The sequence below is a fragment of the Neovison vison genome, chromosome 1, assembly GCF_020171115.1.
Source record: "Neovison vison isolate M4711 chromosome 1, ASM_NN_V1, whole genome shotgun sequence".
In the NCBI taxonomy this organism is placed as follows: Eukaryota; Metazoa; Chordata; class Mammalia; order Carnivora; family Mustelidae; genus Neogale; species Neogale vison.
The window spans coordinates 95734274-95878452 of NC_058091.1; the positions used below are offsets into that span (position 1 = coordinate 95734274).

The 144179-nt window shown below is 38.8% G+C and overlaps 4 protein-coding genes and 1 pseudogene across 5 annotated transcripts; 3 read left to right on the forward strand and 2 right to left on the reverse strand.

Moving 5' to 3' along the window:
* Positions 1-20618: 20618 nt before the first annotated feature.
* On the forward strand, positions 20619-40156 carry LOC122899622 (glycine N-acyltransferase-like protein 3). The gene is made up of 6 exons (XM_044237526.1): positions 20619-20700; positions 25378-25483; positions 29656-29763; positions 31189-31315; positions 35503-35629; positions 38860-40156. Exons 2-6 carry the CDS (start codon positions 25406-25408, stop codon positions 39272-39274), a joined length of 855 nt encoding a protein of 284 aa, XP_044093461.1. The 5' UTR covers positions 20619-20700; positions 25378-25405; the 3' UTR covers positions 39275-40156.
* An 18150-nt stretch (positions 40157-58306) lies between these two features.
* Positions 58307-64036, forward strand: LOC122909035 (uncharacterized protein C6orf141-like). 2 transcript variants are annotated; one of them, XM_044252575.1, is made up of 4 exons: positions 58307-59342; positions 59656-60605; positions 61932-62183; positions 63838-64036. In XM_044252575.1, exon 1 carries the CDS (start codon positions 58357-58359, stop codon positions 58960-58962), a length of 606 nt encoding a protein of 201 aa, XP_044108510.1. In that variant the 5' UTR covers positions 58307-58356; the 3' UTR covers positions 58963-59342; positions 59656-60605; positions 61932-62183; positions 63838-64036. The 2 variants fall into 2 exon arrangements, with proteins under 2 accessions (XP_044108510.1, XP_044108520.1); XM_044252585.1 differs by having other exon boundaries at positions 58307-59152.
* Positions 64037-67882: 3846 nt separating this feature from the next.
* Positions 67883-86754, reverse strand: LOC122901923 (cytochrome P450 2K6-like). The gene is made up of 9 exons (XM_044241013.1): positions 86647-86754; positions 85031-85193; positions 80452-80601; positions 77545-77705; positions 75032-75205; positions 74267-74408; positions 73708-73892; positions 71479-71620; positions 67883-68174 (listed from the first exon to the last, which is right to left on the reverse strand). The coding sequence occupies exons 1-9, from the start codon at positions 86752-86754 to the stop codon at positions 67987-67989; spliced, it is 1413 nt and encodes a 470-aa protein (XP_044096948.1). The 3' UTR covers positions 67883-67986.
* A 22386-nt stretch (positions 86755-109140) lies between these two features.
* RHAG (Rh associated glycoprotein) lies at positions 109141-127730 on the reverse strand. Its single transcript, XM_044237538.1, has 10 exons — positions 127577-127730; positions 119774-119957; positions 119005-119155; positions 116859-117006; positions 116578-116744; positions 114869-115006; positions 114158-114279; positions 110667-110740; positions 110267-110340; positions 109141-109185 (listed from the first exon to the last, which is right to left on the reverse strand). Exons 1-10 carry the CDS (start codon positions 127728-127730, stop codon positions 109153-109155), a joined length of 1245 nt encoding a protein of 414 aa, XP_044093473.1. The 3' UTR covers positions 109141-109152.
* Positions 127731-143857: 16127 nt separating this feature from the next.
* LOC122902021 overlaps positions 143858-144179 on the forward strand; it is a 655-nt pseudogene continuing 333 nt past the window's right edge.

The window sequence follows — 144179 nt, forward strand, 5'->3', positions numbered from 1 at the left end:
CTTTTATATAACCCTTTAGACTTTTTGTGACATAATTAAGATTTGCTAGGTGTCTTTACCTTTGGGAGTAGCATGTACATTTTATTTCTTTGGTTGGATTATTGACTAGGTGATGAGTATTTTCCACTGTCATCAAAGCATACTTTCATTCAAAAGGAACCTAAGCACATTTATTCCCTTACAAGAAAAATCAAACAAAAAGCCCCTTTCTGTAAACCTTTTCTCATTGTAACAATGTTAGGAACTAGTTAGACAATTAGGTGGTCTGGACCAGGGTCCCCAACAAGAAAACATGGAAACAGGACACCTAAGACAAAACAGTATAAACATACTATTTTGCACTAGCATTTTGTTTTGCAGCCTTTGTAGAAATGACTTTTGCAAGATGTTCTAAAATGAAACAAAGCATCTGTCACTATCACGAACCGGGGCAGTTAAGACATAAGTTCCCATATGTTAGCCCAAAAAGGCCGTCAGCACATAAACATTAACCTAATAGCTAGACAGATGCGTGATCAAAGCCCTGATCAGCATGCCTTAGAACACTATGTTTGCTTAAAATAGTTCTGCAAAAGTGCTCATAAAAACCCCTAGACTTACAAACTCCAATGCGACCCTCTCAGGTCCCCTCCCTCTTTGGGAGTTTTGTACTATCACTCAATAAACTCTGCTTGCTGGTTACCAGTCTTCGTCTGGTCTACCTCTTCATTCTTCATAGCGGCATGACCAAGAACCTTGGGCATTAAAGAAATGAAATCCTGAGGTACTTTCTTGCGATTTCATCCAGGATCTCCACCAACATAAAGGACATCTAACTGTGAGTAGCAGGAAGCATCTCTCTCTCTCCATTTTGTTAAAACAGTGGACACCATCAGTCACGTAAGAGCGGATTAGCATGCCTGCCATTCTCAAATCTCGGGTGACAGGCTCTCTGGGCTCCTTTCTGATTGATCCCCCAACATAATTTGGGAATATCAGTTAATGAGGACTCAGAACTCGTTTCAGGCTGGACCACTTGATGTGAGGGACCTAGAGAAAACTGAGCAGCAATTGAGGGTCCTGACCAAGACTAACCTTTGGAGGACAGGCTCTCTGAGGGACCTAGCTCCTTACATGTCCATCCAGGCATTGAGCGAAAAACCCTCTACTGCTCTTTTCTCAGACATCCTCTTGCAGATGGTTCAGGCAGCCTCCAATGGATCATACACACAGTTCCCTGTCATGATGAGGAACAGCCTTACTCCTTTGCTATGTGCCCTGTGGTGGCATCTCTGACACATACTCCTTACCGCAGCTACTGGGTCAGATGGAAGGGTGTATTACTATACTGACCAGAAGGGCTGGCAACCAAGGCTTCCTCAGGGGCCTGGTCCATGCTGTGCATCAGGAAGCATCCCCCACCAGCATCGCTTTAATCCCTATATTAGATCACTGGAATCATCTCTTTTGTGCATAGACAGAGAAGAAATGTGGGTGCTCTTTCTGCATAAATGATGGATAGGATCCAATCTTCACAAGCCTAGGTCTGTATTACCTGCCTGAAGGAGTACTCACACATGGTGGCAGGTACCACTTCACTACACCTGACAAATTGTTATTCCCCTATCTATATTTTAAGGTAGACCCTCCCCCCACCCCCGCCCAATATTGGCTTCACCACCTATAGGAAGGAATGGCAAAACAAAGCTGGTAAACTAATGTCTACCCAGGCACCTTCCATCTCCCCAAGTTCCCCATCATATCCCTAAAGGTGGCCTGTACTAACCTCTTTTTGTGGCTATGCCCGATGGGACAATTCTGTTATGCCATTATGCCAACTTTCAACAAACCAAAAGAAGTCTAGCATTTCCATTAACTACTCAGGGAGATTTAATAGGTCATAATTAGTACCCTCAAGTACCATGGGTAGGAAACAAGGGGACAAAAAAGAAAAATATTAGGGAGCCAAGGGTCACTCTCTAGAGTTAGGGCCAAGCCTGGGTAAGCACAACTACTCCCAGCACCTCACAGAATTGACAGGGGTCTTGGTCGTCAGTCACATCAACAGCCCAGGCCATCAAATCAAGAAAGGTCTTCCTGATCTATTATAAGGAACTGACTTAAGGGATGCCTTTTCCTCTCTTCCTATAGATGGGCAACTGTAATTCCCTGCCCAACACCAGTACTCCTTTAAGATGCATCCTGAATATCTGGAAACATTTTGACCCACAAACCTTGAAGAAAAGGCAACTTACTTTCTTTTGTAACAAGACATGGTCACAATATAAATTGGAGGAGAAGACATGGTCACCTGAGGAAGTATCAATTATAATACTATTTTACAATTACACTTGTTTTGCAAACATGAGGGAAAATGGAGAGAAGTACCCTATGTACAATGTTTCTGGGCCTTAAAGGAAAAGAAGGGCCTGTGCCAGCAGTGTAGGATTGATTCCAGCCTCCTGGCTGCTCTCTCCTATGGCTGGCCACTTAGAAAAGGGCAGGGAGGGGGACAAAGGACTACTACACCCACAACAAAGGTAGATAGGCAAATGGCACTCTCGCAGAGAAGCATCCACCCCTAATCTCTCCTTCCCTATGACCTCAAGGTGTTTGTTGGGGTCTTAGGTCAGCTCCCTCTACATGGAACTTGTACTGGTACTTGGAGGCTCTATCCCTCCAAGAACATGTACCTGGAGAAGAACCAAGGGAAGGAGATGCTTCTATGGCTAGGGTATAGGAGCCCTTTTCATTGAAAGACCTGAGACAAAGGGGAACCTTGGAAAATTTTCCAACAACCCAGACAAATATATTGAAGCCTTCCAAAATCTCACGTGTTTGAATTAACATAGAATGATGCATTGCTCTCGTTAAATCACACCCTCTCCAAGGCAGAAAAATGTGGGATCCTGGCCACCACTGAAAAATATGGGGACAAACAGCAACTTCATTACCAGGGCATGGGTAAGCCCTTTGGTGACTTCCAGTTCCCAAATGGAGCCCACATTGTCCTTGCCCAGTATCCCAATTGGAACCTAATGATCCCCTCAAAAACTGGCACCAAGCTCACTTCCAGGCTTGCATCCTTGAGCGATTAAGAAGGTCAAAGATTAATTAAACCTCTGAATTGTGCAAGTTGCCTACCATCACCCAAATTCAAGAGGAAAACCCAAAGCCTTCTTAGGTTGAGAGATGCTCTCATTAAATACGGCTATCTCCCCCAGTTCTCCCGAGGCAGAGATCATTCTCAAAGACAAATCTCTGAACTAGTCAGCCCCAGATACTCGATAAAAGTTGGTTATTGGACCAGAGGGTCCCTAGAATGGCACTCATGAGCTGCTAACCAGATCTTTTACAATCAGGCCCAAAAGGAGAGTAAGGAACAAGAAAAGGGACTAAGAAAGAAGTCCAAGACCCTAGTTCCAACCTATATATGCTTACCAACTTGGCCCCTCAAGGCTCTGCTACTAAATGCCACTGAAGTGGCCACCCACGGCACTGGAAGTGAGAATGTCCTCAAAAGCAAAAATCAAAGCCCTGCAACCCCTGTACTACACGTGGAGGGGGAAACTGGGAATATGAATGCCCTTGGGAATCTCAGTCTTCAAGGACTCAGACAACCAGCACCCCCAAAAGGGACTGGTGGGGCCTGGGGTTCTTCACAGTGACTCCCCAAGAACAGCTTACCAATGAAAACCCAGAGCCTCAGGTAATCCTGGAGATAGAAAGCCAGTCAATTTCCTTCTTGATACTACTTTCCACTCCAGGCCAACTGTCTAACCACAGCATTGTTGTTAAGGATGTCACTGGTCCAGTTTCATTTTTCTGCATGTGGTTGTCCAATTTTCCCAATACCATTTGTTGGAAGACGCTGTCTTTTTTCCATTGGACATTCTTTCCTGCTTTGTCAAAGATTAGTTGGCCATAGAGTGGAGGGTATGTTTCTGGGCTTCTGTTCCATTGATCTATGTGTCTGTTTTTGTGCCAGACCATACTGTCTTGATGATGACAGCTTTGTAATAGAGCTCGAAGTCTGGAATTGTGATGTCACCAACTTTGGCTTTCTTTTTCAATATTTCTCTGGCTATTCAAGGTCTTTTCTGATGCCATATAAATTTTAGAATTATTTGTTCCATTTCTTTGAAATAATGGATGGGATTTTGATAGGGACTGCATTAAACCTGTAGATTGCTTTAGGTAGCAGAGACATTTTCACCACATTTGTTCTTCCAAACCATAAGCATGGAACATTTTTCCATTTCTTTGTGTCCTCCTCAATTTCTTTCATGAGTACTTTATACTTACCTGAGTACAGATTCTTTGCCTCTTTGGTTAGGTTTATTCCGAGGTACCTTATGGTTTTGGGTGCAATTGTATATGGGATTGACTTCTAAATTTCTCTTTCTTCTATCTTGTTGTTGGTATATAGAAATGCAACTGATTTCTGTGCATTGATTTTATATCCTGACACTTTACTGAATTCCTGTACAAGTAGTAGCAGATTTGGAGTGGAATCTTTTGGGTTTCCCACATAAAGCATTGTATCATCTGCAAAGAGTCATAGTTTGACTTCTTTGCCAATTTGGATGCCTTTAATTTCTTTTCATTGTCTGATTGCTGAGGCTAGGACTTCTAGTACTATGTTGAAATGGAGTGGTGATAATGGACATCCCTACCATGTTCCTGACCTCAGCAGAAAAGCTCTCAGTTTTTCTTTATTAAGAATGATATTTACTGTGAGTTTTTTATAGATGGCTTTGATGATATTGAGGTATGTGCCCTCTATCCCTACACTTTGAAGAGTTTTGATCAAGAAAGGATGCTGTGCTTTGTCAAATGCTTTTTCAACATCTGAGAGTATCATATGGTTCTTATTCTTTCTTTTATTAATGTATAACACTGATTAATTTGCAGATGTTGAACCAATCTTGCAGTCCTGGAATAAATACCACTTGGTTGTAGTGAATAATCCTTCTAATGTACCGTTGTAACCTACTGGGAGGTACTTTTGTGAGAATTTTCACATCTGTGTTCCTCAATAATATTGGTCTATTACTTTCTTTTTTGATGGGATCTTTGTCTGGTTTGGGGATCAAGATAATGCTGGCCTCATTAAATGAGTTTGGAAGTTTTCCTTCCATTTTTATTTTTTGAAATAACTTCAGGAGAATAGGAATTAATTCTTTTTTAAATGCTTGGTAGAATTCCCCTGGGAAACTGTCTGACCCTGGACTCTTTAGCCTCCATGTATTTGGGTTCTTTCCAAATCTCCTCTTGTGATTGAGTTCTAGCTTCGAGCATTGTGGTCTGAAAATATGCAGGAAATGATCCCAATCTTTTGGTACCAGTTGAGACCTGTTTTGTGACCCCGGATGAGATCTATCCCAGAGAATGTTCCATGTGCACTAGAGAAGAATGTATATTCTGTTGCTTTGGGATGGAATGTTCTGAATATATCTGTGATGTCCATCTGGTCCAGGGCATCATTTAAGGCCTTTATTTCTTTTTTGATCTTTTGCTTGGATGATCTGTCTGTTTCAGTGGGGGGGGTGTTAAGTCCCCTACTATTATTGTATTATTGTCAATGCATTTCTTTGATTTTGTTATTAATTGGTTTATATAGTTGGCTGCTCCCATGTTAGGGGCATAGATATTTAAAATTGTTAGATCTTCTTGTTGGACAGACCCTTTGAGTATGATAGACTGACCTTCCTCAACTTTTATTATACTCTTTGGCTTAAAATCTAATTGATCTGATCTAAGGATTGTCACCTCAGCTTTCTTTTGATGTCCATTAGCATGGTAAATTGTTTTCCACTCCCTTACTTTAAATCTGGAGATGTCTTTGGGTCTAAAATGAGTTTCTTGTAGACAGCATATTGATGGGTTTTGTCTTTTTTTAATCCATTCTGATACCCTGTGTCTTTTGATTGGGGCATTTAGCCCATTTATATTCAGGGTAATTATTGAGACATATGAATTTAGTGCCATCATTTTGCCTGTAAGGTGACTGTTAGTGTATATTGTCTCTGTTCCTTTCTGGTCTACTACTTTTAGGCTCACTCTTTGCTTAGAAGACCCTTTCAATATTTTCTATAGGGCTGGTTTGGTGTTTGCAAATTCTTATCATTTTTGTTTGTCCTGGAAGCATTTTATCTCCTATTTTCTTTCTTTTTTTTTTTTTTTTACTTTGTAATCCTTTTAATTATATAAAATGTTAATTTTCTTTTTTTGAGGTCTGAATTCTAATTTTTTTTTTTTTACAGGTTTACAGCTCTTTAAAACATTACACAGGACCAGACAACGAGTTTTTAAAAATGATACCAGAGCATTAGAAGGTAGGTTTATTTTCACCATTTTGAAGTAAATCAGTTCTTCACATATCCAAGAGAACTTGTATAGTCAAGACCCAGCTTGGAGAGTGATCTTTGTTATCTCTCCCCTAATGTTGTTATGTTTTATGAACATTGGTTTATATTACACTACTTTGGGGAGTATCTACTTAAATATTTTTTTTTATTTTTTTTTTCCAATTTATTTATTTTCAGAAAAACAGTATTCATTATTTTTTCACCACACCCAGTGCTCCATGCAAGCTGTGCCCTCTATAATACCCACCACCTGGTACCCCCAACCTCCCACCCCCCCCGCCACTTCAAACGCCTCAGATTGTTTTTCAGAGTCCATAGTCTCTCATGGTTCACCTCCCCTTCCAATTTACCCAAAAGCACATACCCTCCCCAATGTCCATAACCCTACCCCCCTTCTCCCAACCCCCCTCCCCCCAGCAACCCACAGTTTGTTTCGTGAGATTAAGAGTCACTTATGGTTTGTCTCCTTCCCTATCCCATCTTGTTTCATGGATTCTTCTCCTACCCACTTAAGCCCCCATGTTGCATCACCACTTCCTCATATCAGGGAGATCATATGATAGTTGTCTTTCTCCGCTTGACTTATTTCACTAAGCATGATACGCTCTAGTTCCATCCATGTTGTCGCAAATGGCAAGATTTCGTTTCTTTTGATGGCTGCATAGTATTCCATTGTGTATATATACCACATCTTCTTGATCCATTCATCTGTTGATGGTCATCTAGGTTCTTTCCATAGTTTGGCTATTGTGGACATTGCTGCTATAAACATTTGGGTGCACGTGCCCCTTTGGATCACTACGTTTGTATCTTTAGGGTAAATTCCCAGTAGTGCAATTGCTGGGTCATAGGGCAGTTCTATTTTCAACATTTTGAGGAACCTCCATGCTGATTTCCAGAGTGGTTGCACCAGCTTGCATTCCCACCAACAGTGTAGGAGGGTTCCCCTTTCTCCGCATCCTCGCCAGCATCTGTCATTTCCTGACTTGTTGATTTTAGCCATTCTGACTGGTGTGAGGTGATATCTCATTGTGGTTTTGATTTGTATTTCCCTGTATCTCCTATTTTCAATGATAGCCTAGCTGGATATAGTATTTTTGGCTGCATGTTTTTCTCATTTAGTGCTCTGAATATATCCTGCCAGTTCTTTCTAGCCCGCCAGGTCCTTGTGGATAAGTCTGCTGCCAATCTAATATTTTTACCATTATAATTTTTTTTTTACCATTTTTACCATTCTAACATTGTATATTACAGACTTCTTGTCCTGGGCTGCTTTCACGATTTTCTCTTTGTCACTAAGACTTTTAAGTTTTTCTATTAGATGACAACGTGCGGAGCTATTATTATTGATTTTGAGGGGGGTTTTCTGTGCCTCCTGGATTTTGATGCTTGTTATTTTTGCCATATTAGGGAAATTCTCTACAATAATTCGCTCCAATATACCCTCTGCCTCCCTCTCTCTTTCTTCTTCTTCTGGAATCCCAATTATTCTAATGTGTTTCATTTTATGGTATCACTTATCTCTTGAATTCTCCCTTAGTGGTTCAGTAATTGTCGCTCTTTTGCTCAGCTGCTTTATTCTCCATCATTTGGTCTTCTATATCACTAATTCTCTACTCCACCTCATTTATCCTAGCAGTAAGAGCCTCCATTTTTTATTGCACCTCATTAATAGCTTTTTTGATTTCAGCTTGGTTAGATTTTAGTTCTTTTATTTCTCCAAAGAGGGCTTTTTTTTTTCTCCAGGCAGTATTTCTCTAATACCTTCCATGCATTTTTAAAGCCCAGCTAGAACCTTGAGAATCATCATTCTTTTTCCTTTAATTTTTTATTTTTTATTAACATATAATATATTTTTATCCCCAGGGGTACAGGTCTGTGAATCACCCGGTTTACACACTTCACAGCACTCACCAAAGCACATACCCTCCCCAGTGTCCATAATCCCACCCCCCTTCTCCCAACTCCCCTCCCCCCAGCAACCCTCAGTTTGTTTTGTGAGATTAAAAGTCACTTAAAAAAAAAAAAGTCACTTATGGTTTGTCTCCCTCCCAATCCCATCTTGTTTCATTGATTCTTTTCCTACCCCCTTAAGCCCCCATGTTGCATCACCACTTCCTCATATCAGGGAGATCATATGATAGTTGTCTTTCTCCACTTGACCTATTTCACTAAGCATGATATGCTCTAGTTCCATCCATGTTGTCACAAATGGCAAGATTTCATTTCTTTTGAAGGCTGCATAGTATTCCATTGTGTATATATTCCACATCTTCTTTATTCATTCATCTGTTGATGGATATCTAGGTTCTTTCCATAGTTTGGCTATTGTGGACATTGCTGCTATAAACATTCAGGTGCACGTGCCCCTTCGGATCACTACGTTTGTATCTTTAGGGTAAATACCTAGTAGTGCTATTGCTGGGTCATAGGGTAGTTCTATTTTCAACATTTTGAGGAACCTCCATGTTGTTTTCCAGAGAAGTTGCACCAGCTTGCATTCCCACCAACAGTGTAGGAGGGTTCCCCTTTCTCCACATCCTCACCAGCATCTGTCATTTCCTGACTTGTTAATTTTAGCCATTCTGACTGGTGTGAGGTGATATCTCATTGTGGTTTTGATTTGTATTTCCCTGATGCCGAGTGATATGGAGCACTTTTTCATGTGTCTGTTGGCCATCTGGATGTCTTCTTTGCAGAAATGTCTGTTCATATCCTCTGCCCATTTCTTGATTGGATTATTTGTTCTTTGGGTGTTGAGTTTGCTAAGTTCTTTATAGATTTTGGACACTAGTCCTTTATCTGATATGTTGTTTGCAAATATCTTCTCTTATTCTTTCAGTTGTCTTTTGGTTTTTTTAACTGTTTGCTGTGCAAAAGCTTTTGCTCTTGATAAAATCCCAATAGTTCATTTTTGCCCTTGCTTCCCTTGCCTTTGGCGATGTTCCTAGGAAGATGTTGCTGTTGAGGTCAAAGAGATTGCTGCCTGTGTTCTTCTCAAGGATTTTGATGGAGTCCTTTCTCACACTGAGGTCCTTCATCCATTTTGAGTCTATTTTCATGTGTGGTGTAAGGAAATGGTTCAATTTCACTTTTCTGCATGTGGCTGTCCAATTTTCCCAACACCATTTATTGAAGAGGCTGTCTTTTTTCCATTGGACATTCTTTCCTGCTTTGTCAAAGATTAGTTGACCATAGAGTTGAGGGTCTATTTCTGGGCTTTCTATTCTGTTCCATTGATCTATGTGTCTGTTTTTGTGGCAGTACCATGCTGTCTTGATGACGACAGCTTTGTTATAGAGCTTGAAGTCCGGAATTGTGATGCCACCAACTTTGGCTTTCTTTTTCAATATTCCTGTGGCTATTCGAGGTCTTTTCTGGTTCCATATAAATTTTAGGATTATTTGTTCCATTTCTTTGAAAAAGATGGATGGTACTTTGATAGGAATTGCATTAAATGTGTAGATTGCTTTAGGTAGCATCAACATTTTCACAATATTTATTCTTCCAATCCAGGAGCATGGAACATTTTTCCATTTCTTTATGTCTTCCTCAATTTCTTTCATGAGTACTTTATAGTTTTCTGAGTATAGGTTCTGCGCCCCTTTGGTTAGGTTTATTCCTAGGTATCTTATGGTTTTGGTTGCAATTGTAAGTGGGATTGACTCCTTAATTTCTCTTTCTTCTGTCTTGTTGTTGGTGTGGAGAAAGGCAACTGATTTCTGTGCATTGATTTTATATCCTGACAATTTACTGAATTCCTGTACAAGTTCTATCAGTTTTGGAGTGGAGTCTTTTGGGTTTTCCACATATAGCATCATATCATCTGCGAAGAGTGATAGTTTGACTTCTTCTTTGCTGATTTGGATACCTTTAATTTCCTTTTGTTGTCTGATTGCTGAGGCTAGGGCTTCTAGTACTATGTTGAATAGCAGTGGTGATAATGGACATCCCTGCCGTGTTCCTGACCTTAGCGGGGAAGCTTTCAGTTTTTCTCCATTAAGAATGATATTTGCGGTGGGTTTTTCATAGATGGCTTTGATGATATTGAGGTATGTACCCTCTATCACTACACTTTGAAGAGTTTTGATCAGGAAGGGATGCTGTACTTTGTCAAATGCTTTTTCAGCATCTATTGAGAGTATCATATAGTTCTTGTTCTTTCTTTTATTGATGTGTTGTATCACATTGATTGATTTGTGGATGTTGAACCAACCTTGCAGCCCTGGGATAAATCCCACTTGGTCATGGTGAATAATCCTTTTAATGTACTGTTGAATCCTACTGGCTAGTACATTGGTGAGAATTTTGGCATCTGTTTTCATCAAGGATATTGGTCTATAGCTCTCTTTTTTGATGGGATCCTTGTCTGGTTTTGGGATCAAGGTGATGCTGGCCTCATAAAATGAGTTTGGAAGTTTTCCTTCCATTTCTATTCTTTGGAACAGTTTCAGGAGAATAGGAATTAGTTCTTTAAATGTTTGGTAGAATTCCCCCGGGAAGCCGTCTGGCCCTGGGCTTTTGTTTGCTTGGAGATTTTTAATGACTGTTTCAATCTCCTTACTAGTTATGGGTCTGCTCATGCTTTCTATTTCTTCCTGGTTCAGTTGTGGTAGTTTATATGTTTCTAGGAATGCATCCATTTCTTCCAGATTGTCAAATTTGTTGGCTTAGAGTTGCTCATAGTATGTTCTTATAATTGTTTGTATTTCTTTGGTGTTAGGTGTGATCGCTCCTCTATCATTCATGATTTTATTAATTTGGGTCCTTTCTCTGTTCTTTTTGATAAGTCTGGCCAGGGCTTTATCAATTTTATTCATTCTTTCAAAGAACCAGCTCCTAGTTTCGTTGATTTGTTCTATTGTTTTTTTGGTTTCTATTTCATTGATTTCTGCTCTGACCTTTATGATTTCTCTTCTCCTGCTGGGTTTAGGGTTTCTTTCTTGTTCTTTCTCAAGCTCCTTTAGGTGTAGGGTTAGATTGTGTACCTGAGACCTTTCTTGTTTCTTGTGAAAGGCTTGTACCGCTATATATTTTCCTCTTAGGACTGCCTTTGTTGTGTCCCACAGATTTTGATTCGCTGTGTTTTCATTATCATTTGATTCCATGATTTTTTTCAATTCTTCTTTAATTTCTGGTTGACCCATTCATTCTTTAGAAGGAAGCTGTTTAGTCTCCATGTATTTGGGTTCTTTCCAAACTTCCTCTTGTGGTTGAGTTCTAGCTTCAGAGCATTGTGGTCTGAAAATATGCAGGGAATGATCCCAATCTTTTGATACCGGTTGAGTCCTGATTTAGGACCGAGGATGTGATCTATTCTGGAGAATGTTCCATGTGCACTAAAGAAGAATGTGTATTCTGTTGCTTTGGAATGAAATGTCTGAAATTATCTGTAATGTCCCTCTGGTCCAGTATGTCGTTAAGACCTTTATTTCCTTGTTTATCTTTTGCTTGGATGATCTGTCCATTTCAGTGAGGGAAGTGTTAAAGTCCCCTAGTATTATTGTATTATTGTTGATGTGTTTCTTTGATTTTGTTATTAATTGGTTTATATAGTTGGCTGCTCCCACGTTGGGGGCGTAGACATTTAAAATTGTTAGATCTTCTTGTTGGACAGACCATTTGAGTATGATATAGTGTCCTTCCTCATCTCTTATTTTAGTCTTTGGCTTAAAATCTAATTGATCTGATATAAGAATTGCCACTCCTGCTTTCTTCTGATGTCCATTAGCAGGGTAAACTCTTTTCCACCCCCTCACTTTAAATCTGGAGGTGTCTTGGGGCTTAAAATGTGTTTCTTGTAGGCAAAATATAGATGGGTTTTGTTTTTTTATCCATTCTGATACCCTGTGTCTTTTGATTGGGGCATTTAGCCCATTAACATTCAGGGTAACTATTGAGAGATATGAATTTAGTGCCATTGTATTGCCTGTAAGGTGACTGTTACTGTTTATTGTCTCTGTTCCTTTCTGATCTACCACTTGTAGGCTCTCTCTTTGCTTAGAGGACCCCTTTCAATATTTCCTGTAGAGGTGGTTTGGTGTTTGCAAATTCTTTCAGTTTTTGTTTGTCCTGGAAGCTTTTAATCTCTCCTTCTATTTTCAATGATAGCCTAGCCGGATATAGTATTCTGGCTGCATGTTTTTCTCATTTAGTGCTCTGAATATATCATGCCAGCTCTTTCTGGCCTGCCAGGTCTCTGTGGATAAGTCTGCTACCAATCTAATATTTTTGCCATTGTATGTTATAGACTTCTTTTCCTGGGATGCTTTCAGGATTTTCTCTTTGTCACTAAGGCTTGTAAATTTTACTATTAGGTGATGGGGTGTGGGCCTATTCTTATTGATTTTGAGGGGCATTCTCTGAACCTCCTGAATTTTGATGCTTGTTCCCTTTGCCATATTGGGGAAATTCTCTCCAATAATTCTCTCCAGTATACCTTCTGCTCCCCTCTCTCTTTCTTCTTCTTCTGGAATCCCAATTATTCTAATGTTGTTTCGTCTTATGGTGTCACTTATCTCTCGAATTCTCCCCTCATGGTCCAGTAGCTGTTTGTCCCTCTTTTGCTCAGCTTCTTTATTCTCTGTCATTTGGTCTTCTATATCGCTAATTCTTTCTTCTGCCTCATTTATCCTAGCAGTGAGAGCCTCCATTTTTTATTGCACCTCATTAATAGCTTTTTTGATTTCAACTTGGTTAGATTTTAGTTCTTTTATTTCTCCAGAAACGGCTTTTATATCTCCCGAGAGGGTTTCTCTAATATCTTCCATGCCTTTTTCGAGCCCGGCTAGAACCTTGAGAATTGTCATTCTGAACTCTAGATCTGACATATTACCAATGTCTATATTGATTAGGTCCCTAGCCTTCGGTACTGCCTCTTGTTCTTTTTTTTTGTGGTGAATTTTTCTGCCTTGTCATTTTGTCCAGATAAGAGTATATGAAGGAGCAAGTAAAATACTAAAAGGGTGGCAACAACCCCAGGAAAATATGCTTTAACCAAATCAGAAGAGATCCCAAATCGAGAATTATTATTCTGAACTCTAGATCTGACACATTACCAATGTCCATATTGATTAGGTCCCTAGCCTTCGGTACTGCTTCTTGTTCTTTTTTTTTTTTTTTGTGGTGAGTTTTTCCGCCTTGCTATTATATCTAGATAAGAGTATATGAACAAGAGAATAAAATTCTAAAAGGGTGGCCAAGACCCCAGAAAAGTGTGCATTAACCAAATCAGAAGAGACCCCTAAATTGTGGGAGAAGAAGGATCCAAAAAAAAAAGTTAAAAAAATTTTTTTTAAAAATACATACATATATTAGACTGGTGAATAGAACAGAGCCACCCTCTTGATTTTGGATGTATTTTGGTCTCTTAGAAGAAACTACCTCCAAAATTTTACAGAAAGAAATATATATATATATGTGTATATATACTATATATACACACACAAATAAAAAAGGGTAAATGCGATGAAGAGATGGAATATGACTGTAAAGATGGAAATTATAAAAAAGTTATAAAAAGGGAATTGATAAGATTAGTTAGTTGGGAAAAGAAAGAAAAAGAAAATGGAGAGAATTTGCTCAGGCTGGAGACTAGAACAAAGCCCTGTGCTAGATTTAGGGTATATTTTGATTTATTAGAAGAAGTTGTATCCCAAAAATTTTTAGAAGAAAAAAACCCTATATGTATACAAAATATAAAGTTAGATACAATGAAGGATAAAATATGACTATAATAATGAAGTTTCAGAAAGGTTTTTTTAAAGACAGATATTGTTAAGATAAACTGGTTAAAAGACGTTAAAAGAGGAAAGATTAAAAGTTAACAAAATTAGAATAAGAAAAAGAAATTTAATAAAATTAATTAACTTTTTAAGACTAAGGAATCAGGGGGAAAGCCATGAATTCCAGGCTTTGCTTTCCCCGCATTTGGAATTCTGCTATTCTTGATCAGTGAGCTAGGTCTTCGCTGGGTGTTCTTGCTGATCTTCTAGGGGAGGGGCCTGTTGTAGTGATTCTCAAATGTCTTTGCCCAAGGCAGAATTGCTCTGCCCTTGCCAGGGGCCAGGCTAAGTAATCTTAGCTCTCAGGCGCTTTTGTTCCCTGAAGACTTTCCTTGGAGCTCTGGAGGATGAGAATGAAAACAGCCTCCCAATTTCTGGCCCAGAGAAGCAGAGAGCTTGGAGCCACACTCCTCAGTGCACCCTTGGAGAAATGCCCTCAATCACTCCTGTCTCCTTGGTCTCCAGCTGCACACCCGGACTGTGACTGAGCATTTCTGTCTCTGACACACAGTCCCATTTGGAGTCTTCAAACCCAACAGATTCCTGCTGGTCTGCTCTTCCAGGGGGGTTTCCCCAGATCTGACACTTGTGTGGTCTCTGCTCAAAGAGCAAGTGGTCTAAAGGTGCCATGGATCACAGTATAAGGTAACCCCCAAGCTGAGAGCTCATTCCTCAGCTTTGTCTCTGTAGCCACCTTCCCCGCTCTAATACATATGAGCTCTGCTACACTCAGATCCCCCCCCCATTCTTCTGTGACCCCATGGGACCTGAGACCATGCTGTCCCCATGAGGGCTCTACCCCCGCTTACCTTCTGAAGTGATGTCCTCCGTGGAGCAGACTTCTGAAAGTTCCAATTTTGTGCTCTGCTGCTCAGCCGCTTGATGGGAGCTGGCCCCTCCCCCAGCGGTCTATCTTCCCCTCACTTCGGATTCACTTCTGTGCACGTCCTATCTTTCAGAAAGTGGTTGATTTTCTGTTTCTAGAATTGCTGCTCTTCTTCTCTTTGATCTCATGTTGGATTTGTAGGTATTTGAAATGGTTTGATAACTATCTAACTGATCTCCTGCTACCTGATGTCATCTCAGTCTGCTATTCCTCCGCCATCTTGACTCCCGTAGAGGCTGATATTTATCCTCAGGTCTGGGCAACTCAGGGAGAATTGGGCTTGGTCTTAACTGCAGTGTCTGGCCACATACACCTTAAAGACCTCATAACTTTCCCTTGTTGGAAACAATACCCTGTAAAACCAGAAGCAAGGGATGGCCTAATAAAAATCATAAATAATCTAAAGCAGTAGGGGCTCTTAAAACAATGCAACAGCCCATGTAACACCCCAATTTTAGGAGTAAAGAAACCTTATGAGGAGGCACTGGGTGACTCAGTTGGTTGAGTGCCTGCTTTAGGTTTGGGTCATGATCCCAGAGTCCTAGGATGTAGTCCTGCATCGGGGTCCTCCCTCGTGGGAAGTCTGCTTCTCCCTCTGTCCCTCCCCAACTCAAGCGCACATGCTCTCTCTCTCTCTCAAATAAATAAAATCTTTAAACAAAAAGAAAGAAAGAGAGAGAGAAAGATAGAAAGGAAGAGTGAGAGAGAAACCTAGTGGGGAATGGGCATGAGTATAAGACCTCGGCATTATCATTGAGGCTGTGGACACGATTCATACTGTGTTTATAAACCTTCATGTCCTACTGGCTCAAATCCCCTTAAACAGCAGTAGACTTAAAAGATGCCTTCTATTGCATTCCTCTTGATTCAAATTCTCATTTCCTGTTTTCATTCAAGGACCCCACTACTCCAACCACCAAACTAATATAGACAATTTTACCCCAGGGGTTCCAAGATAGTCTCCATTTATTTGGACAAGCCTGTCCCAAGATCTCTCAGATTTTTCAGCTGAAATCTGCATCCTACTGTAGTATGTAGACAATCTCCCCTTATGTGTCTCCTTTGAGCAAAGCATTCAAACTGGCACCCAAAAACTTCTCAACTTCCTGGATAGAAAAGGATATAAGGTTTATCAGAGCAAGGTACAATTATGCAAGACATTTGTCAAGTATGTGGGCGTGGTCCTCACAAAGGAGACAAGGAGACTGGTAGAAGATAGGGTTTGACCTATTACCTCCTACCACCCCCCTAATATTAAAACAAGTAAAAGGGTTTGGGGGCATAACTGGGCGCTGTCACTTGTGGATACCAGGGTATGGAGAAATAACACACCCTCTTTATCAGTTGATGAAAACCCACCATTTCCCACCTATTAATGTAAACTCAAGTCAGAAAAAGCAAAAAGCTTTTAAAAGCCTCAGATGGGCCTTGCTCAGTGCCACAGCTTTAAGTCTTCTTTCTGGGAGGGCTAACAACACATATGTGACAAAAAGAAAAGGAATGGCATTGGGTGTCCTAATCCAGGCAATGGTGGCAGCCACCAGAGGCTACCAAATTGACTTTGGAACAGGATCTTACCATATACAACCCCCATAATATTCAAGGTCTCCTGTCAACCAATGGCAGTCACTGGCTCAGACAGCTGCCTCCTATGGTACCAGCCACTACTGGAGGATCCAGTCATGCAAATAAAAACCAACCAATTTCTACCAGGAACCCTAAGACAGATCTCTGGGGATGGAACCCTGGCTGCTGTTTTTAAACAGCACCCTGGACCATCACGAAACAGTTAGATGGGTCATCGCTCCCTTTCCCTGATGGCAGTTAGGGTCACTTCTTCAGATGGGGGCATGTTAGGAGTTAGTTGGACAGTTAGGTAGTCTGGGCCAGGGTCCCCAGCAACAAAACATGGAATCAGGGCAGCTAAGACAAAACAGTGCTAATACCCTGTTTTGCACCTTAGACAAGACTACACTAGCATTTTATTTTGCAGCCTTTTCAGAAATAACTTCTGTAAAACATCCTAAAATGAAACAATTAACCACAAAGCATTTGTCACTATCACAAGCTGGGGCACTTAAGGCATAAATCCCCACATCAGCCCCAAAAGACCATCAGCACATAATGACCAAAGCCCTGATGTAGCACGCCTGAGGACACCCTGGTTGCTTAAGATATTTCTGGGAAAGAGCTCTTAAAACCCCCTGGGTTTAGAAACTCCAAGGTGAGTCCCCTTGAAGGTCCCCTCCCTCTCTGGGAGTTTTGTACTATCACTCAATAAACTCTTCTTTGCTGCCCACCATTCTTCGTCTGGTCTGCCTCTTCTTTCTTTGAAATGGCATGCCCAAGAACCATGGGCATTAAAGGAGAAGAAATTCTGAAACGATAGTAAGTATATACATGTGAGTATGTATATTCACATTTTTAAGTATATTAAAAATCTTTTCTAGTCACTATAGTATTTTGTCTGATTTGCTTTTGTTTACTTGTAAAATAAAATATCTGCAATTTCTAATTATTTTCTTTCTAGCCTAGAGTATCTTGTCATTTAGGGTAGAAGATACCACAATTCTGTTGATACCCTCCAGGCAGAAACCGCCAAGACCTCAGCTTTAGCTAAACAAATTCACTGCAATGCTCATCACAGTGAGGAAGACCACATTTTCATGTGGAACCCTGGGGAGCTTAGTAAAAGAGTCAAAAACAATATCCACTTAGGAAATAATAGTTGAGGAGAACATTAGTGGATTTTAGAAGAAAAGTCTTCAAGAAAGGAAACCTGTAGCGCAGCCTTTAAAGAAAATATGTTTGTGTCCTTTGGACCCGCTATATGCCAGGCAAAGCCACTTTTAAAAGAGAATACAAAATCTCCATAAAACCCCTCACTTGGAAACTTAGAACTTCTTGTTTTTAGAATGATGAATAGAGCCCCAACTCACTGATTTTTTATCATTAATCATGATGTTTATTATGGCTTTCATTGGGGAGGGAGAAGTTAGATCAAAGTCTGCTGTTTCTCTTGGAACATCTACTCAACTGTGACTGTTAGCTGGGATTCTAACTCACCACTTTTGCTGAGTGATATTTTTCACCATGCACAGACTGGTCAAATAACCCTCTTACAGCTTTTAAAGGTATGTGATCTGATTTTGAAGGATCACGGTATCTTCTGGCAGATAGCAGGCAATGCAAAACGTACACGATATTTTATTTAAAGGCTAACTTTCGGTGTGCCCTTTGTGAAGAGTTTAAGAGTTAACTACAGACCCAGATACAATTAAAATTCAACTGCACGCGATCCCAGTCATTCAGATGGTGGTCCTCCTTTGTAGTATCTTCACTTACCTAAGCTTGCAAACGCACAAGTCATGACAACAGTACATCTCCTCTCCACAACACTTGTCACAGGCTTTCAAGTATAAAATACACATATTTTGGGATGGAAGACATACAATATAAATACACAGTGTCAGAGAAGGCAGGTAAATTGTGATTTGGGAGACAAATGGGTATTGTGTACAGATATGTAGCAGAGCTTCATACACTGTCAGTTGTTCAAAATTCTCATTTTTTAGGAACCCTTCCATTTTCCCCAACTTTAAGTGGTTTAACAAACAGCTGTTATGTTTAACAAACAGGTTTTGCTTAAATATTAGACACCTGAACTGGAACCTAAAATTAAGGGATATAACTTCCTTTATTTGGTTGGATAGAATTTCCTGACATTCTCGACCCAAACTAAATGCAGGTGCGCCTGTCAAACTTAGTATGTAAGGCATTCAGGTTGGCTTCGTTTCCAAACACAAGTCTTCTAAATCCTCTCATGTTTCATTCATTGTCAACAAACACTCAGCTTTGAGGAGGGGAGAGGAAAGAAGGAAAGCAAGAGCATAGAAAAATTCAGATTTCCCATTTGTGTTTTATCATGTAAAAAGTAACTAAGCCATTTTTTTTTTTTTTTTGTATTCCAACTAGTGTTTCTTAAGAGTTGCTGGCCCTAACTATATTTCTTTGCTACTAAACCTCACCTAGGGCTCAGCGCCCAGCAGAAAGTTTGCTTCAACATTCTCTCTTTCTACTACTCCTCCCCTCAGTTCCTCTCTCTCTCTCTCTCAAATAAATAAATATTTTTTAAAAGTAATCAATATACCCAGATCAAAAAAGACAGTCTGCCTTTCCCATCCAGTAGTTGTCATCTAATACAATTTCTCTAGTCACGTTAAGCTACCAGCTATCTATCCATTGTGTTACTTTATAAGCATCTTCAAGTACAGAATTCCCCAGGGACACTTGGGTGACTCACATGATGAAGCATCCAACTCTTGATTTCAGCTCAGGTCACAATTTCAGGGTCATGAGTTCAATCCCAGCTTGGGGCTCCCCATTCAGCAGGGTGTCTGCTTGAGATTCTCTCCAACTCCTCTCCCTCTGCCCTCCCCCCCCATTCTCTCTCTCTCTCAAAATAAATGAAAAAGTCTTAAAAAAAAAAAAGTAAAAGAAAAAGGAAAAGGACACCTGGGTGCCTCAGTTGGTTCAGTGCCTGCTTTTGGCTCAGGTCATGATCCCAGGGACGTGGGATCCCTCCTCAGGCTCCCTGCTCAGTGAGAAACATGTTTCTCCCTCTGCCTGCTACTCCCCTGCTTGTTCTCTCTCTCTCTCTCTGTCTGACAAATAAATACAATAAATATTAAAGAAAAAAAGTATGCCCTGACTTTCCCCCTTATTGGATATTCGCTTTACGAGACATAAAGATGATAAACAGGAGTATCCTCCCATACAACCACATTCAAATTGAAGCACTCTACACATGCCATTGCAATATTCATACTGTTATTATCCCAAAGCTCAGGTATTGCGTTGTGGGCCAAGATGCCCATGCAAATATTTACATGTCCCTTGAAATTGCAACCATCTGAGGAAACAAGTAAACTCTTTTCATTTAAAAGATTAGGGAAAGAGAATTAAAATTATCAGAAATGCCGTCAATTCCACAAGTATATGCTTTAGAGATTATCCCTTTGTCAGTTTTGGAAGTTTAGGGTAGAAAAATCATTTCTTCAAAATAGACGAAAATATAGGGGCACCTAGGTGACTCAGTGTGTTAAGCGTCTGCCTTTGGTTCAGGTGATGATCTCAGGGTCCTGGGATCAAGTCCCAAGTCCAGCTCCCTGTTCAGTGGGAAGTCTGCTTCTCCCTTTGCCTCTGCCCCCTGCTCATGCACTTTTCCTGTGTCTTGCCCTCTCTTTCAAGTAAACAAATAAAATCTTTAAAAAAATAGGTGAAAATATATAAGAGGGCAATACCTGTTTGTCATTTTCTATGGTACCCCATTCACCTGGGTCTCTTCACTTTTTATTTTTTCATGAGATCTTAGCAGATGGTGGGTTTGAAATCTAGAAAATGTCCATCTTTAAATCAAGATTAGTATTCACTGTTTTTTACGCCGTAAGTCTAAATCTGAGAGAAAGGAAGGGGTGGGGTGAAATACTCATGCTGTATGCATGAGGCTTTTCACCTGACACCATAAACTCCTCCCTATTAACAGGTGTGGGCACTTTTTTGTTTTTCTCTCCCTTCTCTTTCCACTAAGGACTAATTAGGGAAGTAGGCTTGAAGAATAAACTCACCATTTATGAAGAAGGAACCACTGACCTAATAGAAACTGAACTCTCAATAGCAGGTAAGCATTCCTTCCTTAAAATAATAAATTTCAAATTATTAATTAAACTTGCAAGAAGAAATGGTAGAAATAGGGAGGAGAGATGAATTTCAGCATTATACAGGAAGGATAAATCATAATTAGGTTTATGGGGAAAGATGTTTGCTTTTTGTTTTTGTTTTTCTATTTCAAATTTTGATTTGAGGAAAATAAGCATTACAAAATATAAAATCATTTGCACTGATGGGGCACAACTAGAGAAACAGATAAGAGAGGCATCTCTGAATGGAAAGCCTATCATCTGAAAAACAATTACAATCATCAAATCACAAGAGCTTTAAAAAAAATTCTCTGTCTCATTAACAGATGTCTCCCATTGTACTGTAAGTGCTATGTTACCTTAAAAAGCGAGACCTTATATTTTATTTATTTATAAGAAAGGTCTTTCAGGCCAGTGTTAATGCTTTCATTGACTAATGTTCATAACATATTTTCAGTGCTTGTTGTGTGCTGATGAACACTTCAATGCCCCAATGAATCTTGGGCTCTTAAAACTTGAATGACTGGGGCGCCTGGGTGGCTCAGTGGGTTAAAGCCTCTGCCTTCAGCTCAGGTCATGATCCTAGGGTTCTGGGATGGAGCCCCGCATGGGGCTCTGTGCTCAGCAGGGAGCCTGCTTCCTCCTCTCTCTCTGCCTGCTTCTCTGCCTACTTCTGATCTCTGTCAAATAAATAAATAAAATCTTTAAAAAACAAAAACAAAAATCTTGAATGACTATAATTAATTACATTCCTTGTCAAAGATTGCAGTTAGTGGGTCTGTTTTTGGTAACAGTTCAGCCAGAGGAATTATAAATCTTCACCTTCTAATTCTAGAACACAAGTGAATTATGGGGCATTTATAATTTATTGGTGAGATTATGATTCTCTGATCTTGTAGCTCTCAGAATTAATGGTTGTCATTATGATTTTCGCATATAAGTAAAAAATCTGTAAAATATATTTTCTGCATCCATGAGAATTTCTTCATTCTGCTTTGTGCCTTAAAGCTATCTTTGTATTTCATAAGAGAAAGGTCCTTAGGAAATTCATCACTGTTTACTGAAAGAATATTGTCCAGTGGTGTTCATTAATTATAGTTTCTTCCCTCTATGAACCCATGGGAGAAATGTCTCTCTGATTTTAATGTCACCAATATTTGTCACCCAGCACAATTTGTGAATAGAAAGGTATATTGAAGCCAGATCACGGGGGGTTCTGGTTGTTTAGAGGTTAGAGAATTTCATTTAGAGATAATACAAGTGAAAAGTCAAGCAAATGCTATGATAAAGAGCATAAGAATAATTTTTTTAAAGATTTATTTATTTTAGAGAGAGAGAATGCGAGTGAGCGAGAGAGTATGAGGAGGGGCAGAGGCAGAGAGAGAGGGAGAAAAGACCTCAAACAGATTCCCCACGGAGCACAGAGCCTGACGTGGGGCTGGATCCCAGGACCCTGAGATCATGACCTGAGCCAAAATCAAGAGCTGACGCCCAACCCTCAGAGCTACCTGGGTGCCCCAAGAGTGTGAGAATAATTTTATGGACAAACTGAATCCCGTAACTAATCATGTTTGTTTCTCTTACGTTGGCTGCCAGGAAGCTTACAGTACAAAATGTGCTCTCACCTGCTGCAAATCCCCTGCTTCTCATTGTTGGTGGTGGTTTTGTTCAGCAAGGTCACAGGGATCACCATCTGCAGGGAAAACGTAAGATTAGGTTCCTGCAAGCGTCTGGTCACAATGTTTTTATCAGAAGACCAACACAATACCTTTCTTTTTTTTTAAATTTACTTTTAAAGATTTTATTAATTTTGTTGAGAGAGGGAGCACACACAGAAGCAGGGGAGGGATGGATGCAGAGGGAGAAGCAGATTCCCCGCTGAGCAGGGAACTTGATGTGGGTCTTGATCCCAGGTTCCGAGATCATGAGCTGAGCCAAAGGCAGCGACTTAACCTGCAGAGCCACCCATGCATCCCAGCACATAACCCTTTTTTTTTATGTGTATTTCTGTTTAAAGACACATTATTTACCAATTGTTGATTTTTTAATTATCATTGAACTCCCAGTCAAGAGCGTTATAACCCATAATTGAGGGAAGTTTGTGTCACACATGTATGTATCTTCTCGGTAAGACCCATCACAGTCTTTTTGCCATAGGAACACTAGACAGCACTTAAGTACTCTGCTTGGGACAACTTTTTATTTTTTATTTTTTTAAGATTTTATTTATTTGACAGAGATCACAACAAGTAGGCAGAGAGCCAAGTGCAGAGAGAGAGAGACAGAGAGAGAGAGAGTGGAGAAAGCAGGCTCCCTGCCTAGCAGAGAGCCGGATGTGGGACTTGATCCCAGAACCCTGAGATCATGACCCGAGCTGAAGGCAGAGGCCTAACCCACTGAGCCACCCAGGCAGCCCGGGACAACTTTTTTTTTCTTAAAGATTTTCTTTACTTGTTTGACAGAGAAAGAGAGAGAGAGAATGAGAAAGGTAAACGCAAGCAGGGGGAGCGGGAGAGGGAAAAGCAGGCTTCCCACAGAACAGGGAGCCTGATGCAGGCTCCATCTCAGGACTCGGATCATGACCCGAGCTGAAGGCATATGCTTAACGACTGAGCCACCCAGGTGCCCCTCAGGCCCATTTTAAACAGTAAAATTGCCAGCAGAAAGCGAACATCACAAGAGAATGTGGCACAAATACATCGTTATAAAGGGCTTGTTTAGAGTTTAAGAGCTGGAAAGAGAGGTCAGCTTCTGCAGCATCCGCTGATAATATTAGCTTTGGAGACTCAAATATGTCCACAAATGACTGAAAAAACACCATCACTATGAGTTTGGAGGGTTCCAGGTGAATCTTAGCAAGTAGGTGAATTCACAAATCTGGAATCCGCAAATAAAAAGGATCAACTCTGTATGTAGAACTATAGTCCATATGTTTTGTCTGCTGGCCTCACTCTTGACCCCATAATATGTTTACACTTCTGTTTTCCCCTTGCCTGAATTTTAATTTAAACTTAATTTTTCATCATATATTTTACCTACACTTATAAGTGGTTTCAGGAACTTTGAGGAACAAACCAGGCAATAAAGCAAATCTCCAGCAACTTCTTAGAATTCCTACTGTTTGTGCTAGCTACTTTGCTATGTATCAACACATAAAAACATCTCTAGGCTTCAAATGTAATAAGAGATACATGACCAGTATCTCTATGAAATAATTTTATCTTATTTTCTCAAATACTGAATTAGAATAAATGAATGTATTCAACATGAGGATCTGCTAAGAAGTTAATATTTTATTTAGAGATAGCATGAGGGAGTGAAATGTCAAGCAGATACAAGTGGAAAAAGATGATGCCTACATCTCTCCTTCCTTTGCTCAACCTGAACCCTGGAAACTCGATCTTTGCAAAGCTTCTCCTATCAGCCCAGACTGTGAGTACTAGTGTCCAGGAAGCTGATTTTCTGGTACTGCCCCTAGTATCTTTTCAGAGTCCCAGAAATAATTACAAACACCTCAGGTGTCCCACTCGGCAGACTGCAGGCACAGGACTTGGTCACAGGAAACATGCTTCGTCGAAGTTCAGACTCATGTAAACCATATGATGGAGTTGCATGGTGGATTTTAAATCATAATCAAACACTTGAGTATGTTATAGTCACACAGAGCTGCCACATATTGAAATCAAGTAGTAACATCCTCTATCTGGGGAATGTGCTGTACAGGAAAAAATTCACTGCAGTCTCAGAAACAACAGGTTCTCATGTCTAATTGAGGCATTTTTGCCATCCTAGTGTCTGCTTGTTGAGAGAAAATGGATAAACTCTAGTGCCTCAAATATAGAGAAAAAAAAGTTTGTTTAATTCAGTCAAGACCTGATTGGAATGTTGGGGGAGGAAAAGTTTCTTAGGGACAAAAAGCAGGGAATAGGAATTCCCCAAATCTAGAAAAAAATAACTGCCTCTGAATGGTTGAATTGCATGCGTTATATTAAGTCCCTCTTTTGTTCCTTAATTTTGTCTAACTAAACTGAATCTCATCCTTTGCTCCCATCTGGTTCTTTATCTTCAACCTAGGTGTTTCTCTGCAAGTGGCTTCCCGTAAGCACCTGATGCCTGACCCAGTCACATCTTCCATCTTTGCCCCACATTGTAAAAAGAAGTTTCCCTGCTTACCCTAAGACTCTTACTCTGAGCTTCCTCTTAACCATTCAGCAAGCACTTAGAATGCCCTTTTCCTCTGTGCCAGTCCTGTAGGTGCTGGAATACAATAGAGCACAAAGCAGACACGGGCCCTTTCCTTCTTGTACCTCCCAGTCAACTTGAGACAGACTCAATGAAAACACAAACAGATGTGAAATTACAACTGTTTCTGTGTCTCAAAGGAAGAGTTGAACGTACAGTGAGTGTGTATCATAGGAAGACTTAACCTACATGGATACTCACCTCTTTCCTGGATTAGGTCATTAACATTCCCTACTTCCACGTGCTCTCTGGTGTCCCCACCCCAGTGCCTCTCATCTTCCCTCTTCTTCCCTCATCAGAGGGAGCAATGGCATTCCGAATTGCACCCAGTGAGAACAGGACTTCAAGGATGTTCCTCGGGAGATTCAAATGGTAACAAGCAAAAACTAAACACATCCCTTCTGCGTTCTCATTAGGTGTGGAATTGCTAGAGTTCTGGAGAAGATGCTGGTGCTCAACTGTTCTACCAAATTACTGATCCTGGAAAAAATGTTGAAGAGTTACTTCCCTGAATCACTCAAGGTATTCTACACTTAAGCGCTCTCTTTTATTTCTTTATTTTATTTATTGTGAAATAAGGTCAGACTTGTGGCTGTTTCCCCAGTTTTTCTGATGTCAGGACTTTCCTATTAAACCTATTGAACAGATGGTTTCCCACTCATCTCCTGCTAGAGACTGATCCCATGCAGCATAGATATGGCTGTGATAATTATTTTTTTGACAGTCACTCTAGATGACCTCTAGGAAAATTTAGGTGGTGCTGGACTAGACTATTTCTAGGTAAACTCAAGTTTTAAACTTGTCTTAATGGCAGAAGAGTACAGATTAAGTAGCATTGTTCATAAGAACACAACCTAGGTTCATGATGGAGCTAGGTCCAGGAGTCATAAAGTTTTTATGACTATTTCAACATTTTTATTTATTTATTTTTAATGGCTTTGTTGGTCTTAAAGCCTCTGTTGAAGTCTTCTCAAAGTCCATGAGGGCCTGCTGATAACTCAGAACTACTGTGGAAGAAGACATTAATCACAGATTACAAATAAATATGAGATTTAAAATATTTTAAGCATTTGGAGAAAAAAATTCAAAGTGCAAAGACATTGTCTTTGAGGGATGCAATTCTTGACCAAGGAGATAGCCCTATACTATGGATTTTCAAATGTAAGTGGCAAGGGGTATACCTCAGTGGTAAGAGCATTTGACTGCAAATGTGACGGCTGCTAATAACCCAGAAGAGATATAATGAATCATAATTTCTAAAGACAGAGGCCAGAGTCATGTGTATTGGGCACACACCCTCGATAATCCTTTTTTACACTAAACTTTAACAAAAGTTATCTAGAGCACTGTACTGGGGTGATTAATAGTCATCTTGCCTTATGGGTCATGCTTAAACTATTTGTGGTACGGAAAATCTGAGTGATTTGGGAGCATATGGCTAAAAGAGTACCAAATGGAGAGTCGGACTCAAACTGTCCCTTATTGAATGTTTGACCCACCCTTGCCAAAGAGAAATACAAAGGTTTTGGTGACCTTCATAGGGTCATCTAAGATCATATAATCATCAAGACAAATGATGGGCTCTTACCTTATAAATAGTATGTGGGTAGAACTTTGGCATACAAATGGTTTCAATTTATTTTATCCTTCCAACAGCTTTGTAAGATGCTTATTAACCCATTTTAGAAATGAATAAGAGTCTAAAATAGGCTAAAGCAAGTAAAAAATCAGTTGAATCCTGGTTCTTTTGATTTCATAGCTACTGCTTCTCCTCTAGCAGCTTAACTACCAGATACTCAGGTGAGGATGTTGATTTTTCCTTTTCTGTTTTTGTTTTGTTTTTTTGTTTTGGTTTTGTTTTTGTTTTTGATACCTTGCCTACTGCTTGGCATGGGGCTTTGCCCATATAATTACTCAATAAACTGTTGTTGGTTGGTCGCTAGCAGTGTTATGAAATAATTGCTTATTAACCCTCACCTGTTCAAATCTTATTTTTAAGGACCTCTGAATTCAGATTAGTTGAGTTGATCAGAATAGTAGTTATCATTTTTTTAACATACCTTTTATGCTGTCTCCTTTGAACTTTATAAAACCTATTAATTCCTCTGTAATATTAAAAACTGAATAAGCAGGTAATTACATTGTACTTTTACAGATGATATTACTAAATCCCTTCCCTTTATCTAAGTGCTAGAGTTCAGATTTAAATCCAAACTTTCAGATTCCAAACTGCATGGTTGTGGTTTTCTGTTTTTTTTCCGTTGTTGGTTTTGGTTTTATTTATTTTTTTTTAATGCTTCTAATAACGCCACTTGAAGTAAGAGTTAAAGAAATGAAACACGAAGGCACAAATCAATGCCTTCCTCATATCATCTTCTCATTAATAGCTGCTTAGCTTGGCACTCCCAATTTCTCATTTTCTGTACACAGAGTCTCTTCGCCTTTGAATCTTTTTATCTTTCTTCAGTTATTGGATTGTTATATAACATCTGTTTTGGGTTCTCTGACCATAATTTCAAAATACCTCTTCAGTTATGCTATGCCCTTTTGAGAATCAAAATGATAAAGAAAAAATTGGTTTTTTTTTTTTTTTTTTTGTTCCATGCTTCCTCCATTTTTTTGGAGGCTATGGCTATATATTTTATAATCTGTTTTTTTTTTTAAGTTTTTATTTAAGTTCCAGTTAGTTAACATATAGTATAATATTAGTTTCAGGTGTACAATTTAGTGATCCAGTGATTCCATACGTGACCCAGTGCTCATTACAACAAGTGAACTCCTTCTTAACCCCCATCACCTATTTCACCAATCCCCCCTCCTACCTCACCTTGGTATCTCAGTGATTAAATATCCCTCTAAATTTCCTTCAGAAATTCCAACTGCTCATTCTTCTGGCATCCTTACTTCCCCTAGCTACTTCCCATCTCCTCTCAACACACACCCTTTGAATAAATAGGTGTTAAAGAATTTGTTTCATTGTCTTCAACCAATGCCAACTCCTTTAGTTGGTTGCAAAACTCTTACAAACAAGCCATTTCTTTTCCTTTCACAATCTGAATATCAGAAATTTTTTCTTCCTTTTAACCTCAACATTGCAATCATATTTAAGCTCAATTTTTAAATAATGATGTATGGTTTCTTCATGGGAAAAAACACTCTAATAAATTTATGACTATGTATATATAAGATCAGCATCCCCAAAATTTAATAATTAAACAGAGCAAGCATGACCCTTCCAGATTAATTTAGTTCTTGGATTTTCACTAAGTGTGATCCATGTCACATGTTAGTATTAGCCAGACCAAATTAGGAAAGATACATTCTATAAGAAGATTTGAGTGAGGTCCCAGATTGGGAAAGAGAAAAGAGAGTTGAATAATGTTCTAGGTATTGAGGTGTGTGATTTGAATCATGATGTGATAAAAGAAGTAAAATGTAGATTCTAACACCGCTATAATTTAAATTGGTTTTCCCTGAAGTATAACACATACTAGAAGATACACATAACATAATTATGTGGTTCAATGAATTTTCATAGAGCAAATACTTATATAACTTATGCTCCAATCAAGAAAGAACATTACTTCAGACACAGTTTCTCCCCAGTCCCCCAGTGCCCTTTTCCAAACATTCTCTTTCCCAGCTCTCCATAAGTAACCAGCATCCTGACTTCTAAAACCATAATGTGGTTTTGTCTTTTCTGAATATAATGTAAATTGAATCACATAGTATGTCTTTATGTATCTACCTTCTTTCGTTCACCATTAAGTTTCTGTTTTGTAATTTATAGTATGAATATGCCACAATTTATTCATTTTTTCCCACTGCTGATGGACACTTCGATTGTTTTCTGTTTCTATCTATGATGAAAGTGCTGCCAAGAACACTAGCCTGTAACTCACTCTCCTTGTTACCACCACAACTTCTTCTCTATAAGCGCCCCTGGCATATGGAGGTTGTTTTATAGGGATGGCATCTTTGATTCTAAGAGGAGAAAAGAAATATGAAAGGGCACAGGTCAGAATTCTAATACTCAGTATTGTTTAGTCAACAACCTGTTGATCCACTATGTCAGACTCCATGTACATAGCAGTGAATAAGACATAGTCATGACCCTCAGGTCAGGGAATGCTTAGAGAGCCTTCCTCCATCAAATCTGAAAGGCAAGGGGCTTTTGGGGGGAGGGGAGTTACCCCCAGTGATGTTTAATTGTAACTTCGGGTTGAAGGAGTAGTTACATTAAGCAGGTTATATTTGGAGAGCATAATAAGCTTCAAAAGCAGCTGAACATCAGAATTATCTGTGGAATTGTAAAAGATATTATGAGCCCTACATCCATACATCAGATTCTGATTCCTTCTGTAAGTATTTATTATTGACCCATGTGCCATCTAGTCAGCCTATTGTATTTCTCATTGCTCTACAGTAAAAACCTAAGTTTGGGGAGAGTTTTCCTAGGTTTTTTTGTAATGTTTGTTTCTTTGTTTGTTTGTTTGTTTTACCAGTTTTCATGGACAATAATGAAATAACAAGAGAAAAGTTTGTACATGTGCATGTTGTATATATGTGCATATAAAAAAAAATTCCCTTCTCATGGCCATAACTATATAGTACAAGAAGAAGTGAAAACAGTAATATGAAACTGAAAGAGTTAGTAATGTGACTGGCTTGTCTCTCTGGGTTCTCTGGCTCAGGTTTATGGAGCAGTGATGAACATGAATCGTGGGAATCCCTTTCAGAAGGAGGTGGTGGTGGATTCGTGGCCAGACTTCAAAGCTGTTATCACCCGGCGACAGAAAGAGGTACAGATTGGACAGGACAGAGAAACAAAACAAAACCAAACCAAACACCCCCTGAAAACCCAAGAGTTGGCATCAACTGGAAAGAAAAGATTGGGTAAAGGGGATATTATAACCATTACAGTCATATATATTAGCTTAATAAGGTACATATTTCACCATTAGTTTTTTTAAAAGATTTTATTTATTTGCATGAGAGAGAGAACAAGGAGGGAAGGGCAGAGGGAGAAGCAGACTCCCTCCTGAGCAGGGAGCCCAACACAGATCAGGATCCCAGGACCCTGATATCTTGACCTGAGCCTAAGGCAGAGGTTTAACCGCTGAGCCACCCAGGTGCCCCTCACTATTATCTTCTAATTTGACTGGCTTTGGAGTTGCAGACATGGAAAACTGCCAGCTTAAATGTGTTCAATAAACTGTTTCTTTAGTGTTTCACAATCTCTAGAACCATGAAGCATACGTACTTACGCATACTTGTTTTTCCTCTGGTTTGATGTTTTCCTGTGACCAACAACTTTGGTAATGTGGGTAAATACATAGGGAGACTGAAAAAGATGACATCTGCCCCATTTTGCAAGGACAAAGAGCTCACATCATCAAATGTGTTGCCCTGACCACATTAGGAAAGTTCTGAGAGTTCTGTTTAAATCTTGTAGGTGGCTTCGTTAAATTATACCCTTTCCATTTTTTTTTTTTTTTTTTTTTAAGATTTTATTTACTGGGACACCTGGGTAGCTCAGTTGGTTAAGCGGCTACCTTTGGCTCAGGTCATGATCCCAGCATCCTGGGATCGAGTCCCCCATTGGGCTCCTTGCTCAGCAGGGAGCCCTCTTCTCCCTCTGCCTCTGCTGCCACTCTGCCTGCCTGTGTGCATGCGCCCTTTCTCTCTCTCTCTCTCTCCCCCTCTCTCTCTGACAAACAAACAAATAAATAAATAAATAAATAAATAAAATCTTTAAAGATTTTATTTACTTATTTGACAGAGAGAGACACAGCAAGAGAGGGAAACAAGTGGGCAGGGGGTGGGGTGTGGGAAAGGGAGAAGCAGGCTTCCTGTTGACCAGGGAGCCCAATGTGGGGCTTAATCACAGGACTCTGGGATCGAAGGCAGATGCTTAATGACTGAGGCACCCAGGTGCCCCCTTTCCATTTTTATAAATAAATAAAATCCTAGAAAGAGATGGAATAAAGATCTTAAAACTTTCCAAATACCAGACGAATAATCAAGCAAATTATACCAAGCAAAATATCTGTTGCTTCCTTCACCAGAGTGTATTAGCCATATTGCTATCTAGCCATTGTTTATAGGTGGTTGATTTTGGCAGTGGGAATGATCTAAGTATATGCTGCCAATGTACCTAATTTATCTAGGATTTGAGATACCTAGAGGACATATTTATGCTTTTACAATTATGTCTTCTGTCCCAGGCTGAGACAGATAACCTGGACCATTATTCTAATGCCTACGCTGTGTTCTACAAGGATGTCAAGGCTTACCAACGCCTGTTGGAAGAACACGATGTTATCAACTGGGATCAAGTTCTTCAAATACAAGGTGAGATCAAGCACAGACACTAGGCAGTCTTCTTTTTCTCATTTTTGTCATATATATCAGATAGATATGATATCTGTTTCACATATATGATAATATATATACTTAAGTGCACAAATTCATAGATATACATTTTATATAGTTACAATTTTTATACTACAGTTTTGTAAGAACACTTGTTTTACTCCTAAAGAGGCTTGGTCGTTGGGGTAAGTAGGCACCGTTTAAATTCGGCTGCTTTCAAGTGACATTTCCCCCCACTGTTACTGTAATTTCACAGCATATTTTTCTTTATTCCTCATAATCATTTCCTGTTCCAATCTTTTAAAGTGACTCTAACTTCAGTGTAAGCCAATAGGTAAGTCTTCCCTTCTTTCTGAAGCAGCTGATTGGAAAGAGATTATTAACTGATTTGCATCAGATATCCTGACATGATTTAGTAAGATAAGAGTATATCTGAGATCCAAGGAGATAATTGCATGGGTATCAATGCTAATGGAAGAACTTTTGGCCAAGACTGACCTACATTAAGAGTTTCTAATACTGTGCATGGACAATTTCAGCTTCAGTGGCTTACTTTTCCAACTTCTCATGATGACTGGGGAGATGATACAGTCAATAAAGTTCTTGTTTTTAACTGTTGCATTGAAAGTGAGTTCCTTCATCATTGGACAGGAAGGCAGGGTCCCCCAGGTCAGAAATACAAAGTCTGGTAATATTTTTCAGCAGCAAACAGCTGAAGCCCTCTCACAAGGAAGAAGCTCTTGTCTACTTGCAAAGAATGACCAAGGCATATCATTTCCTAAAAACTTGGAGTGTTTTATAACATCCCTTTGGAAATGCTCACAAAAGTGTTATAGTGGAGGTTCTGAATGGTCTCTGCCTTTTACAGATTTACCCCAGTTATGCTGGTGAGACGTGAGACGTGAGACGTGAGACAGGGTTTTACCACTCACTTAGCCAAACTAACAAAATTTTCTTGCCATTATTACTTGAGTGTGGAAATAAGTAGATCTCTTACTTGGTATGAAAAATCACGGCAATGATTGGACAGTCTGTGGTGCTGGAGGACCCACTCTCCTCAAAGCACCTAAAGCCACCATTAGGATGAGAACATCCTTGTAATTGCCAGTAATTTTTTTTTTTTTCCCTAGCAGGTGGAGCTGTTAGTCATGAATCAGTCTTAATCATTTACATTGACACATCATCCTCCCTGAAGTTAGGTGGGGACAGATGCGAGTTAATAGCACCTAAAATAGTGGTAAAGGCCCCTCATTTAGCATGTAACCAGTGTAGGCATTATCTTTGGCTTCTGATGTGGCCTGTCACCTATAGGCTTTGCTATATAAAGGAACTATAATTTCCTTTGTATACAGAATAGCTTTTAAGAAGTCATCAGTATCTTTATTCATTTTAACCAAAGAACCTAAGGGCTATTCCTATAACATCTCCAAATCATGAATGACTCCAAAAGCCAACTACTACCATAGAAAAGGCGGTCTTTCATCTTGCACCCCAGAGTTATTGGTGGGGCTGCCTGGAAAGCCTACAAAAATTAGGCAATGGAGGGATGCCTGGGTGGCTCAGTCAGCTAAGCCGCTGCCTTCAGCTCAGTTCAATATCGCGGGGTCCTGGGATCAAGCCCCACATCAGGTTCCCTGCTCAGTGGGAAGTCTGCTTCTCCCTCTCCCTCTGTTACTCCCCCTGCTTATGCTCTCTCTCTGCCAAATAAATAAATAAAATCTTTAAAAAGTATTCGGCAACGGAGCTACTTCAATGCCAGGTGTTCAGAGCAATGGTGCACTCTACACGGGGATGCCTTTGTCATTTTTAATCTAAGAGCTGTCATAAACAAGGTTAAATCGGGGTTCACCCACAGGAAGAGCCGAACTCTTTGTGTTGGCCATGAGAGGACAGGGAATGAAAAAGTATACAGCCATCCAGATGGGCCAGGCTCTTTTGCTCACTACTGGTCGCATGGATGTGAGAGAGCTTGTTGACGTGAAAACTAACCTAAAAGTTCCAGAATCTGGCTTGCTGGTACTGTGGTCCCATTAACTGTGGTCCAGTACATGGTCTGAATTCTGTCTTACCCAATTAGCAACGCCTCCCTTTCTAAGGAGGTAAGGTGAACAATTTTAGTGAAGGTTCCTGATGTGAGCAAGGAGAAAATCACTTGTTGAAATGGTAATCGATGTCAGGGACAGAAGGACATGGTCAAAAAATTATGGAGAGATCATCCACAAAATCCAAACTATAGAGATTCTACCCAGCAAACTGGATTCTTTAACAAATAAATGGAAAGAATTTTTAAAGAGTATGAAGGAGGTATGATAGGCATGTAAAGAAAAGCTGCAGATTAAAAGATCCACCAGAGTAAAAGTGAACAAAATCTAACTATAGTGTTTAAGGACTCACCCTTGCATAATAAAATTTAAAACAAGGATGTGATTGTCATTAAAGATGATAATAGTGGCTATTTTTAGTGGAGAGTGAGAGAATTGTGTTTAGGAGAATAGTAAATAGAAGATGGTTAGTGAATTTCTATTTTATGGCTTTAGTAGTAGCTAAAATATGTAATAACGAAGTTACACATTTGTTTTTTTTTTAAGATTTTATTTCTTTATTTGACACAGAGAGAGAGTGCACAAGTAGGCAGAGCAGCAGACAGAGGGAGAGGGAGAAGCAGGCTCCCCACTAGGCGGAAAGCCTGATGCAGGGCTTGATCCCAGGACCCTGACATCATGACTTGAGCTGAAGGTAGACGCTTAACTGACTGAGCCATCCGGTTGCCTCAGTTATACATTCGTTTTATGCAGTTTTTTCTATTACATCTTATGATTTTAAAAGTTTTTCAAGGGGCACCTGGGTGGCTTATTTGGTTAAGCATTTGCCTTCAGCTCAGGTCATGATCTCTAAGTCCTGGGATCAAGCCCCACATCAGGCTCCCTGCTCAGCGGGGAGTCTGCTTCTCCCTCTCCATCTGCCCCTCTGCATGCTTGTGCTCTCCCTCTCTGTCTCTTTCTCTCTCTCTCTCTCAAATAAATTAAATTTTTTAAAAAAGTTTTTAAAAAGAAATATTAGTCTGACGTTCAGAAAGAAGTACTTCAATCTAAGAAAAATAAATTTTGTTTGAACTACCAATCATACCCTTCATAGCTTGAACGATTTTTTTCTCAGAGTCTCTTCAATTACTTTGATGTAATTCAGGTTTATAATGTGGGATTCTAGCCACAACTTCTGTAATTTCTAATAGTGTTAACTTGAAGAAACTACTTGGTTTTTCTAGACTTAACTCCCTGAGAAAGTAGCCAATGCTCAGATTTCAGACTCTATTCAACATGATCTCCTATTCGCGTATTCATGTATTCTTCCACAGGAAATGACTTACTGGAAGGAGGAAACAAGCTTTTAGATATGGATGGAAGTGGGAAAGTCAATTTCCAGAGGATTCAATTAATCAGGAAAACCTAGAAAGGATAGAGCTGATAGGATTTTGGAGAAGCAGAGCAAGTCAGTTCTAAGTAAACAGAAGCTAACGTGCCATGTGACGAGCTCTATCAGAGACCGTACCATTCTTGGGTCTCATGCTGGTGCAGTGCCCCGCACAGTGCTTTACATACAAGTACTGAATGAAGATTTATAGATAACATCGTATACCTGTGATAAATGAGTAGGATCCAAGTGAGTCAAGTTTAGGATAAATCTCACCAACGCGAAATTTATACCTTGATATTTCTGCAATGGGCATCTAGGCAAGAGGCTAGAAGACTCTTTAAGTCTGAATGCCATGCCAACTAAATGTGAGTTCTCTTATGCTTCTAGCTGAATGGTAGATTGTAGACTTTGAGAGCTATACAATTTCTCTTACCTTAAGGAGTTTAGGATTAGTCTGAGAAGTCAGAAGTCAGGAAAGTCCCGCAAGCAATTCCACATTCCTAAGGGATATTCCCATCAGAAGTGTTCATGGAATATCATGATTGTGAGAAACAACAGGATGGGGATCTGGAAATCCTATACAATGTTTGAGAATCAGGCCAGGAGTCGCTGCAATAATTCATATATAGCTCTACAGTGGTTAGGATGATACAAGGTGGCAAACTGGCGGCGTAGTACAAAATACTGCGACAAATTTCCCTCCTGTGTTTTCAGATAAAATACCGTTTTTCATTATGTCTCTCCATATACAGGGCTGCAGAGTGAATTACATGATGTTTCCAAAGCTGTTGCCAACTCAAAGCATTTAGGTGTAAAGTTAACTTCCTTCAAGGCTGTTCAATTTTTCCCTCATCCGCTTCTGCCAGACACCAGTTCTCTGTACGTAGACCAAGTTTCTGCATGTGGGATGGGACTTCCTATACAGAAGTACAAAGAGGAGTACCTGAAACACTTAGTATTATTAAGGGATATTTGGGTACCTTGGAGTAAGGCCACAGAATCTAGATACGTCTGTGTGTCATGAGTCCATGGGTCTGTGTGTGTATTTTTTCTGCTGTGCTTGACAGCTCCTAATTTCTTGCAAAATCAAATCCGTGTCTTTGTGCATAGTGATAAATGAACTCGGGAGTCCTGTATTTTCACAGGAAAATCATTCCTTGGTATGCTCCTCCTCCAAATAATTCAAATAACCTCTCTTTGAGCCAAAAAGTGCTTAGTGTTTTTTCATGTTTCAGGGACGTGGGTAAATGACTGATTTTATAGAGAGCTTTTATTTGCGGGGCACTGAATATTTTAAATACATTACCTCTTGAACCCTTTCCACAACCCCACAATGTACTGTATAATTACCTTTTTGAACAGAGTTGAAGTAACACATAGGAGTAAATTGTAGAGCTAAGAAATAATTCCTAATTCTGACTCAAGAATCCAGTCTTCAGAAGACTTGTTAGTGTAACCTGCATTCTTCTTAATGGGAGAGCCCCTGCTCTGATATTTGCTAGTTACCTTCCTTTCTGCTTAATCTTTCTGAGCCTTGATCAATTTCTTTTTTTTTGGGGGGGGGGAAGTAACTTATAATGTCTTCCTTACACATATTTTGTAAACAAATGAAACATGATATTTGAAAAGTACCTACCTCAATGAATGTTAATTTTTCTTCTAGGGAATATGTTGAAGGAATATTTGAGCAAAACAAGACTAAAGCTAAAGAAGAATGGGCACTATAAGTCACATAAAGCAATTGGACTTTATTTTTATTTCATTTTATTTTTTTCAGTTATTAAAATTTTCAAGGACATACAAAGGCTGAGTGAGAGATTATAATAAGGAAAATCTCATCTATTTATGGCTAATCTTGTTTCATTCATAGCCCATCTACAAACTACTTTGAAGGAAATAACCCAGACATTATGCTATTATTCTTAAATATCTTAACATAGATTTCTACGAGATAAAGATTCTTAAAAAACAAAACAAAACACTATACTAATATCACTCCTGTACAGAGGTTTCCAGGGCCACCCACAAGCTCATTGATTGGCTAGAAGATCCCACATAACTCAGCAGAGATAGGCTACAAAGCAAAATCAGCAGAGGAAAAAGGTGCATTGGCAAAATCCAGTGAAAACCAGGCACAAGCTTCCCAGAACACTCCCCAATGGAGTCATACAGGACACAATTAATTTCCCTAGCAATAACTTGTGACAACACATATAGGATGTTTTTATTGGAGGCATACTTTGCCTAGCACATAACAATTTTCTAGACTCCCAGAGGGAGAGCAGGTGTTCCACATAAACCACACTGATTGTACAAACAGGTAGGCACGGTAAGTGCCAACTTCTGTCAGTTCTGGGAAGAGCAGGACCCCTGCAGAAATCCAAACTTCCAGCTGCCATCCAAGGGCCAAGCTGGCAAGCAGGCTTCCCTAAAGATAGAGGCCTCAAGCCTGCTGCATCAACTCTGTGCTGTTTTAAAATTTGGTTAATAGTATTTTCTTAAACCAGTTAGTAATTACATTTCCCAAATTAACATAATATTTTAGCAGTTTATTTTGAATAGGCACCTAAATAAAGTTCATACATTGCAATTGGTTAATATTTCTCTTACATACAGTTTCCCCTTTCATATTTTTTATTTCTGCCATTACTTTTTGTTGAAGAAACCAGGCTATGTGTTTCCCCATCTTTTACTGTCACATCCCTGAGATGCTATTTAAAAATCTTCTCTATCCCCCATCAGGTCTTTTAAAATCAGATCTTGCTTTAAATTGCTTCCTTCTTCATAGGAAGATACTGTCTTTTACACCTAAGTCCGTACCCAAATTTGTATACCCGTTATTTTGGATACCCTGCCCTTCAGATATAAGGTCATAGTCACTAACTACTCCTGAAACATTTGCCTTAACAATGTTTTTATTTACAGTAACGTTTCTTTTCTTTTCTTTTCTTTTTTTTTTTTTGAAGATTTTATTTATTTATTTGACTGAGAGAGAGATCACAAGTAGGCAGAGAGGCAGGCAGAGAGGGGAAAGCAGGCTCCCCGTTGAGCAGAGAGCCTGATCCCAGCCTTGATCCCAGGACCCTGAGATCATGACCTGAGCTGAAGGCAGAGGTTTAACCCACTCAGCCACCTAGATGCCCCTACAGTGACATTTCTGCCTGAGGCTTTGTTGCCTCAGGGTTTTCAGCCTTTGTTCTTTTCAAAAATAAGAAATTCTATCAAGACCATGATTGCTGGTGTTTATTTTTTCCTTTTTTTCCCCTCCTTAGTGGTTAGATTATTGTTGCAGTGCCAGAGCCCACAGTATGTGTAGAATGACAGGTAATTGTGGAACCACTAATAAAAAGAAATCACAAATTTTACTTTATAAACATCATAGCGAGAATGACATTAGCTGTTATGGGGGATGGTCTTATGATACTGACAATTTCAAGAATGAAAGCAAATTCAGACGCAAAACCAGCACCATAGGCTTGCAACTAAGTAATCTATCTCAGTTCTTAGAAATTGCAACAATTCCTATCCTTGCCTTTATCTCAATACCATGTGCTTTTAGACCTTTTCCCAGACCTTTTAGGGGTAGGTCTAGAAAGACTGGCATTTTTTTTTGAGCATCTATACATGCCTAGAATGTTAAGCTATGTATACTTTGTTCCTGGCCATGGATGCATAAAGATACAGTTCGACCCTAATACTTTTTTTTTTTTTAAACCAAGAAAAATATTAGGGGCCCAAGAATGTAGACTTGTTAAGGCTTCAGGGAAGGTGTCAACAGACTCAGGCCTTAAGAAAAACAAGTCTGAGAATTATTTTACAGAAAAATGAAATACATGCCCTAATCTATACGAAAACAAAAAGATATGGGCATAAAATGAGGAGGAAAGACTTCAGTTTCATATAATGAGGATTTTCTCCTACTAGAAATGAAACCCTGAAAGATGTTCATAACTGGGAAGTGATAGATAGATTCCAATTTATTGAAAATATTTTGGTATTGGCTAAGTACAGGGATTGTTTCATAGTTTGAATCAGTGCAAGAGGAAAAGTAGCTGGTTGTAGTTTTAGGACCCCGCGTTCACATTTCTTCTCGTGTTGTTTCCTTCTAGAAAGGGCTCTGTCCCACAACTAACTTACCTGAGTGTTGCTGATGCTGATCTACTCAACCGGACTTGGTCTAGGGGCGGCAATGAACAGTGTCTCCGGTATATCACGAAACTCATCTCTTGCTTCCCCAGTGTATGTGTCCGGGATGACAAGGGAAACCCGATCTCTTGGTCTCTTACAGACCAGTTTGCCACCATGTGCCATGGCTATACCCTGCCAGAGCATCGCAGGAAAGGTTACAGCAAGCTGGTGGCCCTCACACTGGCCAGGAAGTTGCAAAGCCGGGGATTCCCCTGTCAGGGCAACGTCCTAGATGACAACACAGCATCCATAAGCCTCCTGAAGAATCTCCAGGCTGAGTTCTTGCCCTGTCGCTTTCATAGGCTTATTCTCACCCCTGCAGCTTTCTCTGGCTAAGTTTACCTCTAGCCCATTGGAACTCCAGGAATTTTCTTCTTTTCCCTGAACATACATACACTCCTTAGCTGGCAATGAAGGGAATGTTCCAACTGCAATCAGAAGAATTGAAAATGGCCGGAGAAGACACGCAGCATCAGCCTGAGAAGCCTGCCTTCTCCCTGCATCAGGGCTCTACAGGAAATAACCAGAGACCAGAGACAGCAACGGCTGAGAGGAGGATGATTATCTTCCTTTGGGATGCACCGCAGGAAAAAGGTTCTAAAGCCAGAAGTTCTCAGCCCAATTATAGAAATGACTACATGAGATCAGTGACTTAACACAGGAGCATGTGGCTACGGCTTCCTTATTGCTGCCTGGGTTTCTGCTCTGGGTGGTCACAGCCACCCAGCTCCCCACTACGGCAAATAACACACCCCCAGCCTGCTGCGATGTCTCTCTAAACTCTTCCTACCACTTCTGATCCAGCTTTTCTGTAGAATACCCTGCTTTTTCCCCTTTAATGACTGGTCCCACCTCTGCTTACAACTCCAGTCTATTGCCTTTCCTGGAAAATGTTCCAGTGAAGTGTTTCTCAAATTTTCGTTCACTTCTGAATCACCTGGAGGGCAGATTGCAACACAGACTGTGGAGCCTCTTTCCCTACAGCCCCTGATTCAGTAAGTCTGCGGTAGGGCCCTAGAATTGGCATTTCTAAAAAGTACCTACTGCTCAGTGGTCATGGATGGAGGAAAGAAGATACAGGCATTTTAAATGCTAGAAACAGATGGTGTCAGCATAGGACTGGCCCTTAACTAGCACCTATTCCAGCTTCCTTGTTTATAATCTGCTTTCTCATTCACATCTATAGCTAAGAATGTGGGTATGCAGATGCACACCTAAACGTACTCTCATTGATGCATTAATACATATATACATTTCTTTCATATTTTATATATATGCATGTATAAACTCAGAATACTGATAAGATAATAAACTTTAATTCATTGCATATGAAAACTTGAAGGCTCAGGGAAAAATAAATGACTTTTTTAAGATAATACCATCAGTGTTAGACATCCAGCCAGTATGCTGTCATTTTGATTTCAATCTTTTTTTTCTTTTTTTGGTTACTAAATCATGTATCTTTTCTGTAAAGGAAATTAAATGCCTAAATAATTAAATAAATATTTTCATCAGCATTTTATCCTGAGTATTTTTTTTTTTAATTTGGGTTTCGATTTCTTTGGTGTATATATATCGTTCAAGGATTGCAGAGGGAGAAATATGCATCACCAGCTAACTATGCCCTTGCATTTACAATAAAAGCAGGCACAGACTGAATGGTCAGATTGGCCTAGTTTGTATAAAGTGGACTCAGACATAGAGAAAATATTGTTTTCTTATCCCAACAGAGGCCATAAAATCCCAACTACAAAGATAAAGGAAGATCCAATTTTAGGTGTTTACTCTGAGAGAAGTAAACACACTGACCAAGAGAATCATTTTAGTAAAAAAAAACAAGACTCCTTTGGAGTGAATATATGCTTAGGTCATCCTGACTACTGGTTACCTGGAAACTTATGCTTGGCTTCAGAGGGAAGAACACCAAGTAACTGGAGTCCATAAAGCTCTTGGGAAAATATGGTCTAATTTCTGCCCCAGGGATGCTCATTATCTTTAGTGTTGATTCAACATGATTATTGTTGCCTGGTATATGGCAATAATATTATAGCCTTACTTTATACTTAATAATAACATGCCTCTAATTTATCTAACGTTCAACTATGTGCTGATCATTGTGCTGAAGAGTAGATATATATAACTTAATCCTTGTGAAAGATTGGAATTATCTTATCATGGGAATTCTGGCTGGGAGATGTCATGACTCATCAAAACTCATGCAGGCTCCAAGTGGCCACGTGGTGGTCAGAACCAGGTTTTGTCAGATTCTGAAGCCAGTACTGTTACTCATTATGCTAACTGGCCTCTGAAGAAGCTGGAAACTCTTTGGGGGTGATTATCCCTTTATCTAATTGCTTTCTGGATTTTCACTACCTCCACCCCGACTCCACAGTGGGCTACATATTTTTAAAGTGATTATTTCCCTATCAAATTTCACTAGAACTTTATTTATCTATTTTTTACCTTTTCTTCCAGATAACCATGTTGGATATAATGGTTCAACTTTCAACCTTCTTTATGACTTTTAAAGACTACATGAAGCAATTTCTGGAGAAAGGAGAGAAAGGCAAGGAGAAAAGAGTGACTCAAGAACTAGCAAGGGACTGGGTCCTTATGCTGATTGAAGGAACTTCGGTATAAAATACAAACCATTGAGGAATTGGAAGCAGAGTATTCATTTGCTTGGAAATTAGTCAAGAGGCAATTGCGATAGTCCATGCAAGAGATGATCCAAGTTTAGCCTGGATTTGAATGCAGGTAATGAAGTAACCATGGCCAGAGGTAATAGGAGGAAAAGGATTTCATGCCTGCCGAGGATACTGAGAGAGAGATGTCGACAACAACTATGTTGTGAAACCTGTGGCTGGTGGGATTTTTCCACTGAGATAAGAGATACTAAAACAACACCAGGTGTGGAGCAATTCGGAGAAGAAGGGATTGTTTGTTCAGTTTGGGAATGTTGAGTTTTGAGACCTATTAAGTGATGGGCTCAAGTCAAATTTCTGAAAAACTGTCAGGGAAACTGTCTGTGAGAGAGGTTTACATTCAGAAGTCATGGGGACATAAATGGTAACAGAAGCCATGTATTTGGCTGGAACTTCCTTGAGGACATCAACGATTTAAGGTTGAGTGAAGGAGAAGGCGCTGGAATGGGAGGAGTAGTATAGGAAGGACTATAGGAAGACAGGAGATAGGAGGAAAGCCAGGAGATGAAGTCATGAAACAGAAAGGAGAAAAATATCAAAACAGGGATGGTCAGCTTGTCAAATTACACTGGGAGGCCAAGAATATGTAAGGAATGAAAACCTTACATTGCACTATCAAATATTTTAAATGCATGTACTGAAAAGAAGTCAGAAACAAGAATATATGCTGTACAGTTCTGTTTATATGAAGTTCAAAATGAGGCAAAACTCATCTATAGCCTTAGAAATCAGAAATCACTTACACTTTGGGATAGTAGCTAGAAAAGGAAGGAAGTGGCTTCTAGTTTCTGGTAATATTCTGATTCTTGGTCTGGGTAGGTTATATAAGTACGTTTACTTTGGGAAAGCTCAGCAAGTTATAGGATTATAATTTATGCACTCTTCTGTATGGATATTACACAGCAATATGAAATATCCATGAACAGAATACAATCCTGGAATCTGGGCGTGAAAGGAGGAAGCATATTCCCTTGAACCAAGAACTCCACTTTTTTTTTTTTTAATATATATTTTATTTATTTATTTATGTGGGGAAAAAAAATCACAAGAAGAGAATAGCTAACATCTGGGTGTTCCTTTTACTGATTCTTGTTCAGCTTTCTCTTTTGCTAACAGACTGATATATTTCCAAGGTAAATATGCTCTACGTTTCAAAAGAAGCCTTGCTCGTACTAGAATAAGAATATTAAATGTTGGGTTAGCACCCTGCAGTGATTTCAGCGAACACTAGATGTCAGAGTTTAGTCCTCAATGATTTTCTAAGAGTAAGCCCTTGAATTCTTTCCAGTTGTTTCATTGGAATTTTTGCTGCAGAGGCACCTGGGTGGCTCAGTTGATTGAATGCCTTCAACTCAGGTCATGATCCCAGGGTCCTGGAATTGAGCCCCACTTTGGGCTCCTATTCAGTGAGGAGACTGCTTATCCCTCTCCCTTTGCCTGCCACTCCCCTTGCTTGTGCTTACTTTATGTCAAATAAATATAATCTTTAAAAATTTTTTTTTTTTTTTTTTTTTTTGCATTTTGCTCTGTCCTCTCACCAGGTTCCCTGGGACAGACAAGTTTATTCTAGGGCTTATGTGGAAAATAAATATATAAGAATAGCAATACAAATCCTGAAAAAAAAAAAAAAGAGTAAAAGGGGAGATTAACCCCACCAATATTAAAACATATAAAATGATTGTGTAATTTAGTCTATAGTAATAGCACATAATTATGCAGGACAATAAGACAGAAAAAAAAAATTTAAGGTCCAGAAATAACCACAAGTATCCAGGAAAGTATAAAACTAGATCAAAAATGGCATTTCAAATCACTGAGAGAAGGACGGAATTTTAAATAAATGGCCATTTGTTTAAAGGGACAACTGGATAAGAATTTGAAAAGAAGTAAAATAAAACTGGATTCATACTTCACACCTTAGACCAGAATAAATTTCAAACTGATCTGAAATAAATAAATAAATAAATAAGTAGACTTAAAAGAAAAGTGATACAAATACTAGAAAACATGGTTTAGTTTCCTTTTGACCTGGATGTGAGAAAAGTCTTCTGAAATTTAGAAACTCCAGATTCAGAAGTAATACAAGTAAAATTGATAAGTTTGATAAGTTATTGAACAAAAATGAGGTGAAACTATTCACAATTTATACCACACAAGGAGGAAAGAATGAGAAAAGTAGTATATATCAACATAGACCTCTGCTGATTTTGCAAACAGAAACACAGGAAAATGAAACCAGCAACTAATTTTTTTTAAGTAACCTCTAAGTAATGGAGATAGAAGTGAGGAAAAGACTTCTCTGAATATATCCCAGTTACATACTTTTGCTTTTTAAATAATGTATGAATTTGGGATGTAAAAAATATTTAGCTCAGAGAAAGAGATATCAAATATGATAAAATATTAGTGAATCTGTAAGGGCCTATTTAGCCAGAGCGGCTCCACCCCAGTTGAACAGCCATTTTTTTGTTTATGCAGTAAAACTTAAATTGACCCGTTTCCCCCCCCCCACCCCGCCCCCAACAGGAACTTACTTAAAAGCAAGTCCAGGAAACCAGTCCCATGTAACAAAGCCCAAGTACGAAGGTGGGTCAGGTCAGGTGGAGATAACAGCCCGAATGTAGGGATAAGTCGGGTCAGGTGGAGACATCAAATCAGTAGAGTGTGCATACTGTCTCCCCAGCTACCAAGGAGTGTGGGCCCTGCCTTTTGGGTGCCAGTTCTGACCAAGGTGATAGACTAGTTCAAATAGCTACTATGGGGTGAATTGTAATTCAATTGGCAACCTGTGTGGGACCTAGCATGACTGTGCAGCTTTCTCTGTGTGTTACAATCTCATTGGCCACCTGTGTGTGGCCAGGCCCAACTACATGACCTTTGCTCTATAAAAGTTATCTGTAAGGCATGGAGGAGTCACCTCTTTGGAAGAGATGGCCCAGGCTGGTCAGTTTGATTCCCGATGCTTGGCACGAAATAAAGCTTCACTTGACATTCGCTTTGTATCAGTTTCACTCCTTTGATTAAGGACCCAACACTGGGGGCTCGTCTGGGATCAAGCGACAAGAGCTGAGCTGGCATCATAATTTCTCGGAAAAGCCTCCAGAGGTAAGATCTCCAGATTTTATTCTGTGAGATCCGGTCTTTCTGTCTGGTTGCGGAGCTCCAGGGTATGGTGCACAAGGGAGAAGCTGGAGGCAGCCATGCTCCCCAGGCTGGAGTGGATGTGGGGTTGCCTCATCCCTCTTCTGGTAGATGGTCTAGGGTTTTGAGTCCCCCTAGGCAGTCAGGGGACCAAGAAAATCCCCACCAGCAGGTGGTTGCAGGAGACTGAGAAAATGTCCACTGGCCACTGGGTCTGGTTGTCTTTGTCTTGTCTTTTTGTTGCCTGTTGTGTTGCTTTTCTCTAGGGGGCTGAGAAAACCCCCACCAGGGGCAGGTTCTCGGTGAGGACCACTGGGTCTGTGGTTGTTTTTGTCTTGTCTTTTTGTTGTCTGTTGTGTGGCTCGTCCCTAGTAGACCTAGAAAATCCCCACTGACGCATGTCTCTAGGGGACCAAGAAAACCCCCACCAGTGGCAGGTTCTGGGTGAGGGAAGCTGGGTATGGTTGTTTTCGTCATGTCTTTTTGTTGCCTGTTGTGTTGCTTGTCCCTAGGGGACTGAGAAAATCCCCACTGGCGAGTGTCTCTAGGGGGCCGAGAAAACCCCCAACAGCGGCAGGCTCTGGGTGAGGGCCGCTGCTTCTGCGGTTGTTTTTGTCTTGTCTTTTTGTTGTCTGTTGTGTTGTTTGTTGTGTTTGAAGAAATGAGGCAAGCAGAGAGTAAGGGGACTCTGACTTTCATCTCTCCATTCCTCCTAATAGATGTAGGGCTTCTCCCTTACTCATTTCTTGTGTTAATGGCTGGCTATAACTGGAGCCAACTGTGGTTAGTCTAACTCGAGACAGAGACTTTAAGGAATATTCCCAAGCAGCTGCTGAAACTCCCTTTGTTTGGGGGATGTTCCTTCCCCTCTTTGGCCCAACATGGACTGCCTAGCCCCTTCCCCTTGCTGGCAGGAAAGCATGGCGTCTCCTCCTCTCTTGGAGCTGATGAGCTCTAGAACTGGGAACCCTTTCTCTGCCTTCTGGTGGCACTTTTTTCTGTTCTTCACTGTTGGGAAACAAGAAGAGCCACCCCGGGACCTAACACCCCCCACTCCAGATCTTCCCACCCAGGTCTCAGATAAACATTCGAAGTGGAGTGGGCCCGGGTGGAACATAAATCAGTATTTGAACTAAGTTAAGTTTGTTGGGTTAATTAGGATGAACATGTTTTTTTGAGTTAACAGCAGTAAATGTGAAACTTCAAAGTTTACTTAAGATCAAATAAGCTTGTGTTATTTATGTTAAAATCTGTTAAAATCTGTTGAAGTCTGTTAGCAAAAAGATGACTAAAACTGATGATTAATTGTCTGTCTCAAAGTTTTAATGGGTAATTGTTAAAGTAGCTTTCAAATCTTTGGTAACCTGAAACGTTAAATCAAAGGGGATAAAATGCTAGAGCGCTGGTTGCTGGAACTAGATTTGTGCTTTTGAAACCTGTTGGTAAACATATTTTGTGCTTAACTGATTCATAAATTTGCCTTCTAAGAATTCTGTTGCAACAGTTCACAATTGGTTAATACTTAGTCTTCACTAGAGATTGAGATGTGTTTCTAAGAAAATGTAAGTGGTTTTCTCTTTACCCACCCAGAATTGTAAATGAGATCTGTTTGACTCATAAGGCTTTTCCTTGATATGCTAAGTTACTCAGGGCGTACTGCTAAACCAATGATAAACCTTGGGTTACATTTGGGTAAATGCTGTAACTACTCTAGAGGTTCTATACATTTCCTAAAGTTTAATGTTTTGATAGGGTCACCACTTGATATTTAACCATATCTATTCTGAGTTTTTGTCATTTGTAATTGTTTCAATCCTTTTGTAAGATGAATTCCGCCTTAAAGGAAATTCATATGGGAGACTTTCAGGACAAATACAGTCTTTGATATGTTAAAATCCTGGAACTGAAATGGATAAGAATTTACAAAAGGAAAAGCTGCATTTGGACTAAACCAGAATTAGTAACATGGGACAAGATGAACTGAAATATTGTAATGTTGTGTCTCTTAATGTTTTGTCTTATTTTAAACAATTACTGGTTCTGTAATGTTTGCTCCTCTAGACTAGGGAAACTTTTTCATAAGTTATCTGTAACTTACAGAGATGTAAAAGTATTCATTTGTAAACAAATCAAGGCATTCAACTTTTCTCTCTATCTGAACCCTCTGAAACCAAAGGTCTCAGTAAGTATTTTTTCTTCCTTGGCAATAAGTCATTTGCACAAGTTCAATAAGAATCTGTTCTCCTTGTAACAGGACACCATTGGAAACACTGGTTATCTTACCAATGCTTTGACTAGAATGTCATATTTGAAAAAGACTCAGATATGACCAGACAGCTTAAAGGAGCTAAGGTTGACTATAAAACCTGGAGTCGTAAAGCCCTTTGGAACTGTTGGCCTGATACCTTGCTTACAGAGTTCCCAGCCGCCTCACCAGGTGAGTAAAGGATGTCACTTCCTGGTAGGCACAGGAGCCTCAGAAAACATTGGGTACCACAGGAAGAGGAATTTGCCCAAATCAACAGGTATTACAGACAAGTCTGATAGCAGCTACGTGACTTGGCTTCTGGCCCAGAGAGGCTACTAAAAGTTCAACTTAGAGATTCCTTATAAGAAGTTCCAACAAAGCAGATTCTAAAAGATCTATATGAGCACTTAATATTCTTGCTGAGCTTATGTAAATAATTAGGTCAGGTTTGTTAAAACTGGATTTGTTTTTCAAATAAATTAGTCCTGATTTGGCTATCTCTGGAAATGAAGGTTATTTTAGAGAGAAAAATTAGTTTTAATAACACACCTTTAGGGATGTTAAGTTCTATATTTGTTTTTTTTTTTGTTTTGTTTTTTGTTTTTTTTTCCTAAGCTAGACAACTTGAGGAAAATGTTAGAGGAAGATTTAAAATATTTACAAAAATGGGTTAAACTAGACTATGAAGGGGATTGGGTTAAGACTAGAACAGGAAAGTTAATTCTTCCTCAAAGTTATGTTGGTTTTAGTGCATACCTTTTCAGGCTGGGTAGAGGCTTTTTCTGCCAAACATGAGATGGCAGGAGCTTCTAGAGGCCAAAAAGCTTCTAGAGGTTTGGGTTACCTCTTGCGATCAGGTCAGACAATGGCCCTGCCTTTGTGAGTTCAGTCTCACAGACATTGGCCAAAGCTGTGGACACTAGTTGGAGGCTACATTGTGCCTACCGGCCCCAGAGTTCTGGGCAAGTAGAGAGAATGAACCGCACTCTCAAAGAGACCTTGGCAGAGCTAATTCTGGAGACTGGTGGTGGATAGGTGGATCTCCTTCCTGTCACCCTCCTTGGGACACAGTGTACACCCTGCTTAATAATGTTCGGGAGACACCCCACACACACACACTCTGCCCTCGGCTACAAGAGGTTGCCCTAGCAGAAATGACTGAATCAGTCTGTACTCCAGTCACTGCAAGCATTACAGTCTGTCTTACAAAGGACCCATGCAGGGATCTGAATTGCTCACACTGAATTGTCTGAGATGGAGACAAAGGTGGAGCCACATCCTTACTAACCCAGGGACTTGGTCTGGATATGCTTCCGCCAAGTGGGAGGCTTGCAGCCTTGCTGGAAGGGACCATTTGCTGTCATCCCGACCACCCCCATGGTGGTGGAAGTTAAGGGTGTTGGGGCCTGTATTTACGCAGGTTATGTCAAATGAGCCAAGGATGAGGATGCCCCCCGAGATGGATGCCACTGATGGTGGACCCTGCTGATCATGGACTAAAGCTAACACTCAAAACAATGAGTTCATTGAGTTCATTGTTGCTCCTATTGTTAAAGTATAGGCGGGAAATATAGACAATTGCAAAAGAGAGGAGGGTTTGACATACTATTTCAAGAAAAAGGGGGGCTCTACATTGCCCTAGGAGAAGAATGCTGTTTCGGGGTAAATCACACTGGAGTCATTAAAAACAGGATGGCAACCGTGAAAAGAGACTGGAAGAGTCAAGGATTTTACTAATCTCCACAGAAAAGGGGGAATGTAAGGGCCTATTTAGCCAGAGCGGCTCCACCCCGGTTGAACAGCCATTTTTTTGTTTATTAAGTAAAACCTAAATTGACCCTGCCTTGCCCCCCAGAGGAACTTACTTAAAAGCAAGTCCAGGAAACCAGTCCTAGGTAACAAAGCCCAAATACAAGGGCAGGGCAGGTCAGGTGGAGATAACAGCCCGAATGCAGGGATGAGTCAGGTCAGGTGGAGACATCCAATCAGTAGAGTGTGAATACTGTCTCCCTAGCTATCAAGGAGTGTGGGCCCTGCCTTTTGGGCACATTTTGGGTGCCAGTTCTGACCAAGGTGATAGGCTAGTTCAAATAGCTACTATGGGATGAATTGTAATTCAATTGGCCACCCGTGTGAGACCTAGCATGATTGTGCAGCTTTCTCTGTGTGTTACAATCTCATTGGCCACCTGTGTTTGGCCAGGCCCAACCACATGGCCTTTGCTCTATAAAAGTTAGTCTGTAAGTCATGGAGGGGATGCCTCTTTGGAAGAGATGGCCCAGGCTGGTCAGTTTGATTCCCAGTGCTTGGCGCGAAATAAAGATTTGCTTGACCTTCGCTTTGTATCAGTCTTGCTCCTTTGATTATGGATCCAACAAATCAAGATCAGGGTACAGCAGCTGTTTATTATATTCTTTCAACTTATTGTGGTAGAATCAAAACTACTGGTAAGAAGTGGGAGATTTGCAGGCTGCTCAAACTGTACAAGTGACAAACAAAAGTCACCACAAATTTAAATACAATATTTTACCTTTTTGAAAGATTTTATTGATTATATATAATATTTTAATGTAAAATACTACAATGAAGATATTATGTTAGCCTCATTTTTACTTGGCTAAGGGCTTCTTCTTTACCTTCTCATTGGTAAATCCATGACTAGTAATTATTAAGAAATATTGAATTTTCAATGTTTTACCCTACTCAAAAGCATTAAACCAAGACATAGGTGATGATTTAGGTCAGCAGTCTATGATGGGACTCTGAAAAGCAAAGAACGTGGAAATAGAAACAAGGAGTCCTCAAGGAGGAAGGAAAGAGGAAGCAGGGCTTCAAAGGCTTCAAAGGCAAAAATAAAAAGTTAAATATGATAGAAATAGAAAACTAGCTAATTCAACAATGATGTCAGGCACCATCCTGGTATTGGGGATAGAGCAGTAATAGTTACATTGCAATGAACAAAATAAAGGAAAATCCCTACTGACATTAATTTTATGGGAAATGGAATGTACTATGTGGTAGGCACTTTTCTAGGGATTTTACATATGTTAATTCAATCCCAACAACAATCCCAGGGGCTTGGTGCTATTCTTACCCCACTTTTCAGGGAAGTAAAGGAAGGCAAAGGAAGGGTATGTTGCTGAAGTCCCACAACTAATACATGGCAGGTTCCAAGGAGTTAACTCCACCACTCACAATCCTATGCAACACATTAGAAAGTAAGGAAGGAGCTGCATAAAAGCAAAAACAAACAAACAAACAAAAAACAAAAAGGGTGAGAAAGTACAGAGAACAGGTAGAAGAGACACAAAGCATGGTCAGAGGAAAGGATAGCTATCAAGAGTATTAAACTGAAAGAGAGCTGGGCCCTGGGTTGTAAAGTCAGTTGAGGCTGGTTTCAACTCAGGTCATGATTGCAGGGTCCTGAGATCCAAGCATGCGTCAGACTCCATGCTCATTGTAGAATCTGCTTGCAGCTCTCTCTCCCTCTCCTGCTGTGTCCTCCCATCTTGCACACTCTCTAAAATAAACAAACCCTTAAAAACAAACAAATAAGTAAACTTAAATTTAAAGAACTGAAAGAGGGCTAAATCCCATGTCCTTAATGAATATTCAGTATTGAAACTAAGAATGTAAGACTGTCCTTAATGTAAAGGCTGAGGAAAAGGGCAGAGTAGAACTAGGTGGTGGGTGTATTAATGACCAACTCAACCTACTTTACCACTTTATCCAAGCCTTGCCCTTGAGAAGTGAATTATGAAGTATGTGTAACAGAAAAAGAGAGATTATTACTAACAGTTACTTTGAGTTCGTTGAACATTCCAGATCAACTTGTTTGCAGACTTGCTAAGCAAGATCTGGTATTTTCTACCCACTCATTGCTTTGTTGATATAATGTAGCACATTATAACAGCTAGATATTTGGGAAATAAATTCTTTCTGGATACAAAATATTGAGGATTTCACCATAACTGTCATACCCTTACCAAGGGTATGGCAAGATCACATGTACATTAATGAATGTAATATAATGAAAAGAAAAATTGCCCTGCCCCCCTGAAAAGTTTTTATTATAACTTAATCAAGATTGGGTGTTAAGATCATGACCTTTAATTTACGAACCCAAGTGATTATTTTATTTGAAATAATTCATAAATATTAATTCACCCACGTTGAGTCCAAGATTAAATTATCTCTGGAAAACACTACAGGTTGCTGTTGAACAAGTCAACTTTTGTTTATGCTCAAGGTGGTTATACAGCAAAGAACATGGGCTCTTCATTATCATCATTAAATGCTGACTCAATCACAAATGATTCAATTTCCTGTATAATAAGTTACTTAGACATACTCAATGAGAGGGCTCAGTGTTCTATCATGATCTTTGACAGCAGAAAATGACGATGAATATACTTGAAAACTGTGGGTGATGCAGGCAGCTGACATGGAATTGAAATTTCAAAATCTCTTGTAAGCAGCCAGAGCTCAGAGCTACATGAATCAGCCCTTGCAGTTAACTGACAAGCCTGGTATGCTTCATCTTTTAACTCCAAATTTCAAAGTACCTGGCCAACATCATTTAGGGGTCACCACCACTCTATGGAGTAAAAAGAATATATTAGATATGCATATATATTAAATATATATACATATATATTTAAAAGTTAGTCTCTGGGCTCCATATTAAGTAAACATAAGGCTCTTTTTCTCCTTCCAGGAAACCAAATATTGATCACTCAAAACGTAAAGATCTCATTTTTAAACCTTTGCCTCAGTTTACATTTTATCTCAGACCTCTGGACTAAGCTGCCTGATACTCACAGAATTGCCACATTCTCACTCTTCCTCTTCCCTACTCTGCCCACCTCTCATTCATAACTATCAACATTTGCTCCTCTAGTCCAGGATGATGAGTCTGGTTCTCATTCCCTAGCTCTAGCCTTTGACTTTTCCATCTTTCCCTGAGGACTTCATTAAAAACTTTGCTTTAAATTCCCAGTTCTAAAATACAAAAATGAACTTTAAAAATATTAAGTTAAAAATACTTTCCAGACTTAAATTGATATCTGAACCCATACACATCCTAGAAGAGAGTACAGGCAGTAATTTTTCTGACACTGGCCATAGTAACTTTTTTCTAGATATGTATCCCAAGGCAAGGGAGACAAAAGCAAAAATAAACTATTGGGATTACATCAAAATAAAAAGCTTTTGCACAGTGAAGGCAACAATCAACAAAACTCAAGGACAACGTTTTGAGTGGTTGAAGATATTTGCAAATGACTTAATTGATAAAAGAGTTAGTATCCAAAATATATAAAGAAATTATACAAGTCAATGTCAAAAATATATATATAATTAAAAGTGGGCAGAAGACATGAGCAGCCATTTCTCCAAAGAAGACATCCAGATGGCCAACAGACACAGGAAAAGATGTTCAAGATCACTAATCAGGGAAATTCAACTCAAAGCCACAATGATATACAACCTCACACCTATCAGAATAGCTAAAATCAATACAAGAAACAGTGTTGAAAAAGGAACACTCATGCACCACTGGTGGGAATGCAAATTGGTCCAGCCACAGTGAAAGATAGTTTGGAGGTTCCTCAAAAAATGAAAAATAAAAATACTATGTGAGTCAGTAATTCCATTATTGGGTATTCACCCAGAGAATATAAAAACACTAATTATAAAAGACATATGCATCCCCTATGTCTATCACAGCATTATTTACAATAGCCAAATGATGGAAGTAGCCCAAGTGTCCATGCATAGATAAGTGGATGAAGATGTGGTATGTATAGATGATGGAATACTACTCAGCCACAAAAAAGAATGAGATCTTGCCATTTGCAAGAACATGGATGGAGCTAGAGAGTATAATGCTAAGTGAAATAAATCAGAGAAAAACAAATACTGCATGATTTCACTCATATGTAGAATTTAGGAAACAAAACAAAAGAACAAAGAAAAAAGAGTTAAACCAAGAAACAGACTCTTAATTGTAGAGAACAAACTGAGGGTTACCAGAAAGAAGGTGGGTCAGGGATGGGTGAAATAGGTGAGGGGGATTAAAGAGTATATTTATCTTGATGGACACAATGAATGTATAGAATTGTTGAGTCACTATATTGTATACTGGGAAGTAATACACTATATGTTAACTATACTGGAAGTAAAATTTTTAAAATGTATTTTTCAGGCTTCTTAGCTTTCAAAATGTTACCAGAAGAATCTTTTCATTTGCTCTCCATAGCAGCCTTGGGAAGCAAGTGGGACAGACATTACTTACACCTTCAGATGAGAACATAGGATTGGAGACATTGGGACACTCACCCAAATGAACATGACCTGCCAAAGTCTGCTGACTCAGTCCAGTATGGTCTTTGTACAGCCTAAGTTCTCCAGATCATGAAAACCCTAGCTTCATATGATTGAAGTCTCTTTGAAAAGGCTGATAGTTTTTATAATCCAAGCTGGAATTTATTTATATAGAATGACCTCACATTATTCTCAAACCTATGCTTTGTGTTCATTCGAGCAGTATGATTGTTCCTTTTTTATTTTTTCACTCAATTATATACAGTGATAGGCTAGGTAAGATGATGAAGATCATTTATCCCATTCCTAAGAGTCTATTTTTGTAGGGATTGGAGAGGAAGAGACAGAAAGAAAAAAAGTGGCACCTGCAACATTTGGTTAAATATTATATATGCGGAGTTGGGGTACCTTCTGAAGGAAAATGTAGGTAATAGAATCACTAGTTTTACTAATCTATGAAATAAAGAACAGAGAGCAAGAGGGCAGATTTAAGAGACTAAGTGAGGAATTCAATTTTATGTAATTGGGAACCATGGAACATTCAGAAGGTGTGTCGAATAGAAAACTGAAGAGAAACATACTTCACTAGGTTAGACTGTGGTAAGAAACAAACCACAACTTTGTTCTTTTTTTAATAACAAAAGTCTGTTCCTTGCTTAGAATATGTATCAACTGCAGCTCTGTTCCATTTCTTATCTTCATTCTCTGATCACAGCTGAGATAGCAGCATTACCCAGAGCCAACCTTGCAATGACTCTTCAAGTTTTTATCAGATGCATCTGATGACACACCAATTTATATCCTATAAGCTGAAGCAACTCACATCGACAAAGTCAGCATCATTGGGATAGAGAAGTGTACTCCCATGGAGGGAGCATTGTGAGTCTTACAGAAAACAAGCCAGTAAATATAGTCCTCTTTCAGGAAAATGAATTAAATAATTTAAGACAATAATACAATACAATAATACAATACAAATAATACCACAAGTACAGAAGTATCATGGTCTTTAAAAGAGATAAATTTGTGAATCATTAGTGCACAGGTTTGCAGTTGACACCATGGGAATAAATCAGTGTTTTAGATTTGTGAGAAGAGAAATATCAAGAATAAAACATATCTACATACACCTCCATATATATCTACATACACCTCCATATATATCATTGCGCCATTGATCATAATGTTGCCTCATCCAGAATGCCCCATTTGTCACTCTCATATCCAATCCTGCTTATAATAGTGTGGTAGACATTTGTACGATTTTTTTTAACCTCCTCTTAACAATACCCTGACTTGTTTATTGGAGTGTTAGCTCTACCTACTGTACAGTTTTGTCAGGTGGTCAGACCAGCTGTTTGCTTTTTCCACTGTAGAAGCTGAGGTGGCCCCAAAGACTCCTTGTTTTTTAAAAAAAAAAGAGATTTTATTTATTTATTTGACAGAGATCACAAGTAGGCAGAGAGGCAGGCAGAGAGAGAGAGAGAAAGGAGGAAGCAGGCTCCCTGCTGAGCAGAGAGCCAGATGCGGGCCTCGATCCCAGGACCCTGAGATCATGACCTGAGCTGAAGGCAGAGGCTTTAACCCACTGAGCCACCCAGGTGCCCCCCACCCCAAGACTCCTTTGACTCTATCTTTCCTTTTACTGTTCTATATTGTCAAGGGGTAAGTAAGTTGCACAAACTCAGCCAGTTGGGTGCTTCTGAATGAGAATTTGACTCCTGAGTAAATGCCCCAAGGTCAAGTGAGAGAGGTGTTCATTCAATCCACCAATGCCTACGTTCTTATAGTGCCAACTTTCTACCCTTCTGTAACAGCTTACATCGCTACTCATTTTAAAGTCAATCCTTCTACTTTTCCAGCACATCTGTGAGTTCTTCTTCTTAACAACAATATCCTTATGATAAAACCTATTTTCCTTAAATCTTTTCAAGTTGGTATACTAGTCAGTTGAGGTTTTATAACCAAATACCATGGACTGAATGGCTCAATGACAGAAATTTATTTTCCCATAGTTCTGGGGGCCAAAAGTCCAAGATTAGGGTGCCAGCATGGTCAGGTTCTGGCCAGAATTCTCTTCGTGACTTTCAGGTTGCCACTGTCTTGCTGTGTCCTCACATGGGATGTGGGTAGCAGGGGCAAATTTCCCTTCTTAGGAGGCTGGATTCCTATCAGACCGCACCCTTACGACTTCATTTAACCCTCATGACTTCCAAAAGACCCTATGACACAGACATATTAGGGGTTAGGCCTGCCAGTGGAGGGTATACCTTCTAAAGGCCAAGATACTAGAATAACAGAGAGTGATACAAAATTATTAGGATTAAAAATTACTTATGAATCTAATAAGCAACATGAGTGGGGCTGGTCCCTGGGAGACTGGGCTATGAATAACAAGCTTCTTTTGATCTTACTAGGGTATAGAGTCATTCATCACTTTTTAGATCCCAGGTATAGAATTGTTTTACTACCTGCCAGTGGCTGGAATTTGCGAGTGTTGGGGGCAATTTAGAAAGCAAACAGGGTGAAAAGGTTCACTTTAGCCTTTTAGGCACCTTAAGATAACAAAGCTTAGCAGACACTGCTATCCTAGAGGCACACTGCCTGTTTTTCTGTTTTATATTCTTTTTAAACTTTATCTCTTTGAAGATTAACTTATTCTGCATTTCCTGTGAAAATTCTTTTATGCAACATTAAAAAATTCTCGACAGCTAGAAATTCAGGTGCCACATGATAGGTGTATGTTTCATTTCTCAGCAAATTGATATTTCCCATTCCACATCCCTACTCTAATCCCTCAACCAATCGCCAAAGGCCAAAAAAAAAATTTAATAAATTTTGTGGTTTACATTACATTTCTTTCAAAATAAATATACCTCCATTGAAATTCTATCAAAATTTCTGCAAGGAAGGAAAATGCAGTGTTATTGTCACTTGAAAGCAGGGAAAAAAAAAAAAAGGCTTAGAGTTTATCTATGTAGATTTTTGGTGATGTTTCTCCAAATGCTGTTCATGGAGAACTAGCCTCAGAATAACTGGGAGGCTTGCTCAAAATCCATCCTCTGACTGCTACCCCCGCTCTACAAGAACAGGCTCTTTCAGAGCAGAGTAAGGCATTCATCCTCAGGGGATATTTGTGTACATTAAAGTTAAGGTATTATATCCTTCTTTTGGACAAGAGTTTGAAGAATGAAAACTTCAAGAGTTTTTGTCCCATATTTGTCCCATAATCCCAGAAGTCTCCAACATTTAGAATATTTGTTGACATTTATCACACATTCAGTAATTACTGGTTGAGTAAAGGAACAGAAAAAAACATGAAGTCATAGGGTTAAAGTGGGACCGACTGGAAACAGGAGGAAGCATTTAAACATGCTAGAATCCTGACTCCATTGTTTATTGGTGCTTGACCTTGGACAAATACTTAGCCTCCCTGTTCCTCAAAGTTCTCAAGGAGATTATAGTAATAGTACTACTTGCTTAGTTTGTTGTGAAAAATAAATGAATTTAAATATATAGAGTGCTTAGAACAATGCCAATTTAAAACACTTAAAAATTTTGTCACTTGGCAATAAGCAGCCCAAGGTCAGCCAGAGTCTGACCTAGATTTTCTCACTCCTTCAACACTTTTGCATGCATGTATGTACCTACATACATATGACTTGGCAAACATCAGAAGGTCCTCTCTTACCCAAATGTCTCCCCATACTCCTTGGTCTTTCATATAGGGGTAGAAATATCCACCATAGCAGTCATTTTTCTAAAGTAGATATGAAAATAGTGAGTGTTTTCTAGTAAAACAAACACCTGTTACTAAGGCTGGAACCCGCATTCCCAAACGAAGCTCCCTTTTTTTCCATTAGCTTGTTATCCCCATTAACCCTAGCCAAAGGTTAGTGTGTCAGTGTGCTCACCAATGAACAGATTCCAAGTCTGCCCAGAGATGTATACTTTTTATTTTTTTCCAGAATTTGAGAGACACAGTTTTTTAACCGCTAGGGTTAAAGAGAAAGGGAGATGAGGAGTGAAGGGGTACTTAAAAAAAAATTAAGAAAGAAAAAAAATGATGTAGGGGCGCCTGGGTGGCTCAGTGGGTTAAGCATCTGCTTCTGGCTCAGGTCATGATCTCAGGGTCCTGGGATCCAGCCCCTCATCAGACTCTCTGCTCAGCAGGAAGTTTGCTACCCGCCCCCCCATTCCTGGCCTGCTGCTCTGCCTACTTGTTATCTCTCTGTGAAATAAAGTCTTAAAAAATAAATAAATAACGTCAGAATTTTAAATCCTGGAGACGTTCATTTAGCGATTTGTTTTTTGTTTCCGTTTGATCCAAAGCACTAAATCTCTTCCTGGAGTAAACATTGATTATAACCCATATGAAGACAGGAGCGACCACTGTCCCACAGACCCTGGATCCTGAAGGAAGAACAAACCAACCAAAAGCCATTTTCTCAAAGACGGCTTCCTAGAGCTACACTCGCTAATCTTGGCTGCATGGTGGGGATGGATTTGGACCGGACATGAAATCTTTTTTACAAGAATTTGATTAAACCAGATAATAAAACAAAACCAGAACACTTCCTTGTTCCTCCACCTGGGAGGCGCGTCCTGGGAAAGGAAGAGAGCACGGAGTCCCGGGCATTTCAGGGAACGCTGTGCGCGAGGGTGTCTTCTGCGCCTCTGTCCCGAGAACAGACCTTGGAAACTAATCCAGAGCTAAAGCACAAGAGGGCACAGAATGAGCCATAGCACAGCAGCAGACCTTGGGGCGAGGGTGGGAAGGAAAAGGAGGAGGGACTGAGGGAAGGTCAGGCTCTTTTGTCTTTAAAAGGCGAGCAAGGCCTGGGCGGACTGTACTGGGCGGTGCAGGAGGCGGGGTCTGCACGGAGCTGGTCGCGGGCGGGGCGTGCCTTGAAAAAAAAAAAAAAAAAAAAGCCCTACCTGTCGGGGGCCTGCTGAGCTCAGCGGGAGTTGGCTGCGTGACCCGCCTAAAGGATCAACGAATGAATGAGCCTCCTGTCCGACTGGGGACCTCGGGGCCCCGCGGGGCTGCGAATCTCGCGGACGCTCGGGGCATCCTTGGGCGTGCCGGGTCCTCTTCGCGCAAACTGGGGCACGGGGCAGCCCTGGCTCCCGGTGGCCGGAATCCTGCGGTGTCTGGGGCGGCAGCGGAGGCGAGGGCGAGTGGAAGCCCAGGCGGGGCTCCGGAGAACGGCCCGGCGGCTGAGAACCTGGACTGTGAGCCCTGGGTCAGAGATAAAGTGCTCTTCCTTCTGCACCCAGAGAGGTGGCTGGGGACTCAACGGGACCTTGCGCGGGAAGAAGTGGCCGGTGGGGACGATGTTTTCCCGGCGGCCGAAGACGACTGGGAACCCGACGGCCCGTCTCTCGTTCCGCGAGAAAAGCGAGTTTGGGGCAGCCGTGTAGACGCTCCCTTCAGAGCTCTGCCGCGGGACCCTGCAGCCCCACCCAGGTCGGTGCTCGTGCGGATTGTGGACTATCAGGCGACAGAAGAAGTCCTGTGGACCGCATGGAGGAAGGGGCAGATGACCGCACGGACCGAGGAGCACTCCATGAGCGCGATCACTTTTCGCACCAACAGGGAGTGAAGCGCCCGGCTGTGGGCGCCAGGACTGCGGAGAACCCCGGGCTCTCCCGCATGGGGAGAGACGCCCCGAGTCCACCTGCGGGGAGATCACCTCGCGATCGCCAGGGACTGGATTGCCAGAGGATATAAAACAGGAAAGAGGAGCCTGAGGAATGCTGCGGGACGGTGGATGAGCGAGAATCCCTAAGCAGGTGCTCTTCCGGGAACGCCAGTCTTTAAATTAGCCGACAGCGAGGACGTTTTAAGAGGCTGGTCAGCGCCGCTGGGAGGCAGGTGACACCCCAGACAGAATGAAGAACTGTGAGCAACATAGTACCTCCTTTGTGTCTTAAATAATGTGACGGTCTGGGGACCTAAGTCATTGGAAGAGGGGAAGGAAAGGTATTTTCAAATTGGTAAAATGTGGGCCTGTTGAAATACGAAAATCTATTTATGGTTAATTCTCACTTTGCAATACAGCTTCATTGATCTCTTTCCCTGCCTCCCCGCTCTTTCCGACCTAAATTAGAAGTGAGGGTTGAGGTCCGCTCTCTGCAGAGAGAGTGGGAGGAGATGGGGAGAGAGGCTTGTTTTAAAGTTGAGAAAGAAAGTAAAAGGGAATGGGAAAATCAAAATAAAGCAGCAAGTAAACAAAATCTTTCCTTTTTTAAACTTTTTTCTGATGTGCACTTTTCTTTTTTTCATTAAATGTTAGGGAGAAAGAAAACTAGGAAAAGAAGAGGAAGAGAACAGAAGACCCAACTTTGAACGTTAAGTGCCATTTTAAAGGGGCTTTACTACCCCCAAATTATCCAGTCGAGTAAAAATGATTTTTATCTGGTTTTTATTTATTTTTACTATTTTAAATTTGGCAGATAAGTCTTATCTAAAGGTCGATGATGTATAGTTTGCCCTAAAATAATTGTATATCTTATTCCTGTGCATTGTTTCTTATTAATAACATTTGTATTCAAAACTGGATTGAAAATACATCCCTCTTGATGCTGAGGGGGAAAAAAGTCTCTTCTGGTGCTACTGAAATGTCTTTATTTGTTCCTCTTTTTTATTAAACACCATTTTTATTACCTCTGTAGTACTGTGGTCTGGTTTGGAGATCTGTGAGGAGCAAGCATTCCCTCTAGAGATGAACTCCTGGCTTGAGCAGGCTGAAGGAGTATTTGGTTACTGCAGGAACTAACAAAATAAGTGGGACGCTGGCTTTTGAAGAATCAACTGTTGAACTGTACCCCCTACCTCACTCCTCACTCTGTGCTCTTTACTTTCAGTTTTGAAATGCCCTCAAATATATATCCCTGTTTTACAGTGAGCCAACCTCGGTGTCGAGGTCATGTGGCTTGGGTAAGTCACAACGAAGTAATTGCATAGGCTTACTAAGTAGGTAAGAATATGATCTTCTCCCTTCTAAAGGTTTGAGAATGGCCTTCAGGGGAACTTACCTGTAAGGAGTCAAAAGAAGATGGCATCCTGGGTTTTCTGACTCATGTTGATGGGAAGTGCTAGAAATGCCTTAATTCTCATGAGTCCCACAAGAACTTTTGACTGGAGGATCACCACAGCAGTTCTTAGGACTATGAGACCCACACTTGAGGGAGGAATGTAGCACCTGACCTCATTTGTGTTCAAAGCTACTTGGTTGTAGAAAAGGTAATATAGGCCCCATAAAGTGAATTATCTTTTCCTCCAACAACTTTTGCCTGGCCCTTGTGTGAGGTTAAACTTCTTGGCAGACAGTTTTCAGGCCTGACTTGATAAATTTGGTTGTGAGTCATTATATGCCCCCAGGTGACTGAGCATTGAATATGCAGTCAGTAAGAAAAGCCTCCTTAACAGGGACCCAGACATCATTGGTTGCCTTCTCTCTGGAGGCCAACTCGGAAGCTCTGCTTCTTGGGTTCAAAACTGTCCCACTTCTTACTGTGACTTTGGGCAAGTGCCTAATCTCTGTGTGCCTCTGTGTCCTTATTCATTAAGTAGGGGTAATATATAGCATTAACCTCATAAGGTTTTTTCCCTAGGATTATGGTAAATGAAAAATACTTAAAATAATACTTCGCATATAATGAATGCTCAAAGTTAGTTCTAGTTAGTACTACTTTTGTGTTGTAATTGTTTAATTCACTTTCATCCCAAGTCTTTTATTTAATTAAAAAAAAACAGCCAAAGGCATACAACACAAGAAATTCTGTACAACCCAAACTGGTGATTTTTATTAACTCTTTTCTGGATTCCTAAAAGAAAAAAACTTCTCCCTAGCTTTTCCCAGCATTTAATGGATCAATAAATACATCCTTAAATCTCTTAGCAATGACCTTCACGTCTTGTGATATTTATCCTGTGATTCAAAGGCCTAAGGTATACATTGCTTGACAGGGTCTTTGAGGAGGTTTCAAGTCTGCTTAGCTCCCTGTGGCAGTAGGAGTTTTACTTTCCTTAGGTGTCAGGTTTGTTCTCCTTCTGGAATTTTAAATGTGATGCCCTGTTGTCTCAGAAAAACAGAATACACAAAATTTTCATTTTATCTCCTTTCTGCCAAAAATGTATTTGTCAGATCAGCTTAACTCTTTTTTTTTTTTTCCATCTTAACTCTTTTTGTCCAAATATATTTAGGTTAATTTTATCTCAAGTAAAAATCATTTTTATTATTATTTATTAAAGGTTTTACTTATTTATTTGTCAGAGAGAGCATACACAAGCAGGGGGAGCAGCAGGCAGAGGGAGAAGAAACTTCCCCACTGAGCAAGGAGCAGGATGTGGGGATGTGGGACTCAGGCTATGGACCTTGGGATCATGGCCTGAGCTGGAGGCAGATGCTTAAAGGACTAGGCCAGCCAGGTGTCCCTGAAAGTTATTTTTAAAACACTCCCCAACCTCCTTGTTAACTTCCTGTAATGCACTTAACAGATTTCCTTCAAACTGATGTCTCCCTGGTAGGAAGTAATAAGTTGAAGCCCTGTTGAATTTGCTTCACAGGTTTTCCTGATCCAAGGAGAACCTGGTTGTGAGAGGAGCTGAGGATTCTTTCCCCTTCACAGTGTCCTGAGAGTGAATCCAAAGTGATATCTGAGTGCTCCCAATATGAATAAACCTCTGAGAATGTCTGGGTCTTTGCTCTTTGGTCTTACCTCTGCTTTGTGGAAAAATGTGACCATCTAAAACTGCCTTAGGTGGATGAATCATAGCAAGGACTTCCAGAAGCCACGTGGCCACTCAAGGGACCATAAGGTAAATATCACACAACTGCCATTAGGCAAGTGTTGACCTCTCTGAAGACCTTTGTCCACAACCTCCAAGGCCTTTGAATTCATACATTTGACTTGCTGTTCTTATTCTTGTTAATACCTAATGTGCTTTTTGCCTGTGATAAAGGAGAAGGACTAATCTCCCTGTTTAAAGAAAAAGTTGTATTCACTGCAGAAAAGTTTGAAGAAATATTTTGCTAGGAAGAAAGACAATTGGGAGTAAAAGAAAATTCACCCTTCCCCCAAATCTCTTAATATTTGGTATGTTTTCATTCTTGTTTTACATATTTTACTCTATTTTAATGTGTATTTTATTCTATTTTTATGTGCATATATATATATATATATATATACACACATACATTTTCTTGGCATAAGCTATATATAAAATCTGAGTATTATAAACTAAGGTATACGGATACTATTCAGGGGGAAGCAGGAGCATGAACATCTCTAAGAATGTTTTTTAATCTCAGACCGCAGTCCAGATCTACTGAATCAGAATTTGCATTCTGACAAGAACTCTGGGTGTTCTCATTAAAGTTTGAGAAACATTGATGTATACATGCTGTATTTAGTCCTGTTTTGTCACTTACAAAAACTAGAAAGTTTTCATTTCCTCCCTGTTCCCCATTCATTAACAATCTTTAACAAGGCCATGGAAATTATACTTTGTAGAATTCGGAAAGTATTTAGAGATTACAGAAGAGTGAAATCGATACTGATTTGTGAATCGGCAAGGAGATCTCTAAAACTATAATTTTTTTGAGAGAGTCTTACTATTCTAAAGTTTCCTAATGAAACACTGATCATTGGAATACAAATTGTTTCTGAAATGTGGTTCTTTTACTGTCTCAGAATGGGAGACTATAATTATTTAAAAATGCTTTGAGGGAAGAAGGGCAGGAAGTCAGGAAAGCAAGCACAGTTGCCAGACTTCTGCAGGCTGAGTCAGGACAGCCAGCCTGTGCACTCTTTGCTAATGAGTGGGGAGGGGGTGGGGAGAAAGGCGGAGCTTGAATGTGAATAAACTGCTACAGGGGAGAAAACAAAGGCTGTGACTCCTGGACACCCTGACAGACTTACAGCTCTAAATAGTACTTCGCTCTTTAATTAGGGAGGGTAAATCTTTATAAACTTGCTAGATGAAGATAAGAGAAGACAACAGTGCAGTTTACTTTGCAAAGAAGAAGAAATCACAATCAGTTCTTATTGACTGTGCTCCAATATTAGCCACAAAAAGGTAGACTTGGTCAGCTTCAAGGCGTGGAATTAACTTCTAATTCAAATTCAGATTCCAAGTGTAAGAATGAATACTTTTGGGGGAGCTGCAACCTTCACAAACTTGGATGGATAGAGGTTCTGGTTTGGTATTGGAAGGGAGTCAGGCAGCATCACTTGGCACTTAGCAGGGAAGCAAGGCAGGCAGGTGGTGAGAAAGCTTGACAGAAGATGACTTTAAGGCTATCCTCAGCTTGACTAAACTGGACAAGTCTCTTTCTGACTGCTTCTCCCCCTCCCTTCTCCTAGAGTGGTTTCTTTAGAAACATGCAATTGCAAATTCATTCTTTGCCTTATTGGCATGTAAATTTTTCAACTTCTTGTCTGCTCCTCATCAAAGGAATGTCTTTCTCCAGGGTCTGGGAGCTATCTCTTGGAAATGTAATCAAGAAAGACAGGGTCCCTAACTTCCAGTCTCTGGGAGATGGAAGAGGCCACCTCAGTAAGTTTCAATTAACCAACAGGATGGATTAATTCAGTCTCTGTCTCCTATTGCAATAATTGCTTTAATTTATTTATAAAAAGTCTTGAATAAATTCTTCCTTGCCTGCTCAATTCTGTCTGGTACAATTTTTTCTTTTAGAGTAGTGAAAAAAAGGAAGGCTTCATATCTGCTCTGATGGGAAGCTCAAGCTGTTAGCATGGAGAAGCTGGTGGTGGGCTAGCAAAAGAAGCTTTTTATGTGATCTACCGAGGCATGGCTATTACCCAATGGTCACTGAGGGTGTTGGGTGCGTAAGCCTAAACTTAAGGCTGGTTTGTTGGACAATGTGCCCCAGACCCCAAACCCTGAGTGTTAAAGCTGATTCTATACCCACTGGATTATCCTTAGTCACATGTCCATCTTCCAAAATAATTCTTGTGACTTTGAGGTTATGTTGGAGTTTATTTGTTTTGTTTTTAAAGATTTTTATTTTATTTATTATTTTAGAGAGAGAGGTGGAAATGAGCAGGGAAAGGGGCAGAGGGAGAGAATCTCCAGCAGATTCCCTGCAGAGTGCAGAGCTCAAGACCCTGAGAGCATGACCTGAGCTGAAAGCAAGAGTCTGTTGCTCAGCCAACAGAGCCACGAAGGAACCCCAACTTTGAGGTAATTTTGAAAGCTGACTAGGTCAGTGGATATACGGTATAATTAAATTTGCAAATTCAACTTACATGGGAGAGGGGTTGGAGGGTACAATGGGCACGAAATAATTTTTCCTAAACCAAGAGAATTTTCAGGGAGGACTCCTTTACATAGTCAACTTTGGTAAAGATTGATTGTCTCAGACAGCTGTTCTCCATATGTCAGAGAAAAGCCTCAGCAATGCCTGTGGACTTTCCATGCCAGCCTCAATATTAATCCTGTTCCCTGGGTTTATAAGGTTCAGGCTACTCAGTCCTTCTTTTTTCTTTTCTTTTCTTTCTTTCTTTTTTCTTTTTTTTTAATTAAAGTATAATTAGCATATAATATGACATCAGGTTATACAGTCTTTCTATCCCCATATAACTGAGTGGGAAAATATGCAAAGGTTTAAGTAAAATAAGTCTTTGATCAAAATGTTAGAGTGGAAGAAAGGAGATTCTGTGACCTGTATTGAATGGCATGCCAAGGACTAGGCAATGGTCAGGGTTTGTCCCAGGAGCAAAACATAAGCCATGTGTCATCTTTGGAGATCGTAAAACTGTGATAAAGCTGGACTAAAAGTCTACTTTTATCAACACCAAGTGCTTAGTGATAAAGTACTCCTTTCTGAAAAAAATCTCTTGTTGATCTAAATTTTTTTTTTTTTTTGGTTGATCTAAAGTCTTAAAACTTCCTGATTACTGTTTGAATTTTAATAATACAGATGTAAGCTTTAAAGTAACACGTTCAAATTTTTCTTTTCCTTTTTTCTTAAATGAGAAGGATAATTTATTTTTATTTTTTGAATTTTGGGTTTGGGGGTGGTAGAGGCAAAGGGAGAGTGAGAAAGAGAAACCCAAGCAGGCTTCAAACCCAGCGTGGAGTCCAAAAGGGGACTTGATAGACCTCACAACACTGAGACCTGAGCCTGAACGAAGAGTTGGATGCTCAACCAGCTGAGCCACCCAGGCGCCCCTAAGGGGAAGATAATTTAAAAATGTCTTTCAGGTTTTCCCTCTAATATCTCTCTCACACACTTGCAGAATCAACTACATCTGTTCATTTTGAGAGTAAATTCCTAAGGGTTCAGAATCTCCTGAACTTACTTAGAGCGCACTTTGTGTTTCCAACCTGTGTATATTCTTGCATTTCAAGATTCAGGATAAATATTATTACAGCCATTATATAGGATTACATACAGCAATTGATTAGGAAAATGACATTCAGTTTCTTCAAATCTGACATTGTATGGGACATTATGTATAACATTTAAAATAAGGAAACATTGAATTGGAAGTTAATTGAATGTAAATTAAATTAAAAAAAACTCAAAATAAGGAAACTATTTTCTGTTTGAAAAGTGCAGTTTTAGTTCAGACGTAAACTGGATTCAGATAACATAGTTAACATTAAATTCACTTTTTATTCGTATTTTAAAACTAAAGAGTGAATCAAGAAAATAAAACACTACATGGGTGGTATAATTTAATGGTTGTTTCTGTTGCAGACACTTCAATTTTATTAAAATTTGCTTATTAGTTACTTGACAGTTTTTTACATAAATGATTATTATATCAGACTAACCAAAGGATTAGTTATTTGTTTTACTTTATGATTATTGCCAAACATTCTTGTCTCATACTGGTTTTAAAGATTATCTTCCTTTTAAGGCCAGATTCACCATGTATGCCACTGCCGACATGTGGTCATGACATGTGGTCTCAAACAGGGGGCACTAAACGGGTTGGAATTAAAATTCAAGATTTCCTGCTTTCTAATCACAGCTGTTTCTGTTTCCCTCATGAGAGAAAGCAGTCCACCAATTCATGTTGACTTTGGATAGCGAATTCACTGATATGTTACTGAACACCAGTTAGGTAGTGAGGGCAACTCAGAGGGTGCAGCTACCTGCATTTGAATGTAATCAAACAATAAATTAAAATTAGCAGGTCCCATTTCTCTGTCACTGACGGTTTTGCCTATTAGGTCAACAAAGTCAGGGAAGCTGAGTATCTCTCATCTGACTCATTGTAAAAAGGTTCTGTGGAAAATGCTGCTTTGGGAATGACCAGGAAGGACTTTACATTCCTCTCAGGTTGACTAAATTTTAGGGAGCTTTTTCCTGGCTCCAGGCCCCGACTTCATTTTCTTAGGGCATTTAGTTGAGAAAACTTCACTTGTAAATTATTTCTCTGCCCCTCTGACTTGTAAATCTTAAACAAACAAACAAACAAAAACAAAAAACAAACTTTGAGCAGTTTTATAATCCAAGAAGGTCTTTCTCAAGGACACCTGGACCTCCCTTTGCAATGGGGTCATCAAGGAAGTCAACTACCCTATCTCCTTGTCTCTGTTGGAAGGGGAGGAGCCCAGCTTCAGTGGAGGCTGAGTAACAAACATCAATGGCCTAGTCCTAAAGAAAAAAATGTGCCAATTAAGGAGTAACTCAGTGTAGGGGTCACAGGCCTTTGAGTAACCTCCCTACTAACATGTTTTCTAACTCACCACAACATTCAAAAACTCTTCTCCTCACCCCATGTTCCAGTGGATTTAAGTTCAGATGAAGTTCTGATGTCTTTCCTCTATGACAATTACCTCAAAGTCTTACTTGGTGGATTAACTTTATCTAGTGCCAGTTTTGCTTTGACAGGGATCAGATAAGAGCAGAAGAGAAACACTTATGTTGATGATGGGGAGAACTTCATAAAGGCTGAAGATGCTTTGTGTCTCAGGGGAATTGACAATGATTTTGTTACTGTTCAGCCTATGTGCCTTGCATATGCCCTCGCTGGGACTTCAGGGCAGTGGGCGCTGGCAAGTGGGGTCTGCAAATCCCAGTTAAGTGAGGAACGGGAGCACTCATTTGCCGACCTCAGCAAACTGGCAGGACTCCTAAGCAATTCTCTGTTGTTAACCACCCTTTTTTGGTGAGTCACAGAATGAAACCAATGTCTTCTATATCTTATGTTTAGTGGGATCCTCACTTAAAAGCTGAATTGTCTTCTTTGCGGTTTTGAAGATGTTCATGGGCATACTGGGACAAAGCATTCTCTAGTCATCCTGCCTGAACCAACTAAAACTACCGACTGGTGATACTTAGATGTCTCATATGCCTTGGAGGAAAAGGACAGTTTTGGTTGGAAAGAAAGACCTTAGAGAAGGAAGTGAAGGTTCTAGTTGTCACACGTTCTGTCTTAGAGAATGACTGCAAGGAGGCTCTACTGCGTTGATTAGTCCAGGAACCCAGTCTGACCTAACATGAAAATGCTTGGCAATGATGTGGCTGACTGTTTAAATACAGCTGAAATACTTGGCAGAATATCACATCTGACGAAATGCAGGAAAGGGGAGTTGGTGTGAAGGACTCCATTAAGAACAGGGGCTGCTTGCAATGCAGAGCCTAGGCCCGGGATAGGGCACGTAGCTTGTGAGGCATTGGTCGAGTGGTGAAGCCAATATCTGGGGTTAGGTCCAGGTCCAGAGGCGAGACCCCGGGGGGTGGCTGGAAGGTGAACTTCTGCATGAGGCTGGTGAAGAACAGGAAAAGCTCCATCTTGGCCAGTGACTCACCGGCACACATCCGGCGCCCTGGAGAGAGACGCAGTAGAGGGTTATGAGACATAGGAGCACAAAAACTGAAACACAATCTGGATAGAGACGAAAGGTGTCCACGTGTGATTTCTTCTACTTTAGAATGTGTGGATTAGTGCTGTAGCCTCTTCTGGGCCTCATGGGCTCTGTCGAAGCCCTGGAAAAACAAAGTCAAGTACATATGTCCCCACGTACATATGTCCCCAGTAACTGCCCCCCATGAGGGAAACAAGCAGCTAAACAAACATTAACATTTCAGTGTGAAAATGTAAGGGAAAGCCTGGTGTGTCATGAGAACAGATAGTGAAGGTACCCATTGTAATTTGAAGGGTCAGGGAGGCCTCCTGTTTGTATGAGAGTTTTATATCTCTGCTCTTGTGCTCAGGGTGAGAAGAAGTCAGCCAGCAAAGATGTGGTGGGATATGGAAGGGTCATGATGTATATCAGGGCTAAAATTATTTGGCCCTGACATGAGCATAGAACATGAGTTATGGAGCCTAAGATCTGAGGCCAGAGTCTACATAGACCCAAGTCTATGTAGACTTGGGTTTAGGTAGCCTCTGAAGACACATGAAGCATTTTAAGACAAGATATTTGGTTTGTATTACTTTTTTTTTTTTCTTTAAGGATCTTATTGATTTATTTGACTGACAGAGATCACAGGTAGGCACAGAGAGAAGGGGAAGCAGGCTCCTCGCTGAGCAGCGAGCCCAATACGGGGCTCGATCCCAGGACCCTGAGATCATGACCTGAGCCTAAGGAAGAGGTTTTAACCCACTGAGACACCCAGGTGCCCCAGTTCGTATTACTTTTGAAACATCAAGGTATGTGAAAAGTGGAGTCAATAAAATTGAGGAAGAAAGTCTTCTAGGTAAGCTTTTATTGAAACAAGAGGGTCCAGTTAGATTTCCTTTGTTGTTGGTTTATGTATATTGGAAGATAACTCTCAAGGGTACTGAGTCACAAAAGACTTCAACGTTCTAAAAAATACTGGAATGTAGATATTTTACATCTCAAGGAAAGTAGCACTTTGGTTTAAATGGGACTTCCAGGAAATAGATGAACACGATAAAGGATAGTGGGGGGCAGTTTTTCTCGATGTCTACTACCAAGGCAGGATTTTTAGGGGTGAATGGCAATGTATACTACGTCTCTCTGTTGGAAAATGTTTATTAAATAAAAGCTAACAATTCAGTTCATCGATGTATGTGCAATGTCAACGAGATACAGGTATTTAATTTAGCTTGGTTCTGAAACTATTGCTCAGGGAGGGTTCACTGCCCAGTAGGTGAGCCCAACAAGGAACTAGGTGAGTATTATACAGTGTCACAAATTATGATAAGGTGTTGAGAGAGCCCATGGAAGGAATGCCTAATCTAGCTTTTGGGATCAGTTCTTTCTAGCTGCCCAGAACAACATGTATGATTGAGTGGTGTCATCTAATGGATGATAAATAATCCAACTTAGGGTGTGAATTATCTACCCTATATTTAGGTTTATTCAGTTCAGCTAAGAGTCTAGCTGCCCAACAAAACAAAGCATGCATTGTTTTAGTTTACTTTTAAGGATATATGGGTGAAAACATAGCAACTGATCTTGTTGATCTTAAGAAGAAATGCTGTGTGCAAAATCAGTTGAGTGAGTGTGATCAAGGATCAAATAAGCCCACCAAAGAGCAAGATATCTATCTTATTGCAGTGAGTAAGGACGAACATGAGGACTTCGGACTCAACATTGGTTTTATGATACTTTTTTATTGTGATGGTTTTGTGGTTGTTATATTTTAAAAATATTTCCATTTGTCTGTCTATGATAAAACAGAGTATCACCACTCCTAGATTTCCTAAAGCAGGAAACACATACACAAACCCAGTATATCTGGAGATGTTTGGAATTCCTGAGGTATACTTTGCCAAACTTGTTTGAAGATGGCCCACTCTGCAAAAATCTGGACTATTTGCTGCTTGTCTCAGAGTCCAAAGAAGCCTCTAAGCCCAGGTGTGTGAGAAACCAGGAAGGACCTGGAGGCACAGTTGGTCAGAAAAAAAACAGTAATTGTTGTGCATGGAGACAAGGGGGTGTCAAGGGGAACATTGTTTCTTCTCTCTAAACATCAGTAAATCCAAGACTTGATAGATGAATCTAGGGAAAAAATAATTTATGTATGATAAAGTAATTGCTCCATCTCTTCACTTGTAAAGTAAAGGTTTGGAATTAGATGTAGTTGAAGTGCCCTCCAGAGATCATTGTTTAAGTTTTCATAGCTTTTTTTTTTTTTTTCAAAATCTAATGCAAGGAAACATAATAAAAACCGAATTCATAGCACTGTGTAGTACATGTGGATTATTTTTCATTTCCTTTAACTCCTGTTCCAGATGTGATACTATGTTTTTATTTAAAGTAGAAGTCGTAAATACATGTGCTGTTTTCTCATATATAATCCTCAGTGTATTTGTGTGTAAAAATTAGAAGAATGCATTGTACTTTGTATCTCTCTGTATCCCTTAGTTATCAGTTGGTAAGAAAAGTCTATCCTTTGGGTGACCGCTGTTTACCTATCCCTGAATGGGTATATGGAATGAATGCTAACCTATTGTTTTTGTAAGTGGAAAGGAACAAGGTGATAAACTGCTTATGGTGTAGTTTTGCTAAGATTCTTTTCTAGGAATGGAGTATTCGTTCTTAAGAAGCCAGAAAATTATAGAGTAAATTCATTTAGCTCCCTGGATTCCAAAAAGTACTCTAGTGGAAAGCTCTTCTCTCTTCCCTAATCCTAAGCCCCCTCCCTCCCTCCCCTACCCAAGAAATCCTAAGAGTAACACTGGCATTTATACATATTAAAGCAAAGCTTTTCAGGGGTGCCTGGTTGGCTCAGTCAGGCCACCAATGCTTGGTCCTCGGGGTCCTGAGTTCAAGCCCTGCAGTGGGCTTCACACTGGGCATGGAGTCAAATCAATCAATCAATCAACCAATAAATCAAGCAAGCAAAGCTTTTCTGGTTGGAGTGAAGGGGCTATCCACTGTCCCCATGCTTAACTTTCTTTTCAAATTCTCAAAGCTCTACCCTAGCCTCAACTACAAGGAGTTTTCAGGGACTCCCTAAGATAATGCCATTCCAATGCCTAATGTCTTACAGCCAATTTAAAGCCTGGGTAGGAAAGGCCCTTTTTACTCTTCCATATTTCTGATGTTTAGTGCCACATGAAAAAACAAAAAAATACAAAACACAAGTACAGTCATCAGACAAGGCCAAATCTCTCCAGATTTCTCAAGCCACCTGTCTCAAAGGCGGAGACCTTACCTGCTGAAAAAGGCATGAAAGCTTCTTTCTTGACAAACTTTCCAGTGGAAGTCAGGAAATGCTCAGGATTAAATGTGTCTGGCTTTTCCCATTGTGTTTGGTCCCGAAGTACAGAGGTCAGCAAAGTGATGACCTCGGTGCCCTAGAAACAGAAGTGCTATTAATGGCAGAGATTATATTCCTTCTTTAACAAGTGACTCTTGAAAAATGTGTGAAGGTCCTGTTGGTAATTTTTCAGAAGCGGTGTGTTCTGGAAGAATCTGGAAGGAGGGGAAGAGGAGGGGCTTGGGATTGGTGTAGGACATTCACTTACTCAACCACATTATTTAATACCTCCTAAAAAACACAAGCTATGGACTCAGAACCAGAAACATTCTTTACTTAGTCCCGTGTTTGCTATGAGATAATGGCACATGATTTAACTCTTGATATATCCCAGTTTCTACATTTATATGAAGGGAATTAAACAACCCTCATGGGGTGACTTGTGAGCCGCAGACGCAGCAGTATGGAGGACAGACCCTAGGGCAGGCTCAGTGAGGTTTTGCTCTTTTACCTCCAGGGACTGTGACGGGACAAACTAGACTGAACAAGCCCATCAAAGCAAATTCTCAAAAATCAGTTGCCCCCCCACCCCCCTTCCACAGCTCACCATGTGCTCTGAGACAACCAAGACGATCAAGGAAAGGAATTGTAACTGTGATACAGGAAAGAGCACTCTGAAAACTCAAACTAGAATAGTGGGAAGAAAGCCTGCCCCTCCATTAAGGACAGGGTTCACACTTCACCTTCGTTAATCACAGCTTCCTCTAGAAAGCTTCCCAGTACTGTCATTGCGGTTAGCTGTTTCAGTGCATGAATCTCTAGAGCTGTTGAGTCACCAAAAGCAAACAACAGCTTTAAAGTGTTTTATTTTACAACTTCCTTTGTTCCTCTCTCTCTCTCTCTTTTTTTTTTTTTTTTTAAGATTTTATTTATTTATTTGATAGAGACAGCAAGAGAGGGAACACAAGCAGGGGGAGAGGGAGAGGGAGAAGGAGAAGCAGCCTTCCCACTGAGCAGGGAGCCCGATTCAGGGCTCTATCCTAGGACCCTGGGATCATGACCTGAGGGGAAGGCAGCCGCTTAAAGACTGACACCCTGACCCAGACACCCTGTTTCTTTCTTTTTTATTTATATTTACCTGGGCATTGTGGATATTTCCTCCTCAGAACAGCTGTGCTATATTATTTCCACTGGAGCTCAGTGAAAGCGAGGGACCTAGCCGCCAGTAGCATGGTGGGCATGTGAGACCCCCTGTACCTGCAAAGCTCTGGTAACAGTGCTCTCCCTAGCTTGCAGCCAGACAGAGAACTAGAACCCAAATCCTTTCATTATTATAGCTTCCTTGGGTGGGGGGGGGGGTCTCCTTTTCTTCTTTTTGGTATTGGTTTTATTTGTTTTCATCAGCTACGAATCTGATTAATTCAGTCAACAGCGTGTTTAATGCGTGCTGGGAAGAGAAACTCCAAAGATGAATGTTGCCCCCTGTTTGTAGGGTACGCTCAGGGTAGCAAGTGATGGTGTGGGGAGTGCGGCCACGTAACCAGTGGTCCCTGCGGATTCCCGCAGAGATGGGCCCAGAAGCAGTGACCCGGCGAAGCTTTAAGGAAAAGAATCAGCGCTATGCGCATGCTCTGTTCCTAGGCCAATTTCTGCCTTTGGTGTACTCTTAGCAAAGATCTACACATACTTCAGTTTGTCAGGGGGAAGCACAGGAATGCCTCTAGAGGTCTCAAGATTGAGAAGCAGAGGGCCTGAGCATATTTCTGTGTGAGGAGGGACACGAGGTTGGGGGTGATGCTGTCGGGTGCCCTGCGTGGGGAAAACCAGCTTGAAGAGGCAGCGAGCCTTTCCCGCGATCTGGGCCCCTTACCCACCCACCTTGCTTAAACTCTCTGAACCCCAATTTCCTCAGATACCACATGGAAATAATAATCCCTTGTAACACCTTGTGCAGAGTAATTACCACCTATTCTTGGCACATACACTCTGACACACTCAGTTACCTTTTATTGCACGGTAGGGAGGGCGAAAAGGAGGTAAAAGGGAAGGGGGGAGAGAGAAGCAGGGGAGGACGGGAAGAAAGGCAGGCAGAGATTGCCTTCAGCAGTTTATTTCAGTGCTTCTGTGATTTTGAGCAGCTGACATCCTTTCCCTGTCCCCTCATTTCCCCTTTTAAACCCTTACCTTAGGAATATAGTAATTTTTAAACATCACATCTGTGGTTGTTGCATGAGGTAAACTTGTGGGCAGGATATTAGCAAATCTCTGTACTTCGTGAATGACGGCATCTGTGAATGGCATTTGAGTTCGATGTGCAATTCGAGGCTGGGCTGACCCCACAACTTTGGTGATCTCATCACAGACCTTTTCTGGATAAAATGCACTGATTAGAGGTGGGGGGAGAGATATTGGAACAATCTCTCAGTTTTCCTTCTATGTGAAAATCAAAATGCTCTCTGAGTTTCTGACCCATTTTTTTCTGTACTGTTTGCACTCCTAGATCTCTGTTCCCGCTGGGGACCTGCATGGAGTGACACCTGCAAAGAGTTGACACCTGTTGACCGTCTCAGGAAGCTTGGAGAGCAAAATCTACTTTCTTATGTCCAAAGGAAACTAAAGTACACACTGTCCTCAGGGGTATAAATTAAAGGTATCCAGGGTGGCCACAGAATTCTTCTTTTTCCTTCCTAAAAGATTTTCGAGTCCTTCCTTCAGGCAATAGCCTGAATTTTAAGAGACTTACTCTGGACTTCTGGATATCGCAACATGAGCAGTAGTGCCCAGCGTAGCGTGGAGGCTGTGGTCTCTGTACCCGCCGCAAACAGGTTACTAATGAGTGCCACCAAATTTTCATCACTGAAATAGGTAGTAGATGTATCTTTCTCCTGAAAGGGGAAAAGGAATCATGAGTGATGAAAAAATTTTATACTTGACAATCATAGCAAACAACCTAACATGAATTAAAAAAGCAAAATGCTTGGCATTCTTTCCTCAAAAGAGTGGAATTTTTTTTTTATTATTATTATGAGGATGTTGTGCAGAATTTTCAAATAAAGCACATCCTGGATGCTAATGATGATAAATAATTCTAACAATGGGAAAAGCTGTTTGCCATTTTGGAAATTAGTTTTTGTCTGAGTGATTAGAATGTGCCCACATTGTTTCTTTAAGAAAAATGGCATTAAATAATCTTTCTTGGGTTCATCAACTGAAGCACATTTTCAAGATTGAATAAAAGGAATGCTGTACTTATTCTAAAAGCGAACATTCAAGGTCTTCTATATATCTTGTTTTGGATTTTTTTTTTTTTTTTTGAGAGTGATGTGAAAAGCAGTGGAAAATATTCGAGAATGGAAGATTTAGTAAATAGCATTCTTGGTAGGGTACAAATCTACCATTACTAACTTAATTGAATCCAATGATTTTTCTTCTTTGCAAGAAATATTTTTCCTCCAGATGCTATTAATTAAACTAAATAATAAACAATACGATAAGGTATCACCATTACCTCCTGCTGTCTGACCAAAAAGGCATCAATGAAACTTCTTGGATCATTTTTGTCAATGTCATGCTGATGATCTAGGAAGGTCATCCTTATAAAAGCAAATAATTCATCTCTATTCCTGAGTACTGTCTTATGACTTTTTAGGAGGAACCCCAAAACTGGAAACATATTGAAAAGCTGAAAGAATAAAAAAATAACAAAGTAAGTTAAATACACACATGTGATGCACGCAGTAGTGGGAATGACACCATTATTTCTGGAAGGATTATAGAATAGCACCCCATTTAGGCTTCAATTTTATCTCAACTCGTTGGCAGACTGACGTGGACAACATGATTTCCTCACTTAGTGGAGTTCGGTAACTTACAATGGATATTGGTATGGTTTGTAGTAAGTTCTATGTACCCAGAGTATTTTGCATATTATGCCGGTAGTAACACATCTACTCAGAGGTTAGGCGAGCCGTGAAAACAATATTGGCTTTTTGGTTAAGGCTATAAATCTGTGTTTTTTCTGCACCTCCTAGGTGATTCCAGATCAAACCATTTTATTGCTATGTAACACACTCACTTTACCATTGATATTTCTTTGTAGTATCGGAATAATCATTTTTGTTATTTAGATCTAGCTTACTGTGTCTAGGGTCCCTAGAAAAGCACCATATAATTTAATATTCCCTAATCCTTAGAAAGTTCAGGAAGAACTTAACTGTTGGCTAAATTTGGTATGTTTCTCAGTATATTCATTTATGTGAGAGATGAACTCTTTATATATTTAATCAGATTCTATAAGGGGTCCCTAACCACCCAAGTGACCTAATAAATACTGAAGATAAAAGGCCACACCTAAAGTTAGACATACTTGGGTGTCTGGGTGGCTCAGTCGTTTAAGCGTCAGACTCTTGGTTTTAGCTCAGGTTATGAACTCTGGGTCACGGGTTCAAGCCCTGTGTCAGGCTCCCTGCTCAGCAAGGAGTTGGCTTGAGATTCTCTCCCCCTCCCCCCACGGCCCCCACTTGCATACTTGCTCGCACTCTCTACATTTCAAATGAGTAAAAAAAAAAAACTGTTTTAAAAATTCTGTTTAAGGATTGAGCTTTTTATGTACTTATTTTTAATTTATTTAAATTCAATGAATTAACATATAATGTATTAGAGGTCTTAAAGGTGTAGGTCAGTGATCCATCATCAGTCTTACATAACACCCAGTGCTCATTACATCACATACCCTCCTTAATGCCCATCACCCGGTTACCCCAACCCCTAACCCCTGTCTCCTCAAGCAACCCTCTGTTTCCTAAGATTTAGAATCTCTTATGGTTTGTTTCTCTCTCTGGTTTGGTCTTATTTTTCGCTTCCTTCACCTATGCTCCTCTGTTTTGTTTCTTAAATTCCACAGGAGTGAAATCATATGATAATTATCTTTCTCTAATTAACTTAAAAAATAGACATAGTTCCCTGTGCCAGGGTTCCCCCACACCTATATTTAGAGTACACCTGTACTTGTAGTAACAGAACCTAAATTATTCCAAAGTGAAATAATATTGTCTGTTGTCAGTTGTGCTATTGAAAATGGGAACTGGGGCCCTGGATGGCTCAGTTCATTAAACGTTTGCCTTCAGCTCAGGTCATGATCCCAGGATCCTGGGATTGAGCCCTGCACTGGGCAGGGAGCCTGTTTCTCCCTCTCCCTCTGCTACTCCCCCTGCTTGTGCTCTCTCACTTTCTCTGTCAAATAAATAAATAAAATCTTTAAAAAAGAAAGAAAGGAAGAAAGAAAGAAAATGGGAACTATTTGACAAGGCACTTAGTCCCTACATTCTAGAAGACAGCCACTTTACTGCTCACAAATATAAAAAATTGGATTGTAGCACTATTTTGAACTTACATGATGCAGAATAAATATTAACAATTTCTTTAGTACTGTTTTTAGTACTTGATAGTTTTCCTTTGTTTAAATTCCCTCTTCTAAGTGAATTCTACTGGGTGTTCCTTATTCGTTCATGACTTATCCTACAATGATGCATAACCAGTAGTGTGGGTAAAAGATGAATGGCCAAAATTGTGAAAATTTACTCAAGTCACAAACTGAACTATTTATTGGTGTGATTCACAACCCATACATCATAAGATATTTGATGCAGTATTTTTTTTTAAGATGTTTGTTTATTTACTTGAGAGAGAGAGAGAAAGATCATGAGTGGGGGGAAAGGTAGAGAGAGAAGCAGTCTCCCCTCTGGGCAAGGACTCCATCCCAGGACTCTGGGATCATGACCTGAGCCAAAGGCAGATGCATAATTGACTGAGCCCCTTAGGCACCCTGATGCAATAATTTGTGATGGGCGAATTATCATATGTGTTAATCAAACATGCTTGTCACATCTCTGTACTCAGAATGTTCCAGAAAGTGTCCATTTTTGAAATGGTAAGTCTCTGACAAACACTTTTTCATGGTCTCTTGAACAACCTAGTGTGCGTTAGAAGAAGTAAGGTGATTGAATTGGAAGATATAGTTACCGCAATCCTGGGACCTCCAATGAGCTTCACATTTTCACCAATCAAGGTTAAGAGTCTCAGGAATTGGGTGTCTTGGTAATCAAGCCGTTTTCCAAATAGCACTGACACAATAACATTAGCGACAGAAGCATTCATTACTGTATTGACCTCAAAGGGCTTTCCTACAAGAGAATTCATTAATCAGATTAGGAATACTCACATAAACAGTATTAAACCAGTTCTGGAATGATGGGGACAAGACTGTCCACTAAAGATTTCATAGAGGAGCAAGATTATTGGTGACCATGCCTTTTAAGGAAAGGTGAGACTAGATGAACCTTGAATACTATCCAGAATTTGGTTAAAAGATTGGAAGCTAAAGACCACCTTGCTTAAGAATGCTTGGATCAACCAGGAGATCAAAGAAGAACTGAAACAATTCATGGAAACCAATGAGAATGAAGACACTTCGGTCCAAAACCTATGGGATACAGCAAAGGCGGCCCTAAGGGGAAAATACATAGCCATCCAAGTCTCCCTCAAAAAAATTGAAAAATCTAGAACAACCAGCTGTCTCTACACTTTAAAGAACTGGAGGATCAACAACAAATCAAACCAACTCCACACATAAGAAGGGAAATCATCAAGATTAGAGCTGAGATCAATGAGGTAGAAACCAGAGATACAGTAGAACGTATCAATGAAACTAGAAGCTGGTTTTTTGAAAGAATCAATAAGATTGATAAGCCACTGGCTACACTAATCCAAAAGAAAAGAGAGAAAGCCCAAATTCATAAAATTATGAATGAAAAGGGAGAGATCACAACTAACACCAAGGAAGTAGAAACAATCATCAGAAGTTATTATGAACAGTTATATGCCAATAAGCTTAGCAACCTAGATGAAATGGATGCATTCCTGGAAAAATATAAACTACCAAAATTGAACCAGGAAGAAATCGACAACCTGAATAGACTGATATCTAATAACGAGATTGAATCAGTGATCAAAAACCTCCCAAAAAACAAGAGCCCAGGACCTGACAGATTCCCTGGGGAATTCTACCAAACTTTCAAAGAAGAAATAACACCTATTCTCCTGAAGCTGTTTCAAAAAATTGAAGCAGAAGGAAAACTTCCAGACTCTTTCTATGAAGCCAGCATTACCCTGATCCCCAAACCAGGCAAGGACTCTACCAAATAGGAGAATTTTAGACCAATATCACTGATGAATATGGATGCTAAGATTCTCAACAAGATCCTAGCCAACAGGATCCAACAGCACATTAAAAAGATTATCCACCATGGTCAGGTGGGATTCATCCCTGGGCTACAAGGATGGTTCAACATTCGCAAATCAATTAATGTGATACAACAAATTAATATGAGAAGAGAGAAGAACCACATGGTTCTCTCAATTGATGCAGAAAAAGCATTTGACAAAATCTAGCACCCGTTCCTGATTAAAATGCTTCAAAGTATAGGGATAGAGAGAACATTCCTGAACCTCATCAAATCTATCTATGAAAGACCCACAGCAAATATCATCCTCAATGGGAAAAAGCTTGTAGCCTTCCCATTGAGATCAGGAACAATACAAGGATTCCCACTTTCACCACTCTTGTTCAACATAGTATTAGAAGGCAAACTAAAAGTATTGATGTAGAGGAAAATCTACATTTGGCTCAGTTAAATTAAAATGTTCCAGGTGAGGGATCATTTCAGTGTGTGTAGCAAGTATTAATACATTACATCTGAGAAAATATCAACCTAGAAGTCTACCATCAAGTTCATAAATTTAAAAGAGGATTTCTAGATGATTAAAATGATTCTACTTGAAAGAACCTTACCTAGAGCCTCTTGTTTTAGCCTCTTCTGTTACTGGGTCCTGTTTTCCTCAGCATCATTAAAAACTATTTAGATCATTAAACATACATTAGTGGATGTACATTTATTTTTGGCAACCAGAATGCTAAGATTTACTTTTAACATCAGCACCTACCTTAATGTGCAGGCTGAAGGTTTGGGGGAATTTCTGTAGGGAATATGTTTCCTTTTTAGTATATAAATGTAAGGGTGTTTCAGATACTGTGTACACAAAGACTTGAGAAATTAATGTTTGTTAGGAGCTTAACACTGCAGAGGGAAAAGATATTTTTCTGTAAGTACTTTCTCCAAACTGCTGATGGGCTCTCTGTTTACAGAGACTGCTAACTTAGCACATGGGTCCCCGAGCTTTCTGTTTCTTGTCTGTATTCATCTCAGGTTTGCCTGCCTTTGACCATTTCTCTTCATGTTGCTACCTGCATCCGTGAAGATAATATTCAAATGGACATTTTTTAGTAAGGAATGAGCTCAATTTATTAAGGAAAAGATAAATTAAAATATTAAATAGATGAAATGTTAAAATAGTATGGAATTAACTGTATATCATTTAAAGAGATCAGAAATATGCCTATTACTGAAGAACTGTTCCAGATGGAAGGAAGCAAAAGAGACATGACAAGTGAACATGATACATGGGTCAGGATTTTCTTTTGCTATTCAGGACATTAATGGGGCAATGGCAAAATCCGGCCAAATAAGTTTAGGGGATTACTGAGTCAATACTAATTTCCTGAGTTTTGAAAATCGTACTTTGGGAATGTGAGAGAATGTGTTTATTTCAAGGGAACGTATTGAAGTGTTTAGGAATAAAAAGAGAGCATGTCTCCAAAGCACTTTCAAACAGCTTAGAAAAAGACAGCAAGAGAGAAGGCTAACATAAAATGCTGACATTTTGGGAATCTTACAGAAGAGCACAATTTGGGGAATTATTTGTAAATTCTAAGAATTTTACTACAAGACTGAAATTATTTCTACATAATAAAATATAGCATTTGGCTTCTTCTTCATGAAAAATAAGATTTGGTTTGTGCATTCTACCCACCTCTGTGAGACTCAAAGCTGCGTATGAGATGCTGGCATTCTTCTAAGATCCTGTCTTCTATGAGGCGCTTGCCCATTCCAAAGTTCCGTAAGGTGGTCAGGCTGAACCTTCTCATAGTTTTCCAAGTTTCACCATGAGAGAAGACAATTCCTTATAACAAGTAAAGTGTTTAAAACTTATGTCTGCAAGGTTTTTAATATTTAATTTGCAAGGACAAGTAAAAATTTAAGAGAGGCTTTCTTCTCCCTGTTGGCTTCTCTTTCACTCAGAGCATTTACTTTAGAAGACTTGTATTTTTCCCTTTTTTAAAATCGTATATAGATAATCTATATCATACACATATGACGTATATTACATATAAGTCCTTCTGAAAGTATGAATAGGTCTTTTGTCAACTTTGTGACCTAGCAATGGCTTTCTTGGCAGCCTGGGGGCCACCTGTTCAAAATATAAACATCGAGGAAGAGAATGCCCCTTTCTCCCAGTTTCTGTAGGAGGGTAGGAGCCTCACTTTGGTGGGTGACTTGCCCCAAATTGTAAAACTGCCTCCTATCATAAAGATATGAAGACTTTATTATTCTTTTGTATACAGACAATTAACACAGATGGTCACCCCGATTACTGGGTGTATCTAGGATGAACTATGGGTGACAAATGGTGCTGTCAAGCCCTCTTGTTATTGAGGACTAGTTATTGGTTTCCTTGAGAACATATTTGTAATGGGTTGAGTCTGCTTGATTGTATAACAGAGTGAGATTTGTTTCTGTCTTTGCTATTTCGTAGTGGATTGTCTGTGATACACATCCCATCTTGGTTTGATGCTTATTCAAAAATAAAATTGTCTTCTTTTTCTATTACGCTTGTGGAGAGGAGGACTTCTGGGTTGGGAGAAGATTTCGGTTTTAGTTCTATTTCTCTGACAAATTCGTAAACAAATCCTGAATCTCTACTATAAGCTTACATCATGCTAGGTGTGGTTAAGGGACTGATGAACATTAGAAAACAAAGTCTTTTTTGCTAGGAAAAAATTTGGACTACAGACACAAGACTCACCTGAGAAAAAAGTTAGGAGTAAATTATTACCAAGAGGTGTAGCCAAGCTCCCACACTGGTGCTCTACATACTAATTTCTGGACTCACGTGTTGCTATAGCACAGAGTAGGTGTTTAATAAATATTTATTATCTACAATAGCTATGTGAATTTGTGCATCTAAAGGATATAATAAACAAATTCTTAGAAGAGTTGGGATATATGCTAACTTACAGAAAAATAAGGAAAGAGAGGATTGCCAAAGTGGCCCATATTTTTCCACGGTCAGTTTGTGGTGATGCTGGCATTACTCCTTGTGTTTCAGTCCCTAACCCTGGCCCTTCCTCCACTGGCATTTTTCTCATTTTTCTATGGAGGTTCCAGAGACAGGGGAGGTCTTTCTGAGTTGGAAATAGGAATAGTTTCCTGAAATAAGAAATCAGAATAAACTAAGGCAACCTAGGTGTTGGAAATGGGACAGCCCCATCCCTGCCAGTGTCAGCATGAAATCCAAAACACCTAGAGAGGTCTCTGCTGTGCAGCTGTTGACACTTCATGGGAGGTTAAGCCTTCCTTCGAAAGGACCCTGGCGAAGGTTAGATTCTGCTCGCGTTCAGTTCTTAAATTAATTCTGTCTGTGGATCCTGTGGTGCATAAAACTCTTTTATAACAAATATGTGACTCTTCAAGCTATCTCATGTTATTATTTAAAGATTTACATTTGAGAACACAGTAGTAGAACATGAAAGGCCCGCAGATGTCCCTGTATCTTTCAGGGCATAGTGGTAGCCCAGCCATGTCTTTGTGGAGAACATCAATTTAGCATTATAAGGAATGGAAGTTTATTCATTTGTTTATTTATTTATTTACTTATTTTATTTGCTATTTTTTAAAAGATTTTATTTATTTATTTGACAGAGATGAGAGAGCAGAAACAGGGGGAGCAGCAGAGGGAGAAGCAGGCTTCCCACTGAACAGGGAGCCTGATGCAGGAATCAATCCCTGGACCCTGGGATTAGGACCTGAGCCAAAGGCAGATGCTTAACCAACTGAGCCACCTAGGTGTTCCTAGAACTTCTGAAAACTGGCACCCGGCGCACCTGGGTGGTTCAGTCAGTTAAGTGTCTCTGCCTTCGTCTCAGGTCATGATCTCAGGGTCCTGGGATTGGGCCCTGCATCGGGTTCTCTGCTTGCTCAGCAAGAAATTTGTTTCTCCTTATCCCTCTGCCACTAGCCCCTTTCCCTACTTGTGCTTGCTCTCCCTCTCTCTCAAATAAGTAAAATCTTAAAAACAAGCAAACAAACAAACAAAATGCAACTTGGCACCAAAGTTTAAAATATATGTAAGTTACATGGCAAAACATTAAGATGATGTAATACTCCAAAATGGTCTAATGCTAAAGAAAATATTAAATTTTTCCTCTATTTATACAACATTGGTTTAAAAGAATGTTTTTACCCATTTGGGTGGATTTACTAGACAGGGTGTGGGGTGGAGAATGAATCATTTTCTCTTTGAACAAAAAGTAATTTTCCTATGACCAGTTAAGTCACTTAAAAAGAAAGACTACTTGATTCTTAAAATGATTTGTTGAGGAAAAAACTGTTAGATTTGATATTGATATAAATTAAAATGATTTTGTGTATAATCATAGCATCGGTGAGTAATATGTGAAGTCTTATGAAAAAAAAACAGAGATGCCAGAGGGAAGAGACAAAACGTGTCCCCGATTTCTAGAAGGAATAGAAGAAGATAGATCCCAGGTGCTAAAGACCAGAGACTGAATGATCTGTTGTTCTTCAATAATGATTTTATGAGATGTTAGTAGGAATTCTAAGAAAAAGAAATGTAGGGGCACCTGGGTAGCTCAGTGGATTAAAGCCTCTACTTTTGGTTCAGGTCATGATCCTGGGGTCTTGGAATTGAGCCCACATCAGGCTCTCTGCTTGGCAGGCTCTCTCTCTGCCTGCTTCTCTGCCTACTTGTGATCTTTGTCAAATAAATAAATAAAATCTTAAAAAAAAAAAAAAAGAAATGTCTCAAAGACTGTTGTGGTAAGTGTGTGTGTGTGTGTGTGTGTGTGTGTATGTGTGAGTTCAATGGAATATTACTCAGACATATAAAAAAATGAAATCTTGCCCTTTGCAACAATATGCATGGAAGTAGAGGGTATTATGCTAAGTGAAATTAGTCAGAGAAAGACAACTACCACATGATTTCACTCATAAGTGGCATATAAAAAACAAAATAGATGAACATATGGGAAGGAGGAGAGAAAAAAAAAGAAAGAGAGGGAAACAAGTCATAAGAGTCTTTTAACAATAGAGAACAAACTGAGGGTTGATGAAAGGAGGTTGGGGGGTACCTAACTGGGAGATGGATACCAAGGAGATGCTTGTAATCAGCACTCATGTTGTAGGTACGTGAGGAATCACTGATTTCTACTCCTGAAACCAATATTACACTGTATGTTAACTAATTAGATTTCATATATAAAAAAAGAAATGTTGCAAGGACTAATAAGTGTGAAGACTGAATTAAATAAAAGTAAGTAGACTTTTGGTGTTTTTCTCAGAGGTTTTAACATCTTATTAGTCACCCCAGGAGTTCAGAGAGAGGACATTTTTTTTTTTATAGATTTTATATATTTATTTGGCAGAGAGAGATCACAAGTAAGCAGAGAGGCAGGCAGAGAGAGAAAGAGGAGGAAGCAGTCTCCCTACAGAGCAGAAAGCCTGATTCGGGGCTTAATCCCAGGACCCTGAGATCATGAACTGAGCCAAAGGCAGAGGCTGAACCCACTGAGACACCTAGGTGACCCAGAGAGAGGCCTTTATTATGTAGTTTCTCAAATTCACTTCACTGACACTGGTTTTTGCATAGAACATCTACTAGTATCTCAAAGAACAAGATGTTGGAGAAGGATAATGTAAGAAATGCTTTTTCAAAAAGTTGTTGAAGCATTAAAATGGCTTAGTAGTATTTACTAGATACCAATATTAGTTTACTAAAAATAATGTCAAGATGAAACGATTCCCATTTTTAGAGTTATTAAATGAGCATTAAAGGGTTAATGTAATAACTTAAAGAGTTATTATATTAGTGGACTGACATAACAGTATAACATCTGGATTTCCTCAAGGCATTCATCTAAGACACACAAAAGCAAGATACAACAACTTTATCCAGCTGAAAATATGGTTCAATATTATTTATAACACTTCTGCTATTGTATTTTTTGATGGATCAGTGGCAATCATTAGACTGTAACCTCTTAAGCTGATGGCCTCTGTTCTCTTTGTATTTTTGTAGTGCTGACTATACTTTCCACATAGTTTCTGGCTAATAATTATTTGTTTAATAGAATTATCATGTACAATGAGAATAAAACCATAAACATAAAATTTCTCCTCAGTAAATTCTATTTCTGTGTTGTATATTGATGAAGGGAAAATTAAATCATGAAAGGAATTATTAAAGATAATATGGTGCAATTGATTTAATAATTTTAACTATAAGGATATATCTTAAGCTTAGAGCTTATTACCTTTTCCTTCAAAAAGTCTTTCAAATATAGGCACTTGAGATCGTTCCCCAAACTGATCACCATAATTGACCAGGGCATCTTTCACTGTCTCATATCCAGAGAGAACCACCACCTTCTTTGGACCCATTTGGATGCTGTAAATGGAGCCATATTTCTGGGAGAGCTTGGGTGTATAAAAAAAAAAAAAAGAAGCAACTAAAACATGGTACTGAATTAAAAATGAACTAGATCTTGATCTTTGAAAATTTAATTCTGACCTATTAATCAGTTCTATATTCTTGTGAAATGACAATATTTGATTAGTTCACTAAAGATACTCCTTGGTTGCTATACCTATTTTAGCCATGATTATTATGATCCACTGGTTGTCCTTATACTCCGTTTTGTTTGAGATTTCCAGTAGCAGTGCTCACTTTGACAGCACATACACTAAAAATGAGATTTCCAGTAGCAGGGCTCTAACATCATGGAATTGACTCCTAGTTTCTCTCTATTATATCTTTGTCTGGTCTCAGAAAATGCCCAACCCGGGCGCTAGGAAGACAAAGCTCTTCCTAACCAACACACTGACTACCTGACCACCATATTCACGCCCTATCCTTTGCGGGATGTTATAACCATAGTAGGTTCAAGTTAGCTCTGCGCTACTATGCGACATTTCATACTATAAAGAAAACATTCACTTTTCTTTGATAATTAAAAATAACAAGAGTGATTATTTATATTGCCAGTATCTCTTTTAATGCACATAATAACCAAAAAAGGTAGATGTTATCATCATTTGCGTCATATAGGCAAGGTACAGTGGCTTCAAGAAGTCAAATAGTAAATAGCAATGCTCAAAAAGCGTACACATGGAGCCTTGTCATCTGCAGAGTTTGTTGTTTTTACCCAACTATCGATTGTGCCTTCCACAGACATTCTTTTTTTTTTTCCCAATTTATTTATTTTCAGAAAAACAGTATTCATTATTTTTTCACCACACCCAGTGCTCCATGCAAGCTGTGCCCTCTATAATACCCACCACCTGGTACCCCAACCTCCCACCCCCCCGCCACTTCAAACCCCTCAGACTGTTTTTCAGAGTCCATAGTCTCTCATGGTTCACCTCCCCTTCCAATTTACCCAAATTCCCTACTCCTCTCTAACGCCCCTTGTCCTCCATGCTATTGGTTATGCTCCACAAATGAGTGAAACCATATGATAATTGACTCTCTCTACACAGACATTCTTTTTAATAACAATTAAAATTTTCTAAAGTAAGACTATGATCATAATCAGTTCCTTTATAGAGAAATATGTAGGACATAGAATATGAATATAGAATATGGAATATGTAGATCAAAGTGGTTGAAATAAAGGATACAGATCATAAATATTTCAGGGTACAATATCGCTTTAAATAATAGAAATATATTTACTTATATTTTTATATCCAAAGTTAAAAGAAACTAAGCATTAAATAAAACAGCTCAATTAACTTTGAATCCTATTTAATTACTTCATTATACATATACAAACCAGTCATAAGTGTGTGCGCATGCTAATACACTCGTGAGGGTAAGAATGAGGGTAGAAAATTATAAATAAGTATGAAATGAACAACCGTTTTTTACCTCCAGCATAGTTTGATGCGGCCTCTTCAGATTGAGAATATGCAGATTTCCAATTATTGGCAAAGGTCTGGGTCCTGGAGGAAAATGTTGCTTGGAGGCTTTAGTCATGAAGATTTTAATAGTGAAAAGAAAAATGAGAAGCAGGCTCAGAATTGGACCTATGACAGAAGAGTCAAACCCACTCATTATCTTTAAGTAGAAGTAATTGTCAAGATAATAGAAATGTTTGCAATTGCAACCAGGCAGAATCAGCAGCTTCCAGTGCAAATCAAAAGCATGAAGGCATTGCTCATCATAGTTGCCCTATCTTCTAGTCAACCATCTATTTTATAATTAAAATGAATTCAGTCCTACACAGTATGCTTGCCTTATTTCAGCTCCTTCCCCCTTCTCTCTTTTCACTTCTCAGTGCAACCTGTTTTATCCAATAGAGCCTGGAGGAGGGATTTTCTTTTCATATAAAACAAGGATTTGTCTTGATATTTCAGAGAAATACAAGATATTCAACCTTCAGTGTGAAATCTACACTTTCACAATAAAAAGAATTGTATTGTTTGCTAGGATACCCCGTGATCTGTGTGTCGTTGGTCAAGTATCAGTGTCACACCAAGAATGTCAAGACTCTTATACAATAAGTTCTCAGCCTTCCACTCTCCTAAGAGTTTCACAGGAGTCTCAATGCCAGGGGAAAGAGCATCAGTTTTTAAGTTGAGAGCTGTGTGCAGATCCTAGGAAGTGTCACATCCTCTTTGAGCCTTAGTTTCATTTTAAACTGAGAGAAATAAATTGCTCAATTGTTGCAATGAGTTAGAAATGACCGGATAAAAAGCTAACATAGACTTAACATAGACTTAACATTCACTGCCTGGCATTCCTCATTTTTTCCTTTTTTCTCTCCTGGTAAGCTTTCTCATTTGTTTATGTCTGTATTCTTTTCTGTAATTTTTTTTTTTAATCTTGCTGTCATCAAATTTTCCACCTTTTTGTACTACTGACTCTCTCCCTCTTTTTTTTTAAAGATTTAATTTATTTATTTGTTGGAGAGCACAAGCAGCGGGAGCAGCAGTCAAAGCAGTAGGTTTCCCATTGAGCAAGGAACCTCCCATGTAGGACTTGATCCCAGGACCCTGGGATTGTGACCTGAGCTGAAGGTAGACACTTAATCGAGGTGTCCCTGTGCTACTGACTTTAGCTATGCATCTGGACTATAGCCCATTCTAGTTGATTTGCTCAAGAAAGAAATATTTATCTCTCCTTTTTGTGTTAGAATGGCTGAATAGCAGCACTCATTTAATAGATTAAATTGAAATTTTTTTATATATCACCTTGTTGATAATAATATTTCCTCAAGTTTTCTAGAATTTGCCATCATATTCTATATTTACTTTTTAGTTTATCATTTGTTGTCTTCAAGGAATTTAAAATTCTTGAAAACAAAGACTCTATTTTTACCCTGTCCCCCCAGCTGTGGGATCTCCAATGTTTAGATGGAACAGTGCCTGCCACTAAACGAGCTTAAATTAGTGAATAAATGAAGGTGCAAATAAGTGATTGAAGTCTTCTGAATACTTTATTTGGAAAGTCATTCCTAGTAAATTAGAATTTGGGGAACCCAATGACTGTGTGTAACAAAATTCTGTGATTCCGTGATTTTGTAGGTAAGAAAACTGGGACCAAGAGAGTTCAGGTTGGTATTTAATTCCGATTCAGTAGAGCTGCAATTAGGACTTAAGTCTGGTCCTTCACAATGCTCATTATGCCACATGGCTTGATGCCATGATACTAAATGTTCTGTACACAGCTGCTTGACTTCTCTGCCTGGCATGGCTGTGGGGTGCAGGAACACAATCCTAATTAGCCCTGTCTGGCAGGCAACAATGAAAACCTTCTTGAACCAAGTCTTGAACTTGGGAATAATCTAAAAGGGGCAGTCATAGGTACAAAAGAATGAACGATATTTCTTTGCATGGAAAGTAACTTAGTTTCAGAGCCATCTTTTCAATGGCATCCACATTTAACTGTGCTACTGTCAAATAGGGTCCTTTCCTAAAACAAAAAGCAGATTGAGAGACAAAGAGTCCAACAGGGTGTGTCAGGAATTAAAATCACTTGTAGTGGGTCATTTCAAATTGCTGTATAATAATAGGGAATACAGTATATAATCATAGATCCTAGTGATGTTATTATTATCCCAATATTTCAAATGAGGAAATTGAGGATTTAAGAAGTGACCTGGGGTACCTGGGTGGCTCAGTTGGTTGAGCGTCCAACTCTTGGTTTCAGCTCATGTCCTGCTACCAGGGTTGTGAGATCCAGCCCTGCCTCAGGCTCCATGCTCACGGGAGAGTCTGCTTGAAATGATCTCTGTCCCTCTCCCGCTGCTCCTCCTCCTGTTAGTGCTCTCTCTCTCTCTCAAATAAATATGTACAGAGTAGAACTTAAATAAATAAATAAATAAAATATGTATAGAGTAGAACTTAACATCTTAAGGAAAAAAAAAATGAAGTGATCCATCCAACGTCCTATAGTTGATAAGTGAAAGAATTCAGGTTTTCCTGATTCCAGAGCTCTTATTTCAGGAGAAAGTGTACATGTTATTAGCACGCTTTTATATTGTGGTGAATGGAGAATCATCCCTCTAGGAAGATAATTTTGATAACATGCAATATGATTGTTTATTATTATTACTGAAAGTTCACTATGTACTCTAATATAATCTATGGTATTTAACTTCTGGGCCTAAGCAGGGTCTGAAGCATGTTATACAGCTCTTGATGTGTAATGTATGGCATAATGAAAAAAAAAGTGACCTTTGACACCCACCATATATAAATTTGAATTCAGATTCTGCTTTTTATTTTGTTGCTTGTGGCAAGCTACTTAAAGTCCGTGATTCAATGGGAAGGGTTATTCATCTAGTGGACTTATCGATGTTAAAATAAATATATGAAAACAATCTGATTTATTGACCATTTATCTACCTTTGTTAATGATTGGGCATATTTTCTATATTTACATGGCACTGGATTACAGGGCACCCAAATTCCTACTTAAAAGATGAGGGCAATCTCACCCCCAAAATTTGTTCCATTCTGGTGGGTTGTTAATGAAAATTATGTAAATAATTGATTCTTTATAAAATGTACTATTATTATTAATCTGCACACTTACCTCCCTCACTGCATCCAAGATGATAGCCATGATCCTCTAGTATTTCACTTAAGGCACTTCTGCGGACCATCTGTAGGACACCAGAATGTCAAACTTATCCAAGATTATTTTTTGGGAATCAAATAAAATGAGAGTATGGGCTATCCAGTAATCTGTAAGTACAGAAAAAATGTAATAGTTTATTCATGAAGATGGCCACCTGATCAATGAATTAGGACCCTTGAATATATTTCTTTAGTTCTGATAAAATCCCTAGATGAATAAAATATAGTCTCATATCCTCTTCTGCCTGAGGGGAGGCATCTCAAGATGTACAGTAAACAGGTTGAAGATTGTTGGTAGAAACAAATACTGGTAAAGCCTGAAAACTGGTAAATTTTCACCAAACTATATGTAATTACAGTCAGTAATTATCAACTAATCTCTTAGCTTAAAATGTGAACCCAAGTTTCAAAAACTTCCAGAAAAAGGCCATCAGAGTAGAACTTAAGATTTTTAATAAAATCAATCAATCTAAATAGTATTATTTACCGCTTGAAGTGATTTTGGAATGGACAAGGCATAAACATACCAAAAACATTGTTTTAGTGCCTCAGAATTGGGCTAGACGGAAGCGCTCTTCCTCAGGAAGAGAGTCTCCCTGAGACCCCAGAGTGTGAAGGGGTGAAATGGGTCAGGGAGGGGCAACATTTTGCTGACAACTGCATAATGACTTGAAAGAAATGCCTCCTAAGGCAATGAAAGAGGAAAATAAAGAAAAAAAAATAAGGAAGAAAATGAGAAAGAACTAAAGGAAAGAAGAAATAATATTTTAAGGGGAATGAGAGCAGGGCATGATGGGATAGTAGCTCAGAGAATATTCTGCCTGAGGTGAGTCCATTCTCAGGAGGACTTGTGTGCTGGCTCAAGCTGGAGGAAGACCAATGTTCAGGGGCCTAGAGGTAGGAGAGAAGCTTAACGAAGTTTGGCTAACAAACATTTTGTTCTGATTGATCAGTGGGATGAGTAGTTCAGATTATAATTTAGTGGGGCAAAAAGGGAATTTTGAAGGTCTGTGTCTGGTTTTGTCATAGTTAAACAAGGGGATTTTTGTGAGTCTTTTCTAGTCTAATGTTGAAGGATTTCTTTTCTTTTTTTTTTTTTTTTCAGTAAGCTCTTTTGCTTTCTGGAGCATAATGGGTGAGGATCTTTAACATTGGCTATTTCCAGAGCACAGGGTTTGAATAAAATTCCACATTATCAGTTCCCAGCTATCTAATGTTTGGCATGTTATTGAAAAACTTAAAAACCAGAAAAAATAATTAGTCAGTGAAGATCCACATGTATGCATCTATTTCCCAACCTTTTGTCTAAGGCCAAGATCTTTTTCGGGGGAAGGGGAGCAGTGTCTGCAAAATGAAATTTCCTGTCTATTTCCTGGCATAAACTACACAAAAGTTCGTTGTCTAAGATAGTCAACTTCAGGTTCTTTAAATAAGATAAAAAATCTTGATAAGCAATCTAAATAAGAGTCTTTCCAGATTTTTGTGTTGTCTACTTTCTAGTCCGTATTGTATTATTTATACTTTATGCAAAGTCAATCTGTTTTTGTTGTCATTGTTTTAGCGACTTGTCTTTATAGTCTTTCTGATATGTCCAACACAGAAATGAAGACTTTCACTAATTGCACTTATAAAAACATCAATGAGCATTGAATTTTAGGAAGGTTCCATATAGACAAGGTACTAAAATTGTATCATTCAAAGAAGTGTTAGGTAAAGGATAACCTACAATTGTTTGAGGTCTGAACTTTGCCCTCAGCTTCTGGGAGGTAATTTCTAAGCCCTTGAAATTTCCTGCCTGATAGGAGTGTATTTGTTTACTTGGGGATGTTGGGTCACGTAGATAGTCTATGCTAATAATGACTTACTGTGTGGTCTTGGGCCATGTGGTAACAGCTCAGCCTCTGGAATGATAGAAATTAAGATAAGCCATGTGGGTGGTCAATCATGTCTTGTGACCAAGCTCAAATAAAAACTCTGGAAACTATGGCTTGGTGATCTTTCTGGTTGGCATTACTTCATATTGCCACCCAATATTGCTAACAGTCCAGTTCACTTGACTCCCCTGGGAGAGGTCGGATAGAAGCTTATGTCTGGAATTTCCTGGACTCATCCTATGGGATTCCTTTCTAGCCTTTGAATCTTTCTGCTTTGAATCTCTATTCTTTTGCTATAGTAAACAGCAACCATGAGGATAAGTGCTTTTTCTGGAATTCTAATTCTTTTTAACAAATTATTGAACCTGAGGGCATTCTTGAGGAATCCCAGACTCTGTATTTTTTAATAAATTCAATGTAGAAATTACCACACCCATTTACTACACTTAAACATGAATGAGTCTCTAACTGGTTGTTTTAGAAAGGCTTCATGTTGGCAAGTTGCTAAAATCAGATCATTCAAACAATTATCAAGTAAGCTGGTAACATATAATTGTTTGGAAAATATGATTACAGTAAAAGAATAGACAGCTAGTTTAATTCAATGAGTTGAGTAAAATAGATGCCAGTAAAAGAGAACTTCTACTATATATTAAGAAAATGATGAGAAAGCTATTGTACCTGATTTTACTCACTTAGAGACTTAATTAAATTTTTATGAGACTGACGCGCTACCTACTGCGCTAACGAGGCACCTTAATTAAATTTTTAGTGAGTCATTTTGTGTGATATAATGTTATCTGAAAGGGATTTTTACTGGGAAATTTTTGAAGCTATCAAAAGGATTTTCTGAGAATGATGGACTCTGCAAACCATAATGTGAAATATTTACAATTTACCTAACATACTTATGGCCAATAAACTCAAAATGGTGTATTGTGAGATATGATATAAATTCTCATTTCTAGCTCAATAAAGAATTGGTGCTAATTATTAGAAAGTGCTTCTAAGAGAATAGTATTGAACTGAACTAGCTTCTACTTTGATGAGATCCTAGAGATACTTCTGTAGCCCCTAATTCTCTCATTTTACCCAATTCATGTTTTGTTTTAAGTACCTGACCTTGCGATTTTCAATTCTCCCCCTTGAATTTATTCAAAGAATAAGTGGAGAGGTGTTCATCAATTTGGCTTATATATATTTTTGCCTGCCTTTGTAATGAACTGAGTGCTGGCTACCTGTTTTGTTGGTGAAGATTGGGAGTGAAAACGTCATAGTGCAGCTCACATCTACACTATGGTCTGGACTCTGTTCCCCTACACTCCCTCCACAAACAGCATTTGCTCTGTAAGACGAGTGTGTTCCATGTCATCAATGTGGGCTAGTAAAATCCATTTTCGACTAAAAAGTCACTTTATGTTTGAAATCAAGGATAAAACAAAATGTCCTTAATGTATCACAGGGTAAATGTCTACCACACATTGAAACAGTGACTTTAAGAGTCATATTTTTCAATCACTTTATGCTCTATTTTGCTTCATTTTAGAAGTTTTGGAGAAGAGTGGTAATTTAGCCTAGCTCAATACAGATGTAATCCTTTGCTCCTTCTATAAGATCAAAAGGCTTTTCTGAAATGGAATTGAGTTGGGGTGCTTGGGTGGCTCAGTCTCTTAAGCGTTTGCCTTTGGCTCAGGTCATGATCCCAGCATCCTGGGATCAAACACCGGATTGGGTTCCCTGCTCAGCAGGGCAACTGCTTCTCCCTCTCTTCTACTCTTCCCCCTCTTCTTGTGCACTCTTACTGTCTCTCAAATGAGTAAATAAAATCTTTTTAAAAAATGGGATAAAGCTAATCCAATAATGCAAATTCAGAAGACAGTTATTGTAGGGTGATAAATCAATGCTTTTTATTCCTCTGACAAAAAAAGAAAACTTGACTCTTCTTCATCCTCTTCCCCTTTCCATTTCTTCTTCTAATGAAAAATCAGTTCTGCCACTAAAGGTAGAACCGAACAATGTAGTCCTTCCCACGTGGTGGTGAGGGTGACTCGGTGGCTCAGACCAGCACACGTTGTTGGAGCCTGAACAATGTAAGTAGACTGCTCATGGTGGAGAATCTGAGCCAAGAAGAGTTAAGAGAGTGACCACATGAAAAGGGTTGTCATAAGGAAATTAAGGGTAAGCTAGAGCCTATGGTGATAAAGTATGGTGGTGAGGAGATCACCTGTCTCAAGAATGAGGCAGTGGTAGTGATGAAGGATGGGTTATCTACTGGGACTTGATGAATTAAGTGCCCATATCAAGGATAAGAAGAGACAGGTTTATCCCCGGGGCTCCCAAAATAGAAGATAAGAAAATTAGAATGAATCCTGGAGTGTTGGATTGGAATTAGAGACGTTTGTGTGAATTTACAGTTTTGAATAGAGTCAGTGCTGCTAGAATATGACATCTCGTTCCTAAGAGCTATCAAGTCATACAAAATCAGACAATAAAAAGGACAGGGATTATGAAAGAAATGAGGTTGGAGCAAATACTTCATCAATGACACATTAAAAACAAAGTTTGGAACATAGTTAAAATGATAGCACAGTTAACATGTGATATGGGTAAGAAATACATAAATACTATGGCACTTTACATTGAAAAGGACCAAAAGGAGGAGGAGTCAAGATGACGGAGAAGTAGCAGGCTGAGATGACATCAGGTAGCAGGTCAGCTAGATAGCTTATCAAACCATTCCAAACACCTACAAATCCAACACTAGATTGAAGAGAAGAGCAACAATTCTAGAAACAGAAAATGGACCACTTTCTGAAAGTTAGGACCAGCAGAGAAGTGAATCCAAAGCAACGTGAAGATAGACCACAGTAGGAGGGGCCGGCTCCCTGCAAGTGGCGGAACAATGGAGGACAAAATCAGGACTTTTAAAAGTCTGATCCACTGAGGGACATCGCTCCAGAGGCTAAAATAGGCTGAAGCCTATGTGTGGTCAGTGTGACCCCAGGTCTCTTGGGGTCACAGAAGTATTGGGGGTGTCTGAGTGTCACAGAGCTTGTAGGTATTAGAGTGGAGAAGCTGGCTACAGAGAGAACCAAGGAGTGAGCTCTCAACTCAGGGTTACCTTGAACCGGTCACAGGCTGGGTGAGCTTGGATCACAGCCAGAGGCGAAAGAGATGGGAGTGATTGAGCGCTTTTCTCTGAGGGTGCACTGAGGAGTGGGGCCCCGAACTCTCGACTCTTCTGGGCCGGAGATTGGGAGGCCTCCATTTTCATTCCTGTCCTTGGGAACTCTATGGAAAGTGTTCAGGGAACAAAAACTCTCAAAAGTGAACCCGAGAGGATTACTTAGACTGGCCCCTGGTAAGGGCAGTGCAATTGCATCTGGGGCAAAGACACTTGAGAATCACTACAACAGGTCCCTCCCCCAAAAGGTAAACAAGAAATCCAGCCAAGGCCAAGTTCACTTACCAAGGAAAGCAGCAGAATTCCAGAGGAGGAGAAAGAAAAGCATGGAATTCATGGCTTTCTCTCCATGGTTCTTTAGTCTTGCAGTGTTAATTTTTTTTTAATTTTATTTTTTTTTCTTCTGCTAATTTTTTTTAACTTTTACCCTTTCCTCTTTTAACGTTTTTTAACTAGTTTATCTTAACAATACCTTTCCTAAAAAGAAAATAATAATAATAATCTTTTTTGTACCTTCATTATTATAGTCTTATTTTATCCTTCATTGTATCTATCTTTATTCTTTGTATACACATAGGATTTTTTCTTCTAAAAAATTTGGGATACAACTTCTAATTGATCAAAATATACTCTAAATCTAGCTCCAGGCTTGCTCTAGTCTCCAGCCCAAGCAAATTCTCTCCACATTCTTTTTCTTTATTCTCCCAACCAACTTACTTTATCAACTCCTTTCTTAGAAAATTTAAAAAAAATTTTTTTTCATCTTCATAGGCATATTCCATCCCTTCATTGTGTTTATCCTTATGTATGCTTTTCATTCTTTAAAATATTGGGAGGTAGTTTCTTATGAGAGACCAAAATACTCCCCAAATTAAGTGGGTGACCCTGTTTTAGTCACCAGTCTTATATATATATGTATGTATGTATATATACATACATATATATATTAATTTTTATATTTTTTTTATTTGTTTTCTTTTTAAAATTTTTTTTTCTGAACTTCTTTTTATTCTCTTTCTCCCCCCCCCCACAATTTGGGGTCTTTTCTGATTTGGTTAAAGTACATTTTCCTGGGGTCTTTGCCACCCTTTCAGCATTTTATTTGCTCCTTCATGTATTATTATCTGGAAAAAATGACAAGGCAGAAAAACTCACCACAAAAAAAAAAAAGAAAAAGAGGTAGCACCAAAGGCTAGGGACCTAATCGATATGGACATTTGTCATATGTTATATCTAGAGTTCAGAATGAAGATTCCCAAGGTTCTAGCCAGACTTGAAAAAGGCATGGAAGATATTAGAGAAACCCTCTCTAGAGAGATGAAAGCCCTCTCTGGAGACATTAAAGAACTAAAATCTAACCAAATTGAAATTTAAAAAACAAAAAGCTATTAATGAGGTGCAATAAAAAATGGAGGCTCTTACTGCTAGGATTAATGGGGCAGAAGAAAGAATTGGTGATATAGAAGACCAAATGACAGAGAGTAAAGAAGCTGAGCAAAAGAGAGACAAACCACTACTGGACCATGAGGGGAGAATTTGAGAGATAAGTGATACCATAAGATGAAACAACATTAGAATAATTGGGATTCCAGAAGAAGAAGAAAGAAAGGGGGAGCAGAAGGTATATTGGAGAGAATTATTGTAGAGAATTTCCCTAATATGGCAAAGGGAACAAGCATCAAAATCCAGGAGGTGCAGAGAAACCCCCTCTAAATCAATAAGAATAGGTCCCCACCCCATCACCTAATAGTAAAATTTACAAGTCTTAGCGAAAAGAGAAAATCATGAAAGCAGCCCAGGACAAGAAGTCTGTAACATATAATGGTAAAAATATTAGATTGGAAGACTTATCCACAGAGACCTGGCAGGCTAGAAAGAACTGGCATGATATATTCAGAGCACTAAATGAGAAAAACATGCAGCCAAGAATACTATATCCAGCTAGGCTATCATTGGAAATAGAAGATAAAACGCTTCCAGGACAAACACAAACTATAAGAATTAGCAAACACCAAACCAGCTCTACATGAAATATTGAAAGGGGTCCTCTAAAAATAGTGGACCAGAAAGGAACAGAGACAATATGCAGTAACATCACCTTACAGGTAATACAGTAGCACTGAATTCATACCTCTCAATAGTTACCTTGAATGTAAATGGGCTAAATACCCCAATCAAAAGACACAGGGTAACAGAATTGATAAAAAAACAAAAACAAAAACAAAATCAATATGCTGTCTACAAGAAACTCATTTTAGGTTCAAAGACACCTCCATATTTAAAGTGAGGGGGTGGAAACAATTTACCATACTAATGGACATCAAAAGAAAGCTGAGGTGACAATCCTTATATCAGATCAATTAGATTTAAAGCCAAAGCCTATATAAAGAGATGAAGAAGGACACTGTATCATAATCAAAGGGTCTGTCCAACAAGAAGATCTAACAATTTTAAATATCTATGCCCCTAACATGGGAGCAGCCAACTATATAAACCAATTAATAACAAAATCAAAGAAACACATCAACAATGATACAATAATAGTAGGGGACTTTAACACTCCCCTCACTGAAATGGACAGATCATCCAAGCAAAAGATCAGCAAGGAAATAAAGGCCTTAACTGACACACTGGACCAGATGGACATCACAGATATATTCAGAACATTCCATCCCAAAGCAACAGATTACACATTCTTCTCTAGTGCACATGGAGCATTCTCCAGAATAGATCACATCCTGGGTCATAAATCAGATCTCAACTGGTATCAAAAGATAGGGATCATTCCCTGCATATTTTCAGAGCACAATGCTCTGAAGCTAGAACTCAATCACAAGAGGAAATTTGGAAAGAACCCAAATACATGGAGACTAAACAGCATCCTTCTAAAGAATGAATGGGCCAACCAGGAAATTAAAGAAGAATTGAAAAAATTCATGGAAACAAATTATAATGAAAACACAATGGTTCAAAATCTATGGGACACAACAAAGGCAGTCCTGAGAGGAAATTAAATGATGATACAAGCCTTTCTCAAGAAACAAGAAGTCTTAAATACACAACCTAACCTACACCTAAAGGAGCTGGAGAAAGAACAATAAAGAAAGCCTAAACCCAGCAGGAGAAGAGAAATCATAAATGTCAGAGCAGAGATCAATGAAATAGAAACCAAAAAAAAAAAAAAAAAACCCAAAAAGCAATACAACAAATCAATGAAACTAGGAGCTGGTTCTTTGAAAGTATTAATAAGATTGAAAAACCCGTGGCCATACTTATCAAAAAGAAAAGAGAAAGGACCCAAATAAATAAAATCATGAATGAAAGAGGAGAGATCACAACCAACACCAAAGAAATACAAACAATTATAAGAACTTACTATGAGCAACTCTACATCAACAAATTTGAAAATCTGGAAGAAATGGATGAATTCCTAGAGGCATATAAACTACCCCAACTGAACCAGGAAGAAATAGAAAACCTGAACAGACCCATAACCAGTAAGGAGATTGAAACAATCATCAAAAATCTCCCAACAAATAAGAGCCCATGGCCAGACGGCTTCCCAGGGGAATTTACCAAACATTTAAAGAAGAATTAATTCCTATTCTCCTGAAGCTGTTCCAAAAAATAGAAATGGAAGGAAAACTTCCAAACTCATTTAATGAAGTGAGGATTACCTTGATTCCAAAACCAGATAAAGACCCCAACAAAAAAGGGAATAACAGACCAATATCCTTAATGGACACAGATGTGAAAATTCTCATCAAACTACCTGCTAATAGGATCCAACAGTACATTGAAAGGGTTATTCACCATGGCCAAGTGGGATTTATTCCAGGGCTCCAAGGTTGGTTCAACATCTGCAAATCAATTAATGTGATACAATACATTAATAAAAGAAAGAACAAGAACCACAGATACTCTCAATAGCTGTCGAAAAAGCATTTGGCAGCATCCTTTCCTGATCAAAACTCTTCAATGTGTAGGGATAGAGGGCGCATTCCTCAATATTATCAAAGCCATCTATAAAAAACTCACTGCAAATATCATTCTCAATGCAGAAAAACAGAGCTTTTCCACTAAGGTCAGGAACATGGCAGGGATGTCCATTATCACCACTGCTATTCAACGTAGTACTAGAAGTCCTAGCCTCAGCAATCAGACAACAAAAAGAAATTAAAGGCATCCAAATCAGCAAAGAAGAAGTCAAACTATCACTTTTTGCAGATGATGTGATACTATATGTGGAAAACCCAAAAGACTCCACTCCAAAACTGCTAGAACTTGTATAGGAATTCAGTAAAGTATCAGGATATAAAATCAATGCACAGAAATCAGTTGCATACAACAACAACAAGACAGAAAAAAGAGAAATTAAGGGGTCAATCCCATTTACAACTGCACCCAAAACCATAAGATCCCTAGGAATAAACCTAACCAAAGAGGCAAAGAATCTATACTCAGAAAACTATAAAGTACTCATGAAAGAAATTGAGGAAGACACAAAGAAATAGAAAAACGTTCCATGCTCATGGATTGGAAGAAGAAATATTGTGAAAATGTCTATGCTACCTAAAGCAATCTACACATTTAATGCAATCCCTATCAAAATCCCATCAATTTTTTTTCAAAAAAATGGAACAAATAATCCTAAAATTTATATGGAGCCAGAAAACACCTCTAATAGCCAAAGGAATATTGAAAAAGAAAACCAAAGTTGTTGGCATCACAATTCCAGACTTCAAGCTCTATTACAAAGCTGTCATCATCAAGACAGTATGGTACTGGCACAAAAACAGACACATAGATCAGTGGAACAGAATACAGATCCCAGAAATAGACCCTCAACTCCATGGTCAATTAATCTTTGACAAAGCAGGAAAGAATGTCCAATGGAAAAAAGACAGCCTTTTCAACAAGTGGTATTGGGAAAATTGGACAGCCACATGCAGAAAAATGAAATTGGACCATTTCCTTACACCACACACAAAAATAGACTCAAAATGGGTAAAGGACCTCAATGTGAGAAAGGAATCCATCGAAATCCTTGAGGAGAACACATGCAGCATTCTCTTTGACCTCAGCTACAGTAACTTCTTCCTAGGAACATCACCAAAGGCAAGGGAAGCAAAGGGCAAAAATGAACTATTGGAACTTCATCAAGTTCAAAAGCTTTTGCACAGCAAAGGAAACAGTTAACAAAATCAAAAGACAACTGACAGAATGGGAGAAGATATTTTCAAATGACATATCAGATAAAGGGCTAGTATCCAAAATCTGTAAGGAGCTTAGCAAACTCAACACCCAAAGAACAAATAATCCAATCAAGAAATGGGCAGAGGACATGAACAGACATTTCTGTAAAGACATCCAGATGGCCAACAGACACATGAAAAAAATGCTCCACATCAATTGGCATCAGGGAAATACAAATCAAAACCACAATGAGAAACCACCGCACACCAGTCAGAATGGCTAAAATTAACAAGTCAGGAAATGACATGCTGGTGAGGATGCGGAGAAAGGAGAACCCTCCTACACTGTTGGTGGGAATGCAAGCTGGTGCAACCACTCTGGAAAACAGCATGGAGGTTCCTCCAAATGTTGAAAGTAGAGCTACCCTATGATCCAGCAATTGCACTACTGGGTATTTACCCGAAAGATACAAATGTAGTGATCCGAAGGGGCACATGCACCCGAATGTTTATAGCAGCAATGTCTACAATAGCCAAACTATGGAAAGAACGTAGATGTCCATCAACAGACAAATGGATAAAGGAGAGGTGAGATGTGTATATATATATATATATATATATATATATATATATATATACACACACACACACACACACACACACACAATGGAATACTATGTAGCCATCAAAAGAGATGAAATGTTGCCATTTGCAACCACATGGATGGAACTGGAGGGTATTATGCTTAGTGAAATAAATCAATCTGGAAAGACAAGTATCATATGATTCCCTGATATGAGGAAGTGGAGATGCAATGTGGGGAGTTTGGGAGGTAGGAAAAGAATAAATGAAACAGATTGAAATAGGAGGGAGACAAACCATAAGAGACTCTTAATCTCACAAAACAAATGAGGGTTGCTGGGGGGAGGGAGGTCAGGAGGGTGGAGAGGGTGGAGGGGTTATGGACATTGGGGAGGGTATGTGCTATGGTGAGTGCTGTGAAGTGTATAAATCTGGTGATTCATAGACCTGTACCACTGGGGATAAAAATACATTATATGTTTATACAAAATTTTTAAAAAAATCTTTTAAAAAGGATCAGAAATTTGCTTGTTGAGGTAGGTGTCAGAAGGATTGCAGCTTCAGAGTCATTTTGAAGCGGTGGAAAGAAGAGTTACTTGAAATCAGAAAGTAAGTTGTAACACCAGATGAGATGGTTATGGAGAATGGCACATAAAGTGAGTTGAAGTAGATGGTAGATGTTGGATGTGTTTGTGTGTGTGTGTGTGTGTCTTCCATAAGACAAGGCTTGGCACAACTGGGTGTAGTTTTCTGTGTTCATCTGTTTCTCTCAGAGGAAATCATGCCTAAGCAAACATGAAATTGTGCTGTGCTCAAATTCTGTCTTCATATTTCAGTTGTGTTGGAACAAAATCATATTATCAAACAAATGGTAAAGTAGAACTCATTGTATATAGATATACATAGATAGGTATTAAAATATTTATAAGTGCAAATGCACACATTCATTACACACACTTCTAACTTATATGATATTCTCTATCTCCAACCACTGAGAGAGCCTTGGAAAGGCAACATCCCAAAAGCAATGAGCACACTTAGATCTCGGAATCTAAATACACATCTTCCTCAACTTACACTGGGATTGCATCCCAATAAGCCCATTGTAAATTGAAAATGTTGTAAGTAAAAAAATGCATGCAATACACCCAACCTACTTAGCCTAGCCTACCTTACATGTGCTCAAAACACATTCATCTACAGTAGGGGACAACCATCTAACACAAAACCTATTTATAATAAAGGGTTGAATATCTCATGTAATTTGCTGAATTCTGTATTGAAAGTGAAAAACAGAATGTCTGCATGGGGAAAGAATGGTTGTAGGTGTCCTGGCTGTTCCCCCTCATGATCACATGCCTGACCAGGAGCTGTGCTGTCACTACCCAGCATCAGGAGAGTTAATCGTACTGCCCATCACTAGCCCTTGAAAGATCATAGTTCCGAATTCGAAGTATGGTTTCTACTGAATGTGTAGGATTTTTGTGCCATTGTAAAACTAAAGAATTGTAAGTCAAGCTATCATACTTAAGGGACTGTCTATACCACTCAAAGGAACCAGGACTTGAAGAAAAGAGTGATTCCAAAGCTGGAACAAGGCAAGTACAAGATGCGTATGTCAGAAAAGACATTGAAACCAGTCTGAATAGTGTCCCACTGGCCAAATCTGGGACAATTTTGTCATTACAATGAATGAATAGTGATTATGATGTGAAGAGTTGAATAAAATTAGAATTCATGAGTTTCTACTGATGTATATTAGTAAATAAAAAATGAGAAGATGGAGGAAGAGTGAAACATTTATATAGGGACATGGGACATTTCACATTGCTTTCCCATAAAACAATATTAATTACAAAAGTAAGAACAAGGAACTTAATTTTTTTAGAGATTTTGTTTATTTACTTATCAAAAAGAGAGAGAGAGAGCTCAAGCACACAAACGGAGGAGCCGCTGGAAGAGGGAGGAGCAGGCTCCCTGCTGAGCAAGGATCCCAGTGTGAGACTGGATCCCAGGATCCTGGATCCTGGAATCATGACCTAAACCAAAGGCAGATGCTTAACCAACCGAACCACCTAGGTGTACCAGAACAAGGAACTTTAAAGTGGAGAAACAGGCACCACCTTTATCAATGATCGAGATGATTATTAGTAATGGAGAAAGTTCAAAAATAAATTCTACCTGGTAGGATCCAAGGAGAAGCATGTAGGTTCCCTTTTGTGATATTGTTTTGAGTTTTAAAACTTGAATCTAAGCATTAGGAAACATTGGGCATACCCAAATGGGGGACGTTCTACAAAAAAAAAAACTTGGCCTATAATTTTCAAAAATGTCAAGGTCATACAAGTCAATGAGGCTGAGGCACTGTTACAGATGAAGGGCTGGAGAGAAAAACAAATTCAAAATGTGATTCTGAACTGGATTCTTTGCAGCAGAAAACATCATTAGGACATTTGGTGAATTTTGAATGGGGGTCTCAGAATTTGATAGTTGCTATGGACTGCATTGTGTGCCCCCACAAACCAAATTTAAATGTTGGAAGCCCTAACCCCCAATGTGACTGCATTTGGAGATAGAGCATTGAGCGTAATTCAAGTTACATGAGGTCATAAGGACAGTGTCCTAATCTGATAGGATTGGTGGCTTTAAAGAACAGAAAGATACCTCCTTCTCCTTCTCCCTCTCTCTGTACTTCTCTCCTCTCTCGCTCTACCTACACACAGGAAAGACCCAATGAGGACACAGAGAGAAGGAAGCCATCTACAAGCCAGGAAGAGCGTGTTCCCCAGAAACCAAACAGAATGACATTTTGATCTTGGACTTTCCTGCCTCTGGAACTGTGAGAAAAATGAACTTCTGCTGTTTCAGCTGCCCAATGTATTTTGGTATAGCATGGTATAGCAGCTTAAGCTGACCACTGGTTTTGATGGTTATGTTTTGGTTGAGAAGGTATTTGTTTATTGGAACTATATACTGAAATATTCAGGGAAAATGAAACCAGAAAATTACATGGTTCCAGAAAAGACAGTTTTGTGGGCTGTACTTCTTTTTCTGAAAGCTTGAGATTGTTTCAAAATAAAATTATTTCAAAGAGGTGTTGAGCAAAATATTCAGTATTTTGTGAGGACTTCTGGCCCTACTTTAATAGGATAATAGCATAAAATAGTCAGGAAGCTGACAGTTGGATTTATGTTGATGAAAAAATGGACAAAATATCAGCCAAAGTTTTTAGAATAAACCTTGCCTTTTTGTTTTTTTAATGTATTTACCTGCATATCCAACAAACTTTGGAGTAGACCAGAACTTTAATTACTGACAGAAATAGGACAGGACCTGAGACTTTTCCCTCCAGAATTAACTCTGTGAGTGCTGGGTATTGTGCTAGCTCTTCCCATACATTAAACAAGGTGCTGCTGTTTGCCTAGTTCATTGCTTTGGAGCAGGAATGTGAAAACTTGACCATGGGAACAAATCAGACACTTGTTTGGGTTTTATTTGTTTTTACAGAGCAATATTGTTCTGTTCATCATGTGTAGAAAAGGGAACTTTGCAAGAATGGATGTTTTCAAGGTAAGAACCTGATATTCTTTGCAACCAGAAAAGTTACTTACACTTCATTCATCATTTTATCTAATTCATCTATAAAAATCTGGAAGTGGAAAAAAATTGAAGGATTATAAATTCCGATATTTTTTTATTGATAGTTTTTTGTTTTGTTTTGTTTTTTAAAGAATGTTCCATGCCCACTGTGGAGCCCAGTGTGGGGCTTGAGCTCACAACCCTGAGATCAAGACCTAAACTGAGGTCAGGAGGCAGATGCTTAACCTACTGAACAACCCAGGTACCCCTGGTAGAAGTGAGTTCTTAGGAGAAATATATACGAATTCTAAATGCTGGGGGTTAAAATATCCCCACAGGAATCATGATTCAAGCATCAGTGGCAGAATGCTCACATCTAAGACCCACTTCCCTAGGTCTGATGGAATCAAGCTGCTGGTTATGTGGTGCCAAGATCTCTCTCCCTCACTCTTTTCACTAATACTTGAAATTCCACCAAGAGACATCCACTTCTCTGTGCTTTTATAACTTAATCTTTAGAAGAAGCATTTGGAGTTGGTTGTAAAAAATCAATATTTGAAGTTACAATTTCTGAGCTTGAACCCCAGCTTCTTTAGTCAGAATCTCAGCTTCTTCAGTGATAATATCTAACTCAGAGGGCCCCTTCAAGGGTAAATTTGGACAATTTGTGGAAAACTCCTGGTTGATATAAATACTTAAAAAAATTAAAGAATATTAAGATGATTTAACTTTCTTCTAATTTTTCTTAAGGGTCAAAATGTTATCCATCCTCAAAAATAACTTCACAAAGTAGATATTATCTTTATTTATAGGTGAATAAAGAGAGTCAGAGAGATAAAGTACTTTTTCTAAAAACACATAAATAGTAAAAGACTAAGCAGGAATTAAATTCAAGACCTGGAATATTAATGGGCGACCGCCCCAAAAGAAGGACTTTAAAAGTGGGCCTGGCATATCTATACTTATTGTCAGATGAGGTCTAGGAAGTGTGTATGTCTGATTGACAAGGATAAGATGTGCTTGTTGGAGCTGCTGTCATTTAGGTTGGATAAAATTGGGGTAGATATTTTTTGGAGAGATTTTGATGAATACCAATTGAAATGAGGCCAGGATAAAAGCTAAGGTCATTACTTAGAAAAGACTGGATTTTGTGCCCCCCCAAATGGAAAGAACATAGGTGTAGGGGTAGACAGGACAGAAGTGGGTGATTTAGAAAATAAAGTACAAATCAGAGAGATCTTACATTCGTGAATTTTGTTAACTCCTCTTGCTTGCCACTCTCCTTAGCTGACCTATCCAACCAATCCACATCCACATAAATATACACACACAGCAGCAACGTCTATCTTCAAAAAGAAGAAGGGAAAGTGGATGGACGAGTCAGCTAATCTTTCCTTTCATGAGCAAGTGGTTTCTAGGTGAAAGAGTGTTAGCTTATTTTCAAAAGGGTTGTTTTGTTTTTATTATTATTTTTTAAAGATTTATTGATTTATTTGAGAGAGAGAGCTGGGGGAGGGGCAGAGGGAGAGAAACTCAAGTAGACTTCATGCTGAGTGTGGAGCCCCAAGTTGGAATATATATATATATATATATACATATATATATATATATAGTTGAGTTTTAAATCACTCTTTGCCTAACTATATATATATATATATATATATATATCACTCTTTGCCTAACTATATATATATATCATATATATAGACTATATATATATACCCTATACATATATCTATATTTATATATATATTTATATTTATATATATTTATATTTATATATATTTATAGTTATATATATTATATATATATTTTTTTCTGGCAAGTTTTCTTTTAATTTTATTTATGTTCTCCTCTCTTCTTATCTATGACACTCTGTGTATGCTACCACTCTAGCATCCCCCCCTTTTTTTAAAGTAAGCTTCACATCTAATGTGGATCTTAAACTATGACCTTGAGATAAAGTGTCACATGTTATACTCACTGAGCTAGACAGGCACCATTCATCCTATATTTCTTATCAAACTACAAGGCCTGTCCTGAGCTGAGCAGTAACTGAGCCTGCTGTTTAACTGGAGGATGGAAGACCTTGGATTCAAAGAAGGAAATAAAAGCTGATAGAGAAGTTCCCTCCTCTGTGTTTGATGAGAATTTGGAGCCAGGTGGCAGAGACACAACGAGGAGAGGTTTGAGAACTATTGCTTTACAGAGGTTTGTGAATCCCCAGGGAATGGTAATTTATCTTCTCAGCTGAGCATTCCTGAGGTGACGTGGGTCTCCCTTGTCGCCCATGAGCTGCAGGCATGTTAGCAGACACACTGAGTTCTTTCTGGTCCTGGCTCTAGAAGAACACCAAGCACGGCCTGCTGAAAAGACTGAGGAACAGAGAGGCTTTGTTCGAGCTCTCATTAGGGGAATTATATTTTCACACTCTGGCAAATCTCTGACATACTTTGCCAGATTGCCGTGCCTGCCTTCATTATCCAGATTACTGCCACCCAAGGTACCTCAGCAACTGGAATATAAACCCCAGGGAAGAGACATACTAAATCAACAACCAACCGAAAAGGTGCCAGCACCCAGAATGAAGAGACTCAAGAACACCCAAAATAATTGGCTTCTAACAACATAAAGCTATTGCAGAAGCCCTCCCCTAGATCAGCAGAGCTCTCCTACGTTATACAATAGGCGATGAAGACTGTGGAAGCAAGGGCTGGAAAGTCTGAAAATATCCCTGCTTTCACCACACTGCCTGAAATTGCGTGACATTTTAGGCCAGTCTTTCAGATTTAGATAGAAACAAAGAAAAACAAAAACTTCCTGAAACTGATCGTCCAAGTAGAGCTTAAAAATCAGCCAAGTGATATAAATAGTATTATTTAATATCAGAAAATTTTTTTGAACATCTAAGGTATAAAATTGTTATTTAACTATTGTCAGAGATAGATTAGACTTTAAACTTGATATTGAACAAAAATGCATCCCATTTCCCAATAAACAAAATTGTAAGCTCAATTAAGGAGCTTCAAGCATAGCACGTGCACACACACAAAATTTAGTTGTGTCTATAAAGATGGACAATGATTTGCAAACAAATCAACAGATGAAGAGAAGGAGCACAGAATCTCTGTTAAAAACCAATGAAATAAAGATGGGCAAGGCCATAGATTTCGATAACAGATCTAGCAGAATTTTCATGTAAATAACTGGAGTGCTAGACAAGGAAAAATTAACAGATGAGATGAGGGAGCCACTAAGTAGTAGAAGGAAGTTTATCTGAGCAGAAGACTCAAATATTCAAATTAAAACGCTTCACCAGATTCTAGGCAAGATAGATTAAAAAAAAAAAAAAGACATATTCTATAGTGGAAAAAAGACCATAAACTCAGAATTTTAAAATAAGACTACCATTTATAAGAACTGCATTTCAGGAGGGCAGGAGAGTGTCCATAAGCCAAGGGTTAATGGTCATCACAACCCTGTGCCTAAGCACATCACAATTATGGACTTAAGAAAACACACATATACACCCATGTTTACCCAAGACCCTCTGAGCTTTGCCTTATGATCAACAGGTAATGAGGGGTCCTCTGGGCATCTGGATAGTGAAGATGATTCTTTGTGATGATCAGCAAGACTGGGGGTAGTGGATTTTATAACATAAGCACACTTTAAAAACCCATGTGAAAGAGACTCTGACATACATCACCTATTTGTGTAGTGAAATACTTAGGATCTATAAATAAATTATATGATTTCTTCAGAGAAATAAAACCTTAAATAATTCACTGTTACTTGTAATTTTTAATATCTAGCATCTAGTAACTGATGTTCTGTTAATTATGCCAGGGTTTACTTCTTCACAGATACAAAAGCACATTCTGACAAGATTCTGGGACTCCAGAAATCAAAGGAAAATCTTAAAAGATTCTAGAGAGAGAGAAAAGAAAACCATATTTCTCTAGAAATAGTTTTATATGACTATGTCAATTAGCTTTTCTAAAACTTAGTTCCTTAAAACTCACCCTATTATATGAGACATGAACTTGATTATTTTGTAGTTAATACATAGTAACAATATATTTGGATTGAATATGGACTATGTATGAGGAGTGTATGTGTGTGTGTGTATGCTTGTTAATAAAATGAATTCCAGCTGTCAAAGAAAGGGGAGCCAAAAACAAATGCTTTAATTTATAATAAAATAACAATTAATTTATTGAAATTTTATACAAAATAGACTGGTCACATAACATTTGAACTCTTGCCTCAAATAATAGACATGCAAAAAGAATTAAGCATAAAAATATTCAAGTAAAGACATAACATTACTAACTAGACTATTTCTAAATCAAGAAAGCACCACCAAAAACAATCATGTTCTTGCTGTACACAATAATTTCCTTTATACTTCCTATATAGATTTCTTACATATTGTTTTATTGGCTTTAGTTTTATACCTTTGGGATTGAAGACATAGTATGTATAATAAAAGTGACATAATGAGATGTGTTGTTTTCTTTGTAAATTTACCTCTATGGGGAAAAAAAAATACAAGAATATTCCTGGAGTGTTCACCCTGTACCCACCCACTGGAAAGAGTGGTCAGGGAGTCCTAAAGAGAATCTATTTGACTATCTGTTTTACAAGGCATATTCCTTCGACCATGCAATCCCTGAGTGTCAAGAAACAACACCAGATCATGTTAAGATTTTATACACTGGACATCTGGGGCTCAGGACCTATTCGTTCTGTTGTTCTTGTTGGATGCTGCCTTTTAAAATTTTTTTAAAAATGATTCTAGATAATGGGAAAGGAAACTGAGGCACAGGAATGAAATTTAGTCTTTAGGTTCCGGCTGGTTGTGGCCATCATGTTCATTCATTGTCACCTTCTTCCCTCTTGGGGACCTTTAAAGAAAACAAGATTAGGGCATTTTATAGTTTCTTTCACTTGGACCTGACAGAGGTTAGCACTGAAACACAAAAGGTATTTCAATAGAAAGAACTAGGAGTAACAAGTGTTTGTCTTGGGGAAAAATAAAAGAACAAAGATATTTACCTCACTCACCCAGACTACATTCTTTTTCTTTTTTTTTTCAATTTTTAATTTTTTATAAACATATATTTTTATCCCCAGGGGTACAGGTCTGTGAATCGCCAGGTTTACATACTTCACAGCACTCACCAAAGCACATACCCTCCCCAACGTTCATAACCCCACCCCCCTTCTCTCAACCCCCCTCCCCCCAGCAACCCTCAGTTTGTTTTGTGAGATTGAGAGTCACTCATGGTTTGTCTCCCTCCCAATACCATCTTGTTTCATTTATTCTTCTCCTACCCACTTAAGCCCCCATGTTGCATCTCCACTTCCTCATATCAGGGAGATCATACGATAGTTGTCTTTCTCCGCTTGACTTATTTCGCTAAGCATGTGCACCCGAATGTTTATACCGACTACATTCTTTTTACCAAACCTGTTTTTCCTGACAATCCCGCTGAACATATCGAAATACCTGTCTCTCTTAAGCTTTGCAGGAAATAATTTGGGGAAAATGTCAATGGAGTAAAGAGGTAGAAACTGGAGGATAGAAAGAAGACGATGTTTTTCATAAAACCTCTTGTTAGTTTCTTCACTGAGATTCTTCAACCTTACATATTCTACCTGTTTTTGTCTACTCATGTATCTGGTATAAAATCTCATGCTACTTCCTGGTATTCCTATTATATTTATGAGAAGCTTTTTATTGCTCTCAGTGGAGCAAAGGACAATTTGCCTACTGAATTCTGTCTTGATGTCCTTTCTGCTTTGGAAAAGACCTTAACTTCTGATTTTATCTGTCAGGATACATTGTTTCAATCTCTTTCTATAATTAGGAAGTTTATCCAGTTTTATCACAAAGATGCCAAACAGACATTTTGGCTTCGGGTGAGCAGAACTTTCACTGGTATAGTCATCATTTACATTCTTAGCTAGAACGCTGCGCCGTACCTCCCAATATGCAGAATCATCAAAGAAGAATTCCGTAGATGGCTGGACACAGACAATGAACCTGAGAATTAAACCTATAAGATTAGGGAGAAAATAAGGCACGTTATGATGCTGAAGAGGAAAACTTACTTGCATAGTAATAAAAATACTACTGTAAGTTATAGGGCAACTTTTCATCTTGGTGTCTGAGTTCAAGCCCCACATTGGGTATAAAGATTACTTAAAAATAAAATATTAAAAAATATACATATATATGTTGCTATAAAATCATCCCCTTGAGCTTACATGATTATTTTACTGTCAGAACTTTAGAATATTTTCAAATTTACCAGTTGATATGTTTATCATCTATCATGCTGACCACATGCAGCACATGGAAGTGTTTACTTTTCATCCTGACCTGTGATCAGCCCTCCAACAATTGCCGTTCCAAGGGAAGATCCTAGAGCAGCTGCCTGCATCAACATGGTAGTCCTGGTAGACCTAGGAAGCCAAAAGAAAAGACCAGTGTTGTTTTTCCAGAGTACCAGCAAACAAATCTCATTTCCTGAGGGAGTGGATGCTCGCCATCTTTAGGCCAGAGCGCAGCATTACACCAGCAAAGAAACATTAATTTACAATTTTTGTTTTATTTTGTATTTTTATTTTGTATGTATATTTTATATTGTATGTACATTTTATTTTGTATTTTATTTTATTAAATTCTTGAGTAATGTTAAGAAGTCCTCATAAACACTCAAGCAAAAATCACATTTTTCTTCAGGATTGATGAAAAGATCTTCCTTAGAAAGAGTTTAGTATTTTCTAAAAATATGGCACCAGGTTCTGATCTTCAATCTGATCCATTCAACAAATATTTATTGAGTCCTCACTCTGTGCCACCTTCCCTTCTAGACATTGAGGATGGAGTAATGTACAAAATAAACATGAGTGCCATCTTTCCTCATCCCATCGCAAAAGGAAAATTGCAGTTTAATTAAAAATCACTAAGATCAGGAAAGCTAATTTTAGCATATAGTGTAAAGATAACTCATTGAATATATTTTAAAAATCTCTGTAAGCCATTTTAGACACAGTTACCTTAAAACAAAATTAGTAAAAAAAAAAAATCCTCATAATTTTTGAGATTGGAAGAATGTCATAAAAAACTATTGAAATGCAGAAGGCTAGTATAGGAGTGACAAAAAAAGAACTAGGGATGTGAATACCTCCTTAGCACAGCACCTTACCCTTAGCAGAAAATTCATAAATAGTTGTTGAAGGACTAAATGTGTGATTATGGGAAAGCGAACAATTGGAAAATGAGAGTGTCTTGGTAATTCATCCTTGGTGTGTCATTTTCATCATCCAAGGGAAAGAATGTACTAAACTCAGATTTCCATTTTCTCTTTTTATTTGAAGGGTTTAAATTTTTTCTACTATGTGAAAATTGTGCTATTGTACTGGCAACACATACTCATTTTAAGAGTATGAGAAAACATTAATCCAGAAAAGGAAGGGAAAAAGTTTAATTTCCCTCAAATCTTAATCAGTATAAAAATGTAAGATAGAGACATATATTTTTATAAAAGGCCAGTCATGTAATAATACTAATTTTCCCATTAATTCTTCAGTGTCCTTTGATGCCAGTAAATGTAGACCTGGATCATAATTTTAATTACTCCCAAATATTACACTCTAAAAATATACTGTAATTATAGTCCTGAGTTTGGATACTTAGGTTGCTTCCAATGTGTCATATTTTTTAAAATGCTGTGAGAACACATCCTCTTATGAACATGCTTATGAATTTGCCCAATAATTTCCTTAAAATAAAACATATCTAGAAATGAAATTTTTAGTAAAAGTTTATATACTTCTTCAGGGTCATTTGAAATAGAAAAACGTATAATTCATATCCCCATTTCTCTACATTAGCTACCATTCAGTATCATGATTCATTTCATCTTTATCAACTTGATAAATGAGAAATTGGTAATGTGTTAATTTGCATTTCTTTGATCACTAGTGAGATCTCACATTTAACATATATTTACTCATTTGATACTTTTCTTTTGTAAATGGCCTGTAAATTTTACCAGAATTTGCCAACATTTTTTCCAAGGTATTAAAAGATATTTTTGATAAAAAATGTTCCCTGATAAAATGGGCTTGGGAAACATGAGGTTTATCAAAATTAACTGCATTATTAGAATTAGGCGGCCATAATGTGCACAGATAACTTTTAAGAATCCTTACTTCTCCTTGTTCTATGCTTACCAAGAAACCCGATTTGTGTTTTACTCTTCTGAATAGAAATATCTGAGTAAATAGTCTTGGTTCTTGGCCAAAATATTTTATCTGGTGTGTGAGATGTGTGTGAATTTCATCCATGTGACTAGGCCTTCCAAGGCTTGTCATCCACCCCACCTCCAAGTCCCCCTGAGCATACTGAGAAGTGGCTGATCAACCTGAACACCCAAGAACTTGACTCTCAACTACAGAACCTACCCCAAGTCCACCCAGTGAAACCCAGCCTGTGAGAGCCAGATAGTTGTTTTATTGCATCCATACAATGGGTGCAGGCATGATGCTCAGTAATTCCTTTATTGCTCATCATGAGGCACACCATAGCACTTAGGAGTTGAGCTCATGGACCCATGTTTTTGTCGTGCTTGATTTGCATTCAAATATGTTAGTGTTTGTCTCAGCAGCATGTTAGGTCCCAGAGAGAGCTGCAAGAAAATGTGGCTATTTCTGGGGTTGTTCTCCAATTTTGCAAAGGGGACCAAAAAAAAAAAAAAAAAAAAGAAAACAAACAAAAGAAATAGGTCAGCTCTAGACATGAAAGTGGAAGCCAACTTTCTATTGAGTAGAAAATATGATTAAACAATTTTTTTCAAATATTTATCATGACTGGTCTCAACAGAGTTGAATTTTAATCTGTGAAAAAGAAAGAAAATTTTCTCTTCAAATTATTAAACTCTAGCCAGTAGTCACTCTGAGTCATTTTCAAACATATTCACCTTTTCTTTTATGCTTTAATGTGCTTTAAAAATTTTAAATTTAAAAATTTAAATTTAAAAGTTTAAATTTAAATTTAAAAATTTAAAAATTGAGAGTTTTAATTCCTGCTTCCTTAATCCCTGAGTGATCTGGACTCTGTGGTCTTCTCAGCTCTTTTACACAAATGACGTTCATATCAAATTTTTCCAATCTTGTTACCTAAAAGTGACAACTGATGGCCTTTGACATCACTTTTGTTGTCCTGTATTTAACTGATAACTGTTCTTCCTCCGGCCCTTAAAATATTTATGACCTCTCTGGGAAGAATCTAAGTCTGTTAGAGCTTGAAAGGATTTTAGAGAATAAATACTATAATTCCCTCATTTTACAGAAGAGGAAACAGAAGCTAAGTGAGCTGTCAGAGGCCCCATTATTAGTCAATAGCAAAGGCGAAGCCGTTTGCCTGGTTTCCTGATTCCCCAGATCCAGCGCTCTTCATGTTATGCTAACTCATGGTTCGATGTGTTGATTGTAGGAAAGGACTGCTCAGCTCATTACAGATGTCCCCTCTTCCATTTTGGTGAGACTAACTAAAAGAGTAAGCCTACTATAATCTGACTGTGATTATCATATTGCCCTGTGAGGATACACTTGCCTGTGGTAGAAATATTTAAATTAACACTGTTAATTAAAACAAACAAAAACCAACCACCATTAATAACCTTAGTTAAGACATATCTTTCCACCCAACTTTATCCACCCAGTCGTGTCTCTTTGGCTTCAGTAAGGATGATACCGTTGCCTGGATTGCTAAAGAAAAACCCATTTTATGACCAGATTTCCTCCAAGAGTGAGAGAAAACATCATTGGACCTCAGGATGCAGAAAAACCCATTCTTTAACTCACGCCTTAGATGCTCCCAGGACTATTGCCACAATGCTTGCGAGGCCTCCTATCACACCAGGTAAGCCATGCAGGTTATGAACACCGCATGTGTCATGGATCCGCAGTTTATCAGTAAGACATGGCTAAAATTGTAAAAAGAGGAAGTTTATTATTTTGTTAGACATACTGAAGTCAATGACTATGCAGGAAAATTTTATCTGTCACCCCTTTTGCCATCCTTATCTATAGCCCACTTAAGTCAAAGAATCCGAATATGTTGGTGGCAAAACTACTTATATCAGTTTTTAGTAGATGGATTTGAAGGCAGGTGATTTCAAGTCCTCCTCCTTCTGACATACTGATGATATTCTAAATCCCCGTAAAAGGTCACAGAGTGCTTTATTATGCAAAACAAGCAAACATCATCAACAACAAAAACTTTAATGAAACTGCCCTGAGGAAACGAGCACCCATACTTAACATTCAATTCACACTAATTTTTTTAATAATTTAATAATATCAGATTCTTTCCTGGTACACAAAAGAAGTCAAGGAAGAGTAGAAACCACTGGATCCAGAACTGCGAGCCATACTTCTGATAGGAAGGGAAATGACCCTCGAAGAAGGAGGGGTGATGATAAAAGGAATTTGCATAGTTTTTCCCTGCTGGTAGGATGTCAGAAGATGATGGTACAGATTCAGAGTTTGACTGAGAGCACCTGTCATACTTACAGTCAGAAACTTGAAACCAAGCACGGAGACAGTTCCTGCAATGCTCCCAATGATCATAGCACCATATGGGTGAATCTTCATGTCTGCACAAGTGCCCACAGCAACTCCTCCAGCCAGGGTTGCATTCTGAATGTGAACCTGTGGGCAGTACAGTGAGCTGAACGAGGTCGGCTTCAGAAGGAATGAAGTAATCTATCTAGGGTCTATTCCCTAGATAGACTCCATGGTCTCCATGGACTCCATGGTCTATTTCTCAGTTCAAAGGGCTACTGATTCTTTTTTAAAAAGAAGGTTCTTGGTAATGACAAAAGGCCTTTCTTCCAAATGGTTGACATTTGATATCTTCCTCGTTGTGGTTCCTCAGTAGGGACTGAGCAATCAGGTTAGTGAGACCAGCTTGGGGAGGAATGAGAGGAAAACCAAAGAATTTGTGATGGAAGGCCTGGTGCATATAATGTAGTTATTCTAGTAGTGGTATGACTGTTTATTCAGTATGGAAATGCATTTGTGGTTGTTATGAACCAAAAGTGGCTGGTGTGTGTTTGGTGGAGTTTTTGACATTCCAATATTCAAAGAGGGAAGATAGAGACATCAAAGTGTACACATTGTAAATGAAAGACAACAGTTATGACATTCCAATATTCAAAGAGGGAATGTAGAGATCAAAATGTGCACATTATACCTGGAAGACAACAGCTTTCACAAGTGTCACTGTATTGAGAATATTTGAAGATGGTGGAAAGAGTAACCAGTTGCCATTTACCAGAATTCCTCAGAAGAATCATGTTCTGGCTGTTCTTCCTAAGGAGGAAGTCTCACCACTACTTTTAAGAGAGGACTGAGCTGTTCATGTATTTTTTTTCTTTCTTTTTTTGTTTTCAATTTTCTTTCATTAAACAAATTGTACAGCATTGAAATCTATGTCTTTAGCTCTGCTTGAAGCAATTACAATATCCTTTTCTTCCCTCAGGCTGGAAAAGAAGAGCAGCTGATGTGTGGATTATTCCTTCACATGCATTTCTCTAGTTCATAGGAAAGAAACTCAGAAGACCAACTTGGGAGTGTTTAAAAAAAAATGTTGTGTTCTGATATCATTTTAAACACGTAATAGCTGTAGAAATACTTCAGAGTCTCCGTATATCCCTCACCCAGCTTCCCCCAAGGTTAACCTTTTATGTTATCATAGAACCAAGAAAGTAGCATTGATAGAATACTATCAAAGGTTTTACCTGAATTTTACCAGTATTCCCACTAATGTCCTTTTTTTTTTTCCTCCAGAGTCTTATTCCAGGCCCCACATTGCCTTTAGTTGTTATTTGAGAGGAATATTTACAGTTAGGAAAACAGACTTAACTCACACCCTCCCCCTATTCTCTGTTTCTATTCTTGGCAAGTCCTGTTTTTAAGGAAGATTTCCTAAGACCTGGGAGAAAGTCAACTCCATCATTAAAGAAATATGCCTCAAATATTTGATATGTGCATAACTATGTTCCCTAATGGACTGTATATTCCTTGAGAACACCCTTTTGATTTGCCACAATATAAATTTGATGAAGAAACAAATGAACATTATTTTTTAAATATTCTGCAAGGTTTGCAGTGTTGTGATTTGTTGCAGCAGCTCAGCAGTGAGGCAGAAATGACCTACTCATCTGGGCAACCATCAGTGTCACTTAGCAAAGCTTCCATGGTGGTTAATATGTACTGACCATATCGAGCTTGCCTCTCTTCCCCACGAGGCTGGAAAATGCATAGGCTGTGAGCACGCAGGCAACAAGAGAGAAGTAGGTATTTACGATGGCCAGGTACTGTTGCTCTGTAGTTTCAGCGATGGCTGAATTAAAACTGGGCCAAAAGATCCAAAGGAAAAGAGTCCCTGTCATAAAGCACAGAAAGGGATATTAGTGCTGGATATGGAAGACAGTCCCTAGGAGGCTGTTTGCCTTGGATCAACTCTACTCACCAATCAGGCAAGTTCATCTCTACTCACCAATCATTGCAAACAAATCTGAGTGGTACACAGACTCCTCCTTCTCATTCTGCCTTCTCAAGCCTGACTGATATAGGACACCTGCTACCGCCAAGCCAAAGTAGGCCCCAAAAGCATGGATCGTCATTGATGCTCCAATGTCAGAAGCCTGAGGGGCAAAACATTCATGTTTTTAGAGGTGAAACTGAATCTAACTACAGGAGGAAAGTCAATGAAAGGACTGCTCATTGGTTAAACATTAGAAGAAATGAAAAGAAAGAAAGAAAGGGTATGTCAGAGAAAGAATAAAAGAAGATAAAATAGGATAGTGACATTAAAAAAAATATATAGGATTTGGAGACATGCAGAACTGACTTCCAATGCTAGGTCAGGTGCTTCCTTGCAATGTGACTTCAGACAAATTACTATATTTCTCTGATTCTCTGCTTCTGTAAAGTGGGAAATATTACCAGCTAATATAGTCATGGTGAGACTTAGTGAGGCCATGTTTGTAAAGTGCTAGGTCTTTGTGGACATTCAATTCATTTTAGTTAACTTCTCAAGGTTAGGGAAATTTGAAATGAAATGATATACACTGCCCTTATTTCAAAAGAAAGATGCTCTTTGCATTCATTTGACATTATAGTTAAGGCTTATTTAATCACATTTCAAAGACTTGAAGCTTTAAAAAGCCCAAGTCTTTCCCATATTTTTTTCACTGTGCTATATGATGATGTGAAAACCAACTGATGTCCAAGATTCATTTGAAGCAACATATTTAGGTCCCTCTTTAGGACACTGTATGAATTTGATCCGGTCTTCTATAGTCTCCTACCCCAGGAGGGAAAGGTTGGAGTGCCAAACTTGATTCATAGCTCCTCTTGTACTTATTAAGGTAGGAAAATAATGCAAACTTATTAATTTATTTAGATTTTCATGCTTGATAAACTCCTATGTACCTTTCAGGTCCAGCTTAACTACCACTTCCTCAGATAGGCCTTCTTTGATTCCACAATCTAAGTTAGGTCTTCCAGTTATGCTCTCCCATAGCCCCCTCTCCATATTTTTCATATTTTCATATTTTTTAATTTATAATATTTGTGTGTGTGCATGCACCTGCCTATGGGTGGGTAGGTGATAAATGATTCTCTATTCAAGGTCTGTCTTCTCTCACTGGACTGTAAACTCTATAAAGACAAGGACATTAACTATTTTGTTTGTCAGACTCACCTGGAAAGTTTTCAGAAACATATTCTGTGGACAGAGCGGGAGATGGGTGGGGGGATGGGTGAAATAGGTGATGGGGATGAAGGAGGGCACTTGCTGTGATGAACACCAGGTGATGTATGGAAGTGTTGAATCACTGTATTGCATACCTGAAACTAATATTACACTGCATGTTAACTAACTGGAATTTAAATAAAAACTTAAAAAATATTGGCTGTGGAATTAAATGTTCAATAGAAACAAGCAAAATACTGGGGAATGCCCAGAAATATCCTCAGGGGAATCAATGTGATTTTTCATGCAGGAGAAGAAATTTGATCTAGGCTTTAACAAAAGCCTTAGACCAGGCTAGTCAGGAGTGCCTGAGTGGCTCAGTCTGTTAAGCCTCTGTCTTCAACTCAGGTCATAATCCCCAGGGTTGTGGGATTCAGTCCTTCGAGTCTTGCTTTTGGATCCTTGTTCCCCCCCATCTCCTGCTAGTGCTCTCTGTCTTGCACTGTTTCTCATGTACTCTCTGTCTCTCACTCAAATAGATAAATAAAATCTTAAGAAAAAAAAAAAGGGCTAGTCATCTAGTAGTTGAAATATAATAGGAATTGATCATTGATAGTAAATATAATTTAATAAAAAGAGTTATGGAGTTAGTAAATTCTAGGTTTGAGTCCAGATTTGGATCAGTCATTCAGCATCTGTGATCATTAGTTGTAATTTGTACAACAGTAACAGCATAATACCCAGGTTATTGTCTGGCGGTGACAATGAAATAAGGTAATGTTGATAAGACTCCTGGTTTATCAAAGGCACTCAGATAATGATGGGTATAATTACACTTGCTATTCTATCATGCTCACCAATCTCTGTCCCTATGTAGAGTAAGCATCCTTTGGGTGTAATCAGAACTGATGTCAAAGCTACTAAGTATAAATCATCTAATACTTACCTGAAATATCTCACCAACCACATATTCATTGCCAGCAAAGACAGCGATTTCTAGTATTGTCATGATCAGCATTTGGACTGGGCTTATTTTTCCCAGGACAGCTCCAAAAGAAATTAGGACTGTGGCTGTACTGAAGTCTGCATTTATTATGCTGAGGGAAAAAAAGAAAGAATACATCCAATAATATGCACACCCAACACAGAACTGTGAGCTCAGATGAATCACAGCATTCCTTTATCCAGCATGCAAGGTCCTCTCCCCAACCACCACGTCAGGAGTTCGTCCCAGGTACCCTTTAAACACCCTCATTTCCTTACCCCTCCTCTTTTCCATCTGCTATACATTCGGGTCACTCCAGCATTTCCTTTACTTTGACCCATCTGTTCTTGATTTCATTTAGGTTTTTCTTTATTTTTGTTGATCTGATAAATGACTTACTTTCTACAGTGTTTACATTTCAAAATGTAAATACAGACATGTAGAAAAAGAGCTAATGGAGGCTTTTTGCTCCCTGTAGCTGAGATGGAAGGAATAACCTTCAATGAGATAGGATTTCTCATGTCCTTAAAGTCAAACCAGAGAGGATATAGGTATGAATGAATGACTCAGCTCAGTAGAGCACAATGTCGATTTACATCCTGGGGTCCCAGCAATATTTCATTGTCTTAGGGAGACAGTGTACCAGCTGGTTCAGAGGCTGACTGACAAGAGACCACAAAGAGAAACAACTGCCCTGAAAACATAATTTTGAAAAATAAGGGATGCTCACTTTTTGATTCCAATGTAAATTGTCTGTCCTTTGTTGTGCAAGATCCCCTGAATAAAAGTGCCCCATTGGAGGCCCAAAGCAGCAATGAGTAGATTGATGCCCACACTACTAAAGCCATATTTTTTCAGGAAGGTCATGAGGAAGCCAAACCCAACAAGTATCATTACATGCACATCTTGGAATACTGGAAAAAAAAAAAAAAAGAAGGAAAAAATTATGTGTTAGGGGAGAACGAAGAAAGGGTTGCTTCATAATATATCCCATTTATTAAATGTTACATCTGATATATAAAACACTGCAAAGAGAGAGCATTAACTAGGAAGCCAAAGACTAGGCTCCAAAGCCAGTCTGACTGCTTACCAGCCATGAGACTCTGGGCAAGTTTGTCAATATTTGAGCCTTTTCTTGGAATACCATGTGTTCTCATACCTGAAGAGTTTTCAATTACTTCCCACCTGAGGAAAACTTTGCAAAGCACAGTGCAAACATCACCCGCTCTTGTGGACTTTCCCAGTTCTCTCCAGGAAAATTAATATGTCTTCTTGTCTTTTACACAGCATTCTACATACACTTCAACTTTAGCCTTGCCACACTATATTAGCATTTATTTAGCATGCATTATAGTGTAATAGTTCCTTGATGAGGTGTTCATCTCCTGCACTCGACTGTGAGTTTCTTGGTTGAAGGGATTAGGACACAGTCCTCTTTTGCTCCCCAAGAGTTGGCATAAAAGTCTGCGTATAAGATAAGAGGCAATAATGACTAAATTAAAGAGCTACCGTCTCCATTTATTATACAGATACAAATCTGTATAATACCAGGTCCGGGAATCTTATCAGATCAGCATTCAAGTCCAATAAAGTAATGTCTTTGTTAGCACTTTCTAAGCCACTGGGAAAAAAAAAAAAAAAAGAATAGAAAAGAAAAAAGACCATGGGATGGATGTACAAATAAGCAAGGCAGAGTGTTGACTTTGTGGGAACTCAGAGACGTGTTACTACCCTTTGGTCTTTCTCCCGCAGTTCTGTCATCAGGCTTGGGGAACTGTGTTTGTGGATAGGGAGACTACACCATTCGGCTTTGTCTACTGTAGGAGATGCTGTCATACACTGCCCATACACCCCTTTTAAAGATGAAGAACTTATTCTTTCCAGTTCCCTGGCTATAAGGAGTTGCCAGTTGGTAGTCCTAAATTCTCAGTTCTTTTCAGGAATTGCCTCTCCCTGGGGTAGCCTGTGGTCAATGACCGATTCACAATAGCATCCCCTGCCCTCAGGGAAGAATAACATGGAGCTAAATAATCCTGGTCTCAGGATACCCTATGGGGTCTCTCCCTGGAAACCTTCCTGCTACAGGTACTGATCCTTAAGGCACTCCCTACTAAACTGTTTTCAAGCTAATGTCTGTCTTAAAGCCTGATTCCCAGGGAGCCTAACCTGTAGCTCCTACTTTATGGGCTTCATTTCTCTCTGCAGAATTTTTCTGACCTTCTCTCCTGACACAACTTGGAGACCACATTAATTTCAAACTTTGCAAATTAAATTGGATAAGCTAATCTCTGACAGTGATCCCACCCAGAAGTGGATGGAAGATGTTGACTTTTCAAAGGTACCCAGCATTTCAAAGACTCTTGGTAGGCATTTGAAGGGCTCTTTGGAGGCATGGGGATTTATCCTAAGGTATTACTCTATGATGAGTAACAAGACAGACAGATATGGTTGGCATCATAGATTGAGTCAGTAGGGTCCTTCAGTGGCCTAAGATCCAATCTAACTTGTGGACAAAGGCAGCACATGAAAGAATAAAGAGAATGAGAATACTCCATGATTCAGGTACACACTAGAGTCATTCACTCTTTTGACCCTATCCATGCAATGAGACTTTCAGCCACCTCCCAAGAAAGGCGTATGAAGAGGATGAGAAAGGGAAGGATAGATTTCTGAAAATTGTTCCTTGTCAGTGGATTTTCGGGAAGTCTCATTGAGGAGAACACTGCACAGTCTTCCAGTTCAGACAGGTGACAACACCCATCCTCATCTCATTATCCACCCAGGGAATTTAGGGATTGGGATTCCATGTGACCTGTTGGGGGGCCATGACCAACAAACGTGAAACTGCTTGGGTTTTTTTTTTTTTTTCCCCCAATTTATTTATTTTCAGAAAAACAGTATTCATTATTTTTTCACCACACCCAGTGCTCCATGCAAGCTGTGCCCTCTATAATACCCACCACCTGGTACCCCAACCTCCCACCCCCCCGCCACTTCAAACCCCTCAGACTGTTTTTACTGCTTGGGTTTTGAAATGTAAGGGATGGGACGTCTTAACTGCTTTGATGGTTTTTTTTTTTCCCCTCAAAGATTGTTACTGCTTTTTGCCACCAGGGGGCTTAAGAAGCTCATCTATTATTTAGGTTGCTAAAGAGTTTATATATAATGTTGTGAAAACTCTTGACAGTGATTCTGTGTTAAAAAAAAAATGTGGATAAGAAAGATCTATAAACAATTAGGATTCTGTATTGTCTTGTATCCTGTTCTAAGAATGTATGGGTGGGGACTAGAGAGAGGGCCATCGGTTTAGTTCTATAGTGCAAGACTGCCATTAAAGGAATAAAATGTCCTCTGCAGAGGGAAAGGAGATTGAACTTCTGTGAAGTCTTCCAACAGGTTTTAAGAATTTCCAAGACTTGTCTTCATCAGATATTCTCAACAGAGTGTGATTTTAGTTTCCAAAGGAAATGTGACAATAGCTGGTATCTTCTGTTTTACTTCCATCTATATCTTGCGGTAGGATATCTTGCAAGTCCTGATAACCCAACTGTGCTTAAAATGCAGATGATGATTCTGACTCACTTTCCAACAACACCCCCATCCAATGAATGAAACAAACCTGTCCTTTCCCTCTAGTTGTATATGCCTGCTGCCTCGAATGTCCTCTCCAACTCGAACCCAATACTTCCCGACCTGGCAAGCTTCTGTACACCCTTCAAGAACCAGATCACAGCTGTACCATCCTGCATACCCCTCTTATTTTAGTTCACTTGCTTATGGGTTTGTTTTTGTTACTATGTGTGCTCACTTGTCATTTGTTCAAATACTGAGCGAGCACTGCCAGTAAGGCACTCTTTCAGGAGAAAGTGAATCCAACCTAATTAGAAATTGTTCAGCTTTCTTCTTCTTTCATTTATTTATTTATTTGGTTTGTTTTTGCTTTTATAAAGAATTTTACTTCTTTCACAGAGAGAGAGAGAGAGAAAAGGAGAGCACCCGTGGGGGTGAGGATGATTCTGGGAAGCAGAGGGAGACTAGCTGCAGAGCAGGGACACTCCACGTGGGGCTCCATCCCAGGACCCTGGGATCATGACCCGAGCTGAAGGCAGACACTTAAACAACCGAGCCATTCAGGCACCCTTCATTATTATTTTTAATTCTCCATTTATCTCCAGTTTGTCTAGTTGGTGCTGCTTCGAACAGGATGCTACTGTGTTCTTTGACAGATCCCCATTAGTTTTTACATCCTTGGCAAACCTTGTGCTTTCCTCACCCTGACCTGGAACCAGCAATTCCTCCAATGAGCCCCTGAGTGGGGAATGGTATTTAGAAACTAGGATATGGATTGTACTTGTGCTCATCGCCCCCAGTCCTTTCCACTAAGCAAAAACTATTCAATCAAAGGCAACCCCAGGTTTTACTGGAGGCTGGTATCTTATGGTTAGGTCATAAACCACAGACAGTATGTTAATTCAGGAATAGAAACAATTCCAGGTTACACTTAGAATAACAGCAAGCAATTCCCTAGGAATCATTTATACTGCATAAATTAGTTACTCTTTGCCTGTAACTTATACCCAGATATGCTAAATCTTTTGGTAACAAATGAGCTTAATAATATCTGAGTAAATACAGAAATGTATTCTGAAATGCAGATCATTAAAAATAAATGATTGGGGGCACCTGGGTGACAGTGGGTTAAAGCCTCTGCCTTCAACTCAGGTCATGATCTCAGGGTCCTGGGATCGAGCCCCACATCAAGCTCTCTGCTCAGCAGGGAGCCTGCTTCCTCCTCTCTCTCTCTCTGCCTGCCTCTCTGCCTACTTGTGATCTCTGTTGTCAAATAAACAAATAAAATCTTTTAAAAAAATAAATACTTGTGCTTAATCCACCGTTGGTATTGAAATTCATAAAATAATGTCTAGTGGCATAGTATATCCTTTGTCAGTTTACCTATACGTTCAGTGTTCCCCAGGTGTGATTGGCACACATCTGGGGGTCTTGGAGACACTTTCAGGGAGTCTGATAGGTGAAAACTATTTTTATGATAATCTTATGGTGTTTCTTGCTTTTTTTCTCTGTGTTGGTATTTCCAGAGATGATGAAACAAAATTATGTAAAGCTATGGGCCCTTTAGCCTGGTACCAATCCATGCTGATGGTTGTGGTATTCTTTTTTTTAAAATATTTTGTTTCTATTTAACTTAGTTAACACACAGTGTATTATTAGTTTCAGAGGTAGAGTTCAGCGATTCATCAGTGTTAACACCCAGTGCTCATTTCATCGCGTGCCCTCCATGATGCCCGTTACCCAGTTACCCCATCCCCCCATCTTCTCCCCTCCACAACCCTATAGTTAAGAATCTCTTATGTGGTATTCTTAATAACCACTCACTTGTGGGGGCGAGGTGGCGGAAAGCAGGTTTTAATTAAGAATTTTTTGATGAAGCAAGAAAAATTATTAATCTAACTACTGACCTTCTTATATGTGTCTTTTGAATACCCTGTAGGAATTAGTCCATGGAAATGCCATTACACAAAGAGTACTGCTGACACAGGATGGATATCTCAGAAATGAAGCATTTTTGTTATTGTTTTAGTACCAACTGAAAGAGCAGGGTTTTTGTTTTGTTTTGTTTAGTTTTTGTTGTTATTTGTTTGTTTTTTCACGGAACTCTATTTTTACTTGAAATAAAAGACTTACATAAACTATGGTTTTTCAGGCAGGTATAGATATTGTCTGAAAAATGAGTGAAGTGAGGCTGTCATTTCAGGGAAAAGAATCAACAGTATTTGTTGCCACGAATACCTTTTGACTTAAAAAAAATAGAATTTTAGAAAGTTTGTGTCCATCACTGCGAGCTTATCAGCTTCCTAATATTTCTCAAGGGTTTTCTGGTGAGATGGCTGGTGGTATTAACAAGTATCCTCTTTCATTATTATATGGTGAACTATGTCAATGTTTGAAATATTTGCATAATGGTGAATTAATATTTTTCCAATGATCGAGGCATAGCATTACAAGATCACACATGGGTAAAAACTACTCAGAGCGCGAGACCAGTAGGTTTTAATGTAATAGAGTACAACAAGATCATGGCTGTGGTTTTGCTGTCCCATAGATGTGTGTTTGTAGAATTCTAATAAAATGTTGACAGCCCTCAAAGGGCCTTCTCCCTAAACTTTCTTTTTCTCTGCTCTGCCTATAGGTTAGCAAGAATTAGCTGCCTGTCACAGTCACACTTCATTCCTTGTCAAACTGTCTGTCTCAGGACACCTGCGTGGTTTAGTCAGCTAAGTATCTGCCTTCGGCTCAGATCATGATCCCAGGGTCCTGGGACCAACTTCTGCATCAGGCTCCCTGCTCAGCAGGCACCCTGCTTCTCCCTCTGCCTGCTCTGCCAGTTGCTCCACCTACTTGCGCTCTCTCTCTTTCTCTTAAAATAAATGAAATCTTAAAACAAACAAACAAAAAACACCTGTTTGCCTCAGCAGAGTGACCAATACTTTGCTAGGTACCATGAAGCCCCAACACCCACAGAATATAGCTTCCTTCTCAAATGAGTATCTATGGAGTCATTCGTGTCATGAAACATGATATTCAGGCATGCCACACAGTTTCACAGTTATGCCTGGGGATGGTCTGTGTGACCCCAGGCACTGTTCTGCTATTCAGAAAAGCATAGCCGAATGCAAGCAAGAGGGATGAATAAACCTATATCTGACTGACTTTGCTTAAATATAAATTAATATTCTGTCTTGCTTATTTGTGAAAAACTCCTAACTTCCACCACCCTGCAATTAAAACTGCTGTAATAGGGAGTGCCTGGGTGTCTCCGTTGGTTCAGCGGCTGCCTTCAGCTTGGGTCATGATCCTGGAGTCCTGGGATCGAGCCCCCATCGGGGGTCCCTGCTCGGCAGGGAGTCTGCTTCTCCCTCTGCCTGCTGCTCCCTCTGCTTGTGCCCTCTCTCTCCCTCACGTTCTCTCTCAAATAAATAAATAAAATCTTAGAAACAAAAACTGCTGTAAGACGCCATGAGCTTCTCAAGCAGGAGCAGAGCCTTCCTGTATGTGACACCTGCACTTGGCACAACCCATGGCACTGGGCAGGCGCCCACATGTGTTTGACTTGAACATTTCTTCTTAATAAGCAAGTATTTAATCTCTCTAATGATGTAGGCTGTCATGTAAGTTTTATGTGAGTTGATTTGAAATATGGGGGAAACTGTAGGAAAAATATATATGTATAACCACAATCATGTAGCTTCTGGGCTATTCTACAAAATATTTTAACCAGGGATAATATGGGCTGAGTCATTTAGTGGCTCTAGGGTCATTATGTCTGCATGAGAATACTCCCCATTATATAACCCCCCTCAAAAAATGGAGGAATGAGAAACAAATATCATATGGGTTTTTTTTTTTGAAAAGCTTAGACTTGCCCATAGAACTGTCATAAACATTGTTACTATTCTCAATGATTGAATAAATTTAATAGTTAATAAATTAATGAATAATAAAATTATGTGATATATATGTATATGATATATTATCACCTCCCTCCCTGGTTAATGATGTAATAAATATGCTTGACTCCAAATAGGCAGTCAGTTAATGGTAATTATTATTGCTTTATTAACTATTTCATTGTCTTCCTTATCAAACTTGGAACTAAACTCTTTCTTTTCTTCAGTTACCATTTCCAGGGAAGGACTCTGCCTTTAAAATACATTAGGTGCCCATGTTTTTCTTCCCATTGCAGAGGAGCAAACTGCTTTCCTTTTAGAAGGTTATAAAATCCAGAGTATATCCATTTACTTCTAATGTCATTCTTTTTTTTTTTTTTTTTAATTTGACAGAGAGAAATCACAAGTAGATGGAGAGGCAGGTAGAGAGAGAGAGGGAAGCAGGCTCCCTGCTGAGCAGAGTTCCCGATGCGGGACTCGATCCCAGGACCCTGAAATCATGACCTGAGCCGAAGGCAGCGGCTTAACCCACTGAGCCACCCAGGCGCCCCTCTAATGTCATTCTTAATACCACTTCTTATACCTTAGGGCCCCCACATGATACCCAGTCTCCCTTCTCCATATCCCACTTTGTTTCTGCTCTCTCCTTGAAAGTTACCTTAGACGCTTGTTGTTGTTTGGGGGTGATATGTTTATACCTTGCAGAACTAGGGATTGATTTAAGGGAAAATTAATGTCATTTAGCAGATGTAGATAACACAAAAGATTAATCAATTAATTTAATTTTTGGCTTCTTATGCTGATATTTTAGTAGACAGTGATTCTATTCAAACACATTAACAACAGAGACCAATGCATTAACAACAGAGACCAATGCCATAGACGAGATACCTCAGCACGAAATTATAATCCCCTTAGTATCCATAAGTATCACAGATTCTATAAGGGGCTCCAGTGTGGAGCTCAAGGGGTTATAGAATTCAAAGATTTCACACTCTAAGTCTCCCAAATGCGTTCACATTCTGAAAAGCCCAAAATGGGTAATAAGAAGTAGATTGTTTACTCACGAGGATGCAACTCAAGGAATTTGTCCACTTTTGTCGCGTTGGTGCTGTACTGCTGCTGGACATTCTGCTCTGTTTCATACTTGACAAAGAATCCAAATAAAACAATCATGGAAACTTCCAGTCCAATGGCTACAAGAGGGAATGAGAGCTTCATGTCTGTGGCAAAAGACAGAGGTACACTGAGGGCTTCAGAGGCTGTGGGAGGTTGATAAGAACTGAAGGACTGCTTTGTGTGTGGAATTCAGCTGCATGTTCAACTCACTCCAATGACATTGCAAGAAAAAAAAATGGACAAGACTGATCAAAACACCCCACCTCTTGGGGAGAATTATGCACTGTAGTCAAGTCATTCAAAATGCTAGTTAGAAGAATACACAATATAGACTTGAAGAAGTCGGGCTACAGAAATGCTCTATTGCACAAACGTGTCTAGAATCTTATTTAGTATAGTTCAACAGACACTTATTGAGTGCTTATTGTATGGCAGGCACTGAGCTAGGCTCTATAGGAGACATGCAACTAAACAAAATAGAGAATGGGTTTATTTACTTCCTGGAGGAATTTGAGAATCTAGCTGGGAAGACAGACATATACACAAATGATTGTATAAAAATGGGTAGGTAATATAATAGGGGCTCTAAAAGTACTAGAGAACATATATAAGGCAGCGATTTGTCTTGGGCTAAGAACACTAGCACATAAAATGATACTGATGGGGACATTAAAAATAAATAGTCTTTATTAGTAAGATGGACTAGCAGAAGTCTTCGAACACGGCATATTTGAGGAATAGCAGTTATGCAAAGCTAGATTACAGGGCAGATAGGGAGGGAATGAGAAAAAGGGGACACAACTTGCCTGGGTTGTAAAAGGCCATGCATTCAATATTAAAGATACTAGATGTTGAATATTAGCCAATGGACAATGAGGAAAATACAGCACTATAAGAAGTGGTTTTGCTTATTTAAGATAATGTTTTTCTTGAATCCATACTCAGCTTTACACAACTGGAAATATATGAATGCACAGATATGTTGAGATATATTTTTTAGTCTTAGAAAAGAAGGGGGCGAACTTAAACATGGACATAGCAAATCCAAACTCTGACAGTCACTTGCAAATAAGATGCCAAACACTTAAAAAATACGGAGACAGTTCTTGCTTCCATTGTGTAGTTGTTCTCATAACAGAATAGAGAACTTTGAGAACTTATAGCTAGCAGTTAAATAAAATTATTTTTATTTTATTTTTAAGATTTTATTTATTTATTTGTCAGAGAGAGAGAGAGAGAGAGAGAGAGAGAGAGAGCACAAGCAGGGGAGCAGCAGGCAGAAGGAGAAGCAAGCTCCTGGCTAAGTGGGAAGCCCCAGGTGGAATTCTATTCCAGGATCCTGGAATCATGACCTGCGACAAAGGCAGACGCTTAACCAAATGAGCCACCCAGGTGCCCCTAAATAAAATTATTTTAGTGAGTCCCATTTCCAAAATTATATTCTATTCAGAATATAAGTGCAAATAACTGCTGAACCAAATTCTGTATCACAACAAATGTTTATAAAAGAAAGCAGCAAGTTTGTTTTATTTTGTTTTGTTTTTGTCTTTTTTTCTGTATTTGTCCACAATAAAACATACAATAGTAGGACTAAATGATCTTTGATAGTTTCTAAATCTACAATCCAAAGATTTTGGAAATAACTATTTCCCTTGTTCCTCACAGGATGACACAGCCTGTGTGGGTTCGCATGCTCAGCTGGGGAATACACATACCTGTTTCACACTTTGATTTCTGGTTCTGCAGTGGCCAAAAGATTATTCATGTAAATTCCAGCAAATCATAAATGCTCAAGTGTTTCTCTTGATAAACTATACACCATGCTGCAAAAACCCCCAAAGTAATAAAATATATATTGCAAGAAGAGCTAAACAATACTTATCATTTGCATCAACATGGATTGAACTGAAGGGGGTTATGCTAAGTGAAATAAGTCAAGAAGAGAAAGGCAACTATCATGTGGTTTCACTCATATGTGAAATATAAGGAATAGTGCAGAAGGCCACAGCGGAAGACAGAGAAAACTGAATGGGAAGAAATCAGAGAGGGAGACAAACCATGAGAAACTCTGGACTCTGAGTACCAAAGTGAGGGTTACAGAAGGAAGGGGGGTAGGGGGATGAGATAACTGGGCAATGGGTATTAAGGAGGGCACATGATGTGATGAGCACTGGGTGTTATATGCAACTAACAGATCATTGAACACTGTATCAAGACTACTGATGTACTGTATGTTGGCTAACTGAACATAATAAAAAATACATAAAATAATATAAAAACAATATCATAAATCAATGCGGCTTTAAACTTTAAAAATGACGCCTGGGTGGCTCAGTTGGTTGAGCAGCTGCCTTCGGCTCAGGTCATGATCCCAGCGTCCTGGGATCGAGTCCCACATCGGGCTCCTTGCTCAGCGGGGAGCCTGCTTCTGCCTCTGCCTGCCATTCTGTCTGCCTGTGCTTGCTCGCTCTCCCTCTCTCTCTCTGACAAATAAATAAAAAATCTTAAAAAAAAAATGACAGAATGTAGTAAATACATTGGAGTATTGACCACTGAGGAGTTCACATCCGTTGCCTGCCTTTTGAGCCTTTGCACTGAAATAAGGTGAATCATGTACAATCTGGGAAAATATTTTTTTTTCTTTTAGCTCTTCACTCAAACTGTTCTAAATAGAACACACTTTCCACACATTTTCCTGCCATTCTTTACACACATCAGCCTTTGGTTCTCAGATAAAAAGCTACAACTTCTTCCTCAGCAAAGCCTGCTTTGGCTTCCCATTTGAACCCAGGTTCTTGCTAGTATATCTCATTGAACTGGATCTTCTCTTTCATAGCACTTCTCATAGTGGGTTTATGTGCAATGTTTCTGTGGTGTTTGTTGTTTTCATGATATTTAAAAAATGGCTATTTCCCTCACTACCTTGTTGTTCCCTGAAGACAATCCCATATCCTTTAGCAATCACTCCCTTAACCACACATTCCCTAAGCAACCACTGATCTACTTTCCATCTCTATTGATTTCTCCATTCTGGACTTTCCCATGAGTGGAATCATATAGCATGAACTCTCTTGTGACTGTTTTCTTTTTTCTTTTTTTTTACTTAGCACAATTTTTCAAGCTTTATCCACGGGATAGCATATTTCAATCCTCATTGTTTCCCATGACCCATTAATAACCCATTGTGTGGCTATATGATACTTTAATAACTGTTTGTCCATTGACAGACATTTTGATTGTTCCCAACTTTTGGCTATTATGAATAATGCTGCTATGAATAGTCATGTACAAATTTTTGGTGTTGACATGTTCATTTCATACATTGAGGGGTGGAATTTTAGGTCATATGATAATTCCGTGATTAAATTGTTTGAGAAAACACCAGACAGTTTTCCAAAATGACTGCACCAGTTTTTATTTCTATCAGCAGTGTATGAACATTCTGATTTCTCTACAACCTCAGCAACACTTGCTGTTTTCTGACTTTTTGACCTAGACATTCTAGTGTGAAGTCGTATGTCACTGTGGTTTTTGATTTGTATTCCCCTGATGATGAATGATGTTGAACATCTTTTCATGTGCCTTTTTGACCATTTGTAATTCCTATTTGAAGTAATGTCTAGTCAGATTCTTTGCTCATCAGGTAATTTTTTCAGTGTTGTTAAATTGTTCTGATGCAGGTTCTTGACAAGACTCTGTCACTAACTCTTACACCATAAAGTGAATCTCTTATACTGTCTCTGTCACCATTTTTTTTTTTTAATCCTATAGGTTGACAAGGATTCCTATCCATCTCAAGCAGTTGTTTAAAAGAGCAGGCAAGAGAGTATATGTGAAGGTACTTTATAAACCATAAAGAGATGAGAACTCTAGGCTCTTAAAGAGATATCAAAGTGATACCTATGGGGCAGGGTTTTTTCCTTGGAAAAATTTGAAACTTCTGTATCTAAGTACAATAAATTGTAAAAATGAGGACACACTATTCAAATAATAAAAGTCATCAAAGTGGTTATATCCTATCAACATTAGGAATCAGAAAATATTTTCAAATGGTTTATGAATGATTTTATGTTTACAAAAGTTGCAAAGGTAAGAATTCCTTATTACCTTTCATCCAGTTTCTTTCTAGTGTTAGTATCTAACATCATCACAGCACAATAACCAAAACTGGGAAATGAACACTGGTACAATATTAACTAAACTCCAGACACTTATTTCCAGGGTTTGATCCAGGATCCATGTTGTATTAACTCATCATGCTTTCTTAGTCTCCTATAACCTGTGACAGTCTCTCAGTCTCTCCTTGTCTTGCACGACCTTGATGATTTTGAGGAGTACTGGTCAGATGTTCTGAAGAAAGCCCCTCACTTTGGGTTTGTCTGATGTTTGTACATGCTTAGTCTGGAGTTAAGAATTTTAGGGTTAGATATTACAGAGACAAAATTTGCTTCTCCTCCTACTATATCAGAGCTTACATGATATCAACATGTTTCATTCCTGATGATGTTAACGTTTGTTACTTGGTTAAGGTAGAGAAGAGTTTTATGTCTAAAAATATTCACTCTCCACAGTCTTTCCAAGAAAGGATTATATCCCAAATATATTTCCCTAAACTCACTAATAAAATTAGTGTAGTAGTTGCTATTTTCCTGTACAAAATTAAAATAAAGTACAAAAGAGAAGGAGGAGCTAGTAGAGAGGGATAGGAGGGGACAAAAACTTGGATCTGGGGGCACCTGGGTGGCTCAGTCATTAAGTGTCTGCCTTCGGCTCAGGTCACGATCCCAAGGTTCTGGGATCGAGCCCCACATTGCGGTTCCTACACAGTGGGAAGCCTGCTTCTTCCTCTTCCACGTGTCCCGCTTATGTTCCCTCTCTCCTTGTCTTTCTGTCAAATAAACAAATAAAATCTTAAAAAAAAAAAAACCCAAAAAAGCAAAAACCAAAAGTTTGATCTGGGTTCTAGAGAGATCCTATTACATTCGTATGCTGGCAGTTGGGCCCAAGGGAGTGTACAGCTCAAATGAAAGGGAAGTCATGTAGAGCAGGCATGGGCTTGAGCAAGCTGTTTGTCAAAGATAAGGTTGGAACTGAAGGTCTTTCCAGAAAATAAAACAGCCTTTAGTTTTTTTTTTTTTACCTTCCAGAACTTGGTCTCTCTCCCTGCCACATTTTATCAACATGCGTCAGCTTGCTGAACTTTAGGTGCTAATGCGTCTTTTGAGCAAGCATTTGATGCCCTTTTTAACATCTACTGGCACCTGATACCTGCCAGGATCTTTATACATGCTGATTATAACCCTTACAACAGTCCAGCAAGGTAAATTTCTTATTGTCATTGTGCAAATAGGAAAACCAGGAAATGAAATGACTTCCAAAGCCTATCATTTAGAAAATTCCAGGACCCAAATTAAAATGCAAACATGTCTGACTCTGAAACTGTTGTTCTTATTCTTGGGTTAACTGATTTTTGGTTCTCTGCTACTTAACGCTCTCAGGTATTACTCACATCCTAGAAAAAAATGCTCCCCTCCTTAGAACTACAAACAACTGTGTATGTATATATGCATATGTTGTATATTTATGTTCATTTTTAGTTTTTAAATTGTAAAAGCTGTAAACAAACTTGTCCTTTTAAAAATGATTCCTACCACACGGAACCACATAAAACCAAAATGAGCATCTAGCCATTCACTTCCACTTCTGTAGCAATAGTTTGCTGTTCATCTTTCTGATGTCCTTCTATACATTTATTTATCAATATGTTTTTATATACATATATCTTACTTTTAAAGTGTCAACATCACAATATAATACTCTTCTATGAAAAACTTAACTTTATGTCCTAGAGGATGACATATGTCATATATCCTATGAATATGTCCTAAAGTATGAGTTTTACTTCTTTTTACAAAATTTATTTCTGTTTTTTTTTTCAATTGAAGTATAGTTGACACACAATGGTACCTCGATTTCAGGTATACAGCATAGTAATTCAACAACTCTACATGTTATGTGTTATGTGGTGCTCACCCCAATGGTAGCTCCTATCTGTCAACACACAACACTATTACAACCCCATTGACCATTTTCTCTTATCTCTTTATTTTGTAAGATGGCAAAACATACTTCATAGTATAAATGAACCACATGTTTTGATACTTTAATGGAGGACCACTAAAGATTCTTATTAGAAGATTACAACTCTAAGGATAGAAACTATACTCTGGAACTTCAGGATTATAACTAGCTGGGAAAGTAGAGGTTTGGAAGCATTTTGGAGTGTGTAGTATATAGATCAGTTCTTAGTACCTCAGGCCTTGAATCCAGCCTGCCTGGTTTCTTATCCTAGCTGCAAAGTTTACTTGGTATGTGAGCTTGGGTAAGGCTAATTCTGTGATTGGTTTTGTTCTCTGAAAAATGGGGATTAATAATTAGTTCAGAGAGTCATAATGGAGTTATAGTGAGGATTCTAAAAGTAATGCATATGAAAGACTTACAACAAAGCCTGGGGGGGAGCAGCTAGGTGGCTCAGTTGGTTAAGCATCCTAGTCTTGGTTTCAGCTCAAGTCATGATCTCAGGGTTGTGAGACTGAGCTCTGCATCAGGCTCCACACTGGCCTTGCAGCCTTCTTAAGATTCTCTCTCTCCCTCTCCCTCTGTCCCTAGCCCCACTGCCCTCTCTAAAAAAAAAAAAAAAAAAAAAAAAAGAGCGAAGTTTAGGACATAATATGGGCGTAATAAATGTAATTAATTATTGCTCTTACTGTCATTTTTGGCCACGCAGATCCAAGACTCTTTGTATTTCAAGGGAATCTTCCTTTCTTCCTTCCTTCATTTATTTCTTTCTTCCTTTTTCTTTACTTTTATTTTCTTTTAAAAAGATTATATTTATTTATTTTTCAGAGCGGGAGAGAAGGAACACAAGCAGGGGTAGTCGGAGAGAGAGAAGCAGATTCCCAGCTGAGCAGGGAGCTGGATGTGGGACTTGATCCCAGGATCCTGGGCTCATGACCTGAACTGAAGGTAGATGCTCAATTGACTGAGCCATCTGGGCTTCCTCAGGGGAATTTTTAAACAAACACCTTGATTCCAACTGTGGAAACTCAAGCGGGGATGGATATTTCTGATTCTCCCCAACCCCTCTTCAGCAGTTTAAACCTGTGCCCTGGCTTTGTCAATTGGATCCTCGTATCTGGAATTAAGATAATTTGGCAACAGTTATGCAAAATGCACAGAAATTGACACCTTGAAAGCTGGATGTGAAGAGCAAAAATGATGGCTTTCTAATGAGAATAAACTAGAATGTTCCTGTACTCTCCTCTGCCTGTGAATCAGCCTGCCTTGGTGGGGCTTGCTTTCTGACCCTTAGTCTCCAGTCTTCAGTTAGTTTTGTGAACTGCTCTCTTCCAATGAATCCCATTTTCTCCTTTAAAAAGATTTGGTTTCTGTAGTTTGCACCAAGAAATTTGATAGTTCCATATCCTCTTTATATTGTTCTTTAATCTCACTATCCACTCAAAACATTCATTGGATACTTCTTACGTACTGACAGTAAAGTTAGAGCATGTGATATTTGTCAAGAATGTGTCTGGGAAATACACATTCACACTAGGATACCCTGACCAAAGTGCAATGGGGTTTTGGATCTGTCACTGGATTTAGGGCATTTTTACAAGTTCGAATCACAAGATTGTTTATCTACAAACACACACACTTCTAGAGGGAAAAAGTCACTTTAAGCTAACCAAGAAATTAAGTGGCTACTTGCCAACATTTTTTAATTCAACATATTTTCTTCTTAACCATTTTGCATGTGGGAAAATCCCATCAGCAGGTGTTGTCCAGGTGTAACAACTTGGCAACTTCTTTCCATGTTTGAACTTTTATGGGAACTCCTTATCAAACTGGCATTGGATTACTCTTTTGGTTAAGGCACTGTCTTGACAATGAATGTACTCTGCCTGATACCATACCAATAGCCCAAGACTCTGACCCTCTGATTCATCACAAACCCAACTTCTCATCTATGAAAAGGAAGCTTCAAGTTAAATCTCCTTATATAATTTTATTTTTCATCTCAGCCCCCAGCTTTTAAGATAAGCTCAGTTAACATCTGGCCTTTCAGGAAATACTTGGCCCATTTATTAGGACCCTTTATGGCCTGAAGCTCTCAGCTGTCCCTGACTTCTAGAGTCTTGGCTCGGCTGTATTTTGATTCTTTTTCAGTTCAGTGGATCTGTAAATGCTGCTGTGATGGAGATTATGCCAGACATTGACCAACAGAAAATGACTGCACTGAAGGTGTTCTGATACCAGCCTCCAGTTTACAGCCCTTATACTTCTGCCCATCAGGAACTAGATGGCCAGTTTAATAAAAGATGCTTTATGCAACATACTTCCTGATGTTGAATATAGGATTTTTAAAAAGTCTTATTTATTTATTCAAGAAAAAGAGAGAGAGAGAGAGAGAGAGAGAGCAAGAGCAGGGAGAGGGATAGAGGGAGAGAATCCATTGAGCATGAAGTCAGTGCAGGGCTCAATCCTACACCCCATGAGATCATGACCTGAGCTGAAACCAAGAGTCAGATGCCCAACAGACTGAGCTGTGCAGGCACCCCACAATAAATAGTTTTTAAAGAATATTGTGACTTGTGATGACTGTTTTTTATGAGGGAGCCAATGGATAAAGGCTGGCAGCAGGAAGAAATGAGGAGGTCTACAAATGCATGGTATAAAAAAGGAGACTCATGTGCATTCAATTAATCTAAAACAATGCTCCTTTTATTGACTTTTCACTCATAAGGATTGTTTTCTTTGAGAGCTTTATTGCTTCTTAAGAGCTCTAAAACTCTATATATAATTTAAATCATAGATATGATATATATACCACACATAATTATTTGATTATAAATTATAATCATAACTATATATAATATATAATTATATATTATACATTATTTATATATTATATATTAATTAATTATTATAATGATTAATATATATTATTATATTATTATAATATTACTGTATATTATAGAACATAAAGTGTAACTATAAATATGATTCCTATATTTTTCTATTTTCCAAAGTTTCTAAGACTACTATGCACTATTTTTACAGTAATAAAGAAACTACAAACATAATTTTAAAATATTGATGGGTTATAGAGATAAGAAGGGATATAAGTTAAAATCTTTGCAAACTATAGCTCAAAAGGATTTCTTATTTCTCATTTAGTGGAAAAGATAAAAGACCTGTGAACTTAAATCTTGAAGTCAAGTAAAAATATATGAAAACCTTGATCTACCTTATCTAGCTTGGGGGTACTTCAAACTTTGGAATAATTCTGTGCCTTAAAGTATACCTTGACTCATTATCTAATTTCTAGTCCTATAACAAAATTCACCTGTTATACAAATAGGTAAACACATGAAGTTAGTCTCTAATATTTAGACAGAGAAATAAAGAAATTGTTTTCAATTCATTAATACGTTGTTGATAGACCTCTTCATTTGCAATATAATTGAATCATCATTAACAAAATGATAGGTAATATTGTCTCAGAAAAATAGATCATATAGATAGATCTACATCATCTTCTCTACTGTTATGTAGACCTAATGGAAAGTTTTTTTCACGCTTTGAGCAAATTTCTATTTGGCTTGTAGCTGCTATTAAAGGAAGTCTAGTATTTGGGGAAAGAAATGGAAGAGTGATGTGGGAAAATGAAGTGTTCCTAAATAAATTATAAGTCAAATAAAAATCAGACAGTGAACATAGACTTGGCATATAAAGAAGAGACTGTTCTTACAGGTACTATTTGTGAATATTTTAAAAGTCCATTTGTGAGACTTATGACTAGAAAATGGACATTCATAAATTGACCCTTTCTCGACCACAGAAGATCTACAGTTATCTCCAACTTAAGTTGAAAATTAAGAGGCTAAATATACTGTTATCATACAATCCAGGAATTCCACTGCTGGATATAAATTCCAAAGAAATGAAAACAGTGACTACAATAAGTATTTGGGTATTAATATTAATGTTCATAGCAGCATTATTCACAGTACCAAAAGATAGAAACAATCAAATATCCACTCATGGATGAATGGATAAAAGAAATGAATATAACCTTGAGAAAGAATAAAATTCTGACAGATGCTACAACATGGATAAACCTTGAGGGCATCAGGCTGAGTGAAATAAACCCAACACAAAAGGACCAATACTGTATGATTCCATTTATAATATATACTAATCTGCTTTGGAGATCCAGAATTAATATTAGATTGATGTATCAATGGAATGGAAGCTGGGATCCATTTTTATTAATTCATTCATATATGGGTGCTTTGACTGTTTGATTGGAAACAAACTGAACCAAAAATTGCTCAGTGAAGCATTTTCAGGTACATTCACGTTGAAACAAAAAATAAACATAAATACATGGAAGGTTGACAAAGTTGAACAATAATTTAACTGCTTATCATTTATATGAATCATTAGTTGTTTCCCTGTTCTGTGTGAGGATCTGTCCTTAGTATTAAAAATACTTACCAAACTATATACAATCTGGTAGCTTTAGAATGTATTGATTGAGAAGATGAATAATAAAAAAGCTAGTGAGACTTCCATTCCATTTTTCTGTGCATTTATATTTAATTATTTTGTCATTGAAGTATATGCACAAGTCCTGTATTTCAGTTCATATTTACTAAAGCTGGGGCTCATTATTGAACTTATCTAAAGACAATTTAAAGGCAAAATGAGGAGAGAACAGTTTTTGTTAGTTAACATGCAAATATACACATAACATATAAACCTACTTCTTCCATGGTCTTTAAAAAGTCACGGAGGGAGAAGATTTGAAGTTAAAATGCAATAAATGCATTCATTCATTCATTCCCTCTTTAGCACATCCAATAAGCATCACTTGAAGTGCTGATTTACATGCCTTCTGTTTTACAGTACTCAGTGGGGGAAATACTCTCCAATCAGATACAATGTCCATTCCTATAATATAATCAGGTAAGAGATACACAAGCACTTCACATAAAGCCAGCTCAAATATGTCAGTTCTGCTATAAACCTTTACCTTAATTCTAGCAACCCTTACATTTCTAGCCATGGCCCCCTTTAGGACTTCAACAGGTTTTGGTTTTACCATATTAGGTCAGGGAAATATTGCTCTGTATGACATAATATCCATTCCCATAAGACATTCAGCTACAGGGACAAAACTTCTTTATATAGGACATACTAAACATTCTAATTTTCATAATCCTATCAACCATTATATTCTTATTCTCTCAGTTTAATTGTAGTCCTGGTCAAGGCTTCACCAATGGGCTTTCGGACCACAATTCATGGAGCTCTGGTATCAAGGAGTCTTGGAAGCTTCTCTTCTCTACCATCTGACCATTTCACCTACTGTTGTGTAAAAGGCTTTGAGTCCCCAGCATGGTGTTGAGCAAAGTGACTCTGGCCTTCTTATCAATCCTCAACTTAATCTGCCTATTCACTGCTCCAAATGATTATTGGTTGTGTTTCTCATAGTAATTTCCAGCTTTAAAATTTCCAAACTTTTAAATGCTTAAATGCTTCCAACTTTTAAAATTTCTTCAAGCGGGGATAAATGGAGCTGATTTATTTGGGGCCCTTTGATGTCAGGAGACAGGTGGGGAGTCCCTTTGGCAGCACTGTATTAAAACCTGTGTTTTAATCCCGTTAGTGTCTGTTTTACCTATTCCTGATGGCAATGCTTCCTTCACTCCCTAGAATACAATCTTTCTTTGACAAACAACCCTTCTCACACTTCAGTATTAAATATGGTTTTCTTTGTGAAACCTCTCCAGAATTTCTAGATAAAGTTAGTCACCTCCTCTCTGCTTCTAAGCACCCCCTTTAGTTTATATTTCACATTTTAATATAGTGAACTGATAATAAACACTGTCTTTCTTATAGGACATGAACAATACAAGGGCAGGAGTTAGATTTCATTTTTCCTTGTATCCACAGCACAGACCATACTGTCTGCCTTATAGCACTGGTTGAATTAATGTTTAGTGAAATGAAGAGAGGAGGAGGGAAGGATGAATTAAAATGCAAATACACATAAAATGTAGATAGGACACAGGACCAAAAATGTTAGTGTGAATGAATATTACTGGATTCTTTATTGAGAATATTAGGTTATACTATAGAGAGGTTTTATGTTTTGTCTCTCACAATACAAAACCACTAATAGAGATCAGAAGGACCAATTTATATACAGTTGAAAGGATACAGAGACTACTGGTTAAAAAACAACAAAACAAAACTACATATAAATAGCTCTTTTTTTATAATTTTGTTCAGTGTTGCTGTAGCTGATAAGGTTTTTCTTGGCAATGTTGCTTAAAGTCAGTTTTCATCTTAGTAGATGATGAGGACATCACATATATTGGGACCAAGGGCAAGGATCCCCAAAGTTTCCCATTTGGTCAGATTGACAGTTTTGAGTTAAAAGATACTTAAGAAACAGCCAACACAAGAAGGATGCTCCACTAGCCTATTTGTCTTCTGAAAGCAGGAGATAAATCTCCCATGTCAAAGGAATTATTCTTGTACCAGGAGATAAAGAGACATCCTTATTACCAAAGATCGGGAATTCAGAGCCAAGAAGCCTCTATTAACAAACCACATACTTGTGCCAGTTTACTACTGCAGCTCAAATGCTGCTTAAATGTTTTTACTGACTGCAGCTCCCCAACATAAGTTATCTTTGTTTTGTCAATTTCTTACAGATTTATTGTTTCTTTGTCAAAAATGTATAAGAACTGCATGCCTTGCTAATTTCCTTAGGTCTCAATTTCATTTGGGGGCCTCTGTGCACACAATTAAATTTTGTTTTTTATTCCTTTTAATCTGTCTCATGTCAATTCTTAGACTATCCAGAAAAACCTGGAGGGTATAAGAATAATTTCCTTCCCCAACATGTGATGATTATATTAATCATGAAGTGCAAACTCTTTAAGTATGAAAACACTGAGGCACAAGGGAGTTAATGACATACCTATGTTCCTTATTAAGATAATTTGATTCTATGCAAAACTGGGAGACTCCTGACCTCCATTTCATTTTGTAGTTCTTTCTAGAAAAAAATATAAAATCTTAACTCCCTAATGTGATATACAAAGAAATTTGAAACATGATTGCTTCCAAGAGTTGAATTGACCTCAGTCTGGATGCTGAATTGTGTATCAGGAGCTGAGGCCTGGATTCCTTAAGCAATGTGTCCTATTTGCTTATTTTCACACTTGTGTAATGCTTTGGCAGGAAAATTATAGCCAGCGAGTTTGCATTATTGGAAGAAAAGAGAAACTGAGTGCAAAATGTCTAGGAGAAAGTGAAAAAAAAAATCTTGAGAGAAGGAATTTCTCTACTGTTTCTTTAATCTTTATCATTTTTTTTGTAAATTGCCTGTTAATTGCCTAAAGTTAAAAAGAAATAAAATAAAAAGATTAGTAAACAAGAAGATACCTAGATGACTTGATAATAATTCTAAGCTTTTCCCTGGGCTGACAGAGGAAAAATAAGAGAATTACATAGAGAGATAACGATAGCTAGATGGGGGAATAAAAGAGAAGGTAGAGGACCAGAATGAGTTCGAGCTGACACTCATTTGCCTCTCCTATTGGCATTAACCCAAAAACATATGCCACTTGGTTTTCTGTGTGCACTTATGGTGCTCCCTGACTGTAAGACTATAAGCTGCTTACCTAGTGGTGCCCCATCCCCTGTGATCATAAATCACTACTTACCTTCATTGAAGCTTCCAGTTCTGTAGATAATGAGATAACTAATATCAGTAAGAGATGATGCTTGGGAATAGCAACAGGATTTATGAAGTTAATTTCATGTGGTCATTAATCTCTTTAAATGCTGCATTAGTAATTATTTTTTAAGGTTAAAGAGACTCCTATAATCAGCAGTTACAACTATCAAATGAATCCCCGAATGAATTGAGGTATATAGTGCTCAATATGTGCCTGACATTGTTCAAGACATTACTTATAAACCACGTGGGCCCTGCAGCAGACTCAGCTCCTAGACTAATGCTTGGCACAGGCTAAAGAAGCCACACATATTAGTGGCTTTGGTAAATTTGGACCCCAAAACTTGAGACTCTTATGTCACTATAGTGTCACTAAGGAACAAAGGAAAGGAAGAACATTTGAGGAAAATGAACTAAAGAGAAAAAGGGGAAAGTCCAAAAAGAAGGCAAAGATATACTGAGAAAATAATATTTTGGGAGAATGCACTGTCCACTCTTCAGCACATATCACTGTCCTATTCCCAACATTATCTGCCCTGATACATAGTATATCTTGTTAATAATTCAAATAATTATTGAAATGATTTGAAATCATTAAAATAATTCAAACAAGAATTTGATTACTTTAAAATGTGATTATTTAGAAATTTAATGGCTAACTTTTTAAATTTTTAGAAATTTTTTTCAATTGTTATGTTAGTTACCATACGGTACATCATTGCTTTTTGATGTAGTGTTCCATGATTCATTGTTTGCCTATAACATCCAGTGCTCCATGCAATACGTGCCCTCTTTAATACCCACCAGCAGGCTCACCCACCCCCCCAACTCTCCTCCTCTCTAAGATCTACAGTTTGTTCTCAGAGTCCATAGTCTCACATGGTTCATCTTCACCTCTGATTTCCTCTCCTTCATTTTTTCTTTCCTTCTCCTAATGTCCTCCTTGCTATTCCTTATGCTCCACAAGTAAGTGAAACCATATGATAATTGACTTTCTCTGCTTGACCTATTTCACTCTGCACAATCTCCTTCAGGGCCATCTGTGTTGATGCAAAAGCTGGGTATCCATCCTTTCTGATACCTGAGTAATATTCCATTGTATATATGGACCTTATCTTCTTTAACCATTCATCTGTTGAAGGGCATCTTGGCTTTTTCCACAGTTTGGCTATTGTGGACATTGCTGCTATGAACACTGGGGTTCAGATGACCCTTCTTTTCACTACATCTGTATCTTTGGGGTAAATACCCAGTAGTGCAATTGCAAGGTCATAGGGTAGCTCTATTTTTAATTTCTTAAGGAAATCTCCATACTGTTTTCCAAAGTGGCTGCACCAACTTGCATTCCCACCAATAGTGTAAATGGCTCCCCTATCTCCACATCCTCTCCAGTATTTGTTGTTTCTTGCCTTGTCAATTTTTGCCATTCTAACTGGTATAAGGTTATAAGGTGGTATCTCAATGTGGTTTTGATTTGAATATCCCTGATGACGAATGATAATGAACATTTTTTCAAGTGTCCACTAGCCATTTGTATGTCTTCTTTGGAGAAGTGCCTAACATTTTTAACCAGCTTTTTCAAATTTGCCTCTCATGCTTGATCTCATAAAGCTTTATTGTTTGGATATTAAGAATTCCATAAGAAAATATTTTGCTATAATTTGCATAAAATGCCTAACTGTTTTGAGTTGCAATAAAATTGCTTTATTGTGGGCTTTGGTCACTATGCCTAGACCTAAATTAGAGGAAGAAATCATGGTAGATGAAGGAAAAAGGATTGGATTTATTCTATAAACATGAGCAACTGTTGAAAGTGGATTAACATGGTATTAACAAGTTAAGGTCTGAGTGCCATATGCAGAATGAATCAGGAGGTGGAGCACAAGAATAAAAGCAGAGAGACCAGTCAGAGCTTTATTGCTGTGACAGGCCAAGAGATGATAATGGTTTGGTGTAGGTGTATAGCAGCAGAAATGGAAGAAAATGGATTAAATGGGGACTTGGCTTGCAAGGAAAGCCAACATGATTTACTGATAGACTGGTTGTGGCATGTGAGTAAAAGAAAGGAATTTTTTATTTTTTTTAAGATTTTTAAAAAACTAATTTGACCCAGAGAGAGAGAGAGGGAGGAAGAGAGAGAAAGCACAACAGGTGGAGGAAGAGGGAGAAGCTGGCTCCTCACTGAACAGAGAGCCAGATATGGAGCTTGATCCCAGAACCCTGGGATCATCATGACCTGAGCTGAAGGCAGTCACTTAACCAACTGAGCCATTGAGGTGGCCCAAGAATGAAATTTTTGAAAAGCATCAGTGGCTTCTTCCTGGGGGAGGAGGCCAGAAGTCAGTTGGTGGTGGTAGCCAACATAGTTAGCAGTGTAAACAGAGAGCTGGGATCCAGCTCTTTCGCAATGGGTGAGCCACAGCACATGTATGCACTTTCACCCTCTCCAATGCAGTACATCAAGGAGTATACAGATGAAAATACGTAGGAAGACCCAACTGCCAAGCCTACACCTCCAGTAAAAAAGAGTTACATGATGTTTGGCATCAGTTCCGATGTGATTTTATCATCTACCCTGCACACAGGACATCAAACAGTATCATCCTGTGCAGTGTGGTCATGGGAATGAACTGAGGAACCTCAGTATGTTTATTTTTATTAATTTCTTAGATCTCAGAAATTTTGATAAAGAGCCCTGGGAATATAAAATGAGAAGGGAAAGCTAGAAG

Excerpts from the sequence above, each read along its gene's own strand:
- LOC122901923 (XM_044241013.1), bottom strand. The coding sequence starts at position 86,754 with ATGACTAAAGCCTCCAAGCAACATTTTCCTCCAGGACCCAGACCTTTG. Across the intron at positions 80,602-85,030 it reads AAGACTTTTTGAAGGAAAAG|GAATTGTCTTCTCTCATGGT; the intron begins GTAATAAGCTCT and ends ACTTGTTATAAG. Across the intron at positions 75,206-77,544 it reads TTGGAGGTCCCAGGATTGCG|CTTTTCAATATGTTTCCAGT; the intron begins GTAACTATATCT and ends TTATTCTTTCAG.
- RHAG (XM_044237538.1), bottom strand. The coding sequence starts at position 127,730 with ATGAAGCTCTCATTCCCTCTTGTAGCCATTGGACTGGAAGTTTCCATG. Across the intron at positions 119,958-127,576 it reads ATTCCTTGAGTTGCATCCTC|TATTCCAAGATGTGCATGTA; the intron begins GTGAGTAAACAA and ends TTTTTTTTCCAG. Across the intron at positions 116,745-116,858 it reads AGATTTGTTTGCAATGATTG|GGACTCTTTTCCTTTGGATC; the intron begins GTGAGTAGAGAT and ends GCTTTATGACAG.
- LOC122899622 (XM_044237526.1), top strand. The coding sequence starts at position 25,406 with ATGCTGGTGCTCAACTGTTCTACCAAATTACTGATCCTGGAAAAAATG. Across the intron at positions 25,484-29,655 it reads ACTTCCCTGAATCACTCAAG|GTTTATGGAGCAGTGATGAA; the intron begins GTATTCTACACT and ends TCTCTGGCTCAG. Across the intron at positions 35,630-38,859 it reads CTGCCAGACACCAGTTCTCT|AAAGGGCTCTGTCCCACAAC; the intron begins GTACGTAGACCA and ends GTTTCCTTCTAG.
- LOC122909035 (XM_044252575.1), top strand. The coding sequence starts at position 58,357 with ATGAATGAGCCTCCTGTCCGACTGGGGACCTCGGGGCCCCGCGGGGCT.